The sequence below is a fragment of the Pinus tabuliformis genome, chromosome X (assembly GCF_031772625.1).
Source record: "Pinus tabuliformis cultivar Carrire ecotype Pingquan chromosome X, CPIR1, whole genome shotgun sequence".
Lineage (NCBI taxonomy): Eukaryota > Viridiplantae > Streptophyta > Pinopsida > Pinales > Pinaceae > Pinus > Pinus tabuliformis.
In genome coordinates, this window is record NC_142308.1 from 1,116,505,810 (window position 1) to 1,116,649,988 (window position 144,179).

General features: G+C 38.1%; 1 protein-coding gene and 1 pseudogene across 1 annotated transcript; both read right to left on the minus strand.

The window, feature by feature from the left end:
- Positions 1-23,307: 23,307 nt before the first annotated feature.
- Positions 23,308-79,426, minus strand: LOC149143731 (uncharacterized; annotated as a pseudogene).
- Positions 79,427-96,818: 17,392 nt separating this feature from the next.
- Positions 96,819-110,571, minus strand: LOC149143732 (uncharacterized). Its single transcript, XM_089447816.1, has 5 exons — positions 110,425-110,571; positions 110,134-110,334; positions 97,490-97,576; positions 97,304-97,396; positions 96,819-97,131 (listed from the first exon to the last, which is right to left on the minus strand). Exons 2-5 carry the CDS (start codon positions 110,248-110,250, stop codon positions 96,934-96,936), a joined length of 495 nt encoding a protein of 164 aa, XP_089303942.1. The 5' UTR covers positions 110,251-110,334; positions 110,425-110,571; the 3' UTR covers positions 96,819-96,933.
- Positions 110,572-144,179: the final 33,608 nt, after the last annotated feature.

The window sequence follows — 144,179 nt, forward strand, 5'->3', positions numbered from 1 at the left end:
ATAGCTACCAGGACTCTATAAATGGAAGGGAGAAATTATCAGATTAGGAATGACTGTGGTCGGATCTAATGCAAGAGTAGATCAGGAGGAGCACATGAGATGGTTCTTCATCCAAGAATGATGATGAAGAAAATATGGCCTTAGCAAGTAAGGCAAGGAAAGGGAAGGGGAAGGCTTCCCATTCCAAATCAAATTCTTCTCATGGAGGGAAGAAGGGTGACATGTCTAAAGTGAGATGCTTTAATTGTCAGAAGATGGGACATTATGCGACTAATTTCCCATCAAAGAAGTCCAAGAAGGGATCCTCGGAAGGATCAGAAGGTGAGGCATTAGCCTCTTAGTTCAAAATGGACTTTACCCTCATCACATGCATGGTGTCATTGACGATGGGTTGTGTTTGGTATCTTGACAGTGGAGCCTTATTCCACATGACCAGTGATAAAATTTTATTCAGTACCTTGGAGGAGAAAGACCTCAAGATGCGCATAGAGATGGGTGATGATGGAAAGTATAGTGTTTGAGGAGTGGGCACGGTTGCTTTTCAGAGGGAGCATGGAGATCCTCTCATCTTCACAAATGTGAAGTATGTGCCTGGACTGAAGAATAGTTTGGTATCATTCATGATGTTGGAGGACAAAGGCTACGATGTTGTCTTCAGTAAAGGAAAGGCGTTCCTAAGACACATAGCCACGGGTCAGGCCAAGAGGATAGGGATTCGGGTGAAGAATCTTTACAAAATAGAGGTAGATGATTGTGCAGCATTGAGTATGAAAATAGAATATGTTTAAATCCAAGACATTGGTGAGTTGTGGCACAAGCGGTTGGGCCATTTGCATCATGGGGCTTTGAAGATAATGCAACAAATATCTATAGGACTTCCCAAAGGTAAACTTGAGCAAGTTGATACATGCAAAGGTTGTACCTTGGGAAAGTAAACCAAGTTTTCCTTTCATGATCGAGATAGTCAAGCAGAGGCTATCTTAGAGCGAGTTCATACTAATGTGTGTGGACCATTCTCGATGGCATCCATAATGAAGCAAAGGTATTATGTTATTTTCATTGATGAATATTCTCGTAAATGCTAGATTTATTTCATGCAAAAGAAGGACCAAACATTCACAAAGTTTTGTGAGTTCAAAGCTTTGGTCGAGAAAGAGTCAGGGAAGAAGATCAAGGCCTTAAGAACCGACAATGGTGGAGAATATGTCTCTCAAGAGTTTAAGGACTTATGTGCAGTGGAAGGAATTAAACAAGAGTTGATGGCACCTCAAAACCCATAGCAGAATGGGGTGGCTGAGAGGAAGAACAGAACTATTGTAGGGGCAACACGGGCAATGTTGCATGACCAAGGCCTACCACTTCACTTGTGGGTTGAGGCATGCAACACAATGGTATATTTTCATAATAGAAGCCTGCATCACATACTTGGGATGAAGACACTAGAGGAAGCTTTCTCCAGTAAGAGACCAAATGTGGGTCACTTCAGGAACTTTGGATCATCGGTATATTTCCATGTGAAAAGGATGCACAAAAGAAGCTTGTGCTGACAGCAAATTTGGGGATACTTGTGGGGTACATTGATACACCTCACAACTATCGGGTGTACTTGCCTACAAGTCGAAGGACAGTGGTTCGCAATGATCTCAAGTTTGATGAGAAGGCCATGCGAGTTTCCCTTGAGAGGGAGCTCCAACTACAAGCTGTGGAGGAACTATTGGTTCCTAAGTAGGAGGAGCCTCAGACTGATGTAGAGCAGCCACATGCAGAGGTTCTAGGAGTGGAGACATCCACTCAAGCAAATTCTTCCAAAGATGGACGAAAGCGCACAAGAGAAGCTGATAGATTGTTGAAGGATGTGAGAGAGAATGTGGGAGAACCATCTTCTCAGCATAGACAGAGGAGGTTACCTGAGAGGTACACTGGATACATGGCCCTTGCTAGGGAATGTGTTGAGACCGAGCCATCTTCCTTTGAGGAAGCAGTGTAGCAGTCGATTGGGTTGATGCTATGGTGGAGGAGTATGACTCCATAGTTCATAAAAATGTTTGGGACGTGGTTCTGAGACCAAAGAACAAGTCAGTTGTGAGTTCCCATTGGCTTTACAAGGTAAAGAAAGCTGTTGATCGTAGTGTGGAGAAGCATAGGCCAAGATTTGTTGCACGTGGCTTTTGACAGATCGAGAGGATCATGTTGTTGCAATATATTTCGACAGAGGAGCAAGATGCTGACATTTTGATAAAGGCATTGTCAAAGTGTAAATTCGAGTTCCATAGAGATAGGATCGGGGTGGCAGATTATCCCTTTCTTGTTGAAATGGAGTGTTGAAATGTGGCAACAAGAATATTCCAATTTTAATTTATCCTTGAATTAAAATTGAATTTAGTCTCACCAGCTACTTGGAAATAATTAATTAATTCATTATGGATTAATTAATTGGATAAATTCAAGTTAGAAATCTTTCTTAAGTCATGCAATAGTTATCCCTTAAATTAAGGAGATAAGATTGAGTTAATTTGAGTAGTAATTAGTTAACTCAGTTTACTGAGTTAAGTCTAGTTAAATTAGTTCCAAACTATTTGAGGAACTAATTGTGAGTTATCAGTCAGTTGATGCATGCATGCACTCATCTAGTGTACTCTAGTTAACTGAAGATTCCCTCATCAGAAGCTCATGCATGTCTATTCTGAGAAAGACCCAATTGAGAGTAAAGTCAAGGACAGTGTAATATCAGTTGCATGTTTTCTCATATAAAGAAAACTCATGCATGCAGAAGGATACTTCCTTGAGAGTGGTTTTCCACTTGGTAAAGGAGAATCATTCCAGAGGAACAGAACAAGGAAATAGGAGCTTGGAGGGCAAAGAGGAAGGCTGGAGAGCAACCAAGATTGCTTGTGAGCATTTGTGAGGATAGTATTGAGAGCTAAGGATTTGTATAATTCCTGTGTATTTCCACCTTGTATGATAACACAAATAGTAGGGGTTTTAGCTGAGGCTTTCCCCGAAGTATTTTCATGTGTATTGTGCATTTATTCTTCTTCTTCTGGTTATATGTGTTCAGCTTGATCTTTAAGCTTCTGCAAACTTTGATAGTAGAAGTAGGTTATAGTATTCTACTTTGATTTTTATTGCATTATTGGGTTAACCTACAACAGATTTTCTACATGGTAGCAAAGAGTTATATCGGTAGGAAATTTCTACACTATATAATATTTTTATATGTCCTTCTTTTAACATAGTTGTCATATGAATTGCAGCAATGTTACTATAGGTTCCTTTAATATAGTTGTCATAGGAATGGCATCATTGTTAATATATTTTCTTCATAGTAACTTAGAATATTTGTATCTTTCCTTCACTTGAGAATATTTGTATCTTTCATTCCCTTAACATGGTTGTCATTTTATCTCCTGCCATTTTTAGCTTTATTTTTCTTTCAAAAATTCTCTAGACGAATTTGTTATTATAGGTCCAATCATTCCTCCAATGAAGTAATAATTTATTTTATCTTCTTTCCTTTTGTTTCAATGTCTGTGAAGTCTATGTGATAAATGAAACTTCATGCAATGAATTGAGCCATGAGGATGATGTAGTTTATGTTAGTAGCTCCCCTTAGTCTTCTCATTGATTTTCTTTTATGTGTCTTGCTGAAAGCATTCCTAACAATCCCTGAAAGGATTACTAACAGTCCCCAAAATGTTCATAGTGTCATGGCCAATACTTCCAACACCCTCAAACGTTTTCATTAAAACATCTCCAATGCTTTTTTTATCTTGAACTTCTGAGCATCATACCATTTCTCAATTTGTTTGTTTTAGATACTCAGAGACTGCATTTTTCTTTGTTAGTTGATTTGAGCATGGTTTCACCAATACTTTACAATATAATATGATTATATTATTTCTAAACTTCCACTGTCCTCTTCTTCTTCATAATTATTCCTTGTCTGTAAATTTCATATATCAACGAGAAGAAGCAAGAATTGGAGCTTGGCTAAATATGCAGACTTCCAAAGCTAAAGTTGAAACCAAAAGGTTGAGGTATAAGGAGTGTGCCTATAAATGTTTGTACACATTTTTCTGTTAAAATATTCAATGATGTTTAATTATTTATGAAGGAGAGAGATTGAAGAGTTTTTTAAGCTTAATCTTTTCAACAAAATTTAACTTATAGGCTCCACATTATATGTTGTATCATATCTGTAGTATCTGCAATCCTCTATTTTCCGTTCTGAAATGTTGTGTATTTTTTCTTTCAAATTTTGGCATCCAAATTGAAGTTATGATACATAGGTAATTTCCTTACAATTAGGTAAAAGTTAAAACCATCAACCATTAATAACTGAGCAAGCATATATGACCATCACGTCACAGACCTGTTAAAAGGTCATGCTCATTTCTAATGTTTTCCATCCACTAATTTTCTCTCCAAAAAATGAACACGTAGAGTGGTTCTATTTTGATTGCATGTGTAATCAACATAGCTTTATTGATTATTATCATCGGGTGTTAGGGCACCTGCATGATTGTTTCTAACATGCGTAGGTTTCTGAAATTTTCAACTTATAGTATTAAGTATGTTACGCCTGTTTGATTGTTTCTAACATGCATAGGTTTATGAAATTGTCAATTTACAGTTTTAACTATGTTTGAAAGAGAATGATCATATGGAAGTTGTTGTCATAAATATCTTCATTTTTATGTTTACAAGCCTAGATAACAACTCAATTACAAACAAATTGAACATGCTTCCTGCCCTTTAGTTCATAAATTTTCATGTAGTGTTATAGGAATGTAATGAATGTTAAACATCTTACGCGAAGAAAACCACATTTATGAGCTTTGTTTTGTATAGTACTTATTTTTTATCTCTACTTTCAGAAAATGACAACAAACCTTACTAACAATGATATTTTCTCAATGCTTTTTGGATCAACTCATATTCAAACATGCCTACAAATTGTTGAACTTGAACCCATTCAATCAACACAAAATTCAACTCCACGATAGTGCACTACCATCTTTGATGGAACACATATGAAACACCTTATGCTTCCAATAGATTTCAATGACCTCGTAGCAACAGGCTTGCTACAAATGGGTTATGTTATACATGTTAAAATTTGGACTACTTCAACTATTGGTCCATCAATGTAAGTTTGTTATAAATTTCTTATTTCAACTTTAACATTTTTATCGATAACACTTCCGACTCTAACAATTATTCCTATGACTCTCATTTGTCGTGTACGTCTATAATGCTAATAGACTTTGAGATTTCTGCTTCATCTGCACCCTTAATTGGTAACCCAAAAAATATGAGTATCCCAATCACTTCTGAAGAAGACACTCCCTCTGTTGGAAATAATACTGAGAGGGGGGCTAAATCAGTATTATCAAGTTCTTTTAACAAATCTTCCTTATTTGCACTTTGAATTATTTTCGCATATCAGTACCATAAAATAATAGCATGAACAAGAAAAATAGATAGTCACAACAAAGAACACCAGATATAAGGTGGAAACCCAATGTGGGTGAAAACCACCTGCTGCAATATGTCTCTATCTTCTTTCAAATTAGAAAATCCTTTTACAATGCTTTTGTACTGGTGCAGTCCTTTACCAGTACACAGGCTCCAACCTGCAGAGAGCTACAACTCTCTCTCATTTTCTAGTCTCTCCTGGAAGGGAGCTACAACCCCCTACTTCTTTTCTTACAAGGACCACTTTTCATAAATTTTCAAACTGGATCCATAAACATCAAATGATCATCAAGTACATGTAAATTACACAGTCAACTGCAGTAACCAGATCAACAATAACAGAACTAAACCCAGAACACCTTATCAACAGAAAAATTTAGTCAACAGAAGATCTTAAGACAGATATGCAATTTTTCTTTCTCTGGCCTGCGTTGCTACACACTCCACCTTCTGCTTCCCTGCGTATACCCGCAGAGAGCCTTCTGTTGCACCGCATGCCCACGCACTTCTTCTTCAATCACGCTGCGTACTGTTACAGTAGGTACGCACCCAGAGACACTATCGTGTCGCGTACTGTTACTGTAGCCACGCACTCATAGACACTATCGCGCCGCGTACCTTTACTGTGCGTACACACCTGAACCTCTGTCGCGCTGCATACTTTTACTGTGCGTATGCACCTGAACCTCTGTCGTGCTACGTACCCACGCAGTTCTCCTTCTTCTGCTCTACGTACCCACGCATCTCTCTTGTTTCTCCTCCGCGTACCCACGCACTTGCACTGTTAATCACCTGCGTACTTCTGATTAGGGCCGAATTGGCAGTTCACCAGTGTGCCACAGTTAGTCAGATGCCCAGATCTGATCATGCGCTCGAGAGATCACCCTTCTCAGATTCGCTTTCAACTTCACTTTCATATAGATCAAGCTTTTAAACAATAACCCAATATTTCAGATCTTAAGATATTCAATTTGCAAAAGATACATAGCCAAATGATCTCCTTTGCTTTATATAGGCAAGCTCCTCCTAAAATCATGGATCAATACCATAGATAACCAATACAAGGGGCCCAAAAACATGGGGCTCAATAATATAAAACAATACCACGGGCCAAAACCATAGAATCAAGAGCGGCGGGCTAAATACCACGGGCCAAACATAGGAAATCCCACGTGAACGCGCTTCTCTGCCTTGAAGTAAGTGAAACTGGGGGTACGCACCCTCTGAACGGGTGACTTGCGTGGGTGGCCGCAGTTCCTTCACGGTGTACCTGCGTGTACGCATCTTCTGAACTATTCTCCTGCGTACTTCTTAGTTTTCAACATTTTGAGAGCCTGATTAGAGCATTGCCACTTGAGGGTGTTGCCATCAAGTACAACATCTGTAACATAGAGCCATACCAGAATCATAATGCCAACAATCTCCCCCTTTGGACTTGATGGCAACCTCAAAATCTTCAGCTTCATTCTCCCCCTTTGACATCAAGGGAAAAGGGTTATGCTCCCCCTAAGAACATGCTCCCCCTGAATATGAACCAGATATGCAAAGAAGAACCATAATCCACCAAACACCATAAATGACCATAAAAGAGATAGAGACATATTGCAGCTATAATCAGACCAGCATCCATGATCTCCTTTTGTACATCCTCCATAATGGCAACAATGCATTATATGCTCCCATGTGCCATTCAATCTTCAACCAATCCGCAACCCAGCACATATACGCATATACCCCAGCCATCAATCAGAAGAGTTTCAACAATAAGATGATGCATCAACAACCCCCAACTTTTTCCTGAGGTATTCAAAAGTCTCCCTGGGCAATGGTTTGGTGAGTATATCAGCAACTTGTTCCTTAGAAGGAACATACTCCAACTTGACCTTCTGTTCAAGCACTTGTTCCCGGAGAAAATGATACTTGATTGGTATGTGCTTGGTTTTTGAATGCATGACAGGATTCTTTGAGATGCTGATTGCACTTGTGTTATCACATAATATGGGGATAGGTGGTGTACAAGTGATTTGAAAATCCTGCAAAGTCTGCATCATCCAAAGGAGTTGAGTGTAGCAAGATGCAGCAGCAACATATTCCGCTTCGGCTGTAGACAAGGCAATCGAACTCTGTTTCTTGCTGAACCAAGATACTAGTCTGGAACCCATAAAGAATGCACCACCACTTGTGCTTTTTCTGTCATCCATGCTTCCGGCCCAATCTGCATCTGTATAAGCATGAAGTGTGAGATCTGTATCTCTAGGATACCATAAGCCATAATTTTGAGTCCCTTGAAGATATTTGAAAATTCTCTTCACTGCCTGAAGATGAGTCTCCTTCGGATTTGCCTGAAATCTTCCAACTATTCCAACTGCATGCATGATGTCTGGTCGGGTACCTGTCAGATAAAGTAAACTTCCAATCATAGATCTGTAGGTTGGTTGATGCACTTCTGCAGATTCATCGTTTGCACTGAGGCTACATCCTGTGACCATGGGTGTACATACTGGTTTTGCATCTTCCATGCCATATTTCTTCAAAATCTGTTTGAGATACTTGGTTTGAGACAAAAAGATCCCTCCTTTTTTTTGTTGGATTTGCAAACCAAGAAAATATGTCAGTTCTCCCAGCAAGGACATTTCGAATTCTTTTTGCATCACCAAGGCAAATCTTTGACTCAAAGCTTCTTCATTGCTACCAAAGATAATGTCATCTACATACACAGCAAGTATTAGCAATTTGTCATTTTCAACTTTTATATAAAGATTTCTATCTGCTGATCCTTTTGAAAAACCTTGTTGATGAAGATATTTGTCCAAACAATAGTACCAAGCCCTTGGAGCTTGTTTGAGACCATAGAGAGCCTTTTTCAATATGCATACAAGATTTGGATCATTTCCAAGAATGAACCCATCTGGCTACTCAATGTATACTTCTTCTTCCAAGTCTCCATTCAGAAAGGCTGATTTCACGTCCATTTGAAATAATTTAAAGTTTTGAAAGCTTGAGAGAGCAAGGAACATTCGGATGGCCTCAAGTCTTGCAACAGGAGCAAAGGTTTCTTCAAAATCTATTCCTTCTTGTTGCGCATACCCTTTACAAACAAGTCTGGCCTTGTTTCTAATTACTTCTCCATTTTCATTCAATTTATTTTTGAAGACCCATTTTGTCCCTATAACATTCTTATCTTTTGGTCTAGGAACCAACTCCCAAGTGTTATTCTTTTCGATCTGCTCAAGTTCTTCATCCATTGCTTTGACCCAACATTCATCTTTGCATGCCTCTTTCACATTTTGTGGTTCAGTGGAAGAGAGTAATGCCAAATAGCTTGAAGCTTCTGCAATTGTTCTTCTTGTTTGTACACCCGCTTATTTCTGCCCCACAATCTGAGATTCTAGATGATTCTTCTGAACATATCTGGATGGAGTCTTCTCTTCTATTCTTGTCTGCTCCTTTGGTTCTTCTTGAGGTTCTTCTTCTTCATCATTCTGTCTTTGAGGGTAGCCTTCATCTTCTTCAATGTCTTCATGATGTACTTGATTAGGAATGTATCCCTTCTCATCAACCACTACATCAATGTTGTCAACAATTCTGCCAAGTCTTTTATTGTAGCACTTGTATGCTTTGCTATGTGGAGAATAACCAAGAAGAATGCCTTCATCTACTCTAGGTTCAAGTTTGCCAAGTTGCTCATCAGTATTCTTAATATAACATTTTCTCCCAAAGATTTTGAAGTGCTTTACCGAAGGAGTCTCACCACACCAGAGCTCATGAGGGGTTTGAGTGTTGTTCACCCGGACATTTGTTTTGTTGAGAATAACAACCGCAGCATGTGCAGCTTCACCCCAGAAAGTTGTGGGAGTTCCCGACTCATCAAGCATAGCACGAGCCATTTGTTGGTGTTTTGTTCATTCTTTCCACAACTCCATTTTGCTGAGGAGTTCTAGCTGTAGAGAATTCTCTTCTTATCCCATGTTCTTCACAGAAATCGAAAAATTCATTTGAGGTAAACTCCCCACCTCTGTCGAATCTGAGGCACTTAATTTTGTGTCCTGATTCATTTTCAACCAAGGCTTTGAAGGATTTGAATTTTTCGAATGCTTCATCTTTGTGCTTCATAAGTCCTAACCAGACAAACCTGGAGAAATCGTCAATGAATAATATCAAGTATTCTTCTCCTCGAGGTGTCCTTTTCCTGAATGGATCACATGTATCTATATGTACTAGCTCAAGAGGCATGCTAGCTGATCCTTCCTTCTCCATAAAGTTAGTTTTCGTTTGCTTTCCAAACTGACATGATTTGCATATGGTGTTGTCTGGAACTTTGATATCTCGAAGACCACAAACTGCCTGATATTTGCATGCTTTCCTTATTTTTGAAAAGCTTAGATGCCCCAACCTCCGGTGCCATAACCAGTGCTCATCATCCTTGCTCAGATAGCATTGTTGTTGTCCTTCTTCAAATATGTATAGATTGTTTGGAGTTCTTTTACCTTTGATCACTCTTTTACCTGTATCAAGATCACGAACAAGACATCCATTTGATTTGAATATCACCTCGGTTCTTTGATCACACATCTGGCTGACACTTAGTAGATTATGCTTCAATCCATCAACATACAGAACATTTCCAGCTTTGACCTTTTCTTTTAACTCAGCAGTGCCTTTTCCTTTTATAGTTGCAGGAGTATCATTTCCAAAAGAAACTTTCTTTCCTTTTTCTAGAGCAGAATATGATTCAAGTTTTTCTTTATCACCTGTCATATGCTTCGAACATCCAATGTCAATGTACCATAGATTTTCTTGTCCCTCTGCAAAAAATGCTATCCCACATCTTTCTGTTTGTGTTTCCTTTATTCTCCATGTTTTGGTGCTTGAGGCTTGTTCCTTTGTTTGCTGAAACCTGCTCCTGCATTCAGAATCTTCATGACCAAAATTATTGCAAATAGAACATTCAACTTCATTTTCAAGAACCGAAAAGTTGTTATAGGTCCTTTTTGTAATCTCGGTCATACTTCTTTGTTTTTGAGCTTCTCTAGTCATGATTGTTTTTTATGCAACACATTGAGCTGCTTTGTGACCAAAATTATGGCAATAAAAGCATTGTCCATTGAAGAAACTTCTGCGGTTATCAAATCTTTCGGCCAAACGATTGTAATTTCTACTGTCATTCATTCTTGAAGCAAATTGAGAGGATTTTACCTGTGGCTAGTTGTAGCTTTTGTTCATCCTTAAGACGGATTGCCCCTGATTTTCCTGATAGTATTTGTTTGTAATTGGTCCCTGCTTTACCTGGTGATCTCCATCGTGCTTTTGCTCATTCCTTCTTGCTGCATCAAGATAACTCTTTGAGGTGGATGCTTGAGAAGTTTCTCCATTATAGCCCAGACCTGTCTTGTTTAGACGAGAACGTTGTACATTGATGATCTCATCCAGAGTTTCAGATCCTTTGACAAACTTAAGATTATAGCTTTTGTTTTCTCAATCTCTTTTCTAAGACCAACAATTTCACCTTCTAATTTTTCAAGATGTTTTTTCTTTTCATCAATTTGAAATTGTAGAGTATCAATGATCATATTCTTTTCTTCTATACATCTCTTGAGTCTAGTAATTTCTTCATAAAGGCTATCCACATCTATAGCATCCATATAATCATCATCTTCAAATGCCATTAACAGTTTATAGTCATTACCTCGTTCATCTTCATCACTATTTGATAGACCATCACTATCTTCATGAGTGTAGTAGCTTTTCTTATTTGCACTATGTTTCTTGTTCCATCTAGCAAGTTCCTTTCCTTTATCCTTATAAGGAAATTTTGCATCATAATGACCTACTCTTCCACAAGCAAAGCATTTAAAAGGTAACTTACCTCTGAACCTTCCAGAACCCCTTTGAAGATTTCTGACAAAATTTGATTCTTCTTCTTCTTCTTCTGGCACGTGACTTGCTTCATAATAATCTCCTTTGCCTGAAGCCTTGAAAGCAACTTCTCTTCTGTCTGATGGACCTCCCTTTCTCATTTGATAAGCAGTTAGAATTCCGTGTAGCTGAGACATAGTAAGAATTCGTAGATTTTCCTTTTCTTCTATTGCAGACACTTTAGATTCAAACTTGGGGGACAATGATCTTAGAACGTTTTCAACCACAATAGCCTCTTTTATTTCTTCACCCAAGTTTTTCATGCAATTAACAATCTCATCTACCCGAAGAAAATAGTTAGCCACACTTTCATCATTATACATTCTGAGATTCTCATACTGAATCCTGAGGGTTTGAAGTTTAGCACGCTTTACCTATTCATCTCCTTCATTACTCAAGACAATCTTGTCCCATATTTCCTTTGCAGATTTATATTGCATAACCTTTACAAATTTTGTTTGAGATAAGCATCCTAGCAGAGTATTGACTGCTTTAGCATTTGTTTCATATTTCTTCTTCTCAGCTGAATCTGTAGGAGTAGCTGAAGGAAAAGCGTAGCCTGTATCTATGATATCCCAAACTTCTGTGCCAAGAGATTGAAGATAGGCAGTAACTCTTACCTTCCAATAATTGAAGTTTGTCCCATCAAAGATAGGTGGCCTGATTGATGCTTCCCTCTCGTAGTTGCTCATGATGAATGATCTTCCTTCAAGCGATCAAGCTTCTCTGAAGGACCTGCTCTGATACCAATTGTTGGAAATAATACTGAGAGGGGGGCTGAATCAGTATTATCAAGTTCTTTTAACAAATCTTCCTTATTTGCACTTTGAATTATTTTTGCATATCAGTACCATAAAATAATAGCATGAACAAGAAAAATAGATAGTCACACCAAAGAACACCAGATATAAGGTGGAAACCCAATGTGGGTGAAAACCACCTGCTGCAATATGTCTCTATCTTCTTTCAAATTAGAAACTCCTTTTACAATGATTTTGTACTGGTGAAGTCCTTTACCAGTACACAGGCTGCAACCTACAAAGAGCTACAACTCTCTCTCGTTTTCCAGTCTCTCCTGGAGGGGAGCTACAACCCCCTACTTCTTTTCTTACAAGGACCACTTTTCATAAATTTTCAAACTGGATCCATAAACATCAAATGATCATCAAGTACATGTAAATTACATAGTCAACTACAGTAACCAGATCAACAATAACAGAACTAAACCCAGAACACCTTATCAACAGAAAAATTCAGTCAACAGAAGATCTTAAGACAGATACACAGTTTTTCTTTCTCTGGCCTGCGTTGCTACGCACTCCACCTTCTGCTTCCCTACGTATACCCGCAGAGAGCCTTCTGCTGCACCGCGTGCCCATGCACTTCTTCTTCAATCGCACTGCGTACTGTTACAGTAGGTACGCACCCAGAGACACTATCGCGCTGCGTACTGTTACTGTAGCCACGCACTCATAGACACTATCGCGCCGCGTACCTTTACTATGTGTACGCACCTGAACCTCTGTCGTGCTGCGTACTTTTACTGTGCGTATGCACTTTAACCTCTGTCGCGCTGCGTACCCACACAGTTCTCCTTCTTCTGCTCTGCGTACCCACGCAGCTCTCCTGTTTCTCCTCTACGTACCCACGCACTTGCACTGTTAATCACCTGCGTACTTCTGATTAGGGCCGAATTGGCAGTTCACCAGTGTGCCACAGTTAGTCAAATGCCCAGATCTAATCATGCGCTCGAGAGATCACCCTTCTCAGATTCGCTTTCAACTTCACTTTTATATAGATCAAGCTTTTAAACAATAACCCAATATTTCAGTTCTTAAGATATTCAATTTGCAAAAGATACATAGCCAAATGATCTCCTTTGCTTTATATAGGCAAGCTCCTCCAAAAATCATGGATCAATACTATAGATAACCAATACAAGGGGCCCAAAAACATGGGGCTCAATAATATAAAACAATACCATGGGCCAAAACCATAGAATCAAGAGTGGCGGGCTAAATACCACGGGCCAAACATAGGAAATCCCACGTGAACACGCTTCTTTGCCTTGAAGTAAGTGAAACTGGGGGTACGCACCCTCTGAACGGGTGACCTGCGTGGGTGGCCGCAGTTCCTTCACGGTGTACCTGCGTGTACGCATCTTCTGAACTATTCTCCTGCGTACTTCTTAGTTTTCAACATTTTGAGAGCCTGATCAGAGCATTGCCACTTGAGGGTGTTGCCATCAAGTACAACATCTGTAACATAGAGCCATACCAGAATCATAATGCCAACACCCTCCTCATCAAACCAAGATCCTTCATCAAAAAGGCACTACCCTCTTCCAACTACTCCTACCCCATCCATCATGCCGGTCCAAATTCCTATCAAAGCACTAAACCCTTACCATTCAAATTGGTGCATAAAAGGATATGTTCAAAGAAAAATAGCTTTTCGACAATTTCAAAATCAATACGGACCCAGTAAAGTGTTTGGATTTGACATGTTCGATACAAAAGGTGGAGAAATAGATATGACTTGTTTCAACAATGTCACGGATTATTTTTTTGACAAAATCCAACTTGGAAATGTCTACATTGTCTCTAAAGGGAATGTGAAAATGGCTAATAAGCAATAAAACCACTTAAAAAATGATTGGGAAATTTTGATAAATGCAAAAAAAAAAACAAAAAACAAAAAACAAAAAAACAAAACAAAGCAAAAAAAAAAACAAAAAACAAAACAAAAAAACAAAAAATAAATAAACAAACAAAAAACAAAACAAACAAAAAACAAAACAAAAACAAACAAACAAAAAAACAAACAAAAAAAACAAAAAAACAAACAAAAAAAACAAACAAACAAAAAAAAAAACAAACAAATAAACAAACATGAGCCAATGGTGCAATTCAATAGAAAATCAATCAATGATGTCAGAAAAACAAACGTCAACTCCATTGTTGATGTTTTTGGTATTGTCACTGACATTTCTAGTGTGTGCACTATACATAGAAAATACAGCTCTGAAGTTACTAAACAAACACTAGAACTTCAAGACATGGATGGGTATAACATGGATGCGATATTTTGAAGAGGAAATTTTGATGTCATATCACAAGAAATATCCTCCCTATGTGTTGCGGGAAATAACCCCATCATTATAATCAAGTCTACCCGTGTTGGAGAATTTAATGGAAAAAATTTCGGCACTACAACGAGATCCATTATTCTTGTAGATCCTGGCATTGAAGAGGCCCACATGCTAAAGTCACGGTTTAAAAAAAAGGTTCCACTGCAACTTCTACATCCTTGACAACAAGATATTTAGCTCCTTCTGGACATCAACAAAAAAAAATAACAATTGCTGATATTTACAGTATGGACTCCTCAGAGAAACCAACATTCTTCCAATTGAAGGGCACAATAACAAAAATTGAGATGGACAATCTTTACTACATTTCTTGCCCATCCATCGTTGATGGGAAAAATGCATGAAAAAACTTATTCTAGAAAATATGGGCATGTGGTTTTTCCCAAAATGCAACGCTGAAGTAACTAATTGTGATTACAGATACTTACTTAAGATCGACATACAAGATCACACTGGTGAATTAGCTTCAACTGTTGCTTTTGAAGATGTGGGATCTACAATTCTTGGGATTAATGCCAAAGACTTCTATTTGTTATCCTTAAATCCAAATCTAATCGAGGAAATTGTCTCCAAAGCACTATGGACAGATCATATCTTCACACTATTAGTGAAGACAAAAATATTTAAAGGAATACCACGGTTGAAATGTGTTATCATGAAGACATCATGATTGAATTTCAAGGTGGGACAAACCGGTTGAGCGACGGAGGACGAAAATCTAGGGTTTCAGGGCTGTTGTAGGGGTGGTTCTCCAAGGAAGGGCGCAAAGGAGGGAGCTCCACTCCCTCCTTCAAACAGGCTGTGACCATCAGGGGTAAAAAACCTATGGAATATGATAGAGGCCCTTCAAAGGGAAGGAATAGTAGTAGTGAAGAGGAACAAGCTGGAAAAAAGTCAAAGGAGAATAATATTACTAAAGAAAATGAGGAAGAAGACAAGGAATAGGGAACAAAAAACAAAACACACATGGGTCCATGTAAGCCCAAAGCTATTGTTGCTCCCAGAGTTGTTTTAAATGAGCCTTCTCTGCAGGCACATAAGGAGCATATCCAAACCTATGCGATCATTTGAAAATTCATGGGTTTATGGCACACTAAAAAAGCCTTACAAATGTGGATAAAATATCATTGGAAACCAAAAGGAAGCATTGATCTACACCTTGGGTCAAAGGGTTTCTTTATTGTGGTATTTGAAAACATCAAAGATAAGGATAAAGTTTTTGAAGGCGGGCCCTACTTCTATGTTGCAGCAGTTCTCTACATGAGACCCTGGATCATGAATTTTGTCCCAGAACGTGAGACCTTTACTTCAATCCCAATTTGGGTAAGACTCTATTCTCTTCCGTTTGATTATTGGCAAACAGAGTCCTTATCGGCCATAGGAAATAAGTTAGGACATTTTGTCAAAGATTCTGAAGCCACTAGGAGGGGAAAGTACACATCCTTTGCTAAAATATGTGTGGAGATGGATCTCTCTGGAGCTCTACCAGATGAGGTAATCTTAGAAGTTTTTGATGAAGAATAGGTGCAAACTATGGATTACGAACATATACCATTCAGATGTCGCAAATTCCATGAGCATGGTCACCTATTTAGGGATTGCCCTCTCACTAAAATAGCGAATAAGAGTAAAACTAACGCAATGAAAGACTCTGAAAGCTTTCACAAAGTGGAAAAGAGAGGAAAAGGAAGCATGAGGGGGTCAAAGACACAAAAATCTGAAGGGAAACAAGCCATTCAAAACAGATTCCGAGTTCTGGAAGAGGAAGAAGGGATAACTGGTGCAGACCAAGCGAAGGGAGAAGGTTTAATGGAGGCAGGGAAAGAAGAGGACAGGGAACAAACACCAGATAAAAATCATCAGACATAAACGATGGTGAGTGATGCAGAAACAGAAATGGATCATGAGATGACCCAAAGTGAGATAAACACAGAGGACCAAGAACTTCAGGAGATTATTGAGAAAGAGAATCTAGATCTGGAGGATTTCGTGATTCAAGGAACGAAGGAAGGGATAGACTCTTTACCTCCAGAGGATTTCAGTAGAGTCCAGCAACTATTTATATGAAAAAACCAAAAAAAAGGGCTGGAGAAGCAAAGAAACAAGGAAAAGTAAAGCAGCGAAGGGGTAAAAATAGTGAAAACCACACCAATATTAGCACCCAGAAACCCAAGAAAGAAAAGAGGCAGGAAAAAGTAGAATGAACTATTGATGGAATGTGGAAAGCTAATGATAGACTCAGGTAAGATGAAAGACCTAACTAGCTACTCCTTTACCAATCTTTAATAATGAAGTTTACTTCTTGGAATATTAGAGGTCTAGGTAGTAAAAGAAAACAGAGACTGATTAGTAATAGAATGAAACAAACAGCTCCGGATGTGATCTTCATCCAGGAAACCAAATGTTCCATTCAAAAAATAAAAGAGATTCATAGTAAATGGCTCAATTGTTATGAGTTTCTGGAAGTCAAAGCAGAGAATATAACAGGAGGTATACTCACCCTTTGGAATCCAAATAAAATAGAAATTTTAAATGCTGAGGCATCTAGATAATATCTATCAGTGGTCATACAGCCTGTAGGAGATAAGGAAACCTACCTGGTCACAAATGTTTATGGACCCCAAAGACTAGAGAGTAAACTCAACTTTCTAGATTCTTTGGAGGCTCTCAGAGATAGACATTCAGGCATTCCATGGATATTGGGAGGGGATTTCAACATGATTAAATCACTTTCGGAGAAAAAAGGTGGAACCAAAGTTCTAAGTAAAGACTCTCTGAAGTTTTAGACTTTTACAGATATTATGAAGTTAGTGGATATTGTAACGAGTAATGGCATATTTACTTGAAACAATAAAAGAGGAGGAGAGTCCTAGGTGGCTTCAAAATTAGATAGATTTATGATATCATAAGACCTTATGCTCAATGATAAGGAACTATTAGCAAGAATTTTACCCTTTGGAGGCTCAGATCATTGGTCGGTTCATCTGGAGGTGCAGAGTATTGGTACTCCCCGGAACAGACCTTTTCGATTTGAAAACATCTGGCTTTCCCATCCAAATTTTACCAGCAACATTACTAAATGGTGGTCATAATATTTGAACATTCAGGGCACAAGAATGTTCCTTCTTCAGAAAAGACTAAAACACATCAAGCTCCAGCTCAAGGATTGGAATAAAAATGAACATGGCAATATTTTTGAAGCTAAAAAAGTAGTAGAGGGTAAAATGCAGGAACTCAACCAAGCCCTTATCACAGATGGCTTTGATGAAACCAGAAATGATCAGGCTACCAAATGTAATCAAGAATGGGAGAATTTATGCAAACAAGAGGAAATATTTTGGAGGCAAAAATCAAGGGTTCAATGGCTCAATGAAGGAGAAAGAAATACTAGATTTTTCCACATATCCACCATGGAGAATAGAGTTCACAACAGAATTTCAGTGATCAAGGATGAGGGAGGTAATATTCACAATTCTCATGCAGAGATAGAAGAAGTGCTTGCTAAGCACTTTCGAGGCATAACTAAGGAAACATGTTATGACAGAGAAAATTCCATCAGAAACTTCACAAGACATATACCTAGGCTGGTGTCCAGAGAGGACAAATTCAACCTTAACAAGCCAGTAACCGAAGAAGAGGTCAGTGAAGTGCTCAAAGAAATGCAAAACGGTAAAGCACGTGGCCCAGATGATTTCAATGTAGATTTCTTCAAGGCTTGCTGGAATATTGTAAAACAAGATATTTTGAATGTTGCAGAAGATTCTAGGATGAATAGAACTATTTTGAAAGCCCTAAACACATCCTTCATTGCCCTGATCCCTAAACAAGAGGTAGCCCAAATGCCTGACAAGTTTAGACCGATAGCTTTATGTAACATGGTTTACAAGCTTATATCAAAAGTGGTGGCCAATAGACTCAAACCTCTCCTTCCGACCCTTGTCTCTATTGAACAATCTAGGTATGTGGAAGGAAGGAAAATTCTTAATAATATTATTCAAGCACATGAGGTGGTACACTCTCTGACTAGCAACCGAAAGGCTGGTATGATCATGCAATTGGACATTGCTAAGGCCTATGATAAATTGAACTGGAATTATATCAGGAAAATTATTATTGCCTTTGGGTTTGATCACAACTGGGTGAGATGGGTCTTGGCCATGGTCACTTCCTCTAGTTTCTCAATTCTGGTCAATGGCTCTCCATCTGAAACTTTTCTTCCCTCTAGAGGCCTCAGACAAGGGGACCCACTCTCTCCCTTTCTCTTCATCCTCATGATGGAAGGACTAGGTCGGTCTATCAAACATGCAAAAGAAGTCAGTAAGATTAAAGGTCTCCAACTTACTGATAGGGGACAAGCTTAGATGCATCAACAGTTTGTGGATGACACCATGCTGCAGGGAATCCCCACAGTCAAAGAATCTCATGCTTACAAACAAATTCTAAATGACTTTTCCATGGCTTTAGGTATGGAAGTTAATCTCTCCAAATCTAAGATTTTTTTTCTTCGATACTAATATTGCCATTCAGAGGAACATTGCTAAAATTTTGGGTTTTCAAAGAGATCCTCTCCCCTCAAAATATTTGGGGGTTCCTCTAACTACTAAACCTTTACACATGAGCATCTAGGAGCTGGTGATCAATAATTGCAAGACAAAATAAGGAAATGTACTATGAGGTCCTTAAACTTGGCTGGCAGGTTGGTGCTCACAAAGGTTGTTTTGCAATCTATCCCAGTTTTTATGCTTTTCTCTCTCCCTACTCCTAAAGGAGTCTTGCAGTTATTCAAAACCATACAAAGAGACTTTCTCAGGGGCAAGGGGGAAGAAAAGAAAAAATGGGCCTTGGTAGCTTGGGAAAAACTCTGCAAACCTAGAAAACATGGGGGTCTTGGATTGGATGATCCTGAAATTTTAAGAAAATCTTTAGGGGATACATTATGGTGGCACTGGATAAAAGAACCAAAGGCTCAGTGGGCTACAATCTAGAAAGAAAAATATGCCAGCACATGGCAAAGTGATGACCATATACGAATGGATGGAAATATTAAGGGATCATACATTTGGAACAAGGCCTGGGATAATAGAGGTCTAGTCCAAGATAATGGCTTCTGGGAAATTAGAGAGGGAAGCTTAGCTCTGTTATGGGAGGACAGATGGCAACAAGAACCCATACTTTTAAAAGAGGATTTGAAGGAACTTAAGGCAGAGGCAGATGCTAAAGGATTAACCAAAGTAAAGGATTTCTGTGATCAAACCAACGGTATAGGAAAATGGAGAATATGGAGGAAATTTGATTTCAGGGATGACAACCCCTTAAAAGCTAAAGCTAAAATGCTAATGCAAGAGTTAGATCGAAGGAAAATTTTAGCTTTAGAAGGGAATGACCAGCTGAGATGGGGTAACAACAATGAGGGCACCTTTAATCTTAAGGAAGCTAAAATCATTCTCCTTGGTTTGGCCTCCCAGGCTCCGAACAAAGCATGTCAAAGACTATGGAGGCATCAAGGTTGCATGAAAATTAAACTCTTCATGTGGCTAGTCCAGCATAGGAAGATTTTGACTTGGGATAACATTCAGAAAAGGGGTGTTTTGGGGCCTTCCAGGTGCAAGCTATGTGAAGCTCAAGAGGAAACAATGGAGCACCTTCTCAACAACTACACCTTTACCTCCAGGTTATGGGATTATTTTGCCATCATTTTCCAACAATCAGATAGGGACAAAGGAAGCATCATCATCACCCTAAACAAGTGGAGAAGCAATTTTTCGAATAATGAAGTCCTCAACACTACTTGGGCTCTAATGCCCGGCTTCATTATCTGGAATGTTTGGAAAGAAAGAAATAACAAAATTTTCAAGGACGTAAAAAAACCATCCCTTTACCTTTTGGATCAGATCTTAAAATAGCTTCAAGAGACAGTGGGTTCTATTGTCCGAAATATCCCTAAGAATCCTCCTTCACTACTAGATTTGAGAATTCTCTGTCAGCTATGGTTATAGGGTCTCATTCCTCAGGGCCTGAAAAAGAAGATTCTCATTAGAGACTCTGAGCTTGATTTTTGGCACCCCCCCCCTAAGGGTTTTTTGAAGTACAATATTGACGGTGCCTCAAAGGGCAACCCGGGTAATGCGGGTCATGGTGGAGTTTTAAGAGATGAAAGAGGGAACATCCTGTTCATTTTCTATGGTCACCTAGAGAGAGCCACCAATAATATGGCAGAAGTTATGGCTATGGAGCATTGTTTAGAATTCCTGATTCAGGATAATCGACACAATGTGATTGTTGAAGCAGATTCTGAGTTAATCATTAACTCGGTCAAGAGAATTAGCTGGGGTACGGCACCGGAAAAGGCCTCAAGGAATTGGAGGTTGATCCAGATCTTTCAACGGATCCACAACCACCTTTTGTGCCTCCGCACAATAAATTTTAAACATGTTCGAAGATTGGCCAATAAACTGGCGGATCTTCTAGCTAATCAAGGAGTGAACTACGCAGAAAATAGGTTTGCAATAAAATGGCAAGAGCTACCTCAACACAGTCTAAATGTGAAATGCCAAGACCAAGCTAAGGAAGATTGGTTAGTGTTTCAGAGCAGGGTTGTGGAGGGCAGATAAATAACTCGGAAGGAATATGATCAGAGGAATGGATATAATTGGATATACAGCAAGTGATGTGCTTCGGTGGTATGCAGTTCGGAATATCATGCTCAATCATCTCGTCAGTGGTTGCAGAGCAGGAGTTTTATTTCCAGGGGTTACAAGCAGGTTGGCGGAAGCCTCTTCTCACATTGTCACAGGTAGAGCAGAGATGGTGAGAGATCGAAAGCTGGGAACCCACGGCATCCCCGATAACCTAAAACCTTCGCCTCTGATTGGAATACCATGGCTAGAGCGATTTTGGGGTGATCGCAAGCCTCGTGAACGAAAAGCAATTTTCCCTTTTTGCAGCGATCCCATTCAGTGAAGAACACGTGGCAGTGGGGCCGGATGAAAAAACTCCTTGATCGCATGCTAAAAAACGGCATGTTGGGCTATGCGATATTCATTTTAGCTGTTGGATTGATTGGCAGGGATCAGTGATCAAGATTGATCGTTCATTTTTGTGGTGCCGGGGAGTTAAGTTTTGTTCGTCTTCTTAGTGCGAAACTCATCTCCGCCGTCGGATTAAGACGTGGATTGGAAGGCCACGATTCAATAGGTAGGTTGAGTCGGTGCTGGCGTGGGTAATCGCACGACTAGGCATTAGCTAGCTCGTTTAGGGCAGAAATCCTAAAGGGTTGTCGGTTATTTGTATTGGGTTGGGGTTATTGCCATTGAAGGTTAGCATCCTTGTTTTAAGTCCACTTTGTCGAGTGGATAGTTGTAAAATTTGTAAGTTATTTTACGTTTAATGATATATAAGGACCGTCTTTTGTTTCAGCAAAAAAAAGAAATGTGTTATCATGAAAGACGAAAGCTTGCATTTCACAACAGAATTCAACAACATCCTTCGAGAAATTGATAACATGTCGATATCGTAGATAGATATCGTAAAATGTGTTTTTCTCTTTCTGGTAGTTTCTATTATCTTATTTTATAAATACAATTTTGCACCATATACTATTACATGACTTCCCACCAAATTCTCTTATTTAGTACTGAAATAAATATTCATCCTCCATTGTATCTAGCATTGTGTATGTACACTTATTCACATTCTTTTCATCTTCTTTCTTTTAACAAATGGGGTAACTTGATGCATTACACATGAAACTATCTACTTGTATAAATGAAAATTACTTCAATGTTCTTTCAAACAAATTATTCAAATAAAAAATTCACATAAAACTATTCAAAACTTCAATTTCTTTCTCCTCTTTCACTTTTATAAAATAACACGGTTGTTCTTTCCAAATAACATTCTTGTTTTCCCCTCTCTTGCATATAGGTACCACAACTTGTGTAAATTTCTTCTTCTTGTGATGATGAGCGCGCCTGAAGATATTATGAAACAAATAAAGAACGAATAAATGCAGGTCGATGTGAGATTTTTTAGGCAAAAAAAGGCATCACAGAATTTCAAAAAAAACAAAAAGCAAAAGGAAAACTAATATTCACTGTCTAAAACGTATGGTGAAAATTCACATTTTCCATCAAACCTATCTGTATTTCCCATCTCCCACCCTAAAAAAAATCCTCCTTTCTAATTATCAAACTCTCTATCTTCTCAGCAAACCTCCCAAACAAATACATCCTTACCTCATTGCCCTGACCCCTCCATTGCACATGCTTTCAACAACATTTACACTAATGAAGCACATCAAGAATTTTGTGCAAAGATTGATAAACTTTCACCTAAATGTCCATGCTCCATTTGTCTTGAATCTTATCCTAGAATACATAATCTCAATTCAAACCAAATGTATTGTTGCTCTAGATGCATATCTCAAACAAAGGGTCATCGCTTCTCATTATCAAACAACATGGACCCTAGTCCTCAGCCAACTGTACTTATATCTCTTTCAAAAATAGAATAAATGCTCATTGTTAGGGTTAACCCTATACTCTAGGTAGCACATGCACATGGTGGACAATATAAATGTAGTGGCCACATAATTTGTTTTCCACAAGACATTACAAAAATCGCAGACATCTTGCCACGACATGTTGAAGACTTCGACATTCTAATTGTCACCCGTCATAGTAATGACCATCATGCTTATGATTGTATTGTCAGTAGACATCGTGTCCTCGTGCATTAGAATACAAATTGGAAAATGAACCATACTATAAGAATGCTCGTATTGATAACAACACACTAGCATCCTTACTAGCAATCCCCACCGATGTCTCGTCCTCCCTTCGCCATTCCAATACCACAAAAACAATTGTCCACCTTTCACCTGAACCACCACTTGAGCCCACTGAAGATTTCACAAACCCATCCCTACACCACACATCATCATTCATACCCATTATTCCCAATAAAAATACAAAAATCCAAGAAATGCTCCATTATTTACATGCTTACAACCACCATTCTGATACTACAATTGAATGGCCACCAAATTGCCTATTCGCAATCAATGAATACAACACAGAAGGTATAATCTTTATGGATTTCCCCACCCTTTTCCCCATAGGAGCTGCAATTCCAAATCAACTAAGAATGAAAGCAGTGCAATTACATGAATACACACTTCATCTCATACATTACTACAATAACAGATTCGACAAGCACCCACGCTTTTGTTATTACATAAACAATCTCATGATGAGGCATCTTATTCAAGCAACAACCTCCATTTTTGTAAAAAAGAACATCACAAGTAACTTTCCAACATCTATTGAAGATCTGAACATCCAATTAGAATAATTTCTAGATGAGTAGTTGGCATAACAAGTCATGAGATTCAGTTGTTGTTTACGTGGCATAAGATCTTTTTGGCACAAAGCTAAAAACAAACTAAAGGACATGATATCTCAGCTCGGTTGCCCAACATTCTCCTTAACATTGAGTGTAGCTAATACAAAATGGCCTAGTCTTCATACAGTCATGCTCGGATGTCAACCTTCTGATATTGCAAAACAACAAAAATTGAGAAACGATAACATTATCTCTAACCCACATTTAACATCACTATATATGCACCATAGATTCACAGCATTTCGTGAAGTTATCTTAGAGAAACACTTGCAGACAAAAGACTACTGGTACAGGTATGCATTCTACCGCATTTCTTTCATAACTCTCTAAACATCAAACCTCATCTACTACAAAATTATCTTACACAAATGCATACTTAACAGGTATGAATGGCAACATGGAGGATCTTCACATATCCATGTTTTCGTTTGGATAGAAATTGCACCTGATATTGAAAGCCTCAATTAGGAAGACATAGAAGCAGTTGATATTGCCAAGCAATTCTTTGACAAATATATTTCAGCTTGGAACCCTCGTATTCCTTCTCTTTCAAACCAACCAACTACTTAAACAAATTTAGAAGACCCTTTTCTATTTTCCATGCCACATATTTTCAGAACCAATCCTTTCAATGATTATGAACAATTCATCAATTGCATTTAACATCACACAAAATGCATTGAAGGCACATGCCTAAGAAAGAAAGGATCCTCATTTGAATGTCGCTATAAAGCACCATGGTAATTACATCCAAAATCATCCTTATTCATTGACTCCAATGGCCAAAAAACATACACCCCTGCTCGCAACGATGATTAACTCAATACCCATAACCCTACCATCCTATCTATTTGGCATGCAAATGTTGACTGCCAACCAGTACTCTCCATACATGTTGTACAAAAATATATTGCAAACTATGCATCCAAAAGCATAAACAATTTGAAAGCTTCCACCACATGCTACATCGAATTGTCCTCACTTCACCTAATGTTGACCCAACAACATCTACATTTCGAAAATTATTTACAGAAACCCTTGTTGATCATGACATTGGAGCACAATAAACCTGCCATATGCTACAAAAATTACCATTAACATTCTGTAGTCGATCATTCTTTTCTTTAAATGTAATACAAAAAAATTATATGTGCCTTCCACAAACTAACACTGCCTCTTCTACATCACCACACATCATAGATCCATATATCCAATGCCCATCTACCCTAGAATCCACATCACTTATATAAATAGCAAGATCATGGTCATATGATCCTCGTTGCAAAATAAACAAATGGAAACTTAGACCTACAAAAGTAATTATTTAGGTCATACCACGCTACTCCTCCATACCTTCCACAATGGAATCTTTCTATGTTGACTTCTATTGAATTGAACTTATGATATACAAACCCTTTCGCCATATCGTACAAGATATAAGAGATTCTACTGCAAAATTCATCACAAACTGGCAAACATTTCATCCTTTCTACAAACCTTGGCGTCAACACTGCACACTATCTGATATTGAATTTGTTGCTAATGATAACTCAACTATTCATGAAACCAATCCGCCAGACACCATGGAAATAAATGAATGGAATTTACTCTCCCAATTATACCCTACAAACAAGCTCCTCATAAATGTCCTTGACATGCTTGGCCTTCGTGGCTTTGATGACAACCATAACTGGAATCATACCACTATCCCATTACATCTACAAAATAATGCCATACAATTCATTTTGAAAAGCCACTTTTTCCAACACATTCTTCAAACACATCAACATATCCTTGCGACCCTTATTACATTATCTCCAATGCAAAGAAAATATTTAAATATTATTTCCAGTCATTTTTCTAAGAAGGATATTTTAACTGCTCTCATAATGATAATACAAGGCACTGCTGGTACTGGAAAATCCCTCCTTATAAATTGCATCAAAGAAATGCTCATAACCCTTGCAAGCTCGGAACCTTCACCTATCATGCTCCTTGCCCCTACAGGCATTACAACCTTCAACATACAAGCATCGACAATCCATTCTGCCCTCCACCTTCCTATAAAGGATCTTACGCCCTTAGAAGGCAATGCTATTGTAAATTTCCAAGAAGAACTTAAGCATATCAAGTACATACTAATCGATGAAATTATATTCATTAGGCTAAAGCTTCTCAGCCATATTGACAAGCGTCTTTGAGAGGCATTTCCACTGCAAAGAAAAACTCCTTTTTGTGGTTGTTCCATTATATTAGTTGGGGATCTCTACTAATTACCACCTGTCAAAGACATACCTCTATATGTAGGCACGAGCCATGGAATTACATTGTGGAACACATTCAACACAGTCATCACATTAGAAACAATATTTCGTAAACAAGGAGACAACACCACACATGTTACTTTCAGGAACATCCTCTAGGACATTAGAAATGCAAATCCAACAATTGACGACTACAACATACTCATGTCGTGTACATATTCCTTCTTATCAGAAGATGAAATACATTCTTTCCATGATTCCATGCATCTATTTCCAACCAATGCTCAAACAGCAGTCAATAATAAGCAAATGAAAAAAATCCCTTTACACTCCTATCACAAGATCCATTGCTGAAGATGACAACACATATTCCAGCATTTCCTTAGAAGACGAGAAACTTGAACGAATTGTGTTACTATGCAGAGGCCAAAAAGTGATGCTAACTTCCAACCTTTGGATTTCAGTTGGACTTCTTAATGGTTCCCTCAGAGAAATTATATCCATCTTACACAAAGAATCAACTATACCTCCACAACTTCCAACATTTATTGTCGTAGCTTTTTGCAAATACATCGGGCCTCCTTGGGATGAAAGAAATCCCACTCACTTGCCTATTCCAGAAATGAAAATAAATGGACATAAGGAAATTCCACTAAAAGTGGCTTGGGCATTAACCATACATAAATCTCAAGGTATGACACTGCTAAAAGCAACAATTGACATTAGAAAAACTGAATGCCAAGGTCTCACATTCACAGCAATTTCAAGAGTCCCTTCTCTACAAGATCTTTGTATTTCATTAGGGGAATTTTGAGGTCTAAAATGGGCCTCCTAAGAAAAATGTACAACCAAAATAAAATTTATAAGAACCAATAGGATTCAAGATGATGATGTCAACCATGGGGGATGATTCACCATTTTTGGAGTTTAAAAGTATAAATATTAAAAAATAATCAAATAATCAAACTACTTTTTCAACTCGTATTTTCAACTTATTTCCCTAATATTTTGCTCAAATTTCGAGCGGGAGCACTCATTGGATGAAAAATTTAATTCCTCATCCAAGGAGTACCCATGTTTCATACTTTCGATGCACCCTACTACACGAAAAATGATAAATACATGAAAAAGCGTGATTACAATCACATTTTTCATCTAGTAGGGTCAATCGAAAGTATGCAACATGGGTACTCCTTGGATGAGGAATCAAATTCTGCATCTAAAAAGTGTTTCCGCTCAAAATTTGAGTAAGCCCATAGGGAGATAAGTTGAAAATACGAGTTGAAAAAATAGTTGTATTTTTTCCCTCTAAAATTTGATGATGTAATGTTATCTTATTTCATTATTTCCACTATTATTTTATAATTTCCTTAGGAGGCCCATTTTAGACCTCAAAATTCCCCTAATGGCCGTGCATTCAATTTTGATTGTTACAATAAAATGAAAGACAATAAAAATATTACTCACAGAAAACAAGCAAAAGAACTTCTTCATTCACTGCCACCTCCAAACAATCTGCTCCAATCCATACATTAACATCACCAAAAGGTTTCCTATATTTATTAAGATCAATCTATTTCATAACATACCTTTCATATTTTTGGACAATAATCAAATTTAATTATTATTAATACATGGTTGAAAATATTACGTTTTCATTATATTTGCTATATACTTGGTTCTAACATTTTCTTTCTTTTTCAACAAGACATATGTACTCAGAAATAGCACAGCTATATAACTAATACGATGAAATTGAATCCTCAATTCTTACATTGCAAAATATACAAAACATATTTCTACCGGCACCAAATCCAGAAGTACCATTATACCGCCTTCGTCCAACTATACAATTATTACTACAAATAAAATCTACTCTGAAATGCATAATCCACATTCATCAACGTGACAGAATGCGAAAAATACAGATGGACTGGAAATCAAGGAATATCCATCTCCAACTACGTATAAATCTTCAATGGTGTTCGATATGCCATTTCTCGCCTTGTATTTTTGACTAACAATATTTAAATCCCTATGACAAAGGTAAGTTCATTTCCATTCATTCCAAATTCTTTTTAACACAAATCACATGCAAACTATTACTAATAAATTTCCACAATTAATTTACATATTCCAATTTTTAACAAAATATGCATTTTTCAGGTTCATTGCTACTTCTTCAAGTCTTCAATGTCTCCAACAAGTTTCGATGCATTTTCAAATATGGAATGACAACCACAATCTTGTTCACAATGTTCTATTTCTTTTTTCATCTCTTCCATTACAATTTACTACTAGTATTTTTCAATTGAAACTTGAAAAATAATCTTTCGATATTTGAGAGGCATTCTTCATTACAAACATTGTACTATCTGTAAATTCCACCTAATGTATACCACTTAGCTTCGTCTTCCACCATTACATGCAATCTTTTTCATTAAATATTATTTTCAATAACCTTTTCCATGTAAATTACTACTAATGAATTTCCACAATTAATTTACATATTTCAAATATTAATAGTACTTCTACATTACTTTAACAAAATATACATTTCTCAAGTATTTTATTTCTTTGTTGAGTCTTCGATAACTCCAACAAGTTCTAATGCATTTTCAAATAGGGAATGAAAACCATGATGTTATTCACAATGTCGTATGGTTTTTTTCACCTCCCCCATTACAATCTACTAGGATTTTTTAATAACACCATAAATAGGTAGCATATGGAAAAATTACATCTCTGAAGAAAAATATCACATCTTATACAATCTTTTGTCCCTCAAAATTGTTTAAAAAAAACATTAAAATAATGTACAAAAACATATTCACATAAACAACAACAACTACATGGATAATGGATAGCCTCTCCATGCCATTACTATTACTTACAAAAAATCCATATTCAGAATACACATAACTAATAATTTCAACTATAATTGATTAACATGCGCCCTTTCTTTCAACAATGTCCATTCACATGTTGTTATTCTTCCACACACTACTATTATTTACAAAATATACATATTCGAAATACACAACTAATATTTTCAACTATATCTCATTATCATCCACCCTTGATTTCAACAATGTCTATTCACATGTCACTACTCTTCCAATAACCACATTCAAAATAAACATAACTAATAATTTCAACATTATCATCCACCTTTTCTTTCAACAATGTCCATTCACATGTCGTTGTTCTTCCACACTATATGCCTTAGAGTGTTTCCTTTGCAACATCAAGTGAAAATGCTAGTATATAAATCATGAAATTGTGATGGAGGAGACGGTCTTCTTCCCATAATTGCGAGTGAACTTCTTAATGGCATCGTCATTCAAACGCAACCATTCATTTTAGTTGAAACTCAAGTTGAATGTTGCGATTTAATTAATGAGCCAGGATATCACTGGTGGAAATTAAACCAGTTTGAGAAAAAGAGTAAATAAATCTAGTGGAATTCTCTGAGGGTTCAGAACCTATTATATTTTACTATTATTTGGGTAAGGCACGAATATAACATAACATTATCACATGTAACATTTTATTGTCTATTTTCTAACTATTATAAAAAAAAATATTCCAAATTATGTTAGTAATATGAATTTGGGATAATAATATATTTATTTAGATGGCTACTCATCAATGATTTTAAATTTGAAAATATTAAAGTAATTTTGTCATATTTTGTTTATATAGAATTGTAATTTTTTTAATAATATTAAAAATTCTAAACATTATATTTTTTTCGTTGGTCATTTAGGTAAATATTTGTTTTTTCCCTTGTATATAAAATATTAATTTAATTTTTAATAATTTAGAATTTTATTATTTTATTTTATTATTATTTTTTTATATAGGAAAATTGGTGTTGAAAAAAATTACATTAAAATTGAAATTTATAGTATACTTTAAAATCGTTTTTGTTTGGTTAATAGTTAGTTTTTTTTTTTTACATAAGGAAATAGGTTAATGGCTCAAGACCTAGAGGCATCTCTCATGAATGAAAGTCTGCCCCCTTTAAGTACCACCAACAGGATAATTATAGGTGACCCAGTTTTCCTTGAATAACAGTGATGAGCGAGCGTGCATTTGCGGAATGTAGCCAGCAATAGTTGTCCCATTGTTGATTTCACAAGTGAATTATGCTAAATTTCCCATATATATATATAAAGAGTACAACTTAAAAGAAAGTTTGTATTGAGGTGAATTTATATCCTCTCACCATTTAATTAACATTTAATAAAATTGAAATGAGCATAAATCTAAATTTATATAAATATGCAATATTGAATTAATATTAATATGCAATGTTGAATTAAAAAAGGAAAATGCGTTTTATATTTTGAAAGAAAAACTCATAAATGTGTTATATGTTTTCCATTTGAATCTTTAAATTGGAGCAGATTGAAAAGTGATTAAATGGAATAGAATGAAAACTATTTTTATATTGTCCAATTTTTTAAGCTTGATTAATGACTTTCATGTAACAACATTTTATTTTGATAAGGCCTTGGGCTCGTCCTTCACCTCTTAGTAAAATAGCTTTTCTGTTTTCTCCGAGATTTTAGCAAACCCTCAGACCAGACGGTATATTCATCACCAACCACTAAACACAAGTAATTAACTTATTTGAAACTCTTAATTCCATTGCTCTCATATATGTCACCCAAATTCAATAAGATCATTTTAATTTGAATTTAAAGTGTTCTTTAGGGAACAAACTATTTAAGTTTTACGTATTACTGAGATAAATTCCACATTAAAATATAATTAAATTAATTTATATATACATTTATCAAATTTATCATTTCTCTTAAACATATAATGGAATATATATGCACGAGAGACAATACCCTTCTCATTTCATTGAACTATAAATCTAAGACATCAAGAAAGAGTGTAACAACCTTGGTTAAAATCTACGTAATGAAGTTAATAAAAGAAAAATAAGACAAAGGTCACGGGACACTTATTCCAAACTTAATGTTGGGCAAGACATCCTAGTGGGTGTTAATTTGGCAATGGCAAAAGCATTGAAAAGGAAAAGAGGCATTTTATTGGCATTTTATTTATGAAATAAAGGAAAATAGGAGAAAAGGAAGGTGAAAGATCACATGTTGCATGTGACGATAAAATTGAAGGAAAATAATGGAAATTGAAAAAAATAGAGGCCTCAATGATAGAAAATATTTCTAAGGATCAGTTCATAATTTTTGTCAGTGTTAGAATTAGCCAATTCGTTTTTAAATCTCTCTCTCTCTCTATTCTCTCTATTCTCTCATACTCTTGCACACAGAGCATTCTTGGAGCACTCTAGTTGTAGAGAAAGGAAGGAAAATGAAGGAAAAGAAAGAATAGGGTAGCAAATATCAAGCAAGTGAGAGTTGGATCAAGTGGATATAGGGAGATTACTTGCACGTATCGAGTTGCATGTGTAATTTCCTTGCTAGTTTTGGAATGCATGGTAGATGCATGTGTGTATTTAGTTCTCTTGTTGTCATTATCATGGTTTTTGCTAGGTGTGATAGTGGTTTTCAACATTTCCTTTCCATTTCCAGATAACCATGGTGTGATGGGGTTCTTTCATTTGATTAAGCTGGATTGTCAGATGGTTTTGGAACTGAGTGAGGTGGTATCAGGAAAATTCCCAAGGGCCTAGGAATCCCTTGACTGATAATGGCAAGATACATGGTAAAGCCTAAGGGTGGAGAGGGGAAAATTCTTCAAGGTATTAGTGAAAAAATCTCGAGGCATCTATGCTTGTTTAGGCCTAGTGATCCCTTGACCAGTAATGGTAGGATTGTAGTAAATCCTAGTAGTGTATGTTTATTTGTTTGGGCCTAGGAATCCCTTCACTGGTGGTGGTGGGATATATGGTAAAGCTTGGTTGTATAGATGAGGGTTTTGGGCCTAGGAATCCCTTGACCGATAATGGTGGGATACATGGTAAAGCATGAGGAAGCCCTAGTTGTTTGGTTGTTAGTCCCATATTCATGCTTGGAATATGGCAAGTGGGTGATTGGCTAAAAGAAATATTTGGTTCAGCCTAATCTATGGTTGGGTGGTATGTGGAAGTCCCTGAATTGGTTGGATTTTCATATGTTTATAAGAGCTATTTTCCTTTTGTATTTCTTGAGTATTTATACTTGTTATTATGCAAATTTAATGGTTTTTCTATTAGTGTTATTATTCTAGTTATATGCTAGTTATAAGCATGGTTTATGACAACTTTAGTTATGGCTCTCATCATGTTTTAGTTAGTAAATGAATGGTTAATCAATGTATGACCTAATAGATGATAATGCATCTATTGAGAGAGGGTATCAGACCTTCTTGATAATTCTTAGATAAGTATGAGACCCTTATTTTCAGATATGTAATTATGACCTATAGATTACATGTTCATGATGTGTTTAACGAAATGTTTGTCATGGTTGAAATGGGTCGGGTTAATTCCTTGTTCAAGTTTTCAATTAGAGGCATCAGCCCTATGTTATTTATCATTTATGAGAGTTTCATTAAGTCCTAGGCAAAGGTATGGATCCTACTCCTAAAAAAATGGCTCAAATCTTGAGGTCACTAGCACATAACTAAGTGAATTAGTCTACAGTCCCTGAGATGTAAGGTAAATGAAAAACTAATTTAACTTAGGGTTGGGCACCTGGAGTGGTTGGTTAGCTCCTGGGGGTCTTGTAGCACCTTAGGGAGGTTAGTAAAGTTTTGGTTTGTCGATTATACTTATTTAACTGTACTGAGTGAGTTGATTCCTATCATAGTAACTCTTCGTCACATATTTACCCCAATGGATTAGTAAGTTTGGGTAAGTGTGGGAGGAGGGTGTTACATAATGGTATTAGAGCATGGTTTAACCCTTGGACTAGATGGGCGAAATGTTTTTGTCATGCATGCATGTAGGTTGTATATGTGATTTTTGTGTATGCATGGTACTAGTAATTGTTGCAGTTGTGTTTTCATGAAGAAGTTGATGATGTTGCTATTGGGATGAGGTTTTCATGAATGCATGTCAGATGTATATGTATTTTTTATGCATGTTGGTGTTATAATTTGTGAAGTAATGCATGGTAACTTGATGATGACTAAGACGATGTCGATATATTTTTATGATTATGATTATACATGTATTATGTTAATGCAATTGATCTTGCAAACGAGATATCCTCCCCTGAACTATACTGAGGTATGGTGGTTATGTTTATATTTGGGTTTAGATCACATGGTATACTTGCAGGAAGAAGAGGATCAAATATGGCTAGAAAAATGGTGGATTATAGTTAATGAGACTCCACTTATCGATCAAATGTGTAGCATGGTGATGAGTACTCCCCTCACATAGAAAATACTTTGAGAAGTTTGAAGGAAGAAATTAGATGTTGCAAAGAAGATAATGATAGAATCATTCAATCACAAGAGAGACTTGCCAGGGCACGGGATAAACAAGTAGAGGTCAATGTGTTATCCTTTATATTTTGTCAAATTTTCAGAGACAAGGACCACTTAGAAACAATCATGGACCAGAAGACATGACTAGTGGAGCATATGGCAGTAGATCTCATGATGGACACAAGTCAAACAGAGATGATACCATTAAGGATGGAAGATTCTTAGATACACCTGATAGTAAATGCAGTGGACATGAGCTTTACTCTATCTTTGTTTCAAATAGGTATCATGGTCATAATTTATATCATCCTTACAGGAGGAGAGACAGTTGATATTTATCAGATGAGTTCAAGAAATCCAAGCCACCTACATTTAATGGATATATGAAGAAGTCAAAAGATGCAGAGGCATGGTTTCTTGAATGAATAAATTATTTGAGTTGCTTAACTACACAGAGAAAATGAAGGCCAACATACATATTTTCAACCTTAAAGGGAAAGCAGACATCTGGTGGGAAAATTTGAAGTAGGTTAGAGACATCAGAATAGAGGAGTTGAGTTGGCATGAGTTCAAGAGGCTTTTACAGAAGAAGTTCTTGTTAGAGAGGTACTATGACAATCAATCTAAGCTTTTCTATTAGTTGAAGATGGGATCGATGACAGATGGGGAGTACATGACTAAGTACCTAGAACTATTGAGGTATGTACCGTATCTTAAGGATGAAAAAGCCAAAGTTCAAATATTTTTCAGTGGATTACCATTAGCATTTAAAGATCGGATTGAGCATGATGAGCCTAAGTCACTTGAAGAAGTAATTGGAAATTTGAAGCACTATTATGAAAAATCAAAGCTTAAGATAGAGTCTCAGCAAGGTTGGAAAGGGAAATGCAAAGCTAAAGATAAATGGAAACTGAAGTGAACAAGAACTTAGGATGCAGGTGAGAAATAGAATATTGTTCCTTATAAGAACTTTAATGTAGTCGGAGAAGGACATGGGTCACATCCTGGAGGAAAGTAGAATAAAGGTGAGGGTCACATATGAGAGTATCATCCTTCTTCTTCTTAAACAATATCGGTGCACCCCTAGGTGATACACTCGGCGTAATGTATCCTTTGTCAAAAATTTCCTTCAACTGTAACTTTAACTATACCAACTCAGGTATGCTCATCTTGTAAGGTAATTTTTATGCTGGAGCTACCCCTACCACTAACTCAATAGAAAAGCTTACCTCCCAATGAGGTGACAACTTTGAAATATCCTAAGGAAATACATCCTTAAATTGTTGTAAAATTGGGTGCCTACTCAAGGCATCTTCATTCTCAACCTCCTTACCCTTATCACTAGAAATATGCACTACAAATAACATACACCCTTTCCTATGGCTACGCTTTGCTTGCATAGTTGTTACCATCATAACTGATGTGGATTTCTTCTTTCCCTGTAAGACTCTTGGTTCCCCATTGTCATCAACACACTCAATAACTTTTAACAACCAATCCATGCCCAACAACATATTTTCTGATCATAACAGTAATACATTCATATGTCTTGTGGTAGGCATACCATTCCAATCAAATGCACAATCTCTTACCCAATGATGAACTCGCTTCTTCGTACTTGTTGCAAAATCCACTAAACAACACTCTGCATGAAATTCCTTGCTCAAACCACACTTATCCACCAAGTCATGACTAACATATCTATAATTAGATCTAGGGTCAATCAAAATAGAAATAACTTGATCACAAATATTACCGTGCATCCCAATTATAGATGCTTGATGGTCTCTTGTTTGTTATCCAACACTGCATAAATACGAGGAATACTCTAACCAACATCCCCAACAGTCTGTGCCTCCTGCACACTATATATATTAGGTCTGCCACTCTGGTATTGTGGATAATCCCTCCTGCAGTGATCTCCTCCACAAGTCCAAAACCGCACGGGCTCCTTATTCTACTCCTCAGATCGGTGTCCCTGTCCTCTATCAGATGGATTAAACCTCTTAGGTGGTGTAACATTCTCTTTATTACCTGAATCTCGAGCTCTTGCTCTCTTCTTGTCTCATTTTCCTTCGTTCTTTGCATTACCTCTCCAATATGGCTTAGTCTCATCACTGCACTTCACTTTTGGATGGCCTCCTCTAATGATCTAGGCTCATCTAACTCAATCTTATCTTTGAATGCAACTAGTAGTCCATTAATGAACCTCTAAATCTTTGCCTTCTCGTTCGTGAGTAATGCACATACTTCAGTCACTCCAAAAACCTACTAGTATATTCATCATTTGTCATGGATCCCATCTTGAGCTCATAAAATTCTTTTGCCCTGTCATCAAAGTATCTCTCTGACAAATACTTCTTCTTGAATATCCACTCAAACTCACTCCAAGGCAATTCTTCTCCATGAATGCATCTGACATTCTTCACATCTTCCCACCAAACTGTTTTACCTTTGAGGACAAATTTAGCCACACTAGCTTTCATGTTCTCTAAATAGTCATGCAACCTGAAGAACTTCCTCATGCCAAGCGACCATGCCTCTGCATCCTGTGGTTTCTTGATCTCTCCATCAAAAGTAGGTGGCTTTCCTTTCTTAAACTCATCCAAAAAATATCCCCTATCAATCCTCCTATAAGATTGATAACAATGGTGATCATGTGCCTATCTAAATCAGAACTAGAATAATACATGTGTTTATGCCCTCTCCTATCCGGAATGTCCAACAATCTCTCATCTCTGACTATGTCATCTCTATCTGACCTATGACCACCATGCAATCTACTACCATATGCCCCATTAGTTATATCCTCCTGCTCATAACTAATCCGATGTGATCCCTGTCACTGCAAGTCTGACAAACTTTGAAGTATTACTGCATTTACCTCTGCTTGTTTCTCCTATGCCTGCATGATTCTATTGTTATTTGCCTTACAACTCCTTATTTCTTCCTTTAAGCTTCACATTGTAACTACCAAATCATAAGAGTTCCCAACACCATACTGCTCTTATAATTCATAGGGAGAGTCTTTGTAGTCAACCATCTTTCTAGTCATTTGATATTTCTTCCTGCAAGGTATATAATGTCAGCTAAACCAAATCAAAATAAACCAACGTACCTTAGTATAGCTTGGGGAGGATACCTTGTCTGAAATATCAACAAATCAGTGTGATACATGTATGACATAATCATGACAACATATAGAAACAATACACATAAGCATATAACCATGCAACCATCATTTTAGCTAGGGTCCAGTCATCAATGCATGACATTAACAACCACATACTACAACCTCATGCATGACATTAACAACCACATACTAAAACCTCATGCATGACAACAACCATTTCATCACTATACACTTGACCACAAGAAAACATGAACATGCATATGAAATGTGTAACCAACTACACATATGCATAAACACATATGATCAAGAATAAACTAAAAACACTTAAAACCAAACCTACAAGAATGATACATGCAACTAAGCATACAAGAATGTAACCAAACATATGATAATGTAATCAAGCGTACAATAATGATGCATGTAAGTGACATAAATCAACATGTAACCATTCATACACTCACGACGATTCACTCCAAAATAACATCAAATTCCACATGACGACATCACCACAACCATGATCAACATCATGCAAATGCAACAATCACATGAAATGCAAGTGTAAGAGACACACATGCAACAGACATGCATGCATGACCAATACATAGCCCATCTAGTTCAAGGGGTGAACCATGCTTTGATACCACTTTGTAACACCCTCCTCACACATCTACCCAAGCAACCAACCTGAAACATGTGACGAGAGGCCACTATGATATGATTCGACCTCCTAAGTCACGTTAAGGAAGTGGAATAAGGGAAACACACCATATAGACATTCAACATTGGTCTTGGGACCCTCAGGAACCAATCCAACACTTCATGAAGCTTTTCCTTGGGTCCCACTAAACTTTTCGACAACTGAACCCCCAGTCACTCACATGCTATGGGCATGATGGTGTCCAAGGACCTCTAGACACTCTTATAGGCCTACCTGCCAGCGTTCACAAACTCTTTTTATTAGTGTTGTTCCAGCGTCCTCACGAATTAAGCCACATTTTTTGGCCCAGATCCCAGGTCACCACCTAGAACTTCATGATACCTTTAGAAAAGTAAATTAACAAGGAAATTACAATGAAAAATCAATCACTTGAATGAGACCTTAACTAGACCCCTACTAGCCATCTGTTGGCTTAGTGGGGCATGACCCAAGTTCAAAGGTGATTTAGCCAAGAAAATCCCAGTACTACTGGCCCTTTCGGCAATAGTACATAGAGCGCGGACTAAGGTCTCACCCGAAGTAGTATGGGAGGGTGCTAGAACTAGGTTTCCGCACCCTTGGGATGTCTGATGGGCTTCTAGAGGTCCACGGTTTGACCTATCTCTGCACGCACTTGTGATCCCTTCGCGACCTGTGGTGCGGCTTCCGCGTAGCCCTACTCAGGGCATGACTCGTATAATACCCAAGCTTCTTGCTTATTAACCAATTACTTAGCTTATGTGTGCCAGATTTATTGTTATTATAGCATATTCATCAACCATAATAGTATGCACAATACATAAATGAATAAATCAATAAAGAAGATAATGCACTGCAAATACACAGGGATATGAATCAACTTCTCTTTTATTAATTTCCAATCTTGTTTACAACCTCGACACCGCCCTATGCACTAGGATGCAGGGGTCCGCGCACTCAGTTGTGGACACTACTAGGCCTCTGCTCACTCAGCTGTAGAGCCTCTTCCTACTACTACAACCCAAGAAACTTAGACTTATGCTCTAAGCTCGACCCATTCCTTCGCTATTTTTCCTATCATCAACTGACTTTACAACTTAGAGCCTTTCTCTATTTATATAGTCCCATGGTCCATAGACCATGGGTAGGCCGACTTTAGACTAATTTACAATACAATGCTTAGGGCGGACAACCCTATGACTCAATTGTACACTTCACGCTCCACGCTCGAAATTCGCGGAGTTCTACACCATATTTGACAAAAACTTGGGCTTTGAACCCCCAACACAATCATCGTGACTCGTCCTGAGTCACTCGACTAGTGCAGCGATCTTGGCACGGAGCCCCTCCAACCGTTCCTTCACTTCTCGGAGGTTTGCGGTGCACTGATCTACAGTCTGTAGGATTTGCTCCACTCTCTCGGCTGAAGTCTCGCTATCAGGGGCAACTCCCTGTCTTAAGGCATGCATCACCTTCATATGTGTGAGCTTTCCTTCAATGTCTGCAGTGATGAGGAAGGCCTCATCAATCTAAGGCTGGACGCGTGCTTTAAGGACTACCTCTTGCTGTTGCATGTCATCCACCTATTCCTTCAACTCCTTTGCCTGTTGTAGCTTCACAAGTCGTTGGGTCAAGAAAAATGTTTGGGTCGTTCCGTAAACACTATCATACTACACCTAAAGCTCTCGTGCCTCCGTTTCTAGGCGCTGAATGTTGGGATCCTCCTGTAATGAAGTGAGGACCGCGAAGGAATCTTCCAACATAGCGGTGCAGTTATGTACTGCCTGTCCTATTTCTTCCAGCCCTTTGTGAATAGCGCCCACGTGCTGTTCCCTAACTTTCGGGGGCGTAGAACTCAGCTCGACAATCTGAAGGTTGAGGTCCAGTTGTACCCTCGTTTCTTCCTCCTTTTCCTCGTAGATTCTGTAGGTTTTAACCCCGTACAGAAATTACCTGCATACGAATTCTAAAACACAGAAATAAACAATGCAAGAGCATAACACATAAAACACATATACACAGAGATTTTCCCCTAGATCCCAAAACAAGGACTACCAGCTTGATTTTTTATTATTTTCCTTTCAATGTTATAATACATATTGATACATGCCGAAGCATCCAATACCATGGACCGAAAACCATCGCATCCAAAAAAACATGTGCGAAAATTATGCAAAAAACTATAGGTGGGTGCGCCCAACCTAACATAGGGTCCAAAACCAAAATTTTCTAGGGCATTGCTCCAAACCCCATAAAGTGGGATTGGGTACACCAAAAACCCCTTGTGACCCCCCCCCCCAGCTACACAATCGGTGCAATGAACAGGGGCTCCAACCCCAAGTTAACTACATGGGCTAGTCATGGAAATAATATAACACAACCAAACATTCTCCCACTTGTTGTTTTCTTTCCACAGGGGGCCACAAGAGAGCTTAGTCATTTTTCCAGCCCTTAAACGTCCATTGTCTCTCTACACCAAGAGAACTTCTCAGATCTCGCAGATTTTGTCAATGCATCTGCAGTATTCTTCAAAGTGTCCACCTTTACCAGCAACACCTTTTTGTATTCTATCATATCCCTCATAAAGTGATACTGAACATCAATGTGCTTTGTCTTTGAATGATATGCAAGGTTCTTTGCCAAGAAAATTGCACTTTGGCTGTCACAGTCTATCCTTATAGCTTCATGTACGAACCCCATACTTGAACACAATCTCTGCAACCAAACTGCTTCCTTGCTTGCATGAGTGGCTACCATGTATTCTACATCTGTAGTTGATAGTGCCACTATAGATTGTTTCTTACTCATCCAACTGACTGTACCTCCAAATAGGTTAAACATATACCCACTTGTAGATCTTCTCTGATCCAGATCTCCAGCCCATTCTGCATCAACAAAGCCACGAATATCCAACACTTTTTCCAATCCTGGTCTTCCTTGGTAGCGCAAACCATAACCACTAGTGCCACGCAAATACCTGAAAACCTGATTCACTATTGTCCAGTGCTACTTTCCTGGTTTTGACATAAACCTGCTCAATACTCCCATTGCATGTGCAATGTCTAGTCTAGTACAGACCATTGCATAAATCGGGCTACCAACTGCACTTGCATATGGAACACGGGACATATCCTCTTCCTCTTCTTGTGTCTTGGGACACTGTTCAGCAGATAACTTTACACCTACAGGAATAGGAACCTTCACCATTTTATTACCCTGCATATTAAGCCTCTGCAGTATTGTCTCAACATACTTCCTCTGGTTTAACCAGAGCTTCCTCTTTGCCCGATCTCTTTTAATTTCCATGCCCAAAATATAGTTTGCAGCACCAAGATCTTTCATGTCGAATTTGGAGGACAATTGGGTCTTCAAATCCTGGATAATTTCTTTGTCATTTCCAACCAGCAACATATCATCCACATACAAGACCAAATAAATAACATGGTCACCAATTAATTTAAAATACACATAGTGATCTTCTTTGCTTTTGGTGAAGCCAAGTCCTCATATAAATGTATCAAATTTTTGATACCACATCCTTGGTGACTGTTTTAACCCATACAGAGACTTCTTTAACTTGCATACCAGTTTTTTCTTATCCTTCACCACAAAGCCTTCAGGTTGCTTCATGTATATTTCCTCTTCCATATCCCCATGAAGAAATGTTGTCTTCACATCCATCTGTTCTACCTCAAAATCAAAAGCAGCATCAATAGATAAAAGTAATCTAATAGAAGTTACCTTGGCAACAGGAGAAAAAATATCACCAAAATCAATTCCCTGCACCTGGGAATAACCTTTTGCTACCAACCGAGCTTTTTATTTCTCCACCTTTCCTTTTTCATTTGTCTTCTTATTGAACACCCATTTGCTGCCAATGGGTTTCCTTCCAGCCGGCAACTCCACTAGATCCCAAGCCTCATTTCTGTGCAAAGATACCATTTCATCAACCATGGCTTCTTTCCAGAGTTTTACATCCTCTGAATCTACTTCTTCCTTCACAGTTTTGGGATCATCATCAGTAACAGACAAAGAAAATTTGAACAGAAAGCAGATGGACTATACCTTTCTGGCTGCCTTCTTTCTCGAACTGATCTTCTCATAGTCGGAGTTTGTGGCTCTTCATCTTCTAATTCCTCCTCTGCTGTAGAGTCTGATTCTTCCTCCTTTAGCTCAAACTCTATCTTCTCAGGTTCCTTTGGTTGGACTTCATGTTTAATAACATCTTTCACCTCTCTGAACACCACATCTCGACTGTACACAACCTTCCTTGTTACTAGGTTCCAAAGCTTATAACCCTTTAAACCATCCTTATACCCAATAAAGATGCACTTTTCAGATTTACTATCCAACTTGGTTCGTTTCTCCTTTGTAACATGTACATATGCATCATATCCAAATACCCTCAGAAGTGAAAGAGAGGGTTTCGTACCAGTCCATACCTTTTGTGGAGTCTTATCCTCCAATGCTGATGAACGTGATCTGTTGACCAGGTAACATGCTGTCTCCACCGCCTCTACCCAGAATTCCTATCCTAACCCGGCACCACTGAGCATGCTTCTTGCCCTTTCCATCAACATCTTGTCCATTCTTTCTGCAACTCCATTTTGCTAAGGTGTACATCGAGTAGTCTTCTGCCATGCTATACCACACTTCTTACATAATTCTTCAAATTCCTTACTGCAAAACTCTCCACCTTTATCTGTCCTCTCCAGTACATAGACTTACCTAGTGATGGAACCTTCACAGGTCCAAACACATCACTGTGCACAACCTCTAATATTTGTTTCGCCCTCTTACCACTAGAGGAGAAACTCACCCGAATTTGCTTCCCATATACACAATTTTCACAGAAATCAAAATCCAGAGAGATATTAATCATACCTTCTACCATACCTTTACCATGAAGTATTCAAAGGCCCTTCTCTCCAATATGTCCAAGCCTTTGATGCCACAACATGGTCTTCTCTCCAGAAACCACTAGATTTTCAACTCCACTTTCAGGAATCACATAACTATTGCACCCATCAACAATAGTGCTACCTTGTAGCTTGTACAGAGTTCCAGTCCGAACTACCCACATCAATACCAATGCTCCTCGAACCATCTCGTAGGTATCCTTCTCGAACACTGTTTTTACACTTGCATCATCCAACTTGCTTACAGAAATCAGATTTCTGGCTAATGCAGGAATATGTAAAACACCCGGAAGTGTTCTAACCCTTCCACCTTGCTGCTTCAACTTTACTTTTCCATGACCGACAATTCTAGCCTTCCTATCATCCCCTAAGAAGACATCACCACCATTGTATTTATCATACTCGCAGAACCACTCTCTATGGGGAGTGAAGTGAAAGGATGCACCTGAGTCAATCAACCATGCCTCATGATCTACATGTGTACTTGAAGAAGCCAAGTACACATCCCCACCTTCATCTGAGGTGGTTTTCGCCTCTGCAGAAGGAGCATCATCAGATCCCTTTCCTTTATCAGGAGCATTAGATTTACAATCCATTTTGAAGTGCCCTTCCTTTTCGCATTTCCAGCACACCACCTTTACATGTTTTCCTGGAGATTTAGATCTCCCACTTGATGACTTATTTTTGTTTCTGTTCTAGGACCGTCCTCGTACAGACAAAGCATCACCATTCTGGCTCTCCATATTTTTCTGTCTCATCTCCTCCGTCAGCAAGGATGAGACTATTTCATCAAAATGTAAGGTAATTGCATTGCTACCTATTGCAATAACCAGACTATCCCATGAATCTGGTAGAGAACACAACAAACTGATGCACTTATCTTCATTTGAAATTTTAATATCAACAGACGCTAACTGACTTACCACTGTATTAAATGTGTTCAGATGCTCTGTCATCGAGTCTCCATCTTTCATCCTCAGGTTATACAGCTTTATTCACCAGAGACTTAGATTGGTGCAAAGTCCCTAACTTGTCCCATAAAGCCTTCGTCGTAGCTTCCCCTGATTCATTCAGCAATACTGAATCTGATACACACAATCATATTGTGCTCTTTGCCTTCCGATCCAACTTCTTCCATTCTTCATTGGACACTCCGGTTGGTTTAGTACCCAGATCTACCGCGATCCACTAATCTTTATCCACCAACAGATCCTCCATCTTTAGTTTCCACAACTCAAAACTCTGACCATTAAATTTCTCGATCTCTATCTTTCCACTGCTCGCCATCTTCTTTCATCATCAAAATCGATCTCATGGATCTCCCACTGAACAAGGTCTACCATAGGCCCGAGCGAAACCCCTCAGCAATAAAGACGTTCCCTTGAAGCCAAAACTGCTCTAATACCAAATGTAGGTTTTAACCCCATACATAAATTACCTGCATATGAATTCTAAAACACAGAAAATAAACAATGCGAGAGCATAACACATAAAACACATATACACAGAGATTTTCCCCTGGATCCCAAAACCGAGACTACCATCTTGATTTTTCATTATTTTCCTTTCAATGTTATAATACATATTTATACATGCCAAATCATCCAATACCTAACCATCGTGTCCAATACCATGGACCGAAAACCATCGCGTCCAAAAAAACATGTGCGAAAATCATGCACAAAACTATAGGTGGGTCAGCCCAACTTAACATAGGGTCCAAAACCAAAATTTTCCGTGGTGCTACCCTAGACCCCATAAAGTGGTGTCGATACACCTCAAACCCCCTGTGACCTCCCCCTCTACACAATCGACGCAACGAAGGGGGGCTCTGCCCCCACTCTAACCCCCCGATTAACTACGTGGGCTAGTCATGGAAAGAATATAACACAACCCAACAGATTCCACTGGCTAATTTGTGGATTCGCACTCCAACTGGTAGGTCTGTCGTGATTTCTAGCTCTGGAACGCGGTGACATGCTTCCTCTACAATTTGCTCCAGCTGCTAATTCTTTGCAAGCACTTCATTGCGCTGGAGACTAAGCTGCTCAATGTTGATTCTCTGTTCCTTGAGTATCTGCACTGCACATCCTTCATAGCCCAAAGCGGTGCGTATTTTGCTGCCTCTGGCAAGTCCTGTTCAATAGGAGGGAACTGACTATCCTCAGGCAGTTCCCTGATCACTAATAAGATAGACAAGACCAACCACGTGTAGTGGAAGGTCTTGCCCTACTATTAAGCCTCTTTGCATTTGGTTAGAAATTCTTCATAGAGGAATTCAGCCCAATTGAATTGGACCCCATCTAAACATTGTTCTACTAGCACGACAACCAGCGTTGGTACCTCGTTGCCATGACATTTTCTCATCACCTTCCCAGCCAGCAGTTGGGTGGCTATGTTCACCCCTTTGTCTTGAATGCTACTGATTACGTAGCCTCTCTACTTTTTTTCCAATTTGTATTTCTTCTTCATGGCCTCTGCGAATGCCAAATCTCCACTTTTGCCAGCTATTTCTGTGGGGTCGTTTCCCTTACAGGGCACCTGAGAAATCCTATGAATAAGCTCTCCCACGATGGGAATAGGCTCCTCCAGCCACAAGTACCCATCGTGCACCAGTAAAAGTAGTTGCCTGATGACAAATATCGTGATCGGGGCACGGTGAAAGTGTGGAATCCATAGTAGGTGGAGTAGCCTGGCCTTCTCCACACCACACAGCCATTTCCATGGCTCTAGTGTTGTAACTGACCCCTCCTTGCTCTGTTTCATGAGGTTGCTAGTCTCCAAATGTGGGAACTTTTCGTTGTCCGCAAGGTCCCAATCTTCAAATTTCATCATGGGCATGTGGCCCAGGATCGAGCCTTCAAACAAAATTCCATCTGGGAGGAGCGAGGTTTGGAGTGTGCTCTTAGCGGCATCCAAATCCTTGGGTACTTTTACTCTCCCTTTCAACGGAGGGACATACTCGGGTAGTTTTGCTGCAGCGTGCACCGGTTGGATGTCTTCCTCCATTTCTTCATCCGCCTCTATCTCCTCTACGAAAGCTTGGAGGTCCTCCCCATCATAATCTGTCTCAATTTTAATAGCCTTGCCCTTGTCTTCCATAGAAAGTTTACCAAACTGCGGATTTCACGGGGACATGCATACTGGTCCCGCTACCTGTGTATCTGTTTTGGGCCTCGGCGTTCGAGGTGATTTCAGAATTTCCAGTGCATCCCCCACCTACATTGTAGGGCTTTGCACATCTTCCCCGGTGATACTCTCTACAAATCCCACACCTCTCCTGGTAGTTGTCATCTTGTTTGAATTGTCTGTGGTTGTTTGCGAACTTGGGAGCTCAAATCCCTCTTGGCGCTCAACAATTTGTGTTTTGGTAGTAACCCTCTAATCTCAATAGAACAAGTGTTGTCTCATAGCTAGTCCTTGAAGTTTTATAGCATCTTTTGAATTTGAATTCGACTGCTCCCCCCATTTTTAAGTCAATAATGCATCTTTGGAGGAAAATCCTCCCAAATCTAGCCCTTAATTCGTGTCTTAATTGCCCGCTTCTTGCTCCATTTTGTCTTAAAGTGGACATCTCGTCATGAACATTGACATCAATGGTTACTTCCCAGTTAACTCGCATGGCAGCGCAGCCCCCCGCGTGAGAGCGTAGACCTTGTACCATGCTGATTCTGCACGCACCTTCCTCATTGCGCAGTTCCCAAATAGACTCATTTAGAGTCCCGTGCTCTCTTTCAACTTTCTGGAGCGCTGAGACTTTACTCCCTACGGCTAGTCAGGTGGTCACACCATCGGTGCGAGACTCCAATTCACCTTCCATTCTAGTCCATGGACACTCCTCAATTGCCCTTGCGACGGCCAGTGCAGCACGTTCTACCCCATGTGGTGCGCTCCCCTTGTTACTGCGTTTGGTAAGGTGCGGTCTCAACCATGGTAGCAGAGTCATGAATTCTTGGCAACAATCATCTAACACAGTGGTATGATCATCCGTATCTCGCCTTATCATCCTTGGTTTATGAACGAGACATGCTTGCATGACCCCTTTCTCTAGTCTTTTGATCTCAACGTCCATCATCATACTTTTCTTCCTCAATCATACTCGATCTTCTTTGAGTTCGTGAAGTCTAAGGTTCCCTCATTGAATGGCCTCCTGAATCCTTATATGGTCATCCTCGCATAGCTGTGTGATTTCTTCGTCCTGGTCGTCACACGCTATCATCACAGTGGGGGCTATTATTTGTAGATCCCTTTTGGTGCTCCCTGCAGAAACATCAAGTTCTACTCTGTTTCGTATTTTTGGAATCACTTATACGCTTGGGCTTTTGCATATGGTCCTATAGGCCCACCGAACTGCAAGCACGCGCAAGTTCCAGTCAGTTCATCTCGCCTGGTAAACCTTGTTCAGTACTTCGTGCACCCTATGGAAAGCTTCATCGTGGAGAATTGGTAACATGCGTCGCCTTTCCTACCGTTGTGGTTTGTTTCGATGCTCTAAGTTGATTTTGGGATGCGTTTGTATAGCATATGTCTGTACCCATTGGGAAAGGTGGGCACGCAAGTCATTCTGCCCCATGTGATTTACTTTCATTCGAAGCTGGGGTTTTCCAGAACATAGGCACATCATCCTTCTTCATCCACGCCAGTCTTCAAAAGTTCCTTGATGCGTACCCCACCATCATGTGGGTGTTGCGCGCTATGCCCACTTCAGCACGTCGAACTACTGTAGCTCTAGTACTGTACTTTCAAACTTTCTTAGAAATTCATCCACCTCTGACAATCCATCATATGTCAGCAGCGCCCTTACCTATATTGTTACGCAACATAATGACCTGATCATCATGTTGCAGTTCAACATTGTTATTTCGTGTAGTCGATTTTTCCATCGCTCTATCTCCTTGTCTAAATTTGAAGTGCAGGAGCTTTCGCACTCCCACGAAATCCTCCCATCTGCAGTTGGATTCACCCAATATTCTCCTTGTGCAGTTATCTTGTAGATACAATAGAGATCGTCATCACTATTGTCATCGCACACCGGTTCAGTGTAGTGACTTTTTCTCAAAGATCATTTTGTGCTTCTTCAGATTTATGACTTCGTTCATATCGGTAGCCCAGTCTATCCCTAGTAGCGCAAGATAGGGATTGATGTCATCGACAATCTCTATCACTTCAAAATCCACCTGCACACTCACGCCTTCAATATCAACTGTCACCGCTCGCAATCTTCCCATAGGCAAAATCTTCTGTTGGTTTGCCATTCATAACTGAATAGGGGACCACTGTAACGCGGGTCGGCCCATGCATTCCCATGTTTGCTTTGGTAGTACAATCGCGTCGGAACCTAGGTCCAGGATTACCTGATCCATTTCGTACTCGCTTATTTGTGCAGTCAACCTCATCTCCCTTCTTGTGTGTAATGCATGCTTTCCCATCTTTCGGACCATGCATGGTTCTCTTGACCCCGCACACCTAGTGATAAGTTCCTGTAGCCCTTTGACTGCCCTGTTGTCACACAACAGTTTCATGCATGTCTCTAGAAAGGTAGTGAGCGTTGAAGGATCCATCTCTGGTTCTAGTTGATCCTTACTACCTAAAGTGGAGGCCTCTATGAAGCTCTTCTTAGCTTCCATGAATGTCTCCTTCACACATTCTAAATAAAACTCGGGTTCCTTTATAGGAGCCTTACGAACCCACACGCTTTCTTTTGGCTACTTTCCTTTATCATATCCTGTTATCATACCACTCCTAAGTATCATGTTTACATTTGGGTCTTCTTCACGCAGTTCAGACCTCATCATTTGTAAGTTCTAAGTGAGAGGGGTTGGAGTACCCCATTTTCGCGCATCTTCGCTATCAGTGAAGGACAATCTTCTGCCTCATGATCAAACTGATTACAATACCAACATGATATCCTAGTTGGGTTCGTACAATCATAGGCATAATGCCCTGGTCCTCCGTAATTGTAACAGATTATTTGTCTGCGACCCCTTCCTGGTCTCATTCCTCCTCGACCCCGACCGTGCCCCTGAAACCCCGCACGCACCATCCCTACATTTGGGTCAAGGGCTCGCATTTTGGCTTGCACCCTGTAGGCAGGATTCCGATCCATCATTAGTTCATAGCTTCAGTAGGTGCATTCGTCATGTCCTACCGACTTATAAAAATTACAAAAGAACTAGTGGGACATCTACGTATACTTCTGCAACAGATGACAATTATCCGTGGTATGTTTTCCTCCAATCTAGCAGATCGTGCACCATAATGTAGATGTCGCGCTCGGTCCCGCTTGTGCCTCCGGTCTTAATGGCATTGGCCCTCCTCCCGCTAAGTAGTTTTGCGAACACTGGACAGTGATCTTTGTCGTGGCCCTGGCTTTTGCATTTTATGCACCATACTTCCTCGCGCGCCTCTGGCCGAGGTGCCCTATCCTGTTTCAAATTTTGCATTTCTAGACACGGATTTTGTAGCTACGCGTGGATCTGTTGGAATCCAAATCCAGTGTCTTGTATAGGGGTCTCATGCAACCTCATAGCCATCTCCAACACTTCGGCTTGGGTGGAAAGCTTTCGTTTTGACAGCACTGTCCTTAAGTGTGGCGTAAGTGAGGCCACAAACCATGCGCGATGATGTGCATCTGTTAACGTCATGTTGGCTTCGCGGATCGTGCTTTTTAGCCTTTGGTCCAAATCCTAGGGGGTCTCGCCTGGGAGCATCACAATTTCTTTAAACCCTATGATTGATTACGTCTTTGACTTTGGCCTGCTAAACTCCCTGTTCAACACAGTCTGGATCTCTCCGATTCATGCATTCGGGTGGTCATTAGAATGCTTGATATACCACATTAATGCGCAATCCTATAGTGCGCTCACCAGTGTAGCCCTTTTAATATTGTCATCCATGATGCCCTGTGCTTCCCATACTGCTCTTACCACAAACCAGAATTGGTTCGGGTCTTAATTTCCTACTCCTCTAAACACCTGTAGTTTGATCGCACTTGCCATGCTGAACTACGAAGGTGGCGGAGGTGGAGTGGGTGGAGATGGAGGTGAAGGGGGTGAAATGAGTGGTGGTGTGGGTGGGGGTGGTAAACGCAGAATTCGCTGCCTTATCAAACTGACCACACTTCCCGGAGAAACCTTCGTGAGCTCTTCCTCGCTTTCCCGCAAGGGTGAAATTAAGGGACTATTTTATAATTCTTCACTCCTTCCGCTTCTATAGATCTTTCTATTCTGCATAGTCCCAAACATTAATTTATTCACATAACCCAGTTTTCACACAATAACATCTTAATCCAAGTGTTGAAAGATTTAATGTACCTACCTCGCGGTCCCTTGAGAAAACGTCACTTTGCCTCGCTGTAGCTGACAATCGTGTCTACCGTGAACTTAGTGATAAATCCTCCTATTATCTGGTCGAGCTAGTGGTCCACAGCTCGCGCTATCTTATCTTTTGAGGCTTTTAGTCTGTGCACTAGTTCCAGAGTCCACGCTATTGGTTCGTCGAGTCTACACCTTCCCTAGCTATCTGCTAATCTTACAATCCACTCATACAACTCAGATGGAAAAGATGCGAAGAAAATTTTGTGGATTTTAGTGTACAAGTAGCGATCCAGCCACTGCTCCTTAGATACTCGTGGGTTTCTGTTTTCCTGCATAGCGAACTCGTGAATCTTCTTGTCCAACCACTCTTGAATTTCTTTCTTTGTAGGGTTCCAGTGGCACGATATCAGACATCCTTTATGTAGATCCCAGTCCCTGCAACGGAACCATTTGTTCGCTTAGTGGGGCTTAACCCAGGTTCAGAGGCGATTTAGCCAAGCAAATCTCGGTACTACTGGCCCTTTCGACAACAGTCTGCAAAGCGTAGACTGAGGTCTCACCCGAAGTAGTATGGGAGGGTGCTAGAACTAGGTTTCCACACCCTTACGATGTTTGATGGGCTTTTGGAGGTCTGTGGTCTAACCAATCACTACGTGCACTTGCGATCCCTTTGTGACCTGTTGTGCGGCTTCTGCACAGCCCTGCTTGGGGCGTGACTCATATAATACCCAAGCTTCTTTCTTATTAACCGATTAATCAGCTTATGTGTGCCAGATTTATTGTTATTACAGCATATTCATCAACCATAACATTACGCGCAATACATAAACGAATAAATCAATAAAGAAGATAATGCACTGCAAATATAGAGGAATATGAATCAACTTCTTTTTTATTAATTTCCAATCTTGTTTACAACCTCGACACCGCCCTGTGCACTCAACTGCAGGGGTCCGCGCACTCAGCTGCAGACTCTACTAGGCCTCTGCGCACTCAATTGCAAAGCCTCTTCCTACTACTACAACCCAAGACACTTAGACTTCTGCTCTAAGCTCAACCTATTCCTTCACTATTTTTCCTATCATCAACTAAATTTACAACTTAGAGCCTCACTCTATTTATACAATCCCATGGTCCATGGACCATGGGTAGGCTGACTTTACACTAATTTACAATACAATTCTTAGGGTAGACAACCCTATGACTCAATTGTACACTTCGCACTCCGTGCCCGCAATTTGTGGAGTTCTACACCATCTTTGACCAAAATTTTGGCTTTGAGCCCCACAACCTGCTATGGGAGGATTCCATGCCCAACACCATGACAAGAATTTCGTCAAACATATCACGAATATGTAAACTACAGGTGTCAATAACACATCTGAGTATACGGGTCTCATACTTAGATGAAAATCACTAAGCAACATTGATGCCTCAACACATAAACTGCCATTTCATCTATTAGGTCATAGATACATTGATCATTCAATTACAAGTAAAAACATGATGAGAGTCATACATAGTTTTTGTCATAAAACACATACATAACCAACATAACAGAAACATAAATACCAACGAAACTACAACCATATAGACCACATATAATCCATCAAAATTCTCATAGTGACACAAGGAGAAATAACCTTTCATTAATGATGCAAAATCTAAACCCGGGATGAGACTTCCACGTTCCACCCGACCATAGAATGGTTGAGCCAAATCTCTCTTCATTCATTCACCCTCATGCCATATTCCAAGCATGAATATGCGATCTCATAAAACACATCAATCAAGACACATCCAGGGCCTCCAAAGGCCATCCACCTCAACCCATCAAACATTGATTCGACCTCATGACTGGACATCGCAAAACCATCATTAGATCGACCTCCATCCAAACCATCCAGGGCTCTAGAGCATTTGTTCCAACCAAGGCTCCAAGATTAGTAACTCAACCCAGAGCTATCATCAGGCTCCAGAGTGTTTTTCCAACCAAGGCTCCAATACTAGTAACTCAACCCACCAAGGGCTCCAAATCATTTGTCCAACCAAGGCTACATGATTAGTAACTCAACCCAAGTTTCTACAAGTCTCCAGATCGTTTGTGCAACCAAGGCTCCAGGAACTAGTAACTCAACCCAAGCTAACAAAACATGAGAACCAACCAAAACAAAACAAGGAAATAAACCCACAAACTCCATGGCTATCCAAGAAATGGAAAGGCTAGGAAATCCACTGTCAATCCAGGAAATCCTCCATGCCAGTGACAGATCATGACCAAGAAACTACATGCATGTACCATGCATGCCAAAACTAGTGAAGAAAACATACATGCAAATCAGTACTTGCAAGCAAATATAATGTAGTTGCTTATTCTGATTCCCTCTTATGATTTCCTGCTCTTCTTTTGCCTTCTTTCTATAAGAATCCAAGTATGCCACACCCTCCAATAGTGCTCCAAGAAAACTCTAATTCTCCAAGAGTATGATAAAGAGAATAATGAGAGAGAGCTCCAACACTGAACTGAAAAAATCTTACCAACTGATCCTCTTAAGCCTTTTTATGAATGAGGCCTCTAGTTTCTTCATTTTCCATTAGTTTCCTTCATTTTCTTCCTCACATGCAACATGTGACCTTTCACCTCCTTTTTCCCCAAATTTCCATTATTTTCATAAATAGATGTACCAAAAATGTCATTTTGTCTTTCCAAAGCCATTTCCTTTGCCAATTTCCTTAGTCATAAAAAATCACAAGTGATCCCCAACAATAGGATTTTTCCCAACCTACAGCTTGGAATAAGTGTCTCATCATCCATGGTTATTATTTTGCCTTTATTAAATTTTATTACATGGATTTTTAACCAATGTTGTTACACTCCTCCCTTTTTCTTCCTCCCTCCCTTTCTCCCTCGCGCTCTCTCTCCCCCCCTCCCTCACTCACTCTCCCTCTTACTCAATATCCCACCCTCCATCCCTCTCTCTCCCTCTATCCTTCCTCCCTTCTCCCACCCCCCCACTCACTCCCTTTCTCTCTCTCTCCGCCCCTCCTCTCTCTAGTTTTGCCCATCCCTGTCCCCCTCCCTCTACTCCCGCCCATACCTCTCTCCCTCCCTCTCTCTCTCTCTCCTTCCTCCCTTCCCCCCCTCTCTCTCTCCCCCTCACTCTCTCTCCTCTGCCCATCCCTCTCTCCCTCTCTCTCTCTCTCTCTCTCCTTCCTCCCTTCCCCTCTCTCTCTCTCTTCTCTCCCCCTCTCTCTCTCTCTCCCTCTTTCCCTCCCTCTCTCTCTCTCCCCCTCTCCTTCCTCCATTTCCACGTCCCTCTCTCCTTCTCTCCTCACTCTCTCTCTCTCCTTCCTCCCCTTCCGCCCTCTCTCTCTACCTCTCCTTCCTCCCTTCCCCCCTCTCTCTCTCTCTCCCCTCCCTTCCCCCCTCTCTCTATCTCCCCCCTCCCTCCCCCACTCTCTCTATCTCCCCCCTCTCTCTATCTCCTCGCCTATCCCCCACCCCCTCTCTCTCTCCCCCATCCCTCTCTCTCTCTCTACCTCCCCCCCCCTCTCTCTATCTCTCTACCTCTCCTTCTACCCTTCCCCCCCTCTCTCTCTACCTCTCCCCCCCCCATCTCTCTATCTCTCTACCTCTCCTTCTACCCTTCCCCCCCTCTCTCCCTTCCTTCCCCCACCTCCCCCCTCTCTCTCCCTCGCTTCCTCCCCCACCTCTCTCTCCCTCCCTTCCTCCCCCACCTATCTCTTTCTCTCCTTCCCTTCTTGCCTCCCCCCTCCCTTCCCCTCCTTCCCTTGTCCCTCTCTCCCTCCCTCTCTCTGTCTCCCTCCCCCTCTCCTTCCTCCCTTTCCCCCTCTCTCTCTCCTTATCTCCTCACTCTCTCTCTCTCCTTCATCCCCTTCCCCCCTCTTTGTCTACCTCTTCTTCCTCCCTTTCCCCCCTCTCTCTCTCTCCCACCCTTCCCCCTCTCTCTCCTTCTCTCCTCTCTCTCTCTATCTCCTGCCCTCCCCCCTCTCCCCCTCCTTTGCTCCCCCCTCTCTCCCTCCCTCTCTCTCGCTCCCCCTCTCCTAACTCCCTATCCCACATCTCTCACCCCTTTCTCTCTATATATATCAATATAGTCATATCTCCTTCATACTCGCATTCTCTTCCCTCCCTATTTCCCTATCAATCCCTCCCTCATTCCCCTTCAAAACATTCACCCCAAGACCCCTTACACACTTGCCCTTTCCACACATCTAATTTTTATTATAAAAAAAAGGGGTAATTACAAACTTTTAAAAACCTAATTCAAATCAATTTTATATAAAAATAAATAAATATCTTCGCATCTTGTTAAAAATAAAAAATAACTAATAACAATATAAACATAATTGACTTAATTTTAATTAAAATCCTTACTAACCTAGTTACTCATCTCCAAAATATGACTAACTTAGAATAAAGATATCACGTCGTGGAATTATAGTTAAAATCAAGTCATCAACATATAAGAACAATTTACCTTCTACCCAAATATGGTATAGGTTTGCATCCTCTTTAGTTTTGGTGAAGCCCAACCTACTAAGATAGATATCCATCCTGGTGAACCAAACACGAGGTGCTTTTTTAAGAATGTACAATGCTCTCTTGAGTCTGCACACATGAGACTCTCGATCAAAATTCTCTAAGCCTTTTGGTTGCTCGATGTACACCTCCTCCTCAATAACTCCATTGAGGAATGTTATTTTCACATCCATCTGGTGGATCTTCCATCCCATCTGTGCAGTTAGAGTAAGAATAGATCTAATGGATGAGTACCTTGCTATAGGATAAAATGTCTCCTTATAGTCAATCCCCTCAACTTAAGAGTATCCCTTGGCCATAAATTTGACCTTTTAATTTTATATGCTTTCATCTGCTGCATGCTTTACCTTGAAGATCCATCTTGAACCCACAACTGATTTATATGATGGTTTTGGTACCACTCCCTAAACATTGTTATTTACAATGGATTTGTATTCCTCCATTATTGCATCAACTCATATAATTTTCTCTATTTCTTCCTCAAAAGAGGATTGCTAAGTCTCTACAAGATCATCCACTAGAGGCATGTAACCAGTGTACTGAACAGGTGACCTTATCTTCCTGTGATAATTTGAAGGAGCACCCACATTCTCCCTCACATCTTACACAAGTATCTTAGCTTCCCTGGTCCTTTTCTTACTTCCGTTCTGTTTGAGTGGTTATCTCCACTCCCTTCTCCTCAACTTGTGGCTTCTTCACAACTTCTTGAGGTTCCTCCCTTGGAGCTAAATGCTCCTCTTCTAGTGGGATCTAAAGCTCCCTCTCAAGAGAGCATCTTTATCTTCATCAAATTTCACATCCCTTCACACAATTTTCATTCTGAGGAATGACAAGTACACATGGTAGTTGTGGGGATTTTATGTGTAACCCACAAATACCCCCAATTATGTTGTTGGCTATAACTTCTTCCTTAATTCTTTGGAGACATGGTAGTAAAAATAGGCTCTAAAAATACTGAAGTGTGACACATCTGAATTCCTCCCCAAGAAAGCCTCCTCTAGTGCAATCATGCCAACAATCCGATGAAGACTCTGGTTATGAAAATAGATTGTTGTGTTTCATACCTTCGCCCACAAATGCATAGATAGGCCTTGATAATGCAACATCTCCCTCGTTACTCCAACAATGCTACGATTCTTCCTCTTAGACACCCCATTTTATAGTGGGTTGTGTGGTGTTGTCAACTCTCGTGAAATTCCTTCTTTTACACAAATTTTTTTAAATTCATTCGACATGTATTCTACTCCATTATCACTCCTGAGATCCTTCACCTTCTTTCCCATTTATTTCTCAACTAGTGCCTTGCATTCTACGAACTTGGAGAATGTCTCATACTTCTTCTACATGAAGAATATCCAACACTTCAGTGAGAAGTCATCAACAAAAAATGACAATATTTATGCCTGGCAGTGGAGCCTTGTTGGGTCCCTATAATACTAGTGATTACCCCATTACTATTGTAGTTATACCCCTTATTAATATTTTTGTGCCCCTATTTCCCCCATATTGTTATTACTATGCCATTAGAATCCCTCTATTGTTATTTTTGTGGCTTTATATTATTATTGTTAGGTCGGCTGGATTATATTGTGACTCCTTAGACTCCTATATATAGAAAGGAGGTTTTGTCATTTGAATCATCCAAGAATTGTTCATTTATGTAATGTAAAGGAGGTTGCCCCTCGAAGAGGTTGAATTCTAAGGCATTGATCTATCTTTTCTATCTTTTCTTGAGCTAGTTTCATAACATTTGGTATCAGAGGTTTGGATTCTAGGGTTTCGCTGCTCCAAACAGGTCATCGTGGAATTTTCGCTATAAATTTTTTTCTGTGACGTTTCAGAAGTCGCAAAAAAACCCATTTGAGAAGAAATCACGCTGAGCCTTGGGTCTGAATTTTAGAGCTTTTCACGTGATATTTGCAGAGATATTATCTGAGGAAGTTGGTATTTTTGCAGACTCCTGAATTACATTCAAAACAGGTGACCTCGGGAAAATTGTCATAACTTTCTCTCTGGGGAACAGATTGAAATTTCGTAAGAAGGTACAGAAAGAGGACAAACTTTAGTTTCTTGTATGCATGTTTCAGATCCAAAGGTCGAAACAGTGACTCATGGCACGTCGTACAATTTCGCTCTACTGAACTAGTCTATAAGCAAGTCACTGTGGGAGATTTCACATAACTCTTCCTTGGAGAATCCAATTTGGGTCAGACTTGTGGCATTGGAAAGAGGACACAGAGGGCTACTACAGATCACAAATTCAGAACTAGATGATTGGAAAGTACAGAGATACATCAGAGACAATATCGAGCTCCTACAAAGTGAAAAAAGGTGTGTAGATTTTCTTAAATTTTTGCTTAAGCTTGGTTTGAAAATTTATTTTGAAGGAATTCAAAGGGCATAGTAGAGAATTATTATCAGTAACTAATTCCCCAAGGAAATAAAATGCAAACACCTATTAAGGAACCTGAAAGCTCTAGCATGACTCATGAAGAAGAGGAAGAAATGCAACATGATATATCAAAATTACAAGACCAAGTGCAACAACTGTCCCTTTCACAAAAAGGAACAGAGTCTAAGATGGATGGTTTAAAGAAAGATGTAGAAGCTAAGATGGATGGTTTAAAGAAAGGTGTAGAAGCTAAGATGGACTGTTTAAAGAAATGCGTAGAAGCTAAGATGATTGACGTGGAAGCTAAGACGGTGATTTGAAGATCAATTTGAAGACAGACATGGATGAATTGAAGATAAATATGAATAAGTTGCTACAAGAAATGGTCCCTAAGGGTGAAAGGGTACTAAAGGAAACTCATGATGAGAACAAAAAAATGTTAATCATGATTCCATAAATGCTAATGTTGGATCGAAGACTCACCATATTCCAAAAATCGATATGAGGAAGTTTGATGGCAAGGATCCTGCCACATGGATATTACAGATGGAGCAATTCTTCGATCTCAATAATGTGCAAAACACACAAAAGGTATGTATGGCAACTTTATATTTGGAACCAAATCATTTTGTATGGTATCAATGGCTTTGCTCTCGTAAACCATTTATCACTTGGGATATTTTTACGGAAGAATTGATAGCACATTATGAGGATACAAAAAGAAACACTTTTTTTAGCCAATTGATAAGTCTCAAACAAAAGGGTTCAATAATGGAGCACATTGAGGAGTTCCAAAAATTGAACATAAGGGTAAAAGATATTCCAGAGGAGCATAGGATTGATGTGTTCATAGGGTATTTAAAGGATAATATCCAACATGATGTTCGCCTTTGGGAACCTGATTCATTAGAGAAGGCATTCAGGTTAGCAAGAAAAATGGAAAGAAAAATTATGGCAACCAGGAAGCATACCACTCACAACTATAAAGACGGAAGTGTTGTTTCCCCTAGTCTTCCACAACCTATAAGGTTGACACCACAACAATTGGAAAAAAAAAGAGCAAAAGGGCTTTGTTACAGTTGTGATAGCAAATACACTAAAGGTCATAAGTGTGCTGAGAAGAAATTATTCTACATAGATTGTGAAGAGGAAGAAGAAAAGGAGCAAGAAAGGTCAAAAGAAGAGGATATAATCCAGGAACAAAGCCTAGATGAAGAAAAAATAAATCCGACCATATCTTGTAATGCATTGGCGGGAATTACCACTCCTCAAACCATCAAGATAGAAGGACAAATCAAGAAGAAAAAGGTAATAGTGTTGATTGATTCAGGAAGCACCCACAATTTTATTCATTGTAAGGTAGCAAAAGAATTGAATTGCTTCCTATATCCAGCACCAGAGTGTCAAGTGATGATTGCAAATGGAGGAACAATAAATTTCTCTGGAAAGTGCCATAATATCAAGCTATCCATGGGAGAATATGTATTGACTAGCCCAATGCTTTCCATTCCAATGGGAGGTGCTGATGTTGTACTAGGAGTCCAATGGCTACAATCCTTGGGTACAATAGCTTTTAATTTTCAAAAACTTTTCATCAAATTTTCTACGGAAGGAAAGGAAGTTGAATTAAGGGGTATTGCAGGGAAACCAGGAAAGATAATCAGCTCTAATAGTATGACAAAGCTTCTAAAAAAGGAGCAAAGAGGTGTAATTGCACAATTATGCTCGCTAGATGTTTCCACATTGGAATCATCTATTTCTCCAGATCTCCAAAAAGTCTTGGACAATCATTCCAAGGTATTTGAGACTCCCAAAGGTCTCCCACCTATGCGTGATCATGATCATGCTATTCATCTGATTCCAGGAAGTGTTCCTCCAAACATCAGGCCGTACAGATATCCCTATGTCCAAAAGAGTGAAATTGAACGTATGGTTGCAGAAATGCTAGAGGCTGGTATAATTCAACCGAGTCAAAGTTCTTTCTCTGCTCCAGTAGTATTGGTGCACAAGAAGGATGGATCATGGCGCATGTGTCCGGATTATAGGGAGCTCAACAAGCTCACTATTAAAGATAAGTTCCCCATTCCTGTCATTGATGAATTACTGGATGAATTGCATGGATCAATTTACTTCACCAAGTTGGATCTTCGTTCAGGATATCATCAAATCAGAATGAAGACTGAAGACATTCCGAAAACAGCATTTAGAACTCATGAGGGTCATTATGAATTTTTGGTCATGCCTTTTGGCCTTACCAATGCACCTTCAACATTTCAAGGTTTGATGAATTCAATTTTCAAACCATTCCTTAGAAAATTTGTGTTAGTATTTTTTGATGATATACTAATCTACAGCAAGTCTTGGAAGGATCATGTTGAACATGTTGACAAGGTGCTACAACTATTGAAGGAGAAACAATTATATGCAAAAAGATCCAAATGTTTCTTTGGAGTCCAGGAGGTGGAATATTTGGGTCATATTGTATCTCATGAAGGAGTTAAGGTAGACCCTAGAAAAATTAAAGCCATTAAGGAATGGAAAATCCCCACATCCATAAAGCATCTGCGAGGATTTCTCGATTTGACAGGATATTATCGCAAGTTTGTTAAGAATTATGGGAGAATAGCAGCACCTCTAACAACATTATTGAAGAAAGATGCATTTTCATGGACTTCGGAAGCAACAAAGGCCTTTGAACATCTTAAAGAGGCAATGTGCCAAGCACCGGTCTTAGCTACACCGGACTTCACAAAAACCTTTATTGTGGAATGTGATGCTTCAGGAAATGGAATTGGTGCTGTTCTAATGCAAGATGAAAGACCCATTGCTTTTGAAAGTCGTCCAATCAAGGGAAAGTTTTTAAGAAAAGCTATTTATGAGAAGGAAATGTTGGCAATACTCCATGCACTTAAGAAATGGCGACCCTACCTAATGGGAAGACACTTCAAGGTAAAAACGGATCATGATAGCCTTAAATACTTTTTAGAACAAAGATTATCCTCTGAAGAGCAACAAAAGTGGGTCACAAAGATGTTGGGTTATGACTTTGAAATCATCTACAAAAAAGGGAAGCAAAATGTGGTGGCAGATGCACTCTCAAGAAAGGATGAGGATGTGGAAGCATTGTTGTGTGCCATTTCTATTATCCAACCAGATTGGATAAACGAAGCAAGGGAGGAATGGAAGAATGACGAAGAAGTGTGGGCACTTATTCGAAAGTTACAACAAGATTCCAGTACGTCTGGTACATTTAGCTGGCAAAATGATTCATTATGGTACAAAGATCGCTTATACCTCTGTAAGATTTCCCAGCTAAAACAAAAGATTCTTATGGAATTGCACACTTCTCCCTTAGGAGGGCACTCAGGATTTTTAAAAACTTACCACAGGGTTAAGAAGGAATTTTTTTGGGATGGCCTTAAATCAGATATTCAAAAATTTGTGGCTGAATGTTTGGTTTGCCAACAAAATAAAGTTGAAACAATTAAGACACCGGTTCTATTACAACCTTTATCCATTCCAAGCCAACGTTGGGAGGAGATTTCAATGGATTTTATCACAGGTTTACCCAAGTCTGAGGGAAAGAGTGTCATCATGGTGGTAGTTGACAGACTTACCAAGTATGCACACTTTTGTGCATTATCACATCCATTTAAAGCCAGTACAGTTTCTACTGCATTTATGGAAACAATTCAAAAGCTACATGGAAACCCAAAGATTATTGTAAGTGATAGAGATCCCATTTTCACTGGAAATTTTTGGACAGAATTATTTTCTTTTCTTGGTACTCAGTTAGCTCATAGCTCATCTTATCATCCTCAATCTGATGGGAAAACTGAGATAGTAAACAAATGTTTGGAAGGATATCTTCGTTGCTTTGTATCTGATAAACAGACACAATGGGTCAAATGGTTTCCTCTGGCTGAATGGTGGTATAACACTTCCTTCCATACAGCAACAAAAATGACCCCATTTATGGCACTTTATGGGTATCAACCACCATCCATCACATCATATTTAAGAGAAAATTCTAAGGTTCAGGCAGTGGAACATCACATCGAACATCAACAACAAGTCCTCCAAATCTTAAAGGATAACCTCATGTTGGCACAGAATAGAATGAAACAACAGGCAGATCAACATCGCAGTGAAAGAAGTTTTGATGTAGGTGATTGGGTATTCCTACGGCTACAACCATATAAGAAAATGTCCCTCAAGCAAGCTAAGAAGGATAATAAATTATCACCAAAGTATTATGGTCCGTACAAGGTGTTGCAAAAGATTGGTACTATGGCATACAAATTGGAGCTTCCTGCAGCTTCTCGATTGCACCCAGTTTTCCATGTTTCATGTTTAAAGAAGGTTATAGGCGACAAGCTCCCAATTCAAACAATATTGCCAAAACTTGATGAGGAAGGAAAAATTATATTGGAACCGGAAGCAGTCATAGAAACAAGAACTCAACAACTACAAAATCGTTCAATTTTATAGTATCTTATCAAGTGGAAGAACTTGTCCGCTGAAGATTCCACATGGGAGGATAAGAATTTTATGCAAAAGTATCCAGAACTACTCAAGCGTTGAGGACAACACTTTTTTGAAGGAGAGGGGCATGTTGGGTCCCTATAATACTAGTGATTACCCCATTACTATTGTAGTTATACCCCTTATTAATAATGTTGTGCCCCTATTGCCCCCATATTGTTATTACTGTGCCCCATAGAATCCCTCTATTGTTATTTTTGTGGCTTTATATTATTATTGTTAGGTCGGCTGGATTATATTGTGACTCCTTAGACTCCTATATATAGAAAGGAGGTTTTGTAATTTGAATAATCCAAGAATTGCTCATTTATGTAATGTAAAGGAGGTTTCCCCCTCGAAGAGGCTGAATTCTAAGGCGTTGATCTATCTTTTCTATCTTTTCTTGAGCTGGTTTCAGAACAAAGCTATCGAGAAAGGTCCATATAAATTAGAGTGGATCCTTTCAAGGATTGCATGTGCTTTACTATCTTGATCAGCAAAGGTGGATTTTGTGTACTTCCCCAGCATACATCCTTTGTATACATCTTGTTGCTCAAGTACTCCTTTGGGGAGGTCTGTCATTATTTGTCTTCAATGTGCCATGATGCAAATGGAAAAGTATTATATGCCAAAGTTCACTGACACCGCAGCTCTGCACCTTCTCTGCCTTTGTCCTTAATGTAGCACAATCCTCCACACCTAGCTTGTATAGGTTCTTCACATGAACCTCAATATGCTTCACCCATATAGATATGTGTCTCAGGAATGCCTTTCCTTTCTTGAAGATCACATTATAACCATGGTCTTCCAGAACTACAAAAAAGACAAGATTTTTCTTTAGGCCCAGAATGACCATAGCATCATTGAGCCTGAGGGTGGAGCCCGACTCCCTCTGAAAGGTAACTATACCAATCCTAGTCAATATATACCTTCCATCATCCCCCATCTCAATGTGCATATGTAAATATTTCTCCTCCAAGTCATGGAAAAAGTCTCTATTGTCGTCATGTGGAATGATGCACCTGAGTCCAAGTACCACACGCTCCCCATCACTGTGTTGATCATGTACGCAATGAGGGTAAATTCAAGCTTGAACTATGAAGTTGAAGCTTCACCTACTACTCCTCCTAAGGTATTCTTTCTTGCCTTATTGTTTGGACACTTCGTGGCATAGTGCCTGAATTCATGACATTGGAAGAATTTATTTTTTGACAAATATTTCTTCTTACCACCTTGACTGGATTCTAGTTCGGATTAGGATTTCTTCCTTTTTCCCTTCTTTGCCTTTCCATCTAATGAAAAATTTTATTCATCCTCTCCCTTGGATGAATTCCACCTTTGGTATTCCTCCTTATTTCATCCTGTACCAAGTTAGACCATAAGTGCTCCCAAATTGGTAGTTTCTCCCTCCCATTCACAAAATATTCATAGCTATGTTAGCTCTTGGGAAGGCCCAGAAGGGCTAAGGTTACCAATTATTCTTCAGGGGAATTAACACTGACCCCACCAAGTTCATCACGACACTGTGTAAACTTGCTCAGATACTATGGAATTATGTCATTCTTCTACATCTCAATACTTCAAAGTTTATGTTTGAGCCTCAGCTTCTTGTGGTCACTACTATTCTCAAACAATTATGTCAGTTCTTTCCACATCTCTAGAGAAGTTTCTTTTCCTTGGAAATTCAATACAATATGATCTCGTACTCCCTCCAAGATGATTATCCTCACCTTGGCTACATATTTCTTCCACTGAGAAGGGTTTTGGGCATCAAATGCTTGAGTTTTTGCAACATTTGTCTTGATGTATTTTAGCAATCCATTGTTATCCAATACTGCCTCCATTCGGTCCTTCCATGCAAAAAAATTAGAGGTGCCTTCCAAGGCATACTCTAGCCTTAATCCATTGAAGGAAATCTTCTTAGATCTAAAGAAATCTAGCTACATTGATCTTCAAATTCGAACCTCTAAGATATAACATCTAATTTCTTGCTCTAATGTGAATCCAACTGTAGTACCATGTATAAATTAGGTTGTATACTTAAAAATTCTCATGAATTTTTAATCTAAATCACAAGACACAGATCTACACTACTGCTATGTGAACATTAATTCACAATTTGGAACAAAATTATCATACATGCAAGAAAGAATAATACACATGAAATAAGTATTTTTATCTAGGGAAAGAGATCTGATAAAAACCCCAATTCCTCTTGCATTAATAAAATGAAATAGAGATGTATTACAATTTCTTTGCTCAACTGAGCTCACCCTACAAGTGAAAAACCTATCTCTCGTCTCACTAAAGGCCTCTGACCTAAACTTGGTCAAATTTTTCCTCGGATTGAGTTCCTATTTCCTTGTGTTGTTCCTTGAGGAATTAGCCCCTTATTATTTAGGAAATTCTCTCAATTGAATTGCAAAATCCTTTAGGTTGATCATTTGACTACATGCAACACTTGTACACTCTAAACTATTCTACAATTAATGTTACACTGCCTTGGAATCTCCACCTCATGGGTTGTGTTAGAAATTCTCTCTAATGCATGAAACAGTCCCATGCATTTACTCTTCAATTCAAAACATGCACTTTGGCATGCCGCCTGATCATATAATTCTGCAAGCATAGAAATTCCTTCTAGTTGGACCTACTGTGGTCCTTTTCTTGCTTCAACGCTCATGTTGTGTTTTTGGAATGTTCAATTTTGGTTTGGAGCATGAACTATCTTCATATTGTGCATTTGCCTCCTTTGAAATTAAAGGAGATATATATAATTAAACCTTATTTCAGTTTTTACTCAGAAAATTCTGCCTACCAGATTTGTATCTTACACCGCAAGCATTACACAGTGTCTTAGGACCCTTGGGCCCAGCCCTCCACTGTGGGGTTTTCTGTACTCCACAGTGTAAACATTTCCTGACCTGAATTGAATCCTACCCCTTCTTCTTACCCCAATTGTTTGTCTTGATGATTTTCTTCAGGGGTTCAAGTTCCACTGGCTTGGTAATGAAGTGTCTTGAATCATTGTTAAAATAGTTTGGTCCATTCTCCAATAACCCAACTGAGGAGGTAGGGGAAATAATCCTAGAAGTCCATTTGCAAATTGGGGCTCTAGACTTCTTTCTTCTTGCTTATGTATTTGAGATAGCCATTTCTGAAGCAACTTTTCACTTTTCCTAATACCCACCTATTTAATGGTTTTCACCTTATTTATCACATCCATCCATTATCCTTGTAACATCGGACACGAACTCAATGCCACGAACTCAGGTCTAGACTTCGCAATGAAGAAAGCTCTGCAAAACCAACACAATGAAGGAACTGTTGGTGTAGCTGTTGGTTCAGTGTATTTTAATGGAGCCCTTCACAATGGAGCCAAACCTATTTGTTGAATTCATAATGTAGCGTCAACTGGTTCCTCGTGCGTACTTCAAATGACTTTATTCTTAAAATTTGAATTAATATTTTGGCTTGGGAAGTTGAGAAGTCACAAGACTGAAACTTGACATGTGAATTCAAACTAGATATCTTCAGTCCTTCTGTAATCATGGGTTGTGTTAGAAATTTTCTCTAATCCTTGAAATAGTCCAATGCATTTACTCTTCAATTCAAAACACGCACTTTGGCATGCCGCCTGATGATATAAAATTTTGCAAGCATAGAAATTCCTTCTGGTTGGACCTGTTGTGGTGATTTTCTTGCTTCAACACTCATGTTATGTTTTTGGAAGGTTAAAATATTGGTTTGGAGCATGAACTCTCTTCATACTGTGCATTTTCCTCCTCTGAAATTGAAGGAGATGTATATAATTAAACCTTATTTCATTTTTTACTGATAAATTCCTGCCTACCATATTTGTATCTTACATCGTAGGCATTACACAGTGTCCTGGTTTGTCTTGATGATTTCTTCATGGGTTCAGGTTCCACTGGCTTGGTAATGAAGTGTCCTGAATCATTTCTGAAATAGTTTGGGTCATTATCCAATAACCAATCTGAGGAGGTAGGGGATATAATCCTAGAAGCCCATTTGCAAACTAGGGCTCTAGACCTCTTGATTCTTGCTACTGTATTTGAGGTAGCCATTTCTGAAGAAAAGTTTCTCTTTTCCTGATGTCCACCTCTTTAATGGTTTTTGCCTTCTTTATCAAATCCATCCATTTTCCTTGTAACATCGGACACAAAATTAATGCCATGAACTTAGGTCTAGACTTCTCAATGAAGAAAGCTCTGCAAAACCAACACAATGAGGCAACTTTTGGTTCAGTGTATTTTGACGGGAGCCCTTCACAATGGAGCCAAACCTATTTGTTGAATTCATAATGTAGGTTCAACTGGTTCCTCGTGCCTGCTTCAAATGACTTTATTCTTCAAAACTGCATTAATATTTTGGTTTGGGAAGTTGAGAAGACTCAAGATTGAAACTTGAGCTGTGAATTCAAACTAGTTATCTGTAGTCCTTCTGTAATCATGGGTTGTGTTATAAATTTTCTCGAATGCCTGAAACAGTCCCATGCATTTACTCTTCAATTCAAAACACTCACTTTGGCATGTCACCTATTAATATAATTTTGCAAGCATAGAAATTCCTTCTGGTTGGACCTACTATGGTCCTTTTCTTGCTTCAACACTCATGTTGTGTTTTTGGAATGTTCAAATATTGGTTTGGATCATGAACTATCGTCATACCATGCATTTTCCTCCTCTGAAATTGAAGGAGATGTATATAATTAAACCTTATTTCATTTTTTACTGAGAAATTCATGCCTACTAGATGTGTATCTTACACCATAGGCATCACCCAATGTCTTAGGACCCTTGGGCCCAGCCCTCCACTGCGAGGTTTTTTTTACTCCACAATGTAAGCATTTCCTAACTTGAATTGAATCTTGCCCCTTCTTCTTACCCTAGTGGTTTGTCTTGATGATTTTATTTAGGGGTTTAGGTTCCATTGGCTTGGCAACAAAGTGTCCTGAATCACTGCAGAAAGAGTTTGGGCCATTCTCCAATAACACATCTGAGGAGGCTGGGGAAATAATCCTAGAAGCCCATTTGCGAACTGGGGCTCTAAACCTCTTACTTCTTGCTTTTCCTGGTACAGTTATTTCTGGATTAAAAGTTGAAATATTCCCAGAGCTGCTTTCGAGAACCGATATAGGACTCAAGGTTCTGAACTTATCATAATTCTACCCCAGTATCGATGTAGGACTCAGGCTTCTGAACTTATCATAATTCTTCCCTTCTTCATATTTTCCCTTCACTTCAACTCCAAAATCAGGATCATAAGGATAGGTCGGTCCAGTTTCTAGGAATGGGTCAAAGCTTGAAATCCATTCTAGCTCTGAAAAATCATTGCACTGGTAAACAAAAAAGCACAAACCCATTTTAGAAACTAGATTTTCATTTAACTAAATTACCCTAATTCCTAAGAAAATCTACCCCGAATTCCATTTTACCAAGGACGCAATAGGAAAAGGTATAGTTTGATCATCATGTGATTTTCCTCCTCTGAAGTTGAAGGAGATGTATATAATTAAACCTTATTTCATTTTTTACTAAGAAATTCCTTGCAACTATATCTATAAGCATACACCATAATCTATTCTGGAAATTGCCTTAAACCAACACAGTGAGGCATTTGCAATCTTTGTAAAGATGTAAGCTTTGAAATTGATTCTGGTAAATTCAATAGCTTGAGGCACTTTCCAACACCTGGGTTATGTAGTATACGAATGTGGCTACTCCTCCTTTATCAAACTCAAATTACATGGAACACATTAACCATATAGCAACTATATCTATATGCATATAAGAAAAGAAAAAAGACTATCCTTATACACAGCCAACCTTTAAACTTCCTTAGTGATTGTGGGTTTGACAATAGTTGACATAGCTTGATTAAATGTGGGGATAGGTTCAATTGTGATTCATGTTGATAGATTTTAGAAAGAAAATACCTATACATCACCTTATTTTCTTAGCATATCCTCATACCCATCGTTTACATGAAGGATTGAGAATGGTTGAAACACTGCATAGAAGTGTGGATAAAGATGGTTTATCTCTAATAGCCAATAACGTACACACCAAGGATTCTATAGTTCTCAAGACTCCAACAACTCCCCCGCTCCCCTGTTTTGAATAAGTAAACCTTGAGAAGGAATTCAGATTAAATCCAGTAGCAGTAATTCCATTTATGATCTGGCAGTCGCACTGGCAAACAAAAAAACACAAACCCATTTTAGAAACTAGATTTTCATCAACTAAATTATCCTAATGGTTTCACCTTCTTTATCACATCCATCCATTTTCCTTGTAACATCGGACATGAACTCAATGCCACATATTGTAGCGATGGAAGACTATGAAAGTCCTTGCTCAAGTCCTAAATCTTGATACACGAACTTAGGTCTAGACTTCTCAATGAAGAAATCTTTGCCAAATTGCCAGGGAGAGTTTTCAACCCGTACTTTTCAAATCAATCTTTCGCAACAGTAATTCCATTTGTGATCTGGCAGCCTTAGAATATAATATCTTTGACAAACTTGTTTCCCTTCTTCTATTTGTTGGCTTTTTTGAAAGTTTCTATAATGTTCCTTTCAATAAGTAGTGGAATTCAGACCCAAGTCCTCAACATATGGTTCAATTATATATTCATATTAATATATTATATTATTTTAATAATATTATTATAATCTAAAATATTTAAGAATCAATTTTTTATAGCACATTAAAAATAGTGATATTGTATCAATTATATAGTATATCATCTTATCATAAGGTTGTCTCCTTTATTTAATCTCACTTGTTTGAATGAAATGACCTACATTATGTATTTTAATTTCATCTCATCCCCTTTAGTGATGTTACCTACACAACACATTCCCTATAACTCTATAGTCTTCAACCTACTTTTTTTACTGGAAAACCAAAGCAGGCTCCCAATTCTAGTTCTCCCATTGAGTGATGAGAAATTTGAGATTTTAATCAATAATGTTTGGCATCATTAATTTCCTATATATTTTATCTATAAGTGTCAAATTGGAGAGTCTTTATAGAGTCTATGTAGATTTGAACTTATTCAGACCCAAGTCCTCACCATAATCTTTTTTTCTCAGAAATAATGATGCTAGTGAATATCTTTTCATCAATTTTTTTCGTTATTGCAGACATAATATTTTTTGTCTTAGTAGTTGAACAGGGATTTAGATTAAATCCGGTAGCAGTAATTCCATTTTTGATCTGAAAGCCTTTAGTTCTCAACACTCCAACAATATCATTTCGTGAGCAATCAATTCTATAGACCATCAATGGTCTATTCTCATGCTGGGCATCATGCTCACATACAAACTCTCGAATCTCAATTTGTCCCTTCTTGATATCATTACACAAAATTTTCAAATGACTAACCTTTTCCTAAAATATATAGAGCGGGCAAAAAATTTGAAAGCTAACATGAGATGACCTTTCAAATTTCTGGTTGCAACTATATGTCTATATACATGGAACACATTAACCATACATAAACTATATCTATATGCATATAAGAACAGAAAAAATATTGTCTAGAAACTAAGCACAACACAAGTAGATTTGTGCACTTTCTCTCCCCAGTGCTCATCATGTGATTTTCCTCCTCTGAAATTGAAGGAGATGTATATAATCAAACCTTATTTCATTTTTTAGTGATAAATTACTTGCAATTGTATCTATATGCGTACACCATAATCTATTTGTCTCTGAAATAATGTTGCCAGTGAATATCTTTTCATCAAATTTTTTGGTTATTGCAGACATAAGATTTTGTTGTCTTAGTAGTTGAAGAGGAATTTATATTAAATCTGGTAGCAGTAATGCCATTTGTGATCTAGCAGCCTTTAGTTCTCAACACTCCAACAGTAGCATTTCATGAGCAATCAATTCCATAGTCCATCAATGGTCTATTCTTAAGCAAAGAATCAAGCTCACATACAAACTCTAGAATCTCAATTTGTCCCTTCTTGATATCATTCCACAAAAATTTCAAACAACTAACTTTTTCAAAAAATATATAGATTTTAGGAATAACATACCTATACATCACCTTATTTTCTCAGCATATCCTCATACCCATCATCTACATGAAGGATTGAGAATGGTTGAAACACTACATAGAAGTGTGGATAAAGATGGTTTATCTCTAACAACCAATAACGTACACACCTAGGATTATATAGTTCTCAACACTCCAAAACCTCCCCTGCTCCCCTGTTTTGAATTAGTCAACCTTGAAGACTTCAAAAGACTTGTTGGTTTTTTTGAAAGTTTTTATAATTTTCCTTTCAATAGGTAGTGGAATTTAGACCCAAGTCCTCACTATAATATTATTGTCTCAGAAACAATGCTACCATTGAATGTTGCCAGTGTAATATTGTTTTTAGAAGTTCTTTGCAGTACTTTATGTTGAAATGTGGAAACAAGAATATTCCAATTTTAATTTGTCCTTGAATTAAAATTGTGAATTAAAATCGAATTTAGTCTCACTAGCTACTTGGAAATAATTAATTAATTAATTATGGATTAATTAGTTGGAGAAATTCAAGTTAGAAGTCTTTTTGAAGTCATGCAACGATTATCCCTTAAATTAAGGAGATAAGATTGAGTTAATCTGAGTTGTAATTAGTTAACTCGGTTTACTGAGTTAAGTCTAGTTAAATTAGTTCCAAACTATTTGAGGAACTAACTGTGATTTATCAGTCAGTTGATGCATGCATGCACTCAACTAGTGTACTCGAGTTAACTGGAGATTCCCTCATCAGAAACTCATGCATGTTTATTCTGAGAAATACCCAATTGAGATTAAAGTCAAGGACAATGTAATATCAATTGCATGTTTTCTCTTATAAAGAAAACTCATGCATGAAGAAGGATACTTCCTTGAGGATTGCGCAGTTCTGACAAAGTGTGAGACTGTGTGTGAGACTGGTTTTCCACTTGGTAAAGGAGAATCATTCCAGAGGAACAACGTAAGGAAATAGGAGCTTGGAGGGTAGAGAGGAAGGCAGGAGAGCAGCTAATATTGTCTGTGAGCATCTGTGAGGATTGTACTGAGAGCTGGCTAGTTGTAAGAGCTAAGGCTTTATATAATTCCTATGTATTTCCACCTTGTATATTAATACATATAGTGGGGTTTTTAGCTGAGGATTTCCCCGAAGTATTTTCACGTGTATTGTGCATTGATTCTTCTTCTTCTGGTTATATGTGTTCAGCTTGATCTTTAAGCTTCCACAAACTTTGATAGTAGAAGCAGGTTATAGTATTTTGCGTTGATTTATATTACATTATTGGGTTAACCTACAACAGATTTTCTACATGGTAGCAGAGAGCTAGATCAGTAGGAAATTTCTACATGGTATCAGAGCTGTGAATAGTATACTGAGAAGAGAATTCGAAGTTTAAAGTTCAGGGTTACAGGTGCAAATATAATTCATATCATACTTCAAGGTTGGCCAATGGCATTCTATGGCTTGACACTCGAGTATGCCTTGGAAGGTAGCTCAAATTACATAGCATGGAAAGATAGAATGGAGGTTGTATTAGAAGACAATGGCTTGAAGGAATTCATTGATCAAGAAATCCCAAAGCTAGCTTCAAATAATGCAAAAAACTTGGCTAAGTGGAAGAAGTTTGTGGCGAAGGCGAGACAGATCATCCTTGAGGGAGTTCGAGACCATATTGTCTCAAGTCTGCATGGGAAGGATACTCCATTTTCAATGTGGAAGACATTGAAGGACCTCTACCAGAACAGTAGCGACCAAAGGAAATTGGCGCTCAAGGATAAGCTTCGAAGAATCAAGATGGAGAAGGGCAATACTATTTCCACATATCTGAACAATCTCACCACCTGCAGAGATGAGCTTGGATGTGTGGGAATAACCACTGCCGATGATGATATGGTGAGCCTCGCTCTCCTTGGCCTTCAAAAGAGCTAGAATAGCTACCAGGACTCTATGAATGGAAGGGAGAAATTGGCGGATTAGGAACGACTGTGGTCGGATCTAATGTAGGATCAGATCAGGAGGAGCACATGAGATGGTTCTTCCTCCAAGAATGATGATGAAGAAAATATGGCCTTAGCAAGTAAGGCAAGGAAAGGGAAGGGGAAGGCTTCCCATTCCAAATCGAATTCTTCTCATGGAGGGAAGAAGGGTGACATGTCTAAAGTGAGATTCTTTAATTGTCACAAGATGGGACATATGCGACTAATTTCCCATCGAAGAAGTCCAAGAAGGGATCCTCGGAAGGATTGGAAGGTGAGGCATTGGCCTCTCAGTTTGAAATGGACTTTACCCTCATCGCACACATGGTGTCATCGATGATGGGTTGTGTTTGGTATCTTGACAGTGGAGCCTCATTCCACATGATCGGTGATAAAATTTCATTCAGTACCTTGCAGGAGAAAGACCTCAAGATGCGCATAGAGATGGGTGATGATGGAAAGTATAATGTTTCAGGAGTGGGCACAGTTGCTTTTAAGAGGGAGCATGGAGATCCTCTCATCTTGACAAATGTGAAGTATGTGCCTAGACTGAAGAAGAATTTGGTATCGGTCACGATGTTGGAGGACAAAGGCTACGATGTTGTCTTCAATAAAGGAAAGGCATTCCTACGACACATAGCCACAGGTCAGACCAAGAGGATAGGGATTCGGGTGAAGAATCTTTATAAAATAGAGGTAGATGATTGTGCAGCATTGGGTACGAAAGAAGAATTGGTGCAAAGCCAAGACATTGGTGAGTTGTGGAACAAGCGAATGGGCCATTTGCATCATGGGGTTTGAAGATAATGCAACAAATATCTACAGGACTTCCCAAAGGTAAACTTGAGCAAGTTCACACATGCAAAGTTTGTACCTTGGGAAAGTACACCAATTTTTCCTTTCATGATCGAGACAGTCGAGCAGAGGCTATCTTAGAGCGAGTTCACACTAATTTGTGTGGACCATTCTCAACAACATCCACAGTGAAGCAAAGGTATTATGTGATTTTCATTGATGACTATTCTCGTAAATGCTAGATTTATTTCATGCAGAAGAAGGACCAAGCCTTCACAAAGTTTTGTGACTTCAAAGCTTTGGTCGAGAAAGAGTCAGGGAAGAAGATCAAGGCCTTGAGAAGTGACAATGGTGGAGAATATGTCTCTCAAGAGTTTAAGGATTTCTGCGCAGCGGAAGGAATTAAACAAGAGTTGACGGCACCTCATAACCCACAGCAAAATGGGGTGGCCAAGAGGAAGAACAGAACTATTGTAGGGGCAACACAGGCAATGTTGCATGACCAAGGCCTACCACTTCACTTGTGGGTTGAGGCATGAAACACAGCAGTCTATTTTCAGGATAGAAGCTTGCATTGCATACTTGAGATGAAGACACCAAAGGAATCTTTCTTCGGTAAGAGACCAGATGTGGGTCACTTCAGGATATTTGGCTCATCGATATATTTCCATGTGAAAAAGGATGCATGAAAGAATCTTGAGCTGACAGCAAAGTTGGGGATACTTGTGGGGTACACTAATAGACCTCACAACTATCGGGTGTACTTGCCTACCATTTGAAGGACAGTGGCTCGCAGAGATCTCAAGTTTGATGAGCAGATGGCCATGCAAGTTTCCCTTGAGAGGGAGCTCCAAGTACAAGTTGTGGAGGAATTGTTGGTTCCTAAGGAAGAGGAGCCTCAGACTGATGCGGAGCAGCCGCATGCAGAGGTTCCAAGAGTGGAGACATCCACTCAAGCAGAGTCTTCCAGAGATGGATGAAAGTGCACAAGAGAAGCTGACAGATTGTTGAAGGATGCGAGAGAGAATGTGGGAGAACCATCTTCTCAGCATAGACAGAGGAGGTCACCTAAGAGGTACACTGGATACATGGCCCTTGCTAGGGAATGTGTTGAGACCGAGCCATCTTCCTTTGAGGAAGCAGTGTAGTAGTCGATTTAGGTTGATGCTATGGTGGAGTATGACTCCATAACTCGTAACAATGTTTGGGAAGTGGTTCCGAGACCGGAGAGCAAGTCAGTTGTGAGTTCCCATTGGCTTTACAAGGTAGAGCAAGTTGTTGATTGTAGTGTGGAGAAGCATAAGGCAAGATTTTTTGCCCGTGGCTTTTCACAAATCGAGAGGATCATGTTGTTGTAGTATATTTCGACAGAGGAGCAAGATGTTGACATTTTGATAAAGGCATTATCAAAGTGTAAATTCGAGTTCCATAGAGATAGGATTGGGGTTGCAGATAATCCATTTCTTGTTGAGAGGGAGTGCTGAAATGTGGCAACAAGAATATTCCAATTTTTATTTATCCTTGAATTAAAGTCGAATTTAGTCTCACCGGCTACCTGAAAATAATTAATTAATTCATTATGGATTAATTAGTTGGAAAAATTCAAGTTAGAAGTCTTTCTTAAGTCATGCAATAGTTATCCCTTAAATTAAGGAGATAAGAATGAGTTAATTTGAGTTGTAATTAGTTAACTCAGTTTACTAAGTTAAGTCCAGTTAAATTAGTTCCAAACTATTTGAGGAACTAATTGTGAGTTATTAGTTAGTTGATGCATGCATGTACTCATCTAGTGTACTCTAGTTAACTAAAGATTCCCTCATCAGAAACTCATGCATGTCTATTATGAGAAAGACCCAATTGATATTAAAGTCAAGGAAAGTGTACTATCAGTCGCATGTTTTCTCATATAAAGAAAAATCATGCATGCAGAAGGATACTTCCTTGGGGATTGCGCAGTTCTGACAGTGCGTGAGACTGTGTGTGAGATTGGTTTTCCACTTGGTAAAGGAGAATCATTCCAGAGGAACAACACAAGGAAATAGGAGCTTGGAGGGCAACGAGGAAGTTTGGAGGGCAGCCAAGATTCCCTATGAGAATCTGTGAGGATTGTACTGAGAGCTGGCTAGCAGTGAGAGCTAAGGATTTGCATAATTCCTGTGTATTTCCACCTTGTATGATAATACAGATAGTGGGGTTTTTAGCTGAGGCTTTCCCCGAAGTAGTTTCATGTGTATTGTGCATTGATTCTTCTTCTTCTGGTTATATGTGTTCAGTTCGATCTTTAAGCTTCCACAAACTTTGATAGTAGAAGTGGGTTATAGTATTTTGCTTTAATTTATATTGCATTATCGGGTTAACCTACAACAGATTTTCTACATGGTAGCAGAGAGCTAGCTCGGTAGGAAATTTCTACACTTTATAATATTTTTATATGTCCTTGTTTTAACATATTTGTCATATGAATTGCAGCAATGTTATTATAGGTCCCTTTAATATAGTTGTCATAGGAATGGCATCATTGTTAATATATTTTCTTCACAGTAACTTAGAATATTTGTATCTTTCCTTCACTTGAGAATATTTGTATCTTCCATTCCCTTAACATGGTTGTCATTTTATCTTCTGCCATTTTTAGCTTTATTTTTCTTTCAAAAATTTGCTAGACGAATTTGTTATTATAGGTCCAATCATTCCTCCAATCAAGTAATAATTTATTTTATCTTCTTTCCTTTTGTTTCAATGTCTGGGAAGTCTATGTGATAAATGAAACTTCATGCAATGAATTGAGCCATGAGGATGATGTAGTTTATGTTAGAAGCTCCCCTTAGACTTTTCTTTGTTTTTCTTTGATGTGTCTCGCTGAAAGCATTCCTAACAGTCCCGAAAATGTTCATAGTGTCATGGCGAATACTTCCAACACCCTCAAACATTTTCATTAAAACATCTCCAATGCTTTTTTTATCTCGAACTTCTAAGCATCATACTATTTCTCAATTTGTTTGTTTCAGATACTCAGAGACTGCATTTTTCTTTGTCAGTTGATTTGAGCATGGTTTCACCAATACTTTACAATATAATATGATTATATTATTGCTAAACTTCCATTATCCTCTTATTCTTCATAATTATTCTTTGTCTGTAAATTTTAGATATCAACGAGCAGAAGCAAGAATTGAAGCTTGGATAAATATGCATACTTCCAAAGCTAAAGTTGAAACCAAAAAGGTTGAGGTATAAGGAGTGTGCCTATAAATGTTTGTACACATTTTTCTGTTAAAATAATCAATGATGTTTAATTATTTATAAAGGGGAGAGATTGAAGAATTTTTCAAGCTTAATCTTTTCAACAAAATTTAACTTATAGGCTCCACATTCTATGTTGTATCATATCTGTAGTATCTGTAATCCTCTATTTTCCATTTTGAACTGTTGTGTATTTTTTCTTTCACATTTTGGCATCCAAATTGAAGTTATGATACATAGGTAATTTCCTTACAATTAGGTAAAAGTTAAAACCATCAACCTGCATGCATTTTGAAGTTATGATACATAGGTAATTTCCTTACAATTAGGTAAAAGTTAAAACCATCAACCATTAATAACTGAGCAAGCATGTATGACCATCATGTCACAGGCCTGTTAAAAGGTCATGCTAATTTCTAATGCTTCCCATCCTCTAATTTTCCCTCCCAAAAAATGAACACATAGAGTGGTTCTATTCTAATTGCATGTGCAATCAGCATAGCTTTATTGATTATTATCACCGGGTGCTAGGGCGCCTGCCTGATTGCTTCTAACATGCGTAGGTTTCTGAAATTTTCAATTTATAGTATTAAGCATGTTACGCATGTCTGATTGTTTCTAACATGCGCAGGTTTCCGAAATTGTTAATTTACAGTTTTAACTATGTTTGAAAGAGAATGATCATATGGAAGTTGTTGTCATAAATATCTTCATTTTTATGTTTACAAGCCTAGATAACAACTCAATTACAAACAAATTGAACATGCTTCCTGCCCTTTAGTTCATAAATTTTCATGTAGTGTTATAGGAATGTAGTGAATGTCAAACATCTTACGCGAAAATGACAACAAACCACATTTATGAGTTTTGTTTTGTATAGTACTTATTTTGTTATCTCTACTTTCAGAAAATGACAACAAACCTTACTAAGAATGCTATTTTCTCAATGCTCTCTGGATCAACTCATATTCAAACATGCCTACAAATTGTTGAACTTGAACCCATTCAATCAATGCAAAATTCAACTCCACGATATCGCACTACCATCTCTGATGGAACACATATGAAACACCTTATGCTTCCAATAGATTTCAATGACCTCGTAGCAATAGGCTTGCTACAAAAGGGTTATGTTATACATGTTAAAATTTGGACTACTTCAGCTATTGGTCCATCAATGTAAGTTTGATATAAACCCCTTATTTCAACTTTAACATTTTTATCGATAGCACTTCCGACTCTAACAATTATTCCTATGACTCTCATTTTCCGTGTAGGTCTATAATGCTAATAGACTTCGAGATTTCTGCTTCATCTACACCCTTAATTGGTAATCCAAAAAATATGAGTATCCCAATCACTTCTGAAGAAGACACTCCCTCCTCATCGAACCAAGATCCTTCATAAAAAAGGCACTACCCTCTTCCAACTACTCCAACCCCATCCATCATGCCAGTCCAAATTCCTATCAAAGCACTGAATGCTTACCATTCAAATTGGTGCATAAAAGGAAACGTTTAAAGAAAAATAGCTCTTCGACAATTTCAGAATCAATACAGACCCGGTAAAGTGTTAGGATTTGACCTATTCGATACAAAAGGTGGAGAAATAGATATGACTTGTTTCAACAATGTCACTGATTATTTTTTTGACAAAATCCAACTTGGAAATGTCTACATTGTCTCTAAGGGGAATGTGAAAATGGCTAATAAGAAATACAACCACTTAAAAAATGATTGGGAAATTTTGATAAATGCAACATCTACCATAGAGCATGTTTCCAGCAAAAAAAGAACATAATCCAATGGTGCAATTTAATATAAAATCAATCAATGATATCAAAAAAACAAACGTCAACTCCATTGTTGATGTTTTTGGTATTGTCACTGACATTTCCAGTGTGTGCACTATACATAGAAAATACGGCTCTGAAGTTACTAAACAAACACTACAACTTCAAGACATGTCTAGGTATAACATGGATGTGATCTTTTGGAGAGGAAATTTTGATGTCGTATCACAAGAAATATCCTCCCTATGTGTTGTAGGAATTAACCCCATCATTATAATCAAGTCTACTTGCGTTGGAGAATTTAATGGAAAAAAATTTAGCACTACAACGAGATCCATTATTCTCGTAGATCCTGGCATTGAAGAGGCCCACATGCTAAAGTCATGGTTTAAAAAAGAAGGTTCCACTACAACTTCTACATCCTTGACAACAATATATTTAGCTCCTTTTGGACATCAACAAAAAAAAATAACAATTGCTGATATTTACAGTATGGATTCCTCAGAGAAACCAGCATTCTTCCAATTGAAGGGCACAATATCAAAAACCAGGATGGACAATTTTTACTACATTTCTTTCCCATCCATCATTGATGGGAAAAAATGCATGAAAAAACTTATTCCACAAAATACGGGCATGTGGTTTTGCCCAAAATGCAATGCTGAAGTAACTGATTGTGATTACAGATACTTACTTAAGATCGACATACAAGATCACATTGGTGAATTAGCTTCAACTGTTGCTTTCGAAGACGCGAGATATACAATTCTTGGGATTAATGCCAAAGACTTCTATTTGTTATCCTCAGATCCAGATCTAATCAAGGAAATTGTCTCCAAAGCACTATGGACAGATCATATCTTCACACTATCAGTGAAGACAGAAACATTTAAAGGAATACCACAGTTGAAATGTGTTATCATGAAAGAAGAAAGCTTGCATTTCACAATAGAATGCAACAACATCCTTCGAGAAATTGATAACATGTCGATATCGTAGATAAATATCGTAAAATGTATTTTTCTCTTTCTGACAGTTTCTATTATCTTATTTTATAAATACAATTTTGCACCATATACTATTGCATGCCTTCTCGCCAAATTCTCTTATTTAGTATTGAAATAAATATTCGTCCTCCATTGTATCTAGCATTGTGTATGTACACTTATTCTCATTCTTTTCATCTTCTTTCTTTTAACAAATGGGGTAACTTCATGCATTACACATGCAACTATCTACATGTATAAATGAAAATTACTTAAATGTTCTTTCAAACACATTATGCAAATAAAAAATTCATATAAACTATTCAAAACTTCAATTTCTTTCTCCTCTTTCGCTTTTATACAATAACATAGTTGTTCTCTCCAAATAACATTCTTGTTTTACCCTCTCTTGCCTATAGGTACCATAACTTGTGTAAATTTCTTCTTCTTGTAATGATGAACGCGCCTAAAGATATTATGCAACAAATAAAGAACGAATAAATGTAGGTCGACGTGAGCTTTATTAGGCAAAAAAAGGTGTCGTAGAATTTCAAAAAAACAAAAATCAAAAGGAAAACCAATATTCATCATCCAATACGTATGGTGAAAATTCACACTTTCCATCAAGCCTCTTTGTATTTCCCAATTCCCACCCCGAAAACAATCCTCCTTTGCAATTATCAAACTCTTTATCTTTTCAGCAAACCTCTCAAACAAATACATCCTTACCTCATTGCCCTAACCCCTCCATTGCACATGCTTTCAGCAACATTTACACTAATGAAGCACATCAAGAATTTCGTGCAAAGATTGATAAACTTGCATCTAAATGTCCATGCCCCATTTGTCTTGAATCTTATCTTGGAAAACATATCCACAATTCAAACCAAATTTATTGTTGCTCCAGATGCATATCTAAAACAAAGGGTCATCACTTCTCATTATCAAACAACATGGACCCAGGCCCTCAGCCAATTGTCCTTATATCTCTTTCAAAAATAGAATAAATTCTCATTGTTAGGGTTAACCCTATACTCCAGGTAACACATGCACGTGGTGGCCAATATAAATAAAGTGGCCACACAATTTGTTTTCCACAAGACATTACAAAATCACAAACATATTGCCATGAAATGTTGAAGACTTGGAAATTCTAATTGTCACCCATCATAGTAATGACCATCATGCTTATGATTGTATTATCAGTAGACATCGTGTCCTCGTGCATTAGAATACAAATTGGAAAATGACCCATACTATAAGAATGCTTGTATTGATAACAACACACTAGCATCCTTACCAGCAATCCCCACCGATGTCTCGTCCTCCCTTCGCCATTCCAATACCATAAAAAAAAGTGTCCACATTTCACCTGAACCACCACTTAAGCCCACTGAAGATTTCACAAACCCATCCCTACACCACACATCATCATTCATACCCATTATTCCCAATACAAATACAGAAATCCAAGAAATACGCCATTATTTACATGCTTACAACCACCATTCTGATACTACAATTGAATGGCCACCAATTGGCCTATCCGCAATCAATGAATACAACACAGAAGGTCTACTCTCTATGGCTTTCCCCACAAGAGCTGCAGTTCCAAATCAACTAAGAATGAAAGCATTTCAATTACATGAATACACACTTCATCTCATACATTACTACGATAATAGATTCAACAACCTCCGTTTTTGTAAAAAAAGAACATCACAGATAACTTTCCAACATCTACTTAACATCTGTTAGAACAATTTCCAAACGAGCAGTTGGCATAACAAGTCATGAGATTCGGTTGTTGTTTATGTGGCACAAGATCTTTTTGGCACAAAGCTAAAAATTAACTAACGGACATGACATCTCAGCTCGACTGCCCCACATTCTCCTTCACATTAAGTGCAGCTGATAGAAAATGGCCTGGTCTTCATACAGTCATGTCTGGATGTCAACCTTCTGATATTGCAAAACAACAAAAATGGAGAAACGATAACATTATCTCTAACCCACATTTAAAAATCACTATATATGCACTAGATTCACAACATTTCGTGAAGTTATCTTAGAGAAACACTTGTAGACAAAAGACTATTGGTACAAGTACGCATTCTACCGCATTTCTTTGATAAATCTCTAAACATCAAACCTCGTCTACTACAAAATTATCTTACGCAAATGCATACTTAATAGGTATGAATGGCAACATAGAGGATCTGCACACATCCATGTTTTCCTTTGGATAGAAAATGCACCTGATATGGAAAGCCTCAATTGGGAAGACATAGAAGCAGTTGATATTGCTAAACAATTCTTTGACAAATATATTTTAGCTTGGAACCCTCGTATTCCTTCTCTTTCAAACCAACCAACTACTCAGAGAAATTTAGAAGACCCTTTTCTATTGTCCACGCCGCATATTTTCATAACCAATCCTTTCAATGATTATGAACAATTCATCAATTGCATTGAACATCACACAAAATGCACCGAAAGCACATGCCTAAGAAAGAAAGGATCCTCATTTGAATGTCACTATAAAGCACCATGGGAATTACATCCAAAATCATCCTTATTCATTGACTCCAATGGCCAAAAAACATACACCCTTGCTCGCAACGATGATCAACTCAATACCCATAACCCTACCATACTATCTATTTGGCATGCACATGTTGACTGCCAACCAGTACTCTCCATACATGTTGTACAACAATATATCGCAAAATATGCATCCAAAGAAGAAAAAAATTGAAATCTTCCACCACATGCTATGTCGAATTTTCCTCGCTTCACCCAATGTTGACCCAAAAACATCTGCATTTCGAAAATTCCTTACAGAAACCCTTGTTGATCATGACATTGGAGCACAAGAAACCTGCCATATGATACAAAAATTACCATTAACATTGTCTAGTCGATCATTCTTTTCTTTAAATGTAATCCAAAAAAATTATATGTGCCTTCCACAAACTAACATTGACTCTTCTACATCACCACACATCATAGATACATATATCCAATGCCCATCTACCCTAGAATCCACATCACTTATAGAAATAGCAATATCATGGTCATATGATCCTCGTCGCAAAACAAACAAATGGAAACTTATACCTACAAAAGTAATTATTCAGGTCATACCATGCTACTCCTCCATACCATCCACAACAGAATCTTTCTATGTTGACTTTTGTTGAGTTGAACTTATGATATACAAACCCTTTCGCCATATCGTACAAGATATAAGAGATTCTGCTACAAATTTCATCACAAATTGGCAAACATTTCATCCTTTCTACAAATCTTGGCATCAACATAGCACACTATCTGATATTGAATTTGTTTCTAATGATAACTCAACTATTCATGAAACCAATCCGCCAAACACCATGGAAATAATGAATGGGATTTACTCTCCCAATTATACCCTACAAACAAGATCCTCATAAATGACCTTGACATGCTTGGCCTTCATGGCTTTGATGACAACCATAACTGGAATCATACCACTATCCCATTACATCTACAAAATAATGCCATACAATTCATTGAGAAAAGCCAATTTGTCCAACACATTCTTCAAACATATCAACATGTCCTCGTGACCCTTATTACATTATCTCTAATGCAAAGAAAATCTTTAAATATTATTTCCAATCATTTTTCTAAGAAGGATATTTTAACCGCTCTCAGAATGATAATACAAGGCGCTGCTGGTACTGGAAAATCCCTCCTTATAAATTGCATCAAATAAATGCTCATAACCCTTGCAATCCCGGAACCTTCACCAATCATGCTCCTCTCCCCTACAGGGGTTACAGCCTTCAACATATAAGCATCGACAATCCATTCCGCCCTACACCTTCCTATAAAGGATCTTATGCCCTTAGAAGGCAGTGCTCTTGTAAATTTCCAAGAAGAACTTAAGCATATCAGGTACATGCTAATTGATGAAATGAGATTCATTGGGCCAAAGCTTCTCAGCCATATTGACAAGTGTCTTCAAGAGGCATTTCCACTGCAAAGAAACACTCCTTTTTGTGGTTGTTCCATTATATTAGTTGGGGATCTCGACCAGTTACCTCCCGTCAAAGACATACCTCTATACGTAGGCACGAGCCATGGAAGTGCACTGTGGAACACATTCAACACAGTCATCACATTAGACACAATATTTCATCAACAAGGTGACAACATCACACAGCTTACTTTTAGGAACATCCTCCTGAACATTAGAAATGCAAATCCAACAATTGATGACTACAACATACTCATGTCGCGTACATATTCCTTCTTATCAGAAGATGAAATACATTCTTTCCATGATACCATGCATCTATTTCCAACCAATGCTCAAACAACATTCCATAATAAGCAAATGATAAAATCCCTTTACACTCCTGTCACAAGATCCATTGCTAAAGATGACAACACATATTCCAACATTTCCTTAGAAGACGAGCAACTTGAGCGAATTGTGTTACTATGCAGAGGCCAAAAAGTGATGCTAACTTCCAACCTTTGGATTTCAGTCGAACTTGTTAATGGTTCCCTCGGAGAAATTATATCCATCTTCTACAAAGAATCAACTACACCTCCACAACTTCCAACATTTATTGTTGTAGCTTTTCCCAAATACATCGGGCCTCCTTGGGATGAAAGAAATCCCACTCACTTGCCTATTCCAGCAATAAAAAGAAATGGACGTAAGAAAATTCCACTAAAGGTGGTTTGGGCATTAACCATACATAAATCTCAAGGTATGACACTGCCAAAAGCAACAATTGACATTAGAAAAATTGAATGCCAAGGTCTCACATTCACAACAATTTCAAGAGTCCCTTCTCTACAAGATCTCCAGATTTAATTAGGGGAATTTTGAGATCTAAAATGGGCCTCCAAAGAAAAATGAACAACCAAAATAAAATCTACAAGAAACAATAGGATTCAAGATGATGATGTGAACCACGGGGGATGATTCACCATTTTTGGAGTTAAAAAGTACAAATATTAAAAAATAATAAAATAATCAAACTACTTTTTCAACTCGTGTTTTCAACTTATTTCCCTAATATTTTGCTCAAATTTCAAGTGAGAGCCCTCGACGGATGAAAAATTTAATTCCTCATCCAAGGAGTACCCATGTTGCATACTTTTGATGCACCCTACTACACGAAAAATGAGAAATACATGAAAAAGAGTGATTGCAATCACATTTTTCATGTATTTCTCATTTTTCATGTAGCAGGGTCCATCGAAAGTATGCAACATCGGTACTCCTTGGATGAGGAATCAAATTCTGCATCTAACAAGTGTTTCTGCTCGAAATTTGAGTAAACCCATAGGGAGATAAGTTGAAAATACGAGTTGAAAAAATAGTTTTGTCTTTTTTCCCTCTAAAATTGGATGATGTAATGTAATCTTATTTTATTATTTCCACTATTATTTTATAATTTCCGTAGGAGGCCCATTTTAGACCTCAAAATTCCCCTAATGGCCCTGCATCTAGTTTCGATCGTTACAATAAAATGAAAGAGAATAAAAATATTGCTCACAAAAGAAAAGCAGAAGAACTTCCTCGTTCACTGCCACGTCCAAACAATCTCCTCCAATCCATACATTAACATCACCAAAAGGTTTCCTATATTTATTAAGATCAACCTATTTCATAACATACCTTTCATATTTTTGGACAATAATCAAATTTAATTATTATTAATACATGGTTGTAAATATTACATTTTCATTATATTTTCTATATACTTGGTTCTAACATTTTCTTTCTTTTTCAACAGGACATATGGACTCAGAAATAGCACAACTATATAACTACTATGACAAAATTGAATCATCAATTCTTACATTGCAAAATATACAAAACATATTTCTACCGGCACCAAATCCAGAAGTACCATTATACCGCCTCCATCCAACTATACAATTATTACTACAAATAAAATCTGCTCTGAAACGCATAATCCACATTCATCAACGTGATAGAATGCGAAAAATATGGGCGGACTGGAAATCAAAAAATATGCATCTCCAACTACGCATAAATCTTCAATGGTGTTCGATATGCCATTTCTCGCCTTGTATTTTTTACTAACAATATTTGAATCCATATGACAAAGGTAAGTTCATTTCCATTCATTCCAAATTCATTTTAACACAAATCACATGCAAACTATTACTAATAAATTTCCACAATTAATTTACATATTCCAATTTTTAACAAAATATACATTTTGCAGGTTCATTGCTACTTCTTCAAGTCTTCAATGTCTCCAACAAGTTTCGATGCATTTTCAAATATGGAATGACAACCACAATCTTGTTCACAATGTTCTATTTCTTTTTTCACCTCTTCCATTATAATTTACTACTAGTATTTTTCAATTGAAACTTGAAAAATCATCTTTCAAGATCGAGAGGCATTCTTCATTACAAACATTGTACTATCTGTAAATTCCACCTAATGTATACCACTTAGCTTCATCTTCCACCATTACATGCAATCTTGTTTATTAATTATTATTTTCAATAACCTTTTCCATGTAAACTACTACTAATGAATTTCCACAATTAATTTACATATTTCAAATATTAATAATACTTCTACATCACTTTAACAAAATATACATTTCTCAAGTACTTTACTGCTTCTTCAAGTCTTCGATAACTCCAACAAGTTCTGATGCATTTTCAAATAGGGAATGAAAACCATGATGTTATTCACAATGTCATATGGTTTTTTTCACCTCCCCCATTACAATCTACTAGGATTTTTTAATAACACCATAAATAGGTAGCATATGGAAAAATTACATCTCGGAAGAAAAATATCACATCTTATACAATCTTTTGTCCCTCAAAATTGTTTAAAAAACAAAACAAAAAAACATTAAAATAATGTACAAAAACATGTTCACATAAACAACAACAACTACATGGATAATGGATAGACTCTCCATGCCATTACTATTACTTACAAAAAATCCATATTCAGAATACACATAACTAATAATTTCAACTATAATTCATTAACGTGCACTCTTGCTTTCAACAATGTCCATTCACATGTTACTACTCTTCCAATAACCATATTCAGAATAAACATAACTAATAATTTCAACATTATCATCCACCCTTTCTTTCAACAATGTCCATTCACATGCCGTTGTTCTTCCACACTATATGCCTTACAGTGTTTCCTTTGCAACATCAAGTGCAAATGCTAGTATATAAATCGTGAAATTGTGATGCAGGAATTGCTCTTCTTCCCATAATTGCGAGTGAACTTCTTAATGGCATCGTCATTCGAACGCAACCATTCATTTTAGTAGAATCCCAAGTTGAAGTCATGATTTAATTAATGAGCCAGGATATCACTAGTGGCAATTAAACCAGTTTGAGAAAGAGAGTAAATAAATCTAGTGGAATTCTTTGAGGGTTCAGAACCTATTATAGTTTACTATTATTTGGGTAAGGCACGAATATAACATAACATTATCACATGTAACATTTTATTGTCTATTTTCTAACTATTATAAAAAAAATATTCCAAATTATGCTAGCAATATGAACTTGGGATAATAATATATTTATTTTGATGGCTACTCATCAATGATTTTAAATTTGAAAATATTAAAGTAATTTTGTAATATTTTGTTTATATATAATTGTAATTTTTTTAATAATATTTTTTTTTCTCAGTAAAACTATGCTATTATATTATATTATGTACAGATAAACATTACAGACAGAAAAACATGTTGCCCAAGGCCGACTGTGGCACTGTGGGTTGGCTTCTTGCAACTCCCAAATAGCCCTTACAGGGGCGACGTTTCCCTCCGGAGTTGCAACCAGTACATCAAAACACATAATAGTTTTCATTCCAGACCATGAACACCCACGCAGGGGCTTTGAAGCAAAAACTGCCCTCGCAGGGGCGACCAACTAACTGAAACAAAGCATATAGAAACCTGGACACGAACCTTAAAAACTCAGACATAAACATGTGACTTATCCCATACCCAGACACAGATAGCGAACGAGCCAGAAGACTTAAACAGAACCTGAACAAAAAGATGGTCGACGCAGCCTGCCGCTGAGTGCTACTCCTCAGGCTTCTCCTCAATGATTGGAACCCATCCATAATACTCAGGGACGCCTTCCCCTTCTTCCTCTGTAGCGTTCTTGGAGGACGACGCTTTCAGCTGCTGAGATTGGGCGGGAGCCTGCTCCGGATCTCCTCCCGTTCTTTCCTCATCAATTGCCGGATGTTCAGCGAATGGCGTTGCCCTGCTGCCCTCACCGTCTTCATTTTCATTGGTATCCTTAATGAATAGGACGGAGAGGTGAGCACTAATGCTTCCAAGAGTAAAAACAGCAGTGCCAAATGCTGGAAGGGAGGGTGGTTCTGAGTTAGGGCTGCCCGCGTCCATGAATTGGGAAGCTTGCATGTGGGTAGCCCCAACTCTTCTGTGACAGTAGCAACAGCAGCAATGGTGGTGGGAATCCGCTGCTGGATGGCGTGAGGAGCTCCCTCGACCAGAGTCGTGTCTACATGGCATTCTTTCCCTTGGCTTGACCATTTTGGCAGAGGAGCTGGCGGTGAAGAACAGAGCTTCAATCGCTGGAAGCCCCTGCTCGAGTCTCCTCCCAACGCAGCAAAGTATTCTCTCCTCGCCTCTTGGCAATAACACAATGTAACCCGCAGCTCTGTCACCAGGGAGGATAGGCGCGAAATATTCCTTAGCAGCCGCAACACCTGTAACATCCGCAGCGTCTGCCAGAAGGAGGAAATTGCCCAAACCAGCCTGCGCAGCGAGCCTCTCACTCTGAGTATGGTTCGTCCCCCTGCCCATCTCAAATTTAACCAACTCGCCATTCTCTTGAACCTTGAGCGCCATAAATGCACTCTACAATCGCTACAGTTCACCTTAGGTTTCATTGAAGACTCTGAGCTAATGCCTTAGTATTTAATACCTCGGCGGCGTTCTGTGTGTCCTCCCTTATATCACCTTGAGGCGGCACATGTTGGCCATGTGGCCTCCTTTCCTCTGCCGTGCGAACACCCGCATCCGGGGAATTTTTTTAATAATATTAAAAAATATAAACATTATATTTTTATCATTGGTCATTTAGGTAAATATTTGTTTTTTCCCTTGTATATAAAATATTAATTTAATTTTCAATAATTTAGAATATTATTATTTTATTTTATTATTGTTTTTTTTTATATAGGAAAATTGATATTGAAAAAAAATTACATTAAAATTGAAATTTATAGTATACTTGAAAATTGTTTTTGTTTGGTTAATAGCTAGTTTTTTTTACATAAGGAAATAGGTTAATGGCTCAAGACCTAGAGGCATCTCTCATGAATGAAAGTCTGCCCCCCTTAAGTACCACCAACAGGATAATTATAGGTGACCTAATTTTCCTTGAATAACAGTGATGAGCGAGCGTGCATTTGCAGATTGTAGCCAACAATAGTTATCCCATTATTGATTTGACAAGTGAATTATGCTAAATTTCCCATATATATATATATATATATATATATATATATATATATATATATATATATGTATGTATGTATGTATGTATGTATGTATATGTATATATATATATATATATATATATATATATATATATATATATATATATATATATATATATATATATATATATAAAGAGTACAACTTAAAAGAAAGTTTGTATTAAGGTGAATTTATATCCTCTCACCATTTAATTAACATTTAATAAAATTGAAATGAGCATAAATCTAAATTTATATAAATATGCAATATTGAATTAATATTAATATGCACTGTTGAATTAAAAAAGGAAAATGCGTTTTAGATTTTGAAAGAAAAACTCATAAATGTGTTATATGTTTTCCATTTGAATCTTTAAACTGGAACAGATTGAAAAGTGATTAAATGGAATAGAATGAAATATTTTTTTATGTTGTCCAATTTTTTAAGCTTGATTAGTCCCTTTCATGTAACAACATTTTATTTTGATAAGGCCTTGGGCTCTTCCTTCACCTCTTAGTAAAATAGCTTTTCTATTTTCTTCGGGATTTTAGCAAACCCTCAGACTAGACGGTTATTCATCACCAACCACTGAACACAAGTAATTAACTTATCTGAAAATCTTAATTCCATTGCTCTCATATATGTCACCCAAATTCAATAAGATCATTTTAATTTGAATTTAAAGTGTTCTTTAGGGAACAAACTATTTAAGTTTTACGTATTACCGAGATAAATTCCACATTAAAATATAATTAAATTAATTTATATATACATTTATCAAATTTATCATTTCTCTTAAACATATAATGGAATATATATGCACGAGAGAGAATACCCTTCTCGTTTCATTGAACTATAAATCTAAGACATCAAGAAAGAGTGTAACAACCTTGGTTAAAAATCTATGTAATAAAGTTAATAAAAGAAAAATAAGACAAAGGTCATGGGACACTTATTCCAAGCTTAATGTTGGGCAAGACATCCTAGTGGGTGTTCATTTGGCAATGGCAAAAGCATTGAAAAGGAAAAGAGACATTTAATTGGCATTTTATTTATGAAATAAAGGAAAATAGGAGAAAAGGAAGGTGAAAGATCACATGTTGCATGTGACGAGAAAATTGAAGGAAAATAATGAAAATTGAAAAAAATAGAGGCCTCAAATATAAAAAAAATATTTCTAAGGATCAGTTCATAATTTTTGTTAGAGTTAGAATTAGCCAATTCAATTTTAAATCTCTCTCTCTTTATTCTCTCTATTCTCTCATACTCTTGCACACAGAGCATTCTTGGAGCACTCTAGTTGTGGAGAAAGGAAGGAAAATGAAGGAAAAGAAAGAAAAGGGAAGCAAAGATCAAGCAAGTAAGAGTTGGATCAAGTGGATATAGGGAGATTACTTGTAGGTATTGAGTTGCATGTATGATTTCCTTGCTAGTTTTCGAATGCATGGTAGATGCATGTGTGTATTTAGTTCTCTTGTTGTCATTATCATGGTTTTTTCTAGGTGTGACAGTGATTTTCAGCATTTCCTTTCCATTTCCAGATAACCATGGTGTGATGGGGTTCTTTCATTTGATTAAGCTGGACTGTCAAATGGTTTGGGAACTGGATGAGGTGGTATCAGGAAAATTCCTAAGGGCCTAGGAATCCCTTGACTAATAATGGCAGGATACATGGTAAAGCCTTAGGGTGGAGAGGGGAAAATTCCTCAAGGTATTGGTGAAGAAATCTCGAGGCATCTATGCTTGTTTAGGCCTAGTGATCCCTTGACCAATAATGGTAGGATTGTAGTAAAGCCTGGTAGTGTATGTTTCTTTTTTTGGGCCTAAGAATCCCTTCACTAGTGGTGGTGGGATATACGGTAAAGCCTGTTTGTATAGATGAGGGTTTTGGGCCTAGGAATCCCTTAACCGGTAATGCTGGGATACATGGTAAAGCATGAGGAAGCCCTAATTGTTTTGTTGTTAGTCCCACATTTATGCTTGGAATATGGCAAGTGGGTGATTGGCTGAAAGAAAGATTTGGTTCAGCCTAATCTATGGTCGGGTGGTATGTGGAAGCCCCTAACTTGGTTGGATTTTCATACGTTTATAAGAGCTCTTTTCCTTTTGTATTTCTTGAGTATTTATACTTGTTATTATGTGAATTTAATGGTTTTTCTATTAGTGTTATTATTCTAGTTATATGTTAGTTATAAGCATGGTTTATGACAAACTTGAGTTATGGCTCTCATCATGTTTTAGTTAGTAAATGAATGGTTAATCAATGTATGACCTAATAGATGATAATGAATCTATTGTGAGAGGACATCAGACCTTCTTGACAATTCTCAGATAAGTATGAGACCCTTATGTTCAAATATGTAATTATGACCTATAGATTACATGTTCATGATGTGTTTAACGAAATGTCTGTCATGGTTGAAATGGGTTAGGTTAATTCCTTGTTCAAGTTTTCAATTAGAGGCATCATCTCTGTGTTATTTATCATTTATGAGAGTTTCATTAAGTCCTGGGAAAAGGTATGGATCCTACCCCTGAAAAAATGGCTCAGATCTTGAGGTCACTAGCACATCACTGAGTGAATTAGTCTATAGTCCCTAAGATGTGAGGTCAATGAAAAACTAATTTAACTCAGGGTTGGGCACCTGGAGTGATTGGTTAGCTCCTGGGGGTCTTGTAGCATCTTAGGGAGGTTAGTAAAGTTTTGGTTTATCGATTCCACTTATTTAACTATACTGAGCGAGTTGATTCCTATCATAGTAACTCTTCGTCACATATTTACCCCGATGGATTAGTAAGTTTGGGTAAGTGTGGGAGGAGGGTGTTACATAATGGTATTAGAGCATTATTTAACCCTTGGACTAGATGGGTGAAATTTTTTTTTCATGCATGCATGCAGGTTGTATATGTGATTTTTATGTATGCATGATAGTGGTAATTGTTACAGTTTTGTTGTCATGAAGAAGTTGATGATGTTGTTATTGGGATGAGGTTTTCATGAATGCATGTCAGATGTATATGTATTTTTTATGCATGTCAGTGTTATAGTTTGTGAAATAATGCATGCTAACTAGATGATGACTAAGATGATGTCGATATATTTTTATGATTATGATTATACATGTATTATGTTATTATAATTGATCTTACAGACGAGATATCCTCCCCTGAACTATACTGAGGTATGTTGGTTATGTTTATATTTGGGTTTAGATGACATGGTATACTTGTAGGAAGAAGAGGATCAAATATGACTAGAAAAATGGTGGATTATAGTTAATGAGACTCCACTTATCAATCAAATGAGTAGCATGGTGATGATTACTCCCCTCACATAGCAGATACTTTGAGAAGTTTGAAGGAAGAAATTAGATGTTGCAAAGAAGATAATGATAGAATCATTCAATCACAAGAAAGACTTGCCAGGACACGGGATAAAGAAGTAGAGGTCAATGCTTTATCCTTTATATTTTTTCAAATTTTCAGAGACAAGGACTGCTTAGAAACAATCATGGACCAGAAGACATGACTAGTCTAGCATATGGCAGTACATCTCATGATGGACAGAGGTCAGACAGAGATGATACCATTAAGGATGGAAGATTCTTAGATACCCCTGATAGTAAATGCAGTGGACATGAGCTTTACTCTATTTTTGGTTCAAACAAGTATCATGGTCATCATTTATATCATCCTTACAAGAGCAGAGACAGAGGATATTTGTCAGATGAGTTCAAGAAAGTCAAGCCACCTACATTTAATGGAGATATGAAGAAGTCAAAAGATGCAAAGGCATGGTTGCTTGAATGAATAAATTATTTTAGTTTCTTAACTACACAAAGAACATGAAGGCTAGAATAGTTATTTTCAGCCTTAAAGGGAAAGCAAACATCTGGTGGGAAAATTTGAAGTGGGTTAGAGACATCAGAACAGAGGAGTTGAGTTGACATGAGTTCAAGAGGCTTTTCCAGAAGAAGTGCTTGTTAGAGAGGTATTATGACAATCAATATAAGGAGTTCTATTAGTTGAAGATGGGGTCAATGACAGATGGGGAGTACATGACTAAGTACCTAGAATTATTGAGGTATGTATCGTATCTTAAGGATGAAAAAGCCATAGTTCAAATATTTTTCAGTGGAATACCATTAGCATTTAAAGATCGGATTGAGTATGATGAGCCTAAGTCACTTGAAGAAGTAATTGGAAATTATGAGAAATCAAAGTGTAAGATAGAGTCTCAGCAAGGTTGGAAAGGGAAATACAAAGCTAAAGATAAATGGAAACCGAAGTGAACAAGAACTTAGGATGCAAGTGAGAAAGAGAAGATTGTTCCTTATAATAACTTTAATGTAGTTGGAGAAGGACATGGGTCACATCCTGGATGGAAGTCGAATAAAGGTGAGGCTAATATGAGGGTCACATCTAAGAGTACCATCCTTCTTCTTCATAAACAATATTGGTACACCCCATGGTGATACACTCGGCCTAATGTATCCTTTGTCCAACATTTCCTTCAACTATCACTTTAACTCTACCAACTGAGGTCTGCTCATCCTGTAAGGTGATTTTTATGTTGGAGCTACCCCTACCACTAACTCAATAGAAAATTTTACCTCCTGGTGAGGTGACAACTCTGAAATGTCCTCAGGAAATACCTCTTTGAATTGTTGTAAAATTGCGTACCTTCTCAAGGCATATTCATCCTCAACTTTCTTACCCTTATCACTAGAAATATGCACTACAAATAACATACACCCTTTCCTATGGCTACGCTTTGCTTGCATAGTTGTTACCATCATAACTGATGTGGATTTCTTCTATTCCTGTAAAAATCTTGGTTCCCCATTGTCATCAACACACTCAATAACTTTTACATAAAAATCCCCCTTGGTTCTATGAATATACAACCAATCCATGCCCAACAACATATTGTCTGATCCTAACGGTAATATATTCATATATGTTGCGGTAGGAATACCATTCAAATAAAATGCACAAGCTCTTACCCAATGATTAACTCGCTTCTTCGTACTTGTAGTAAAATCTACTAACCAACACTCTGCATGCAATTCCTTGCTCAAACCACACTTATCCACCAAGTCATGACTAACATAGGTATAATTAGATCTAGGGTCAATCAAAATAGAAATAACTTGATCACAAAGCTTACCGTCCATCTCAATTATAGATGCTTGATGGTCTCTTGTTTATTATCCAACACTGCATAAATACGAGGAATACTCTGACCAACATCCCCAACAGTTTGTGCCTCCTGCACACTATATATTAGGTCTGCCACTCTGGTATTGTGGATATCCCTCCTGCAATGATTTCCTCCACAAGTCCAAGACGGTACGGGCTCCTTATTCTGCTTCTCAAATCGGTGTCCTTGTCTTCTATCAGATGGATTAAACCTCTTAGGTGGTGCAACATTCTCTTTATTACCTGAATCATAAGCTCTTGCTCACTTCTTGTCTCAATTTTCCTTTGTTCTTTGCATTACCTCTCCAATTTGGCTTAGTCGCATCACTGTGCTTCGCTTTTGTATGGCCTCCTCTAATGATCTAGGCTCATCTAACTCAATCTTATCTTTGAATGCAACTAGTAATCCATTAATGAACCTCTGAAACTTTGCCTTCTCCTCCGTGAGATAATGCACATACTTCAGTCACTCCAAGAACCTACTAGTAAACTCATCATCTGTCATGGATCCCATCTTTAGCTCATAAAATGCTTTTGCCCTGTCATCAAAGTATCTCTCTGACAAATACTTCTTCTTTAATATCCACTCAAACTCACTCCAAGGCAATTCTTCTCCCATCTCACATTCTTCACATCTTCCCACCAAATGTTTGTTTTACCTTTGAGGCTAAATGTAGCAACACTAGATTTCATGTTCTTTGAATCGTCATGCAACCTGAAGAACTTCCTCATTCCAAGTGACCATGCCTCCGCATCCTGTGGTTTCTTCATCTCTACATCAAAAGTAGGTGGCTTTCATTTCTTAAACTCATCCAAAAAATATCCCCTATCAATCCTCCTATAAGATTGATAACGATGGTGATCATGTGCCTATCTGAATCAAAACTAGAATAATACATGTGTCTATGCCCTCTCCTATCCGGAATGTCCAACAATCTCTCATCTCTGACTATGTCATCTCTATCTGACCTATGAATACAATGCAATCTACTACCATATGCTCCATTTGTTATCTCTTCCTGCTCATAGCTAATCCGATGTGGTCCCTGTTGCTGCAAGTCTGACAAACTCTAAAGTATTACTGCATTTACCTTTGCTTGTTTCTCCTATTCCTGAATGATTCTGTTGTTATCTGCCTATTGATGCCTCAAAAATCACTGCAAAAACATCGAGGAAAACCACCCGGTTCGGACCTTAGAGGCAACTCCTTTTCCATTTGGTGTGGTGGCTCCGACTAGAAATAATGGGACCAGTTTCCTAATGATTGGTAGATAGGATGGATAAGTGGTTGATTTTCTAATATCTAATGATAATGGATGAATGATTTAACTTAAAAAGTAAAATTATAAACAACTAAGCTATCCCGAGAAATTTCTACTTTAGTGTAACTTTTGATGGTTTTTATCCACAAACAGGCATATAGATGACTCTATTGGTAAACAAAGATATTTATTCATATGATAATTACTTTGTTCAAGTAGTTTAACAAAGTAATCATTAAAACATTATTACACTATTCCTCATATATCATTGACATAGATATGATTGAAAGAATAACATTCCTTAAACATTCAATAGTGATAAGCATAAGGACTGCTGTTAAAACATATATATATATATATATATCCAATGATAGCAAGATTAAATAAATGCCGATTCACATAAAAGAATGAAACAAGAGCATAGATAATAGTACTATATGTTATTTGGATCACTCCCAATATCAATCGCATTCAAATTCATTCTTCTAACTTAGAAACACTTCCACAAAAGGCAATAGTGCACATCTCATCAAAGCTTTCTTCGTTAAAATTCAGAATACTGGCCCAGTCTTCATAAAATATACCAGAAGCACAATAGTGTGACTTACAGATTTGAGTTTATACAAAAACTGAGGACCCTTTCTAAATGCATGAAAGAGCCTATAAATACTAATTAGGCTAACTTAATTACAAAATAAAAATGCTATTAATTGGTACAACTACATTATGAATATCTCCTCAAAATCGGCTTGTTCACAGTCGACAGCATGATTCATTGTTTTGGATGATCTCCCTTCGGCTTGAGCTGGCAGATAGCAAGCATCGGTTGCAATTCTGGAGGGCGAATTAGATGAGAATGCAGTTGGGCTGAATATGTGGCATCATGGATTTCGGGAATCATGCAACTGATGGCATTGGTTAAACATTTGAGTCACTACAACAAAACTAGCGATTTGCGCCAGATTTAGCGCCAGATTTTAGTGCATTTTTTTTGTAATTGTGATGAGCAACCTGGCGCTAAATCTGGCTCTATTGTACAATTTTTAAAGCGTCCTTTTTTGCACCTGATTTTGCATCCTTTTTCACGCTAGATTTTGCATCATTTTTTACACCAAACTATGCATCATTTTTTGCGTCAAATTTTTAACCAAGATTTGCATCTTATTTTATGACAGGTTTTGCTTCTAGTTTTTTGTCATTTTTTGCATCTATTTTTCATTCTCTTTTGCTTCCTATTTTGTGTCATTCTTTGCTTCCATTTTTGCACCAACATTTGCATCAAGTTTACACTGTATTTTGAATCCAATTTAACGTCTTTTTATGCATCCATTTTGTGTCAGTTTTTGCATCTAGTCTTACGCCAGGTTTTGTATCTAGTCTTACACTAGTTTTTGCTTCTATTTTTGCACCAGCTTTGGTGCCTATCTTTGCACCATGTGTTGAATTTGATTTAGCACCAAATTTTGCATCCATTTTTGTGCCCATTTTTGCATCTTTTTTTGGACCATTTTTTACATCCACATTTATGTTTGATTTGTCTCCATTTTTCCCATCTCATTTTGCACCATATTTTGCGTCATTTGTTTCATCCAATTTTGCATCATTTTTAACACCATCTCTTGCATCTAATGTTACATCATTTTGAGCATCCAAATTTGCATTTATATTTGCATCTTATGTTGAGTCATGTGTTGTGTCCACCTTTGCATCTTATTTTGTGTCTAATGGTACATTCAATTTAGAGCCATTTTTTACGTCTACTTTTGTATTTGTTTTTGCACCAAGTTTTGCATCCAATTTTAAGCTATTTTATGCCCCTTTTTGCACCATTTTTTTTTGTCTACTTGTGTCCAATGTTGCACCATTATTTACACCGACTTTTTCATCCAATTTTGCATTTTTTTGGTGTCTAGTTTTACATCGTTTTCACCATCCAAATTTGCATCTTTTTTTGCCTCATTTTGTGTCCACATTTGCATATAATTTTGTGTCTGAGTTCGAGCCTAAATTTGCATGTGATTAGGAATCATTTTTTACATCCAATATGGCATCCTTGGTTTCACCTTTTTTCAGCCCCATTTTGCATCTTGTTTTATGTCTTATCTTACATCTTTTTTTTTTCCTTTTTTGCACCCAAGTTTGCATCCCAAATTTACACCATTATTTGCATCATCATTTGGCATATTAATTTGTAACGATTTTTGCTTCTTTTTAACGTTCAACTTTGCATCTTATTTTACATCTAGTTGTTCTCTTTTTTTGCATCTAATTTGGTGCCCATTTATGTGTCCTTGTTTTTGCCCAATTTGATATCCTTTTGTATGCCATGTTTTGTTCCCTTATTTGTGTCAAATATTGCACAATTTTTCACTTCTAATTTAAAACACTTTGTATGTCAATTGTCTGCATTTTGTATTAATTCCTAGTTTAACATCCAATTTTACTTTCAATTTTGCATCCATGGTTACATCCGCATTTGACTTCTTATATAGAGTATATTTTTCTTTACATATATGACCCCCTTTATAGATTCATAGTGAAATATATGATATTTTCTAAATATCATTAAAGCAGATATCACAATTCAAAATCATTTGTAAAGAAATTTAAGAGAAATTGACAACATCCATCCAAAAAAATAACAATGTGTCATTAACAACTTTCAAAACATGTATAAAATAGCAACATAATACTAATAAAATCAGTATTATTTTTAATCAAAACAAGTAAAATTCAAATATGATTAACAAATCAAAATATTTCATGAATATCGTTATTCTACGATAAATTAACAACATACATAAATCAAACTCATCGTATGATTACAAAATCAAAATGTCTCATTGATATAGGGTAAATTCACAACACCCATCTAAACATAACAATGTCATTCTACACAATAATTTCTTCATAAAAAACAATGCATGTGCATGCCTAGCTACCACCACCAAGATCATCCTCATGATCATCTTGACCATCCTCATTACTCTGATCCACATCATCACCAACACCACAACTATCATCATCATCTCCTCCTTCACCACCATCATCCTCATCCTCATCCTCATCATCTCCTGATATATGTTGAACATAATTTGGATCATCGTCTTGGCAATCATTACCTATAGCATTCTGACAAAAAAAATCAATATTACATGTTAGTATTAATTACATAACACAACGCATGTTTTTGTTATACAATGTTAACCATAAAATGAAGTAAGATATAATATCTAATAGTACTAAAAAATAAAATGAAAATATGGTTTAAAAGTATATTGGAAATCCAACTAAGATTACATACCATGGAGTCCATCCAAACAACAAATTCAACCCATCTCTTTTCCTGCAGCACCTCCTTTTCCAAATGATTTGGAGGTCTTTCATATTTTAGTTCCTATCAATCAGTAAATAAGGAGAAATTAGATAACAATGAATTTCTTCTAGTACAAAATTTATTAAAAAAATATCACATGTTTAATATACTTACAAAGGTTGTTATCAGTGCTTTTAAACCTTTCTGGCCACTACGATGAGTGACTTTTGTCTTGGTTAACCTCGCCTTGGATGCCTTGTCCTTAAACATAAACCAATTCAATTTATTTTCACACAAATACATGTTTAAGATACTTATAAGTATTAATACATTCTAAATAATGTTTAATGAAAAATTCAATAATGAATGCTCTCATTGCCGACTTTTCTTTGTGTCTTCTAGAAGAGATTCATTCATACTTAAACAAGGGGATATATTGTAACTTTTTCTAAGTTCTGAATTTTTGGATCGAATACTAGAGTCCAGGCCAAATAAGGTGCTTAAACAGGTTGATATATTATATCCCGGCGTAACCTCATGGATCCTCAACGGAGTATCCAGTTGGGAAGGTTCCTACTTGCTCACCACAATCTGTATATTTTCTCCAACTTCGAAATTTTGGTTCTCTCCAGCTTCCTGGCCATTGTTTCCCTCAATTTTGGCAGGGTCAATGAATCCCTCATGTTTTCTGTTGCTGTCCATATCAAACAATTTTTCTCTAATTGGACCTGCAGCAGTTATGCCATCAACAATAAAAATGCTTTCCTGGCATGCTCCCTTCATGGATTTGACTAAAGATCAGTAGCATGAGTTACAGGTGGTCCAGGTTCAGGAGTAGATGGGTGGGGTTCATGAAAGCAGTAAAAGGAGCTAAAGAGGGATCTCCTAGTGTCCAAACAGGACTAACTGCTTAAATACTGGGATCTGCTAATGACAGATTGCTCACCCGGGGTCTCAGGATCAGCATGAAAATATTGAAACCATATTCCACAGAAGTGAGATCTTGAAACCATCCAGCATTCTCTCCCAAGTTCCCAGCATCTGGGAGATGAAGGTTGGTATTTCAAGTCCTTCACTTTCATACCTCCGATGAGTGGATTATCCAGAACGAGGTTTCGAGAAAGGCAGGCAAAAAAGAAAATCAGAGTGTTTTTTGTATTCGGTAGCATCTGAAGTTCTGGTCTCCAACAAGATAATCACTCCCACTAGAAAGCCATATTGAAATTTCCATATGTGAAATTTCTATAAAGACTCTGAGCCTTTTGTTTTGAAATCCTGTAATATGTATACCGATTGAATGTCAATGTTTGTTCACTAATAGGAAAACAAGGTTACTATCTATTAGCATATTTCTTAATAGTGAAGAATTGCATTGAACTTCTTTGTGCTATACATATGAATTCTCAGATACTATAAAATATCCGCTGAAAACTAGAACACCTCTAGTTATACTTCAGTTTATAGATCAACTACAGCACAGGCAAACAACCTTATGTCATACAACAACATCAAATAATTATGTAGCCATTGACTACAAGATTTGACCACTTTTGACTACAAAAATAACCAGGGCCATCTGGGTGACAACAGATAAAAGAAAGCGGAGAAAATTTGTGTTATGTATATGTTATCTCTTATGCATACAATATTATTATGCACCTATGGAAAGATGGAACCTCTGCATTTCTTTGGATTTAGGCTATATCATTTTCCTTGAATTAACTAGGTGATTTTTTTTTTTTCTCATGTAGTAGGTGCTCCAAGGACATAAGGACTCAGTGTATTCTCTTGCATCTTATTGTCTCAATAGGATTCCGAGCTTGGCCACACTTGTGTATTTTTATTTTGATTAAATTGAAATTGGGATTCTCACTCTGAAAAGATATGAGGGAAAAATATAAACAATACTTGAAAATTGATAGATAAGATCGTTGTTTATCATATGGTAGTATTTAATGATAAAAGTCTGTGCTACAAAAAAACACTGCTTTGCATGAACGAAAACAATGGCTACATAAGATTTTCCTAGATGATATCCTCTATCCCATTTGCACAGTCAGGTTTCTGTCAAGGTCTGCACCTGAGACTTTCTCTTAGAGCTTAGCAGCACCAATGAGGATACTCTTCATAAAGTTTAAAAAGTTTGCATTTGTTTTCTGGAATGCAAAGATGCGGGATATACACATGCACAATCCAAAGCTCCATTTCTGACTGTATCAAAAACTGCAAGAGAAGGTCCTACTCCATGAACAGAAGAGCATCCCATATAATCCTCTAAACCTATTGACCTTTTCAATTCATCCATTTCGTCCACCATGGGACCTTCAAATACAACAATAAGTGAAGTGCAAAGTGAAGATGATGGAGTTAAATAAGGATGTTGAATTGCTTGGCACATAAGGAAGTTGACATCACTCATGTCTGTGAAATGTTTTCGATTCCTCATAGATGTATCAAGTGCATTTGAGCATTGTCTGGCCAGCTCCCAAAAGTCCCCTGTTTCATTGATATGATGGGTATTCATAATAGCAGAATGGTAGAAACCTTCGTGCCCACAAGAAACCAAAATAAGGGTCAAGGGAAGCAATACAAATATTCACACAACTGATCAGAAGAAAATTAATAAAAAAATAAAGGGTATACAAATTGAGATATACTAATACTGTTTGTAGCTGATAGAACCACACACAATTGCTTTCTTACTGAATACAAGTGTATCTATACAACATATATACCATGAACAACATGACTGCTCACACTAGAAAAACCCAGTTCATAGATTGCAAGAAATCATGCCATAAATAAATTAAACCTACAGAAACTGATAACTGTAAATAAATACAAAAACATACTGTGAAAACTAGACAAAACTTTGAAGCAGCAGTGGTAATTCAAAATAAAATAAAGCAATGTGCAAATATGGAATTGGCAAAACCTTACGAACACTATGATCAGATAGGCTTCTGCCAACGAGGCTTCTACAGTCAACCAGAGTTATGACAGAGTAATGCTCCCAGCGATTGCCAAGCTCCTTGAGAACGGAAGTGGCTTTAAGCCCAGCTGCTGTTAAAGCTCCACACATTGTTGTTCTTTCTGTCTTGCAAACCTGTGATGGCAATCCATCAACATCAAAATTGATACTCATGAAATCATAGAACTTATAGTTCATTAATTTATAATGATATAACGTAGAGAACAAAACCTAGTGTGCATTTACTGGCATTAACAACGCACAAATGTAAGACCTCATGGACTATAAACTCTTTGTGGACAATAAACTCTATTAACATGGAAGATAATAGACTTTATGGCATAGCTATCACTAGGCTATAGACCTTATGGACTTCCTATCCACAGTTACAGAACAATTCCTATCCTCTTCATTGACCTAGATACTAGGAAATAAACCTTATGGACTTCATATCCGCATAACATAATTCCTATCCTCCCCATATGACTTCTCTGACACTACTAAATCAAACAGTACACAGTATTGGATATTGACTTGCAGCAATGCTACAAAACTATCTATAAATCTATCAGTACAGATTATCAACTTACATTCTCAAGCTGAGATGTCCTCTCTGAGCATAAGCACAGACGAACGATTTGCGAATGGCGAGGAGAATTAGGATCTTCAAATGGCAAATTGGCATGCCTCCTGGACCCCAAAGAATATCCCAATAAGTCAACCCCATGAGCCCAGAAGGGCTTGTTGGCCTAGCCTCTGGGAATTTCATCCTCTATAGCCATAAAATTTAGGTTTTCTTCATGATATCCATTCTTCTCTGTCTGAGAATCGGTTTCATATAAAGATCTATAAAGATCTTAGAAATTTCTATAAAGATCTTAGAGGCTAGATCAGTGTGAAAGAGGGAGAGAGCCAACAAGTACCATGGATAGTGAGTAGGTTTCATATCTATAGTCTCTTTATTACAGGATGGTATAACATTACTAATCAGTGAGGCACATAGACTAGTGTACATGTTTCCACCAAGAAAGCTCATAACACAAAGACTAATCGCCCGGTTGGATTCTTCCCTGCACCTGCTTTGGCTGGATCGAATCCCTATATCGGGAGTAGTGCCAGCGGGGAGGTGGGCCGGCATCTAGCTAGTCCAAATCATCCATCCAGGCACATCAATCTCAATTTTATGTTTGAAGTGACAGGCAGGCCCCTGACTTACAAAGGGTTCATTCATGCGCTCGTTCTCGCTTCTTGATCGGATTACCTTATGGATGCTCGACACCTTGATGAGGTCTGACCTAGATCGGATGCCCAACTATATCGGATGGGCGGCGAGATGAGGGATGTTTCTGCTCAAGCATTGATTGACTAAGCCAGTTTTTTCCTACAGGATTACAATCGGGGCCAACAGGATAGATAGATTGGGTTGATTCCATCCATAGGTTCAGATTAGTGCGTCGCCCTACTTACTATTATTAGGTGACCCCTATTCTTATTTGAGCTCTTCCAACCTTTTCACAACGGCAAGTAATTACCGAATCCACAATGGCTGGCAAGAGCGCCCCCAGCTTATTCCTATAGCTATGGCTAGATCTTCCAATCACCTGGGAAAGCCGAACAAAAGAAAGTGAGGGGCCCTACCGCTCCAGGAGCAATCAGCCAGCACATCGGTGCTCCACCTACTGGCCAAATTAGATATAAAAGGAGGACGTTAATACCAGTTCCCCATTCATCCCAGAATTCAGATCTTTTGACCGGGAATAAGAATCTCGCTTGACCAATCTTGCACATAAAGACTCGTTACGTAATGTATCCTCTCTCTTGCGACCGAAAGGAGCTAAGGAACCAGTCACTAAGATGGGTGGGGTTCATGAAAGCAGTAAAAGGAGCTAAAGAGGGATCTCCTAGTGTCCAAACATGACTAACTGCTTAAATACTGGGATCTGCTAATGACAGATTGCTCACCCGGGGTCTCAGGATCAGCATGAAAATATTGAAACCATATTCCACAGAAGTGAGATCTTGAAACCATCCAGCATTCTCTCCCAAGTTCCCAGCATCTGGGAGATGAAGGTTGGTATTTCAAGTCCTTCACTTTCATACCTCCGATGAGTGGATTATCCAGAACGAGGTTTCGAGAAAGGCAGGCAAAAAAGAAAATCAGAGTGTTTTTTGTATTCGGTAGCATCTGAAGTTCTGGTCTCCAACAAGCTAATCACTCCCACTAGAAAGCCATAATGAAATTTCCATATGTGATCTGTATGTTTCTACACTCAACATCTGCATTTCACTCCTTATAAACCATCTCCTAAAACCACTGTATCAATGCATACTAAGCTCACCAGAAATCTTTCTAATAATGACCATAGCTCCTGTAGGGATGGTATCGCCATAATGCATGCCACAGCAGTAACACACTAAAGCCTACTAAAAGAGAAAGCTTGGATTGTGGTGTGACTCCCTAGCATATGTGTTATACAATAATCCACCTCTAGCCCTCTAAGTAGCTCTATAATGGATCTCTCCTCGCATCAATGCCAAAATATGTCGCAGAGAAGCAATGTAGGTTGATGCCATTCATTCAAACCGACTTTGTTGTAGAGGAACGTGTCAGTCAACCTGTGTGTTAATGTTATACATATTGCAGAGGAACAAAGTCTTATACATCGTGAGCCATATAAACTGTGTAGAGCCAAGAGCCATCGGTAATAGAATTGGCAGTAACAACATACCAAGAAGCTCTACTACTGCTGTTCAATGAAGCTACGAAGATGAGCTGTGTAGAAATTAAATTAAATCTCTGAGATATTTTCTGGAAGAGAATCATCAATACCTGAACAAAATAATGCATCATCACTCTCCATAAGATTTGGCTTATCTAAAGGATCACTAAAGTCCAGTACCAAACAAATAATTCAAGCAAGAAGACATATCAAGGCCTTCTGTAAGCATAGGCATCTTCAAGGGAGCACCCATGTTAGAAGGTTCCTGGTTGCTAGCCACTGTGTCTACTTTCACAAGTTGTATATTTTCTCCAACTTTGAATTCTTGTGTCTCTTCAGCTCCATTATGTACAGATTGTTCTTCCTGGGCATCCTTACTACCATACTTGAAACAAGTCATTCATACTACTGAAATGGAGCAGCCCCGCTGCTAGATAAATCTCAAACTTGATGAAGATCTTCTTACTATTATTCAAAACTTTTTGCAGGGTTATGATTTGAAACCCTGCTTCGACTGAAACCCCAAGTGTAGAAGATAGTTTTGATTTTGAAATGCTAATAGTACAGACAGTGGATGTCAACAATATCACTGACTGCCAGAACAATCTGCCCATGCATACACTCTTCCTTGATTATGATATTGAAGATAGGAAAAGGAGGCAATACCAATGAGATAGATCAATGCTTCAGAGAATGAAGATCGGTGGATACTCCTGGACTTGTTATGGAGATTGAAGACACAGTAAAAGTCTGACATTCCTTAGAAGTGAAGTCAGATGATCTTTGGTATCATCGATATTTGTTCCTTTCACTTATTCATAGGCACCTTACTAGCTAGTGCCAGTGAAAAGTATCAGTGAGTTCTGAGGGAGCAACATATATTTTCTTACTATTCCAACTATATGCCCTAGACTTGAATCTAAACAGCGAATTGTCAACAATGGTGTCTTGTCACTTAAAAAAAAAACTCAACAGTGCCTTGTGTATCTTAAATTCAACAAGTTTATTTATGCTTATCTCTGTAAGATTACAGTCTTCATTAGGAGTTCTTTCCATGGTCATATAAGATGATGCCATTTGATGCTATTGGTTAGATTACATATAAACATCGAATTCTCAACAATGGTGTCTTATCACTTAAAAAATACTCAACGGTGCCTTATGGATCTTAAATTCAACATGTTTATTTATGATGGTCTCTGTAAGATTACAGTCTTCATTAGGAGTTATTTCCATGGTCATATAGGATGACACCATTTGATGTTATTGGTTAGATTACATATATATGGAGTATCGATTCCATATTAACTATGCATCAGTGCCAAAATATGTCGCAGAGAAGCAATGTAGATTGATGCCATTCATTCAAACTGACTTTGTTGTATAAGAATGTGCCAGTCGACCTATGTGTTAATGTTATACATAATGCAGAGGAACAAAGTCTTATACATCGTGAGCCATATGAACTGTGTAGAGCCAAGAGCCATCGGTAATAGAATTGGCAGTAACAACATACCAAGCAGCTCTGCTACTGCTGTTCAATGAAGCTATGAAGATGAGTTGTGTAGAAATTAAATCTCAACTAAATTTGGAAGATGAAGTTCTTATTCAACTTCTGTATTTAGTTTCATGTGGCAAGATCGAGATTCTTCTAAAGGAACCTAGCACTGCAACAATATCTACAAGTGATAATTTTGAATTCAATCCTCCCTTTTCGCACAAGTTGAAAAATATTAAGATTCCACTTACAGATATGAATGCAAATGAGAGGAATAGAGTGATTGAAAATGTAAAAGAAGACAGACATTTCTGAATAGATTCAACAATAGTTCTCATCATGAAGGCTAGAAAAATCTTACCTCAGCAACAACTATTGAGTGAGTGTGTTGAATAATTCCAAAGCACATTCAAGCCCGAACTTAAAGCAATAAAATCCAGAATTCAGGACTTGATCTCAAAGGAGTACCTGGAACGTGACAATGAAAACAATAATTTATTGAGATATATAGCCTAATATCGCTGATTGAGATGCAAGTCGAAAACAAATCTGTAATGCAACATATGGTTAATTTTGTTTTATTTTAGAGAAATAAAACATATCACAGATTGGATTTTCCATGTGAGTTCGACTGACTAACATAGAAATACTCTGTTTTGACTTCATGGTCAGCTAATCAGTCACCCAGTTCTACCTTAAAGAGGAGGGACTTAGATAATGCACGGTTTTTGTGCCACAACTCATCAGAGGAGAGAACACTGCTCAACTCATGCTAATGTTCCTTAAATTTTGTTTTATGTTTCAGACAGGGAGTTCCATCCCTTCGTCTACAAGGAAATAACATAATGTGGCGATGGATCGATATAGAAGTTAAAATTATTTGGATCTAAAGGAGTGGTGGTTTTATCCACTACTCCAGCTAGTGCCTAAAAAATATAAAATTTGGGTTTGGTGTTTGTGAATTCCATTGTCACTGAAGGTTGGTATAGCCTAATTTTGGTGTCCACCAGAAACCTATCAATTACTTTGGCTATACCCTCTTTACCCTTCCTTTCATTACACCAATCTTACAAATAGCATGCACTTTCAGAACCTAGTCAAAGAGCCCCCAACTCTAATGGTTTTTGAGACTGGTTATGATTTGAAACCCTGCTTCGTCTGAAACCCCAAGTGTAGAAGATAGTTTTGATTTTGAAATGCTAATAGTATTGACAGTGGATGTCAACAATATCACTGACTGCCAGAACAATCTGCCCATGCATATGCTCTTCCTTGATTATGATATTGAAGATAGGCAAAGGAAATTATACCAATGAGATAGATCAATGCTTCAGAGAATGAAGATCGGTGGATACTCCTGGACTTATTATGGAGATTGAAGACACAACAAAAGTCTAACATTCCTTAGAAGTGAAGTCAGATGATCTTTGGTATCATAGAGATTTGTTCCTTTCACTTCTTGATAGTCACCTTACTAGCTAGTGCCAGTGAGAAGTATCAGTGAGTTCTGAGGGAGCAACATATCTTTTCTTACTATGCCAACTATATGCCCTGGACTTGAATCTAAACAGTGAATTGTCAACAATGGTGTCTTGTAACTTAAAAAAAAAACTCAACAGTGCCTTGTGGATCTTAAATTCAACAAGTTTATTTATGCTGGTCTCTGTAAGATTACAGTCTTCATTAGGGGTTCTTTCCATGGTCATATAAGATGATGCCATTTGATGATATTTGTTAGATTACATATAAACATCGAATTCTCAACAATGGTGTCATGTCACTTAAAAAATACTCAACGGTGCCTTATGTATCTTAAACTCAACATGTTTATTTATGCTGGTCTCTGTAAGATTACAGTCTTCATTAGGAGTTATTTCCATGGTCATATAAGATGATGCCATTTTGACGCTATTGGTTAGATTACATATATCTGGAGCATCGATTCCATATTAACTATGCATCAATGCCAAAATATGTCGCAGAGCACCAATGCAGATTGATGCCATTCAGTCAAACTAACTTTGTTGTAGAGGAACGTGTCAGTCGACCTATGTGTTAATGTTATACATAATGCAGAGGAACAAAGTCTTATACATCGTGAGCCATATGAACTGTGTAGAGCCAAGAGACATCGGTAATAGATTTGGAAGTAACAACATACCAAGCAGCTCTGCTATTGCTGTTCAATGAAGCTACGAAGCTGAGCTGTGTAGAAATTAAATCTCAACTAAATTTGGAAGATGAAGATCTTATTATGAGGCCGAATTGACTGGGTTTGGCTGAGCTCATTTGGAGGAGATTTTTGTTGGTTTGACTAGCATTAACTTTCTGGTTACAACATCTTGTTAGCTGTTGTTTGGCTGGACTGTTTTGACAGTGATTGGGCAAGTAATTTTGTATGATGTACTCTCTCTCTCTCTCTCTCTCTCTCTCTCTCTCTCTCTCTCTCTCTCTCTCTCTCTCTCTCTGTGTGCTGAACTTTTGAAGAATAATAAGAAGATTTGATCAAAGGGTTCTCCCCACATTGGGGTTTTTCTCTAGCATCCGCCAAATATTGTGCCCTCTTGTCTTGACTTGTCTTATTCTTATTGTTTATGTTCTATCTGCAAATACTCTCAATATTTATGTGATTGCTAATCTGGAAATTTATATTGGGCTAATAAGGAAAATTGACGTAAATTTCTCTAAAGCATAAGAACATACCATTGTTATCTAAAATTAACAATCATTCTATAATTAGCATGATTAAAATGTAGAAAAATGTTATGGAGTGTCCAAGTAGTGTAGAACAGAGAAGCAAGAAAAAATACCACAAGACAACCATAGGGTTGATAGAACCATGTTTAGGCACATTAGATATTGCTTGGTGACAGAGTCTTACACCTTTGAAAGGAATATTTGTTTCCCTACATTTCTATTGAACAAATACAAACCTGAATATGTTCTAAGGACTATCATGGAGGGAGTCGAGATGACCCACAGGACCCATAGCTGAATACACAAGGGGATTGCAATGCTGGAAATCTAGTTTATAGCATAGTAGCAACATTTGGTCATACTGCTCTTTATTATATGGAAATTCGGCAACAGTACAAAATTCAGTATGTTTTCACTGCAATGCAGATACAGAACAGTTCACTTACCTTATAATGCCTTTGATACCCATCAACATATAAGCCCCAAAAAAACAGAGCAAAAACCTCAAAAAAATAGAAATAACAGTAAGAAAACACTTAAAAATAAACTACATTGCAAAATTTTCAAAGAATAAATTGCTTTTTCTGGTTTTAGTGTGTTCTGAGGATGAAATTCTTCTAAAATATGGAACAAAACGCTTATTTTCATAGTGAGAAATATAGATTTCCATATTGGAACCATGCTGCATTTCTTTATTAGGTATTTTCCATACTGAGTTGTATTTGAATACATATTCGGATTCAAATTTTGCTACTATGGTTTATAGCCATTCCTAGTTACACGTATGCTGAAATCAGGGAGGTCAAGGTAATCAGATAAATTGTCACAACAATTATGAACAAGAGGCAACCTTCCTTGAAATTCTTGAACCTCCAGTAATCAGAAAAATTGTCACAACAATTATGAACAAGAGGCAACCTTCCTTAAAATTCTTGAACCCCCTACCCTTGCCTGGATTTGCTCACGGCGCCAATCAGTCCTCATGTACATGTACATCAAAATATTTATTATATAATTAACTATAAATTTGTTAACATTACAAGGACAAATAGATCCTCTGTTCATGTAGAGATGCTCACTGACGACCATGTTGACAATGGCGATGAGAGGGAGAAACTGCCGTGATATCCAATCTTCAATATGCATATTTTAGATAATAAAGACTGACCTACTAAGTTAACCAAGTAGCCGTTATACAAAGTACACATAAATGAAGCTCAAAGCTAAGAGATTTTTTTTCTCACTTTCTTTGCTTCCCACACAAACTATTACTCGATTTCGATTTTTCTTATTAGATTCCAAAATTTAATGAAATTATCTGGCTGGGAGCATTGTTGCAGTGCATGGCTTTTATCCACTATCTCCACTACAAATTTTGAAATGACAACAAAAAATCCATTAAGACCGGAATCTCCCCACAACAGTGAAAGCAGAGTTCATTATTCAAGAACAAAGTAAAGCGAACCAAATACTCTAAGAGCTGGACATGCATGAGTCCTCCAGACCCAGATCCACTAGATTGATTGCATCATTTTTTCAGCTAGATGAAGCATCGATGACCCGGTAGATGCACCAGTCATGAGAAAAAATAATAGACGATCAGTGATTCAGAAGCACCCTTACCAAGCACAGTTGAGATCATCCAGATAATCCACAAGGCCATCTAGGTATGCTATCTTACAAAAGCTATAATTCTCAGCTTATATCTTGTAGACACTATACAGACACCCATCACCAGGGTTCTCCCTTCCACACGTAACCCGTCAAACTTTGCAATCCGATGAGCTTCAATAAAGTTTGCCAGGATAGAATCCAGCCTGGTTTATGGCCCTGCATACCTCTCCTTTGACGCTTAGATAAATTAGAACTTATTTATTTTCTAGGCTTCTGCTATTAGTCTCATCTTCATTGTATCAGGTTTATCTGTTATTATAACCCTTGAAAATCTGATAAGGAAATCCAAGAGATGCTTCTCCATATTTGTGAATGGCATTCTTCGTAAAAATGTTGACATAGACTAGTGCACCTAAATCTGGGGGATTTAAACTGGTTACCTACTAACACGTAACCAGAACCAGCCAGATGCTCGTCTTCATTGTATCAGGTTTATCTGTTATTATAACCCTTGAAAATCTGATAAGGAAATCCAAGAGATGCTTCTCCATATTTGTGAATGGCATTCTTCGTAAAACTGTTGACATGGACTAGTGCACCTAAATCTGGGGGATTTAAACTGGTTACCTACTAACACGTAACCAGAACCAGCCAAATGCTCAACAACATTGGCTACAAACAATTGATATAATCACCCCTTTGTTATTTTATCATTCGTCATTCTGTTAAATCTGAAATCTTATTTGTAGTCTCTCCTTTTCAGCGAATACCTTTAAGCACTCCAGCATCAATATATAGTTTTAGTCCCATTAACCTAATGTCCTTTCATCATTTGTGGACATTTATATAATTTATTTCTTTATTCTTAAATTCTTCTTAAAATTATTATTTCCATTTCTTTATGAACCTTCTGCTGTCGAGCAATTGGTGTTATTTTGAGCAAAATAATTTGTAAACGAAGTTTCTTGGTTAGTGAAAAGCCCGCCAAAAGTACCTCTACGCCAAGTAGATCCCTGGAAAGTGTCTACCTCTCAATGTTAGTGACATATCAACGCATTCACCCATTCGGGAGCTTTTGTAGGCAGTCAGCGTCGTATGTAGAGCATCTAGCTCGGCGGGCCTCACAGTTTGTGAGGAAGAGTAAGCAGATTGCAGAGTATTTGCTTATTTCACTCCTTTCGGAAAACCTATAAATTTTTTAAAGTAACTGCTACTTACGAATCATAAGTTTTTTAAAATAAATTCTACTTAGTTTCAGATTTTTAAGGGGTTTTACCAACCCAGAAATAGAGATTCAATAAATGGAAGAGAAGCTTACTGATGGTGACATCGCCGTCAGGGCTCTGGAGCATCTTGTCCATTCCCCTGGGGCCGAGTGAGGTGCGGAGGATTCTCGCAACGGACCTGGCAGCCGCATTGTTGGCCTTCTGAGCATCTAAGCCTCTGATTCGGGTCTTCTGCTCCTGCTCCTTTATTATGATAAATGGCCTCCCATACTCATCAAATGCCAGCGCCATCCCTGCAAACAGTAACAGATTGCAGCACAGAGATTAAAACCTAAACATACAAGAGTGGCTGCTAAAAACACACTGGATTTTGAACCAGAAACCTGAAATGTGTGTACTCCTCTCTGTGTGGAAGACTGAATGTGCGGGTGGAAATCCATTGAAGTTAAAAATGGAACATACCTTGGCGCCGTCAATGGACTGAAGAACCGATCGTGGGGTTCGAGTGTCTGCTACTGGTGAACCCTAATTCGCAAATCTCTGCAATCTTGTTTTCGCTCTCGCCCTGCGAAAAGCGAACATATCCTCCTTCTTGTTCTAGAACGTAAATGAAGTTTGGGTTGGGAGGGGTTTTGTAAAGAAAAGTAAAGCTTTACCTTTTTCAAAAATGCTAATTTCATAGTGAAAAACAGTAAATGCATTTTTTTATTTTCACATCACTAGTTAAGTAGCTATATAATGTTTTTGGTTCTTGGTTAGGTTGGAAAATATTTATAATAATATAATTTTATGGTTGTTGTTTAAGTTTATTAGGTGTTATTAAAACAATAAATACATTTTTTTTATTTTCACATCACTAAAGAAGTAACTATATAATGTTTTTGGTTATTGGTTAGGTTATAAAATATTTATAATAATAATAATATAATTTTATGGTTGTTGTTTAAGTTTATTAGGTGTAATTTTTTTTAATTTCAATTTAATAATTTTTAAATGGAAAAATATGATTTTAATTTGGTTGTATTGAAAATATTTATATGTTTTTACATATAAGGTGGGTGCAAACAAAGGAGAATATATAGTAAGTCTATTTAATAGTTAATAACAAGTGTTAATTTCTTAAAATTATATGATAAATTTGAAAGGAGTAGGGTATGTATCTTTTTTCGGGTGAAATATATTAAAATTATTGTGTGAATGGGGTTGTAAGACAGTTGTGGGGAAAAGTATCCAACACGGAATGACCCTATCCCACTCTAAGGGTGATAGTTCCTTAGCAACAGCTGAAGCAAAGCTATCTAAAGTTACTTATTTATGACATGCAAAAGATGAAAGGAAGAGATCCACTTACCGATGTCTTGCGCAAATGGTCGATCCAATCTCCTCTATTTGCCGCTCGCTCCCAGCTCCAAGTCTTCTCACGGGCCCAGCTACACGAGATCCTGCGAACAAGACAAGAAAAAGAGACTACAAGAAGCATGCATTCATAATTGATTCAAGGATTAGCATAAATCAAATACGCAAGTAAGACAATACACCATTGAAACACATGCGAATAGAAGAACCTCAAATGCTTTATTAATATAAGGAAGCAAGGTTCAGGCGGTGATACAACCGTGAGAGGTCCAATCCAGCATCACCTTCCCGACGGAAAGAAATCTCCTCTTCACCTCCCTCAAGCAATCACCCAATACTCTCAACTATAAACCAACAGCAATTCTTTGCACCAAATTCCAGCCTCCAGATCCCATGGGATGAGATCCTTATATAGAGTTTTGGAGTGAAGATAAGTCAGCTTGATGTGTGACTTGTTGTCCTCTTCAACTCCAGTTGTTCTTCAGTCCTTGAGTCCACTTGGAGTTTCTACCTTCCACTTGGAGTTTTAGAAGCTCTTAACTCATCATTAGGCGAATCTTTTGATCCAAGTGTCATTTTGGAAGCTTCCTGGGCACTGGCACATTGAGAAAAGATTCCTCCACATGTCAAAGTACGCCCAACGCAGGTAGCCTTTGTTGCACTTGCTATTCAGCGCAGGTACACCATGGAGCTTTTGACATTCAGCGCAGATGCTTAGTGGAGCAGCTGCTTTGATCCAAAATTGACCTGTTTTTGACTGTTTTTCAGTGGAGAACTGATCTGAAGTGTTGTGGTTTGCTGACCTTGTTCCTCTAGGGGTAGGAACAACATGTTTAGGGACTTTGGATCCCTTAGATTATTGACATTTCATGCTCTATGCTGTAAGGCACAAAAATGTCTATAACAGTTGCCCCCTAAAGTATGAGGTCGTTTATCGGGTGAAATGCTTTATTAGGAGGATCCGAAGTTCATTCAATCGTCGGGAGGTGACCTGTAACAAAATACAATACAATACATTATCATTTCATACTTTCTTTTCATGATCTAGCTGATGCGGGCATTTCCCATGCTCAGCTTTATAAATACATTTGCTGTACATAAACAGACGATCGTCTGATAATAGACTGATAATTCTCTGCTTTTAATTATCATCCTTTTAGTAGGATGATCATCTGCTGCACATGTCTATGTTTTTATCTCCTGAATATATATCACAGCCCGGATGGATGAAACTAGATCCGGGGTCTTCAAACTTGTCCGATCTTCACTCTAGTACAAGTCGATCCATGTGAGAATTTCTTGAAGTCGAACATGGAAAGACATCGCTTGATTACCAGTCAATAATGTAAACTGTTAACAAGCGCGAGAGGAATCACCGATAATGATGATGACCCTCAAGGTACTACAGCACAATTCACGTGGCGTGAATATAGGATCTGATGTCGAACACCATGCAAAGTCTCCTGGTCGAAGGTCATTAATGTATACCTATCGCCGGAAGATAGAAACTTGCCATTGAGGCATGCAAGCTTCAAAGTACTGAGGGGGTGTTCCTAGATCAACTTCTTGGATAATGAGCTGATGTCAACAAGAAGTGATCCGTCAAAGGAGGGCCTTAATGAATCCCACATCAGTGACACGAAACGGAGCTAGTGATGATGGTGAAAACGATCTGTGAAATATGATTCAGGGTGGTGGTCATGGAAGGATGAAAGATGATGTATGGTAGTGGATGGGACCCGGTTGACACTTTCTGAATGACATCTCTTGAACATATAACGACACTGATGTGATGGATCAGTAGCATTACCCCATGTATGGATGGTATGGCGAGACCATGGTGAAGGGACCGGTGAATGATAATAACCCAACCCGATATTTACAGAGGCAAAAGTGTCATGTTCAAGAGCGACTTGCTACCATTAAGCTTTGAGGTTCTCCCAATTTTTCTCCAGTCATTTCTGACCAGTACCTCTTTATTTTTGTCAAGCTTGAGGAGGATAACATATGCTTGTTCTATAACCTGCCCTTCGGGCAAGCCCATCGCTATGTTTTAATGAGCCTAGAGATAGGGAAACTCGTTCTCGTCTAAAGACGAGTTTGTCGCTATCTAATATTTTTAACGAGCCCAGCGACAAAGACAACTCGGTCCTTTTCATTTTTAGAGAGTCTGAAAAGGGTACATAAAGTGGACTCCAGGGGTCCTTTTTCGTCATCTAATCCCTTAAGTCCGAAAAAGTATAAAACAATACAGAAGGGATGAATGTTCGATATCTTTATCGAGCCGAACTAGACAAGCGCTCGATCTTTTTGTGCAATAATCCCTCAGGTCCAAAAAGATTAAAATCTAGAGGAGGGATAGCTTTTCCGGTCCTTTTAACGAGCTGGAAGGCCAAAACTCGGCAAACTTTTCATATTTTACGAGTCAGTGAAAAGAGCTCAAAGAAGACTCGTATTTTGAGGAACGAGTGATAAACAGGGATAGCAGCAGATTCCAGGTACAGGTTGGAATTTTCCAATCACGGCAGTATTACAAGGATGGCTAGGTGGGATCACTCTTCGCAGCTGTTCCTCAAAATAGGTAAACAATAAAGTGGATGTGAATGATCGGCCAAATGAAAAGTGGAGGTGACGGTGCACAAACACGACCAAGGCTTTTATGGCTGATGAATTTACGGTCTCAAATGGTTATTTACCAGTTCATTTTTTCTGAATGAGCTTGAACTCTGGAGGAAGCCTGCTCACTTGCTTATGTTTATTTTTTAGCGAGCATGAATTCCGCGTTAAAACTGCTCGGTTTTGCGTTTATTTTTTAACGAGCATGAACTATGCCAAAACTGCTCGTTTTATAAGGTCAAATTCATATTTTACCATGACTAGTTTCTCTTTTCCAGAGATAGTACTGTTTCATCATTTGCTGCAACAAACTTGTTAAAAACAGATAACATGAAGTAAAAAATACTAATATTTCACTTTGAACTACGTAAAAAGCAATTTAAAAGATGTTTTTACCTCTCATTTTACCATTTCATGTGCATTTGGTTTGTTGGAGCTTTGGAGGTGCCTCTTCCCCTCGATTTTTTACCAGCTGATTTCGGGAGATTCTGTGGACGATTTTCAGTGTCGTTTCCACCAGGTAGGAGCTAAACCCTAGCTCTATCTTTTCATGGTCTTATTTCTCAGTTTTATGCCTGTTTTCCTGCCCCCATGAGCCCCTGGGGTTTCTCTAGGGCGCTCTGCCATCAGCGCAGGTGCCCTATATCGAAACCTGCGTTGGGGGTTGTCATTTTCAAAGGCAGTTTGTCTCCCAATGCAGGTGAGACCCTTCCCCACCTGCGTTGGGCGCAGAAAACTTTTTGGTTGCATATTTTTCATGAGAATTTTGCCATTTTCTCTACCGAGTCAGGGATCTTACTCCTCCTCTTGTTTGTTTTGCAGAGTTTATTGGAGCAGAATGACTCTTACGTGGCGAGAACGAGAGCATGAAGAGGAGGACATGATTGCCCTCCATGATCCTGTTACCGTGAGCACGTTGCGGAATTGTGGCTTGCTAAAATTCTTCCGTATATCTAGCATGAGGGCACATATACATTTACTGCAGTACCTGCTTGATGCTTGGGATCCTGTTAACCAAGTGTTCCAGATTAGGGGCAAGTCCATCCCTTTTACCATAGTGGACATTTACTTCTTGACTGGGTTGTCAAGGCGGGGTGCCCCCATTTCCTTGTCCGGTTCGGCCCGAGGGAGTGATTCCGTGAAAGATTATATCCGTCAGTATTGTAGGGAGAGATCCCAGCCGAGCAGAGACGGCAAGGTTTTTATCCGTGATATCACTGACAGGTCTCTCAGGTCTATTCTGTACACGATTTGTAGGATGGCCGGCAGCGCATCCCCTCATGTTGCCAACAGGTCATATGTGCAGCACGCCCTGGAGTGTCTTCAGCTGAAAGTTTTTAACTGGTGTGATGCAGTACTTGTTCAGATGAAAAACCAGTTGACCAAAGTAAAGGACGGGAAACTGAAGAATTTTGGCTTCGGTTCAGTTTTGACTGCCTTCGCTTTGGAGAAGATACCCCTGATGCAACCTCAGTACGTTGTTCTCGACTTGCCATCTCCCACTGAGCCACGTATGCAGAGGTGGGTTGACCACATGGCTAGACATGCAGGTCAATCTCAGATTACTTTTACGGATGCCTTCTTTAGGTGGTTCGAGCGGCAGGATATGGCTTTTTCCGAGTATCCATATATTGGCATGGATTTCCGAGGTGATCCGGAATTGGTACTACCGGATGGCGAGCAGTGGGGTGATCTTGGTAAATATTTTGACCTTATCACTGTTTACTGTTTTTTATTTATAATGTCCTTGTGCTTTACTCTATCAAGACTCTAATCAAACTCATGTGTGCATGCAGATGTGGGCCCCGTCCGTCCAGCAGTTCGTCCGAGAGTTCCGGCTGCTGCCCCAGCAGGGGAGGCTCCAGGGAGAGCTATTCTCCGTGACCTTGACTTGGCCGAGACTCTTACAGCTGTGCAGGAATAGGTCGAGGGTCTTACCCTTGGGATTCCGGATGTACGGATTGACGAGTTGCCTCTACGATTGCAGCCACATACTGCTGGTGTTCCTAGACGATGGTCTCGTCTTCTGCGCATGATCGCACAGGTCGTGGCATGTTATCATGAGCATCACTAGGCTAGGGTGCCCCCCAGCCATTTTTGAGTTTTGGGGTCGTATGACCGATTTTGTCTTAGTTACAGAACATTATATGTAAACCGTAAACAGTTATATATATTTTTGATTTTCGGGGTTTATCCCAGTTTTTATGTGATCCATGTATGAAACATCGATGATGCTTCTCTTTTTATCAATTTTGCAAATGTCTATCTAACACATAGTTTGCTAATGAGTCGGTTAATGTGTTTAAGTTTCTGGAAATGTGTTGATATTGGATAAAATCAAACTGTCTTTCCAAGATTTTAACTCTTAGGAACTTGCGATAAATAGCTGGATTTCGGACAGAGTAGGTACCATTGAGCTGTAGTACCACGAGCTGTGAGTCTAGCCTGACGACTAGCCGGCGTATGCCATGTGTGATGGCATCAGAGAGGAGCTCTATCAATGCGCTATACTCAGCGATATTATTTGTTGATTGACCAATACATACCCCTCTAAAACTCATTAACTCGCCGCTTGGGTTAAAAATGGCCCATGCTACTGAGGATAGGTTCCTCGAACTACGACTCGCTCCGTCAGCATATCCAACCCATGGTTCCAATGGATTTGACATCTGCAATAAGTGTAAAAAGCAGATTACTTAAACCGGAACAAACGCTTTAGCGAAAACAAAAATGTAACAAAAGCATACAGGTTACTATTAGGCATAGTAACGCTTAAGGTACAACCCGTTGCGGGGTTGCGCCAGTGGAATTCTGTCATAATCTACCAACTCGTAGGCACCTTTTGCTAACACACTTTTAACAATATAAGGGCCCATCCATAAGGACTTGAATTTCCCAGCTCCCAATTTATCGGATTCTTGGTCATAAAGCAAGACCAAATCACCTTCCGAGAAGACACGGGGTTTGACATTTTTGTGGAACTGCACTTTGACTCATTTCTTATGGGCTTCATTGGCCAAGGCGGCATCACGACAGGTTTCATCCAACTGGATTAACTCCAAGAAATGAGCTTCTTCTTCTGAGGTTCCAGGGAGGAGATCAATTGCGAGTTTAAGGGACGAAATTTCACACTGGATCGGTAGGATTGCTTCTAGGCCATATACCAGTTGGAACGGTGTGAACCCAGTGGCATTCCTTACCGACGTTCGGTAGGCCCACAAAGCCGAGTATAGGATCAAATGCCATATTCTTTTGTGAACCCCCACCATCCTTTGCAGCATGCGCTTCAGGACCTTGTTGATTGCTTCAACTTGTCCGTTAGCTTGCGGATAGTACGGAGTAGAGCTGTCGTGAGACAATCCTAGTTTGGCAGTTAATTCAACCATCATGTGATTGCGAAAATGTGATCCATGATCTGTTACTATGGCCTGTGGTATGCCGAATCTAGCGACCACATGATTAAAAAAAAATAGGGTTGCTGTTTCACCAGTGTTATCCAATGTAGGCATCGCCTCGGCCCATTTGGTAAAATAGTCAACTGTGACTATAATATACCCATGCCCCCCAGTCGAGGTGGGGTTACATTGCATGAAATCGATGCCCCATTTGGCGAAAGGCCCCACAACTATTATTGGTTGTAGAGTAGCGGGGGGTCTTCTGGTTTTGCTATCAAAAATCTGACATGCATGGCAACTTCTAACTGCGGTTATGCAATCTTTGAACATGGTTGGCCAGAAGTATCCTGCTCGTAAGATTCTTTGTGCTGTAGCATATCCAGATTGATGCCCCCCACAGGTGCCTGAATGACATTCATTCAGGGCTTTTTCGGCCTCCTCATGGGTTAGACACCTTCTCAGGACCGTATCGACACCACGACGGTAAAGCGTATCACCGACAATCATGTAGTCTTTTGCTTGGTATCAAATGCGTTTTTGTTCTGAGTGAGAGGTGTCTGGCCGAAACTTTTGGGTTTGGAGATAAACTATTATATCTCCATACCACCCATCACTTGATGATATCAGAAACAAACTTTCGTCCACGATAGATTCTTTGGACGTTTCATCGTTGGACGATGATGGGAGATCGCATAATAATTCTGCGAAAACTAAAGCTTTCTTTGATTTGGATTTCACAAATTCCAGATCAAACCATTGAAGGATAGCTATCCACTTTGAATGTTTACCCCTAAGCAACTGTCGCGACAGTATATAAGTCATGGGGTTGCAATCTGACAATACGGTGGTCTTCCTGAAGAGGACATAATGCCGAAATTTTTGTATCGCTTGAACAGCAGCAAGCGCTAGCTTTTCAACATGAGAATATTTACTTTCTGTATCATTTAAGTTTTTACTTAAATAATATATAGGGTGTTCAATTCCGGTCGACTTCTTGAACTAAAACCATCGCAATGGTCGTATCTGCTGCAGCCAGATACAGGTTAAAGTCTCTTTGATAGTCTGGGGCGTACATTAATGATGCTTTTACTAGCGCTTCTTTCAGAGCATCAAAGGAAGCTTGCGCAACCTGGTCCCAGACGAAAGGTACATCCTTTTTCAAGAGACGGGTATAACCTTTAGCAAGTTCTGCGTAATTCGGAATGAACCTCCTCAGAAAGTTTGCTTTCCCTTGGAGTTTCTGAATCTGAAGCAAGTTCGAAGGTGGAGGCAAATTAACAATTGCCTGCACCTTGCAATGGTCGAGACGAATCCCATCCTTGGAGACTATAAAGCCAAGTAAACGACCAGAACCAACGCAAAACACACATTTGTGCGGATTGAGTCTTATCTTGTAGTGTCGGCAACGTAGAAATATCTCTCTTAAATGATGCGGATGATCAGTCCGCTTTTGCGAATGAGCCGGAAGATCGTCGAGATAAGGTTGAACGATGTTCTTGATGTCATGGAAAGCATAATTCATTGCTCTCTGAAACGTCGCCCCTGCGTTCTTTAAACCAAAGGGTAATTTTCGATAAGCGAATGTGCCCCACGGACAAATAAATGCAGTCTTTGACTGGTCCTGTGGGCGGATATTGATTTGATTATACCCGGAAAATCCGTCCATAAACGAAAAGATTTCACATCCGGCGCATTCATCAATTATCTGGTCGATGAAGGGTGTAGAGTAGTTGTCCTTTGGACAAGCTTGATTTACATCCCTATAATCGACACACACTCGTATTGTTCCTTGTTTTTTCATAACAGGGACAATATTCGATACCCAATCGGTTAGAGGAACCGGGTAGACGAAACCAGCATGGAGGAGTTTTTCAACTTCTGCCTTAATGGCAGCGGCTTTCTTGGGGTGCACCTGCCAAAGCCGTTGTCTTACTGGTTTGACATCAGGATACATCTTAATTTCATGTTCAACGATACTCGAGTCGATGCCTGGCATTTCATCATATGACCAAGCAAAGACATCTCTAAATTCGCGGAAAAGAGCTTTATATATTTCTTGTTCTGAAGGGGAACAACCTTTGCCGATATAAATATTCTCTACAATGTCTGTTTTGGTCGAGATATTTATGGCTATAGTCTCTTCTATATTGGACAGGTTTCTCTCGGAATCCACCGTATTTACAGTATTTGTTAGGAATTCAAATACTGAAGGGTGATATAGGTCGCCTTGAGTATCTTCCTGAGGAAGGGAACGATGGTGGTTATCATCCCATGGTGCCCCCTCAATCAACATTGACTGTAGGATTCCTTCGTCACTTGCATGCACTCGTGACCAAGGATCCAAAGGGGTACCACATTCTCCTGACCTGTCTACCCAAACTCTTGACGAGCGTTGATTTGGGCTCGCCTCCCATGCCTGAAACATTGATTGCTACAATATTTCGATCGGGCTTGGGTGCAAAACCATTGCACGATCCATGATGACTTTATCTTTTGTGACCTTCGTGGAAGATATCATGTTGCAGGTAGCCACCAATGGCACATTTCCTATGTACATATGATTTGGTAGCGAGAAAGTCCCCATCATCGTGGGGTCTTTCAACAAGCCTACTCCTATATCTTGAATTGAATGGTCGCTTTCATGGATCATGGGAATGCTTCCCGTAACTTGTGAACCATTAAGGAGGAAGTTCTGTTGGTCGACGACCGTAATCCCTCCTTCAAACGGGAAAGCGATCTTCCTAAAATAAGTCGACACGACAGCTGCCATGGCATAAATCCATGGTCTTCCCAGTAGGATGTTGTAATCTAGATTTCCATCTATGACTTCAACATCAATCTCTACTGTTTTTCCACCTAGTTCAACTTTCAAGTTACTTAGGATACCGTAGGGGGTATATGTCCTACCGTCGAATGCTTTTAGTGTTGCCGATGATCTTGACAAGGTTGGCGACCCTAATGTTTTCCAGCAACTCATCGACATAATACATGTAGATGCCCCCTCATCAATAATTGTTCGATGAACAGTTTTGTTGAGGGCTTTCACTTGAATAAGGAAAGCTATTTGAGCTGGTAACTGAGGGTCATACCCTTTGTGATCAAAGGACACAAGATTGGAATCCTTAGGATCAACCCCCCCTATTGCCGATAACAATGCCTGCCTTTGGGATGGACAATTTTGTAGTACTTCTAGAGTCGACATAGCGGATGGTGATTGAGCCAAATCTTCTACTATGTTATAATGCTGCGCCGCTCTGGCACGAGGATTAAACGTCGACTTGTGTACTACACCCTTAGGTGGTTTTATCGTTAATTCTGGCATTATGGGTGGGACAACTTCTGTCGAAGTCGTTGTCGAACTACTAGGTTGATCTTTACCTTTTTCGTTTGACAGTTGTGGATTCCCGTAATCTTTGTTCCTTGTCGAAATCAAAGCATCATTTTGCTGCTTAGAGATCGATAACATTAGCACTTGCGATGGGGAAGCATTTCCACTATCAACCATATTTTGACCTGGATTGGGAAATGGATCAGTCAACACAGCTGGGTTCTTTGGACTTTTAAAGAATCTCTTGAGCTCAGCTTTGTATGGACAATCTGTTGTCTTCTGATCTTTGTCACATATCATACAGGGCCATTTCGTTTTCCCTTTCTCAGGAGAGTTCGAAGAAGTTTTTTCAGGTGACGGATCATCCTGTTGCTTCTTCTTCCCTTTTTTTTGCTTCTTCTTGCTTCCTGGTTGATTGGTTTCTTTGCCTTTATCTGCCGATATGGCATTTACTTCCGAAGCAAGAATCTCTTCATGGGCATTTTGATCTGAAGTCTTACGGGCTTTCTGGGATGAAGCCTTTTTCGATTTCACGCTTGCAGTGCCAATCACGCCATCTCCAGCATGAGAGTCAATATTCGATTTAGGAGGTGGAGGAATTGAAAATTCAGGTCTAGGGGCGTCAGGTATTTTGTCGTAGAGCGTGCCAGACTGAGTATATACTAAGTCTAAATATTGAGCACGAGAAATAACTTGCTCCTCTGTTACAACCCCCCCCTTGGCCACATCTTCCGTTATAGCTGGAAGTAATGACTTTATAAACCATTCGGCTAATAGCTGATCAGGAACGTATGTTTTCACCATCCTACGACGGCGACGCCATTCATGTATATGATCAAATATGTGAGTAGCTGTCGTCTGTTTGAAGTTGGTCAGTATCTCGGTTCCTGTTTCATACCTGATAGGTAATTGAAAATGGGTTAAGAAAGTCGTGGCTAAGGAGCTGAAATTGTCGAAAGAGGCTCTTGGCAATTCTATATACCATTTGGCCGTCGGACCTGTCAATGTCCTCTGGAAGAGGCAAAGTCTTATCGAATCATCGTTCAGAGTGTTCGATGAACACCATAGATGAAAGGTCATGACGTGATTTGACGGGTCTTTGCCTAGATTTCCATTGAATTTAGGAATGTCGGAGGGAAGTTTGTGAGGAATCGCTGGCCACCAAGGGGCATAAGCAATCGGATCGTTCGTCAACCGATGTAAATCGGGTAACTCTAGAGTTGCCACGAATGGCAGCTGTTGACTCAGATTAGGCGAAGCGTACCCAGGATACGAAGGGATCGCCTGAGCAGTTGGTCTTTGCATACCGGCATAATGTATTTGATGCTGGTATGATTGATACGGTTGGTGGACTACCCCACTGTAAAGTGGTTGGTTTTGACCGTATTGTTGGTACGGTTGTCCGTTGTTCGCAAAAATCTGCTGCTCGGTACCTTGGTACACTTGCTGGAACTACGGTTGTTGATACTGCACCAACCATGGTTGTGATGCCATTGGTTGTTGTGCGATGCTTACCACTGGGCCAAGATGAGGGGTAAGGGTACCCGTTTGTGCTTGTGTCGCCCCGCCAGTCGTCGATTGTGGTTGGGTTGCAGGGTCAAAGGGTTGTTGCATTACAACCTGAGAAAACTGAGGTTGACATGCAACAGGTATCGTTTGAACTTGCGACACAGTCACAATTGCTGGTGTCGTCGGGATGTTCGTCACAGGCATCTGTTGTTGCATAGAATACACAACTCTTGGTTGCTGGGGTAGCATAGGTATCCAACCACTTGTAGTTATTCCAGTATAACCTGAGTATGGTTGTGAGCTCCCGTATGGGTAACCTCCCGGAGGGGGTAATGGAAAAGCATATTGCCCCCCATACGGTGGTGGTCCGGAACCGAGAGGATTTATTACACCTCGAGGACTGGATTGCCCAAACTGATTTCCGAAGGGATCAATCTGTTGAGTTCCAACATAGGAGTTACCGAGTATTATCCCGGGAGAACAAACAGGAACAGACCATACTGTAGTCATGGCCCCCGAAGGGACCCCCTCCAGCTGTCGAGAGTTAGGGATAGATGGTATGCCGGCGAACATTGTCGGAATGACTGCAAGGAGTTCTACTGTCGCTGTGTCATTTGGCACAGTCCTAGATGTTGACGGTTGTTCAGACATTTTGAGTCTATCCAATAGATTGCCTAGCGATTCTTCACGAACTTCTCTGGGTGATAGGCTAGCTTCTGATGCAGTAGGAAGTAGAGTGATCCCTGCTCCAAAATGTGTCGGAGTAGTTGCTTGCGGATCTTCTACAATTTCTTCTATTGCGATCAGACCGGGTGGAAGAGGAAGACCGTCAGGTCCGTAGAATATTTCTGGTGCCAAACAAGGGTTTGTTTCGACAGCGACAGTTGTTTGAGGAGCAAGACTCTCTGAACCGATCACTGATGGAACTGATTCAGTAACACAAGTATTTGCTCTCACACTAGGATCAGTATTACTGTCCTTCTGGGGCTGTTGAACTTCTTCAATAGGGGCAGGGTTTCCAGAAATGTTTGGAGTAACCGGGACCTCAGATGTCGTCGGAACACTTGTTCTAACTTTGACAAGAGATTTGGAACCAGTTGAACGAGATCGCTTTGCCCGGGTTGTTTTCGATTCCGGAGACAAAGACGGTTGACTCGTACGCCTCCGCAAACGACGGTTCATCGATTGACTTTCTTCCACGGTTGCGGATTACTTGATCAACCAACAATGCACAGGGTAAAATGTGTTTTCGAAATGAATAAATTTTATACTCTTTTTAAGACACAACTTGCTTTTTCACTTTTTAAGAGTCGAGAAAAAGCTAAAGATGACTCTAGTCTCCTTCGATGTATTAACGAGCCCGAAGTGACAAATGCTCGGATGGACTTTTCCAATTATAGAGTTTGAAAAAGGCCAAAAGAAACTTCTCTGGAGTTCTAGGCAGAGGGTGTGCCAAACCTTTCGCGAAACCACAGAATACGTTTTACGATACGAGTGGTCGATCTTCGTGAATGCTGTGTTCACTGCATCGCGATCAGTAGGGCGGCCGACACGGTTTCCTATGGATAAAGGCTTTGTTCCTATAGGGGTCTCCCAATATACGCGACGGTACGTGGGAGCACAAATCCGTATTTGTGCTATCGTCCCTCAGGAGGAATCACCCACCTTCGTAGAGATCGACAGTCACTATGTTTAATGACGTCGGTTCACGTCTCTACCTAGACCTCTACTGTGTTTCGTTATGTTTCAAAGCATTGTTAGATAAATTCAGTTCTTTTTAGGTTAATCTTGCTTAGCAGTTTGCCTTTATGGATCACCACGTGATGTATGATACAACTCCTAAATGCAGTCTAAGAATGATAAGCAAGCTTTTTCAATTCTTTCAACTTATGAAAATCTTAACTACTGAAGGAAAAGAAAGACATCATCTTTTCAAACAGATCATAGAGCACACACTGATGCACTTTTCCTAAATCGACATGCAAACTGTCAAAATGCACATGCATGATGCAAGTATTTCTTTTCTTCTTCCTTAATGTTGATGTATTACAAAAAGGAAGCTGTTGTATAATTTCGAATTCAATTTCAAGCAAAAGCAAACAAGTTTTTGTCCAATAATCAAAAGAACACCTTAAGATTCACTCGTTTCAACACAAGAAATACTGAAATTCGAACCATATAACGAAAGCAAATGCTCAAGCAGCTATGAACAGCAATAAACTAGCTCTTAGAATCACCACGACACTTTCTCATAGGTCTAGATCCAAGAGGTCATAGCAAGACTAGTTCACTTTCACTACGGGAAACTGTGAATGAAAGCAAGAAATACAATAAGAACAATCACGGTTTCTTCATACAACTGAGGCGGAATGAAGGCAAAGAAAAGTAGTTTCAGCTGGGTATACAGGTTGACAACAGGCTGCAAAAACAATACTGAAAACTGGGCAACAGACAGTGGGGAATCCCAGTTGCACAAGGCAAAACTGGATCAACGCAGGTGTTGCACTGTCAATCTGACATGCAGCGCAGGTAGCCCCTTCGGGACCTGCGTTGCAGCGCAGGTAGCCTTTGCTGCAGCTGCACTGAAGAGACAACTCTCGTCTCTCTCAGATTCCGGGTCACAGTTTGCTCAAAAATCAATGGTTTTTGGCCAAATCAGAGGCTATCAGTCAAGTACACACTAGAGGATGATTAAAGGAAGATGAACCCTATCACAAAGAGCTAAAAAGAGTCCTTGTGGATCAGCTCTTCAAATCATAAACACGCCCAGCACTGGGCTAGAGTAGCTGCCCTCTACTTTGCATTCGAAGGACTCGAATGCAGTTCGATTCGGTACTCCCTTCGTTTAAGAAATGAATAGCAAGAAACACAAGCTACCAACAAGACATGAATCCCCAGCGGAGTCGCCAGTTTGTTGTGGGGAAAAGTATCCAACACGGAATGACCCTATCCCACTCTAAGGGTGATAGTTCCTTAGCAACAGCTGAAGAAAAGCTATCTAAAGTTACTTCTTTATGACATGCAAAAGATGAAAGGAAGAGATCCACTTACCGATGTCTTGCGCAAATGGTCGATCCAATCTCCTCTATTTTCCGCTCACTCCCAGCTCCAAGTCTTCTCACGGGCCCAGCTACACGAGATCTTGCGAACAAGACAAGAAAAAGAGACTACAAGAAGCATGCATTCATAATTGATTCAAGGATTAGCATAAATCAAATACGCAAGTAAGACAATACACCATTGAAACACATGCGGATAGAAGAACCTCAAATTCTTTATTAATATAAGGAAGCAAGGTTCAGGCGGTGATACAACCGTGAGAGGTCCAATCCAGCATCACCTTCCCGACGGAAAGAAATCTCCTCTTCACCTCCCTCAAGCAATCACCCAATACTCTCAACTGTAAACCAACAGCAATTATTTGCACCAAATTTCGGCCTCCAGATCCCATGGGATGAGATCCTTATATAGAGTTTTGGAGTGAAGATAAGTCAGCTTGATGTGTGACTTGTTGTCCTCTTCAACTCCAGTTGTTCTTCAGTCCTTGAGTCCACTCGGAGTTTCTACCTTCCACTTGGAGTTTTAGAAGCTCTTAACTCATCATTAGGCGAATCTTTTGATCCAAGTGTCATTTTGGAAGCTTCCTGGGCACTGGCACATTGAGAAAAGATTCCTCCACATGTCAAAGTACGCCCAGCGCAGGTAGCCTTTTTTGCACTTGCTATGCAGCGCAGGTACACCATGGAGCTTTTGACATTCAGCGCAGATGCTTAGTGGAGCAGCTGCTTTGATCCAAAATTGACCTGTTTTTGAGTGTTTTTCAGTGGAGAATTGATCTGAAGTGCTGTGGTTTGCTGACCTTGTTCCTCTAGGGGTAGGAACAACATGTTTAGGGACTTTGGATCCCTTAGATTATTGACATTTCATGCTCTATGTTGTAAGGCACAAAAATGTCTATAACAAAGACCCTATATTTTCATCCTGGGAAAATATAGTCCTCTCTTAGCCACTTGCATAGTTTAGATTGTCATAAGCAAAGTAGGTACATTGTCTTAAGATGTAAACATTTCATTTTAAGCAGTGTCATAATGTGCTTTCAGCGAAGCATTAAAAGATGGAATGAGCATGCACATTTGGGATGCTAGTGTTATATTCAGCGTGAGGCATGATTGCACGTCTAAGAAGACTCTAACAAGGGTTGCAGAGGAGAGGTTGGGGGATTGTAGTCTCACTTAGAAGTGTATACAAGCAAGTTAAGCCCTATGAGAAGTTGTGAAACAAAATTAAGGGATTTGACAAGTTGCACAAAGGCAACTTAGTAGTGGTACTAAGTGAGCAATCCTTGATTCAACTTGATACTCTCTCCTTGGCACTACCACTTTGTAAGATGGAGAATAAATGTGAAATAGATGTGCAACCCACTAAAGAAGTTGAAGGTTGTTGTAATGTATATCGGTGGTTATGTCATGATGTGAAAGGAAGTGTTGGAACTTGGAAGGTGACCATTAGAGTAGATTTACCATGGAGTGCAAGGAGGTGAAAGGATCTGATGAGGGAACTACACAAATCTAACAAGTAGGCCATATTGGGTTAGGATATTACTATTTTGGGACATCCAAAGTTGAAGGTGCATTTTATGTAGGTGCAGTCGAAGTGCTTGGGTGCGTGCCACAGCGTAAGGGTATCTAGGACTTTTAGTGTGTGTTAGTGGTGTTAGTGCATTGTGTTTGATCAACACTAGCTAGAATGTGTTCCATGAAGGAAAAAATCCCACAAATTTGGGATGACTTAACCATTTGGCATTTAAGGTGTGTTATGTCCTAGTTTTGAGGAGACAATTAGAACCATCTTAGAGTGTGATGGGTTGTGCCATGGACTTAGGTCCACTTATATGGGTTGAGGTGTAAAGGTACCGTGTGAGTTGAGGAAAATGATTACAATGCTTACCTATATAAAGTGTTTATGATATAAGATTAATAAGTTTTTGTTGGAGAATGGAAGAGGAGGATAAGAAAAGAGAGGCATTAAGGTTTGCTGTAAATCAATCAAAAGGAACGAACTTGTTAATCTTATTAGAAGGATTGTTCAAGTTGTCTCTTCAATAGGAGTGAATTTTGGCTAGGACTAGGGAGTTAAGCATTGATTGGGTACTCTGGAAATCCAAGATCTAACATATCCAAGCTATTCCATTAAATAGATTCATCTTGGGCAAGGGTTGTTAAGGCTAAGGTGCAAATATCCCCTCTGCTCAAACTATTTAACATGCAAAGTTGGATCTGATTCTTCAACTTGTCCTGACGATGAACCACACTAGTTGGTTTGAAACGCCTAAACAAATGATATATCTTGTGATTTACGCTGGAAAAATTTCTCGTAAACTACACATTAAGAAAGTTTGTGCACGCCTATTTGGATAAACATGCTTATTATCTTTCATGAGTTTCATCAAATATTTAACATATTATTCATCAACTTTATTTAGATATTCATCATCTCCAATTAAAAAATATACATTAAGCAAGTTCATGCACTCTTATATCGATAACATGCTTATTATTTTTCATGAGTTTCATTAAAGATTTAACATATTATTCATCAACTTTGGATTTGGCGAGGATGAATTCTAGTATATTACCAAGTGTGTTTTTTTCAATTGTAGTTCTTACTTTCATGATTAATTTGGTTGTAATTTTTACTTCCACGATTAATTTAGTCTAAGTTCTCTAGGTAGTCATTAATGATCTATTCAGTGCTATGTGGGGGTTTTACTTTTCAACAAATATGAAGTATCTATGTTACATTGGGACCTAGTGACCTTGTTGAAAAACCTTAGCAAACATCTTTGAAACCATTTACTAGCACTAGTTGAACTTGAGATATCTCAAAAACTAAAAGGAACAAATAAGGGTTGCTTTGCCAATCCACTCATAACCTAATCCACTTTGGTGTATGTATATTCTCAAAGTGAATCAAATACCAAGAATGATCTATGTCTGCTAAAACCTATAATCACATTGTTTCCCTAATAGCAACTAAAAACTTCTATACCCAGTTGTTGAACTTTTGCAACCAATTATAAACCTTCAACAAGAAGTAGTTTTCTAATGAGAATTATTGCCATATCTTCCTTGGTTTTACGAGGAAAAAGAAATAAAATTTCATTTGTTATCAAAGGTAAACCAAATTCATTATTTGCATACTTCCAAACCTAGGGTTTCGTATCCAAAGTAGATCCTAACCACATCAATGAAACAAACTTTGTTTTTATGTATCATCCAAACATTACGTACAATTACAGACTCACCTCTAATCCATTGTTTATAAAAATGTTGAATATTTTCATACATGATATATTGAACAGTTGGAGAATGAAAATAGTTGTCATCGCTATTCTTCCATTTATATGCTTTTTGCAACTTATTTGAAAGAGCAATTTTGTCCCAACAATTAGACTTGTAGCATAAAGAACATGGTTAATACATATGATTAGACCAAAAACTAGTTACTACCAAAATTCAACCAAAAAAAATATTACTGCATAAAAATAGAATTAAAAACAAAAAATATAAAAACAAAAATTTCCCAAATTAAAAATAAATAAATGATAAACTTTTTTTTACCAAAATTTAGTGATTTTTTTGGTGCTAATACTAACATCACCATTACAACAAGATGTTTTTCTAGTGCTAATACTGCCATTACAACAAGATAGAAGAGGGATATAATGCAAAAAGTTTAATAATAATATGTATGTAGACGATGGTCTTCAGACTGGTGAATTCATGATAATCAATGGGACTACAGTCAAAATAATTGGATGTTATTTACTTTTTTACATAGATTGTCAAAATAATTGCATAAATCAGTTTTTTTTAACGAAAATTTAACAAAAACTTTGCTAGTGCTAACATTAGAACCACCATTACAACAAGATATCTTTCTAGTGTTGACAACACCATTATAGTAAGATACCTCAAGAGAGACAGAAAATCTAAAAAGTATGATAGTAATACGTATCCAGAAGATGGTATTGAAACTAGTAATTGTTCACGAATCCATAAGATTGTAAGGTCATTCTCATTATCATAATCATTGTCATCATCATCACATCCTTGTCATTGTTATTGCCATCATTACATTATCATCATAATCACCATTCATGCCATCATCATCATCATTATGGACATTGTTTGCAATTGTTCATAATTGTAGATGTTGTAAGAAATATCATCAACCCAAAAAATGTGATCAGTGCTAGAAAAGGGTTTTTTAGGACACATTGATATACGTAAGAGAAATAACAACTCTATTTTTGAGAGATGATCGATGATGATCATCATCACCACCATTATCATCGTCATTGTCATTTTTATCATCCCCATCATCATCATTAATGTAATTTCTATCGACATTGTTGTAATCATCATCATCATTCATGCCATTATAGTTTTTGATGATGACCTAGATGAAAATGATGATGATGACACCAAAGATAATGCTTATGATTATGACAATGACAACATCTAAAATTGGGAAGATTCGCCAACGTCATTAGCATTGTCATCATCATAATCATTGCCATCATCATCATTGTCATTGTAACCACTATCGTCTTTATCATCATAATCAGAATTCATGTCATCGCCATCATCTTCATTTTCATCATTGTCAATATTATTGACATTGTCATCAATTGTTCATAATTGTCAATGCCATAAGGAATATCATCAATGCAGAAAATATGACGTGTTGGAAAAGGGATGCAAAAGCGAACATAGAAATGGGGGCAATAATAGAAGTAAAATTGGATAAAAAGTGGATACAACATAAGTAGATGCACAAAAACATGAAAAACCTGACACAAAAGTGGATGCAAAAGTAGATGCAGTTGTCAATGCAAACTTGGATGCAAACATGAAGGCAAAAGTGGAAGCAAACATGGGTCCAATGATAGGTGTAAAACTTGGCACAAATTGTGGTGAAACAAATGTGAATGCAACAACGGACACAAAAGCAGATGCAAAAATGGATGAAACAAAAGTGGATGCAATAGGGGATGCAAACATGGAAGCAAATGTGGTTGCAATGGTAGGCGCAAGATATGGTGCAACAAAAGTGGATGTAACAATAGACAAAAAATATGCAAAATAAGATGCAAAAATGGATGTAAAAGTGGAAGCAAACATTGATGCAACCGGCAAAACAAAATTGGATGCAAAAAATGGATACAATGTAAGTAGATGCAAAAGTAGATACAAAACGAGATGCAAAACCCAATGCATAAACCTGACACAAAAGTGGATGCAAAAATAGATGCAATATTTGATGCAAAAGAGGATGTGAACATGGATGCAAAATTGGAAGCAAACGTGGATACAACAGTGAGTGCAAAACATGGTGCAAATTGTGGCATAACAAAAGTGGATGTAATGATAGATGCAAAAAAAGAATCAAAGTATGATGCAAATGAAGATGTAAAAAGGGATGCAAAAAGTGAAATTTAAAATGGGTGCAACAGTGGATGCAAAATTGTGTGCAAAAGTGGATGCAATAGAAGTCGATGCAAAAGTAGATGCAAAACGAGACATAAAACCCGATGCAAATCCTGGTCCAAAATTGGATACAAAAAGGGATGCAAAAATAGATGTAGTAGTTGATGAAAACCTAGACGCAAATGAGGATGCAAACATGGATGCAAAATTATAATCAAAAGTGGGTGCAAAAGGAGGTGCCAAACTAGGCGCTAATTGTGGCACAAAAATATTAGATGCAATAGTGGGTACAATAATAGATGCAAAAGAGGATGTAAATATGGATGCCAAACAAGATGGAAAAGTGGATACAACAAAAGTAGATGCAAAATTATATGCAAAACTAGACACAAAATTTGATGTAAAACTTGGCGCAAAAGGGATGCACAAATGGATGAAAAAATGGATGCAAAAAATGATTTAAAAAAGGATGCAAAAAAGGATGCAAAAGTTGATGCAAGTGTAGGTGCAAAAAGTGGATTCAAATGAGGATGCAAAAGTATGTCAAACAAAATTAGGTGCCAAACTTGATGCAAAACCTGGAACAAAACCTGGTGTAAAGGATGACACAAAACTTGGCATAAAATTTGGTGCAAAACCTATTGCAATACCTGGTGCTAAACTTGGTGTAAGATTTGGTGCAAAACTTGATGCAAATTTTGTGTCAAGTTTTGCACCATATTTGATAAATGGATGCAAATAGCACCAAAAATGGGCTCTAGATGCAAAAAAAGAAGTAAAAAGGGACGCTAATCGCTGGTTTTGTTGTAGTGAGTGCAGCCTCTGACTGTATGGTTTAATTAAGAAAAACCAAAAGGCATCCCAAGTTAAACTTTGGATGCCAGCAATTAGTCTTCCATTCTTTTCCAATTCTTGATTGCATGTTTGTTCCAAGGCTTTGGCTGACGTCAACTTACCTTGAGAGCACTGTGAAATCATGTTAGACAAATAAAGAGTGTCATTGATTAACTCAATTAAATTACTGGTAGACAATCGACATCTTGAGGTTTCTCTCTCTACTTTCATCAGTTATGACTGTCATTCTAGGAAAAGGATGTCTTTGTGTGACTCTAGAATTTTGGGCAGATTTGCGGCTTGTCCTTCACTGGTGTCTTGCCAAGAAAGAAAGTTGGTTAAGGTCTCATCGGCCTGTTCTAAATCCTGCCTGGCATCGACTGATTTATCAACTATTGATGTAGTAATCTCACAAAGGGGCTCAACCAAAGAAATGTTATGCCATAGTAGTTTTAGTTGTGTAATCAATGCTTTATTGATTTGGAGAGCTTCAGTTCTGAACTCTGCTAGTTGAGGAAGACTCTTGAACTTTTCTACTTCTTGTGACAGTTGAGCAATTTGCTCATCCTTGATCTTGCTCATTTGTTCATTCATCACCTTCAACTTGGCCAATGCTTCGGATAATTCCTTTTGTTTCTGTACTGCGCTTAAGTCTATCCTCTGCTTCTCTTTGAGCAATTGCTCATTTAATTGATTGTTTATTTGTTGTTGTGTTGATAGCTGCTGTTCTAACTGTTCTATTTTTCACTGTGCTTCGGACACCTGTGACTGTAATGAAACAATTGTTTGGTCCTTTTCCTTAAGTAGATTACTTACTTCTGATGCCTTATCCATAGTGGCTGTTGAATAGGCTCCAGCATACTGCGAAAGTTTTGTAAGATCATCGGAGGGGTTAAATTCTTCCCTCCACACCACATTAGCCATCTCTGTTTGTGCTGGCTGAAGGGAGGATTGATCAAGTCTTCTCCTTTTCTGTTGCCTTTTAACTATAGCCCTGTGTTAGGGACTGTAAAAGACATCTAATGGTGGTATGTCTTCTATCTGCAACACAATTTGGTCGGATGGATCCTTAGGAATTATTTCCACATCTTTTCTGATTGGTGAGCCGCTGGTCCCTTCAATTGGAACCGTAGTCGCCACTTTTTCTTGACCTACTGTTACCTGAGGTGTGCTGAAACCTTGTGAAGTCTCGGGATTGCTTATAATAGAGTCAAATTATTTCCATTATTTGAGGAGTTTGGGATCAAATTGAGTCTCTAGATCAATATATTCACTGTCCTGCTTCTTCTCTTTCTTCTGCTCTGTTTCTTGTTCTGGCTCTTTTCCCTTTTCGGGAATTTTCTCTGTAGCAGGGGATTTGTTAATAATTTTCTGTTCAAGCTCACTTGACCTAGTTGTTGGTGTAATAGCTAATAAGTCCAGAGGCAGAGTTTGCAACCTCTGTTCTATGAGCCTATTGAATTCTACCAGTCCTTCATCTTTATATTTCATTTTGGCCAATGTTTTCACCTGAGATAATGTTTCTGCTGAAGAAAACAGGTCGTCAAATTTATCTTTTTCATGGTCAAACTTTGTAAGTTTGGCTTGTTCAAGCACATTATAGGCAACTTTCCTTGGATAGAATTTCCTGTTAGGAATGGTTGCAAAATTGAGCATGTTTATTTTCCCTGTCTCATATTCCGCATTTTTGTAAGAATGTAGAGTATAAACACCACATCTCAAAGGAAATGTAGGCCATGACTACTTTTTAGAAAGCCTGAGAGTTTTGGATGTTCCTATTGTGGTTATTTGGTAGGCCAGTTCTCGAGCTAACAGCTTATCAGGTATATACAAAGGAAGGACAGGGGTTCTTTCAAGGCTACCAAAAACCCTTATATATGTGAACTTGTCCTCCCCGAACCAATTCCCTACAGCAGTCAAGTCAATTTCTGCCTCCTCGGAAATCCTTGGGGCAGGCTTATCAAAATGGCATAATAGATAGGCAACATGAAACAATTACAGATTTGGTACAAGTGGTCTTTATAGTGCGCCTTTCATAACATTTGATGATAAATGTGGATTGGCTTAGGGTCTTGTGGCGTCCATCTCCACCCAAGTACCGGGTATTCGGAATTAAAACAAAGAATATCCATAACATAAGCACTGTAATAGAAAGGAGGAATGGTCCTGGTAGTTTTGCATGAATTTGACCTAAATCCCAGAATTGCAGAGGTTAATTTATCGGACAATATGTTTTCCCAATCCATTACATAACTATTAACCGCCACTTCCATTAAAGGAACCATTTCAATAGTAAACTTTGTAGAATCATGCATTCCCCACATTCTACACATCATTTCCCCAGCATAACAGTAAGGAGATGATAATGAATCCACAGAGTACTTACCTGATGACTCATGTTTGTGCTTTGCAGGATTCTGTCTCCATTGCTTAATTGGGGCCGATTCAGTATCGTTCTCTGCTACGAATTTCTCCAGAAAGGCTTTGTTGTATTTCTTTTCAGGTTTGGGCAAATGATACATCTTCCTTAGGTCATCAGGCTGAAATGAGCCAAAAACTCTTCCGTCAATTGTGCAAGACATTCTATTTGATACTAGAATTTCTTCAACCACCCATATGACTACATCAGTGTATGGAAGAAATTTCTCACGTGCTGCTATCTTGTGCAAAAATGAGTCGGCTAAATCTTTCAGGGAAGCTTCTGATTTATTAGTTGAATCTGTAGTAGCTTCTTCCAACACTTCCTCGGGCTCCTCTGTTTCAATTAAATTGTAGATACTTTACCAACTTGTATTTCCAAGGCCAAGACACGTAGTGTCTGAGATTAAACCCTTTTTACTTGGTCCTGGATCACTGGTGGGCTGCACTATTGCTGTAGGAGCTGCTGTTGCCGCGGATCTCTTGGATTTCTTTCCCATTTGTTTCGAATTTGTTATTTCGGCGAAGTTCTGCGCAAGGAATGAAAACAACATGATACGAAGAATAGGTAGTATGAGCCAATATGAAAGAATTATATTGTTTAGCAAATACTCAAAGATTATAGTGAAACTGCCGCAGATAGAATCTAAGTGGAAAATCTCGGCATAACTGCTTCATTAATTGGTTGTTTAACTTGTCAATCATGATAAAGGAATTTTTTATATACCCATCATAACGTTTATATGGTGAATGATCCATTCAAGCATGGCTTAGATTTTTAGTGGATAATCAGAATTAAATCGCAATCAATGATTGGTAGCGTGAACAGGAAGGTTTTCATAATAGTCCAAAATATCCTTTGATCACCAAAAGGTGATACAATGCATGCAAGCCTTTCAAATATGTTTCGAAACACGCGCCTTGATTTAATGTATCGCAATCGGGAATGGGCTCGGGTCATATTACGTATGCCATTGCAAAATCGTCGATCGTCGATGGCGATACGCCTTATCACATTGAAATATTTGAAGGTGTCACAATTCATGTATTGGGTTGCTACGGCTGATTGCTGATAACGATACCTTTTATCGCATTGGAGGAATGGGAGAGATGCTTTATATATACGATGTGTTTTGCCTTTCCCCGATATCCGATAGCGATTTCTTTTTTCGGATCAGAGTGATTTAATGGGTCTTTTATATATGTTTTTCTTATTATTGTGATATACGATCTTGCGATCGCTTTATCGTAATAATAAAGAGCTTTATAATTATTTAAAAGACCTATTTTTATTGTTGTTCAAAAGGTTTATTTTAGAATATATCATTTCCATTGGACCTTTGATGAGGGTTTTTCTAATAATGAGTTAATACCAATTTATTCACACATCTATGTTTAAAAGGGACCCATTTCAAATTATGATTTTAGAGAAAAAATTTATGAAATGGGGGAATTGTTGTACAGCACAACAATTGGTGATTCACTGGGAAAAACAGTTATCTCTGAGAAATGTTAAAATACTTAATCTTTCTTCATCCGGAAATCTCATCTAATAGGAAAATTATAATATAACTAGGTATTTATAAATCCTGAATATAATAATAACTATTCCTGCTATTTTCTTCTCTTGTTAAAATTAAATACATTCTAAGTTTTAAATTAGCCCTAATTGGTTGATAATAATAAAACAGAAAACTTTTCCAACTTAGCTTTATAATGAATCCTTTGTCATAGGTATAGCCTCTGCTACCAGCAAACGTCTATAGTCTCGACAGGGATACCTTTTAACCATTTGATCATTCATTATTCCATCCATTTCAGATTATAATTAAAAATAATGAATCCAAAAATATGTCTTCATATTTTTGTATCACTTTTTCTTTTTCCTTATTTTGTAAGATAAAAATCCATTGTCTTGATTTGGTGGCTAGCTGTTTGACAATGCCATTCACTGGTTGTAATTTAACGGAATAAGATGGCTCGTGATGAGACCCCTTGTCTTATAATTATAAGCCATTACCCTGTTTTGATATGTAGTATTGGTAATGTCAGTTGAACTATTCCCCTATGATCATGGTAAGCAGGCTTGTAATAAGACCTCTTATCTTTTATATCAACTATATTTTAGAATTACACTATGAGTAATTATAAACTTTGATGAATGGGATGAACAATTTTCTCCTTAAGAGAACATGGATGACAGGGTAAGAGTTGAATATGCTAAGATTGAATCAGTTTCTGTTTTGTATTGATAACCGTTCTCAGGCTGCTTAAGAACATTAAAATGATTTACAGTACTTCTAAATCTTGAGAAGATTTCACAAAAATAAAATGGGGCTTTCAAGATCTAAATATACCTAATTTCCTAGAAATCTTTCTTTCGTTTAAGGCTTCCATTTTTAAAAGTAAATATCGGAACTATTTCTTTTGAGAAACTTTTTCAATATAGCAAAGACCAATGCAAGGCTTCTTAAAACTTTATTTTCCTAAAAATAAGCTATGCACACAAATTTTGCTGAAAATTGAATATTTACAAAAGGAGAAGGGGTTACCTCCTCAATTGAAGAATTCTTTTAAGGCAGTTAATAGGAAGAGAATATCTCTTTACTGATAGATCTTGCAATATGAAAGTAGAAGGCCCTATCTTCTCATTGATTTGAAATGGTCTGAGCCACATTTTTTGGAACTTAGTGTGTTTTCCTTTATCCTCATGGGCTTTGTCCCATTTCAAAATTAGATCACCAACTTGTAATTGCTTTAAACTGGTTGAAGTTGTATCAAAGGATGACTTGATAATTTGTTGATGTTTTGCATGTATAATTCTGGCTTTTTCCCTTTCTTCTTCTAGTTTTAAAATTTGATCATGTCTTAGTTGAATAGAAGATGAGGGACTTTCTTCAATAAATTGCACTAAAGCTAGAGATGGAAGTACTAAATTTGTTGGTATGACAGCTTCCTTTCCATATACTAGATTAAATGGAGAAGTACCTATGGAGGCCTTCTATGTTATTCTATCAGCCAATAGTGCGAATATCAAAGATTTATGCCAGTTTTTATGATTCTGCTCAATAGTCCTTTTGATAATTTTGATAAGATTTTTATTGGTAGATTATGTTAAACCATTACTCTGAGGGTAGTAATTTGCAGAATACTTCAATTTAAATCCCCTTTTAATTGCAAACTCAAATATAGAATTTTCAGTGAAATAAGATGCATTATAAAAAACAAGATCATTTGGGACACCAAACCTGGTAATGATGAATTGATCTATGAATTCCATGATTGCCTCAAAATTTGTTGTTTTCAAAGGAATTACTTCAACCCACTTAGTGAAGTAATCAGTGGCAGTAAGGATATACTTATGCTATTTTGAAGAATGTGGATTAATTTCCCCAATGATGTCCAATCCCCATTGCTCAAAATGTTGTTCAACGTTGACTAGTTGCAAAGGGAAGGCAGGCTTCCTTTGTCTTCCGCTGGAGGTTTGACAACTTTGGCATTTCCTTACATATTCATGAGTATCCCTGAACAGGGTGGGCCAATAATATCCAGCATGAATGATTTTGTGAGTTGTTGTATCAGCTCCAAAATGTCCTCCTGTTGGTCCGTCATGTAGCTCCTGCAAGACCTTTTGCGCTTCAGGTTTTTTTAAGCATCTTAATAAAATTGAATCATAATTTCACCTAAGCAATACATCATCTACAATTATGAAGTTTTTCGCTTTCAATCTAATGGAATGTTTGTTTTTATAGGAGAGATTAGAAGGAGTGTATCCATTTTTTAAATAGAAAATCAGATCTGCATATTGCGATTCAGGATCTGTGATACTTATCTGATTGATTTCTTTAGTATCTTCTGTACTTTCAGGTTCCTGAATATTGGATGCTCCTACTAACAACCTGCAAAAACCTTGGCCTTTGAAAATCTTTGCTGGCTTGATTTCTAAGTCATATTCTTATAATGCTATGACCCAATTTGCTCTCTTTTCTCCTAATTCCTTTTGAACCAGTAATTGTCTTACTGCTAAAAAAGGAACTATAACTTTAGTGTGAGCTTTTAAAAGAAATGGTTTGTAGTGTTTAATGGCCTTGTACACAGCAAAGGCTTGCTTTTCAACTTCCGAATAATTGAGCTTAGCACCTTGAAGATTTGAGCTATAAAATGAGATTAGTGCTTCCAAGTTTTGATCATTAATTTGAGTCAGCACTGCTGCATAAGACGAAGCGGATGCGAGGGTATATAGTATGAAATGACTTGAAAAATTGGGAGTGCCTAAGGCAGGGGCATTAACGATTGATTGTTTGATAGAATCAAATGCCTCTTTCTCTACAGGCCCCCATTTAAACACCGAATTTTTCTTGATCATTGTTTGTAGTGGTAAAATAATCTGGGAAAAATCTGGAACAAATCGTTTAACAAAGTTAATTTGACCCAAAAATGACTGCATGGATTTTTTATTATGAGGGAATGGAATATCAGAAATTTCTTTAATCCTATCTGGATCAATATAAATGCCATCCCTTGAAACAATGAAGCCCAAAAGCTTTCCTTGATTAAGAGCAAAAAAGGACTTCTTTGGATTAAGAGAGATACCATACCTTTTGCAGCGTTCAAAGATTTGTTTTAAATCATGTAAATGATCAGATCTTTTCTTGGAAAATACAGTAATATCATCTAAATAGACAACTACTAATTTATTGATCAAACATTTGAATGTTATATATGTTGCTCTTTGGAATGTAGCTCCAGCATTGATAAGTCCAAAAGGAATTTTTTGGTAAGCATAAGTTCCCCACTTGGTTCTAAAGGTAGTTTTAAGCATGTCATCAGGATGGACCAAAATTTTGTTATATCCTGAGACACCATCTAAAAAAGACATTAACTTAGAACCAGCTACCGAATGGAGTGTCTGCTCCATGGTAGGTAAAGGGAAGTTATCTTTTTAGCTTTCCTTGTTAAGATTTCTGAAATCGATACAAATCCTAATGTCGCCATTTTTCTTCCTAACTGGCACCATATTGGAGACCCAGTTTGAATGTCTAACAGGAAAAGTTATCTTAGCCTTTAAGAGTTTATTTAGCTCAGCCTTTATTTGACTCTCAAGGTTAGAATGAATCTTCCTTAACTTTTGTTGCACTGGTCTTTATTCAAAGAGCATTGGAATAGTATGTTGAATGATTGATGTATCATATGTTTTCAAATCATCATATTTCCAAGAAAAGACATATTTATTCTTACGCAATAATCTAATGAATACTATTCTTTCTTCTAAGGAAGTTCTAATCCTAAATTGATGTTTTTAGGGTTTTCCTCAGTACCTAGGTTTATCAATTCAAATCTTAAAGTGGAACTCTGGAGCTTTGAATTGGTCACCTATTTAAACCTGTCATTAATATCATAAAGATCTTCAAGCTTGACCACTGGTTTAGGTATTGAGTTTTTTTCTTGATTTTCCTTCATTTGAAGGTCATGATCACTCTCATCGATGATTTGATCATCATAGGACTTGTCAGAAGTCAAGAAATTTAAAATGTCTTCATCGTGATTAAACACTCGCCAATTGGTGACATTATCGGGGATTGATGGTCCAAAAATCAACTCTACCGAAAATCTATCTGGGTTGTAATCTTCAGATGGAAGGAGCTTGGAGGCAACATTAGCTAGAAGGTCGGCTGCTGCGTTCTGGGACCTAGGGATGGGAGAAATATTGAATGCTAAAAATTGAGATATGAGTTCCTGCACCAAAAACTGATAGTGTTTGAGATGGCTAGAAAGGCAATGAATTGTATTTCTAACCTATTTTATAACAATTTATGAATCACCAAACACTTTCAAATATTGAACCTTGAGACCAATTGCTTTGTAGAGTCCTTGAACTAAGGCCTCATATTCAGCTGTATTATTTGTGCATTCAAATTCCAATCTGCATGATAACATGGTTTTTTCTCCCTCAGGACTAACTAAAATACATCCTGCCCCTGCACCTTCACTAGATTTAGACCCATCAAAGTATAATGACCAAAATAAAGAATTATCAACTATTTTATTTACAGCTTCTTCATAAATATTAACACATCTTGATCTATCTGTTTGTGAAAAATTTTCAACTTAGGATGTGAAATTATTGACTAAGAAAGGAGATGGTTGGGCGGTGAAATTGCCAAAGAATGATTTGGATGAGTAATTCCCCAAAATATTGTTATTGAATGCTATTGGTTGATTTTCTTGTTCAAATTCAGTAACAGTATGGGTCATATGTTTCTCCTGATCGATCTTGATCTGATTTGGCTTTCCTTTATAAGGTAGCCACATATGGGACCAATCGGTAGAAATATAACCATGGAGTTTCTCTAACCAGTCTCTACTCAAAATCAAACCATAGAATTCAGGTATATCAGCAATTAAGATATCAATTATCTGAACCACTCTTGGATCGACTGATAACCTGATAGTTACTGAGTTGATTTCTCCTAAAACCTGGACCTTAGTTCTATCCAACTGTATAATATGAATTGCAGACTTTTGGGGTTCAATGTTCAGTTTAGAACAAACTGAAGCTAGCATTATATTAGAGGAAGCCCCTTAGTCAATCAAACATTTGTGTAGATTTCTATTATATATCTCATAGGTTAAGAGGAAAGTAGGAGTATGAGAATTTGATCTATCCCCAATTAAACTAGCATCAGTAGTTTCTACTCTACCAGGAGGTGATTGGCCTGACTCATTAGCAGCTTTGGACAATACAGCATTAGGAAGAGAAGAAGAGGGTACAGCATTTAGCTCCTTAAGAAGTAATTTCTGTTGATGCTTGAGTTTGCTAAGTTCAAACATAGTAATATTTGCCTTAGTCTTCTTCATGTCTTCGATAATATTGTAGTCCATAGAATCTATAACCACCAATGTCTTAGATGTTGAAGGTGAATTTGAAGATGATGGCTGATTTTGGGATCGTATTGGTGCAGCTTTCCTTGTGGGAACCTTTTCTTTGGTAGTAGTGGTACCTGCATTCCTTTTCTTCGAAGTTGTCTGAACAAGTTCAAGAGTACCCTTACTCGTGGTAGTCACGGGAAAAGCTTCCTGTTCATTTTTAGTATCAGAATTAGGTAAAATAAAGTCCCACATCCCATGACATTCTACAGTCTCTTCTTCTTCAGGTTCTGTGGATGACAAGACTGTTTCATCTTCTTCTTCCTCTTCGGGATCTAAATCTGCATTGGATATAGCATTTGGTCGTTTTGATTCAGGTTTCTTAAAATTTCTAAATGGCCTTTTTGTTGAAGTTTCAACTACTTGCTTCTTGATTTCGACCATTTCATTTGACATAGTCTTGAGGACTTTTTGTAAACCTTCCATATCATATGGATCTTTAGGGGTTTTCTTCTTTGAATCATCCTTGAAAGAAACTTCTTTAGATTTTCTATCTGCAAGAGCAGCTTTCTTTTCTAAAGCAATAATGTGTTTCTCTACAGCAAGCGCCTCTTTCATGTTTTCAACTAAAGTTGGTTTTGTAGCCCTGTCTATGAAAATAGATATATTTGAAGGTAGGGCTGTTATATACCATTCGCTTCTGATTTTCTCACTTGCTTTAGAGGCGGTTGGAATCTTATTCAAGAGTTTATTAAATCGCGAGTTGAAATCCTTTATAGGTTCTTTAGATTCTATTCTAAGATTGGAGAGATCATTAATTAACGTCGCTAAGGATCTGTCATCGCCATACTTAGTCAGAAATTGCTCTTGAAAAATGTTCCCACTTGTAATGGATCCAGAGGGTAGGGAAAAATACCAAGAACCAGTTGATCCTTGTAAGGTATAAGGGAAAAGCCTAAAAACAACATCTTCCTCTGTCACTCCTTTTAAATTAACTGATAACATGAAATTGTTAATATGTTCTTCAGCTTGTGTTCCAACATCTGGATTAAATTTCGGCAACCATTTTTCAGGGGAATATGGCAATGGGTGTAATGGTGTAGGCATAGTGACCGCAAAAGGACTATTCCATGGATTCTGAGCCATTGTAAAACTAATAGCAGATGATATTGCTGATGAAATTCCAGATGTTTGGGAAGGAGTTGATATTGAGATTTGAGGTGGTTGCGATGTTGAAGTTCCTGATCCCTGTTGAACAACAATGTGTAATGGAGGAGTGGATGGTTGACTTCGCACTGGGGAAGATGAGATGGAGGATGATGATGAGAAAGTCTCACTGTCAGATCCTTCAGTATTCTTTTTTTCCTTTTTCCTTTTGGGTAAAGGAAACTCAGTAGGTTCAATACCGAGATTTCCGCTCTGAAGTCTGGTGAGAGGGTGAGGTGGATTGAATTGTGAAGTCTCATTGCCTTGGGATACCTCAAATTTCTGTGGTGAAATCGAAGAGCCTTGAAATTTATGGATAAGAGACTGAACTTCAGGAGACTTAGGACTTAATCATTTTGAAGTATGGTGGGTTTGAGCAGTGGTAGTTGACTCCTCTTCTTCTTGTTTGAATACTGGAGTTCCAGAATGCAAACGAGAGGTCCGAGGTGAGGTGGAGGGAGACTTACTCTCAGAATGGGTTATAGATTTGGGTTTTCTCGCCATTCACAGTTCATGCCCTCCTTCTAGCGCCAAAAATGTTGATGCCTCGAAAATTGCTGCAACAACATCGGGGAAAACCACCTGGTCCAGACCTTAGAGGCAGCTCCTTTTCTGTTTGGTGTGGTGGCTCCGACTGGAAATAATGGGACCATTTTCCCAATGATTGGTAGATAGGATGGATAAGTGGTTGATTTTCTAATATCTAATGATAATGGATGAATGATTTAACCTAAAAAGTAAAATTATAAACAACTAATCTATCCCAGGAAAATTCTACTTTAGTGTAACTTTTGATGGTCTTTATCCACAAACAGGCATATAGATGACTCTATTGGTAAATAAAGATATTAATTCATATGATAATTACTTTGTTCAAGTAGTTGAAAAAATTAATCATTAAAACATTATTACACTATTCCTCATATATCATTGACATAGATATGATTGAAAGAATAACATTCCTTAAACATTCAATAGTGATAAGCATAAGGACTATTGTTAAAACATATATATATATATATATATATATATATATATATAGCAAGATTAAATAAATGCCAATTCACATAAAAGAATGAAACAAGAGCATAGATAATAGTACCATATGTTATTTGGATCACTCCCGATATCAATCGCATTCAAATTCCTTCTTCTAACTTAGAAACACTTCCACAAAAGGCAATAGTGCACATCTCATCAAAGCTTTCTTTGTTAAAATTCAGAATATTGGCCCAGTCTTCATAAAAATACACCAGAAGCACAATAGTGTGACTTACTGATTTGAGTTTATACAAAAACTGAGGACCCTTTCTAAATGCATGAAAGGGCCTATAAATACTAATTAGGCTAACTAATTACAAAATAAAAATGCTATTAATTGGTACAACTACATTATGAATATCTCCTCAAAATCGGCTTGTTCACAGTCGGCAACATGATTTATTGTTTCGAATGATCTCCCTTTGGCTTGAGCTAGCAGATAGCAAGCAACGGTTGCAATTCTGGAGTGCGACTTAGACGAGAATGCAGTTGGGCTGAATATGTGGCATCATGGATTTTTGGAATCATGAAACTGATGGCATCGGTTAAACATTTGAGTGTAGCCCTCTGACTATATGGTTTAATTAAGAAAAACCAAAAGGCATCCCAAGTTAAACTTTGGATGTCGGAAATTAGTCTTCTATTCTTTTCCAATTCTTGATTGCATGTTTGTTCCAAGGCTTTGGCTGACATCAATTTACCTGGAGAGCACTGTGAAATCATGTTAGACAGATAAAGAGTGTCATTGATTAACTCAATTAAATCACTGGTAGATAATTGACATCTTGAGGTTTCTCTCTCTGCTTTCATCAATTGTGACTGCAATTCTAGGAAAATGATGTCTTTGTGTGACTCTAGAATTTTGGTCATATTCGCAGCTTGTCCTTCACTGGTGTCTTGCCAAGCAAGAAGGTTGGTTAAGGTCTCATCGGCCTGTTCTAAATACTTCCTGGCATCGACTGATTTATCAACTATTGATGTAGTAATCTCACAAAGGGGCTCAACCAGAGAAATGTTATGACATAGCAGTTTTAGCTGTATAATCAATGCTTTATTGATTTGGAGAGCTTCGGTTC

What these genes read in the sequence shown, in the direction of transcription:
- LOC149143732 (XM_089447816.1), bottom strand. Translation starts at nt 110,250, where the DNA reads ATGCTCAGAAGGCCAACAATGCGGCTGCCAGGTCCGTTGCGAGAATCC. An exon ending in AAGCACTGATAACAACCTTT is followed by an intron (nt 97,397 to 97,489) that starts GTAAGTATATTA and finishes ACTGATTGATAG; the next exon opens with GAACTAAAATATGAAAGACC. An exon ending in TTGTTTGGATGGACTCCATG is followed by an intron (nt 97,132 to 97,303) that starts GTATGTAATCTT and finishes TTTTTTTGTCAG; the next exon opens with AATGCTATAGGTAATGATTG.